Genomic DNA, 144,179 nt, shown 5'->3' with positions numbered 1-144,179 from the left:
AACTAGATAAAAGTAAAACATCATCAGATAGTACAGTTGTTTTTAAACATAGCTGATTATTATAATCACATCTGGAGCTTTGGAGTGAAAAGCAATACCTGGACATTTGATATTTTTCAAAAAATTCCAAGATAACTCCAAAATGCTTCTGGATTTTAAAAAGTGCTTATAGGTTTTTCTATTAAATGGTAGTTACAGCAATATAGAATTCTATTATTTTCTGTTGATGGATCATTATACAAGGTTTTAGAATGAATAACAGTTACATAATCACAATAGTAAAAGATAGTTATCAGTTTTCACAATCAATAGCTAGACAAAAAACAATTGCAAGCCATATGGAAATATGATTAACCTAACAATATAAAATAGTTACATATAATTTGGGAATTTAAGTCAAGTGATGTGGTAAGTGGAAGTGTATACATGTACATGTTTCATCTACCTAGTCAGTCTATGTCTTTTGGTTGATGCATTTAATCTATCTACATTTAAGGTAATTATTGAGATGTACGATCCTATCGGGCTTCCCACGTGGCACTGCTGCTGCTGCTAAGTCGCTTTAGTCATGTGCGACTCTGTGCAACCCCATAGATGCAGCCCACCAGGCTCCCCCGTCCCTGGGATTCTCCAGGCAAGAACACTGGAGTGGGTTGCCATTTCCTTCTCCAGTGCATGAAAGTGAAGTTGCTTGGTCGTGTCCGACTCTTTGCAACCCCATGGACTGCAGCGTGCCAGGCTCCTCCATTCATGGGATTTTCCAGGCAAGAGTACTGGAGTGGGGTGCCATCGCCTTCCCCGCCATGTGTCACTAGTGGTAAAGAATCTGCTGCAATGCAGGAAATCCAAGTTTGATCACTGGTTTGGGAAGATCCCCTGGAGGAGGGCATGGCAACCCACTCCAGTATTCTTGCCTGGAGAATCCCATGGACAGAAGAGCCAGGTGGGCTACAGTCCGTAGGGTTGCAAAGAATTCAGACACAATCAAAGCAATTTAGCATGCACACATGCATGATCCTATGAACATTTTCTTAAATTTTGGGGGCTTATTTGTAGGCCTTTTCCTTCTCTTGTGTTTCCTGCTTAGAGAAGCTCCTTTCGTTTTTGTTGTAAAGCTGATTTGGTGGTGCTGAATTTGCTTAACTGTTGCTTGTCTATAGCTTTTGATTTCTCAGTCAAATCTGAACCAGAGTCTGTTTAGCGTAAGCGAATAATGTAAAGCACCGTACATTCTAAGAACTGACTGTAGTCTCTTTTGTCACTGTTTCCTCATATATTTTCAATTACAACTACTTTTGCTCATTGGAAAAAAAATGATTTTTCAAGTCCATTCTATGAATTTGAAATGTAAAACACAAAATGTGAGTCTTAATATAAACTATGAAAGTGAAAGTGTTAGTCTCTCAGTTGTGTCTGATTTTTTGTGATCCCATGGTCTATAGCCCACCAGGCTCCTCTGCCCATGGAATTCTCCAGGCAAGTATACTGGAGTGGGTAGCCATTCCCTTTTCCAGGGATCTTCCCAACCCAGTGATTGAACCTGATCTCCTGCATTGCAGGTGGATTACCATCTGAGCCCTAATGAAGCCCAGAAAGCTTAGTCATAAATTTTCTTGCAAAAGACTATCCTAATACAAGTACTGTTTCAAAAAAAGTTATAAATTTATATGACAAAAGATCTCCAAACCATAGCACAAATAGTCCATTTTTTTTGAAATAAATATTCAAGATGGTAATATTGCATTGCTTCAAAATCACAGTAATTGTATTTTATCTGGATGTCCCCTTCTTTCTGCAGTCACCGGGGGTGCTGTCCACAACATATCTGGCACCTAATAGGACAACTTACGGGCTTGTTTGAAGTTACATGTGACCATGTGACTTGCTTTGGCCAATGAAATGTGAGTGTACTTGCCTGGCCGTGCCTGGCAGATACTTTAAGGAGCCAGTGCATAATAGTAAAGAGTACCTGGGTCTCTCTCTCTTTGGTGCAGTGACCAGCAACCTACAGCTGGAGCAGATTCATCAGAGTCCTGAAGAGAGCACACTGGAGAGTCGAACCCTCAGATTACCTACAATGAGCATTCATAGCAAATAAGCCCTATAGTTTTAAGCTACTGAGGTTTGGGGTTATATAACAGTTATTGCAATGTAATCAGGTTTGTCCTGACTAGTCCCTCTCCCATGTTTTATTAGAGATGGCTGCATTAATCTCTTGAAGTTTGCAAAGAACATAGTGATATTTTCTGATTACTTGGCTGTTGGGCGTTTATTATAGTAATATGTATAGAAGGAACTAAGGCGTTAGAGAAGACAGTCCTAGTAGCTGCAAATCAAACCTTAAATGTGCAGTGTACTGGCAGCACTTTGTTTCACCTGTTGATCAATATGTAAGTGTTTTCAGATTATAGAGACTCAATTATCCCAGCTCTGTTTTCTTCTACTATGCCTACAACAACTGTCAACTTGTAAGTTTTCTGTGACAATGACAGGGGGTCTACGATTGCCCCAGAATTTAGGGAAATTCCCATTGCCTGGTTTAGTTCCATCATAGTGTGCCCCCATCTGCACACAAGAAGCATAAGTTCCCAGTTTCTGAAGGCCTAAGTGTCCATCTTGAACCTTAATTTGACCTTAAGCCACTGAGGCACCTATACCTTCCATGTCAGCTTGGCTGGACCTCTCCTACTTTCTTTTTTAACATTTACTGATTTATTTGACTGCGCTGGATCTTAGTTGTGGCACACAGGATCTTTCATCTTCTAGTTGTGGCATGTGGGATCTTTTAGTTACAGCATGCAAACTCTTAGTTGTGACATGTGGCATTTAGTTCTCTGATCAGGGGTCGAACTCTGGCCCCTTGCATTGGGAGCATGGAGTCTGAGCCCCTGGACTACCAGTGAACTCCCTTCACTTTACTATTTATTCCTTGTGACCCTCCTTTTCCTTCTCAGTTGAAGAAATCCACTCCCTACTGTTCCTTTCTCCTGCCAGCCACCCTCCTTTTTCCTTTCCTCTCTCCCCTTCTTCAGATTTACTTGTGGTTGTCGTTTGAGTAGGATATAAAATCTCCTACTCAAAGATTTTTGTGCAAGCATTGGAAACTTTGGTCTCAAACTTGGTGAGCAATTTCCTAAATCTTTGTTTCTGGGGTGGAGAGGGTACCTTCAAGATACCAGGAAGCAGGACTAGAAAGTAAACAATGAATACGTTGAGACAGAATGCATCAGATTTGCATTTGAGTTTCCCAAGAATAAGAATTTGGTTAAGCATCCACTGGCCAACAGTAAATATATAGGCACTCCAAATACCACTATTATCCTATGAAGGTTTGACGCCGGGTCAGATGTCGATCCTTGGGCTTATCATTGAAATCAGAGTGTCAGGATCACCTGGAATATACTAGAGCATTCTGTATTTAACAATGAGACTGTAGCCACTATTGTCAAAAAGGCAGCATTTCTCAGAAAAGGACTGTAGATAAGCCTGTCAGCTGGCACAGCTGTCATCTGAAACCTCATTTTAAAAACATAGTTATTTAATCTCCATGTATTATTCAAAATTTCATTTCATTGACTTGAAACTCTATTGTCCTTTGCTTGTCAGGGATTCCCCACCGTATCTGATGTGTGGGGAATTTGTAATGTTTGTTGAAGTGGTCAGAGTGAGCTCTTTTCTATTCTACCAATTGGCAGAAAAGAGGGTGACAAACTAATAGAAGCAAAAAGAAAATTTAAAGTGATAGAATGCAAAAGCCTATATGTATATATGCACGTCTTTTACAGCTTACGAAGAACACTTGTGTAATTTACAAAAAATACTGGTCCTATGATTAGGGATTTTCCCTGTTTAGTCTATTGCTAATGTATCCTTCTACCTATAAATTGGGGGGGGGGGAAGGATCTAAATGTTATCTTTGGTGTGAAGATTAAATAAAATAAAGATGTGAAAATTTTTCATGAACTTCATAAAATTATACTTTATATCAAGTAATACAACTTGGCAAAATTAACCATTTCAATTATTGTTCCACCCAATTATCACTGACTAAGAATTTTTTAGGGCTTCCCAGGTGGTGCAGTGGTAAAGAATTTGCTTGCCAATGCAGGAGACCCAAGAGACTCCAGTTCGATCCCTGGGTCAGGAAGATCACCTGGAGTAGGAAATGGCAACCTGCTCCAGTATTCTTGCCTGGAAAATCTCATGGACAGAGGAACCTAGTGGGCTACAGTCCTTAGGATTGTAAAGAGTTGGGCAATATTGAGCAAGAATTTTTTATGTGCCAGACAATATGCTATGTGCTAGGAATATGAAGATAAATAACACATTACTCTTACCCTCAAAAAAACTTACAGTTTCCTGTCTAAGAGAAACATTCAGGAAATAATCTAAATAAAATATGGGACATCTGTGATAAATGTATGCATAGACTCTCGGGATACAGAGCTAAAGCCACTAGTCCAGTATAGAGGTATAAAATCATCCTGGAGGAAGTGATGTCTTGAAGTGTGAGGGACAATCTGGAAGAATCAAGAGTTGAAAATTTTAGTTTTTAATTTAACATATTATAAAGAAATTGTGTCTGGTGCAGAGAAGGCAATGGCACCCCACTCCAGTACTCTTGCCTGGAAAATCCCATGGACGGAGGAGCCTGGTAGGCTGCAGTCCATGGGGTCGCTAAGAGTTGGACACGACTGAAGTGACTTAGCAGCAGCAGCAGCCCTACTAAGTGTAAACTATTTGTACATTGTTCAGTTCAGTCCAGTCTCTCAGTCGTGTCCAACTCTTTGCGACCCCATGGACTGCAGCACGCCAGGCTTTCCGGTCCATCACCAACTCCCAGGGCTTGCTCAAACTGTACATTAAATCAGTGATGTCATCCAACCATCTCATCCTCTGTCATCCCCTTCTCCTGTCCTCAATCTTTCCCAGCATCAGGGTCTTTTCCAGTGAGTCAGTTCTTTGCATCAGGTGGCTAAAGTATTGGAACTTGCTTCAACATCAGTCCTTTCAATGAATATTCAGGACTGATATCCTTTAGGATGGACTGGTTGGATCTCCTTGTAGTCCAAGTGACTCTCGAGTCTTCTTCAACACCACAGTTCAAAACATCAATTCTTTGGCACTCAGCTTTCTTTATTGTTAAATCCCCTATTGGATTGATAACATCTTTAAGAAGGGACCATGTCTCATTACTTTGCCGACTAAGATCCGTCTAGTCAAGGCTATGGTTTTTCCTGTGGTCATGTATGGATGTGAGAGTTGGACTGTGAAGAAGGCTGAGCGCCAAAGAATTGATGCTTTTGAACTGTGGTGTTGGAGAAGACTCTTGAGAGTCCCTTGGACTGCAAGGAGATCCAACCAGTCCATTCTGAAAGAGATCAGTCCTGGGTGTTCTTTGGAAGGAATGATGCTAAAGCCAAAACTCCAGTACTTTTGCCACCTCATGCGAAGAGTTGACTCATTGGAAAAGACTCTGATACTGGGAGGGATTGAGGGCAGGAGGAGAAGGGGACGACAGAGGATGAGATAGCTGGATGGCATCACTGACTCGATGGAGGTGAGTCTGAGTGAACTCCAGGAGTTGTTGATGGACAGGGAGACCTGGTGTGCTGCGATTCATGGGGTCACAAAGAGTCAGACACGACTGAGCGACTGAACTGAACTGAACTGATGTCTCATTTATCTTTTTGTGTCCTCTCATTTGAGTTGAATATTTTAGGGATTGAATTCAGTATAAATGATGGGACACAACTGTGTATATAATTACAAAGATTTTATTATTACCACAGTGTTTTAGAGTTATGAAATTTTAGAGTTGGAATTAGAATTGATCTTGAAGGCATTTAATCCACCATACAAATACAATGTAGAAAAAGCTGAGTTCCAGAAAGCGCCACATAAGTGATTAATGACTGCATCTCAAGCCTAAAGTCTTAATTTTTAAATTATTATATAGTTTGGCCATAGTTTTGTGTGCTTATCTAGGCAGTTTACATAAAAATTTACATACAAATATGAATTTTTATGCATATGTAAGATGCATATACATAGACACACTTGGATTTAGGGGATGAAGGTACCCCTGTTTTAGGATCCCTTGAATTGTAAATATCTACACATTTTAACTATAGAGTGAGGACAGAAATCCAGACCTTGAGCCTCTCAATCCCCATAGGTAAAACTGTCTTTTGTTCTCAATTCAGAGAAGCTTTCTAGCCTAGAACACCTTATCTTACAAAGAAAGCTAATAAATTACAAGTGCCCAGGCTAATATCAAGGCAAGCACTTCTGAAAGAATACTCTAAATGATCCTTACCTATGTGGGTTTTCTGCAAACTACCTTGTCTCTACTATAAGTGGCATTGAAATGGGATACCATAGATGGTTGTGTTGGGAGAGGTTAATGGCCTAAGTTCCAGATGCCTAAATACTGTCCTCAATCAACCATCCTTCTCTGGTCACGTTGCCAGAGAAAATGTAATTGTAGGAGCTCATGAGACATGGAGCACCATTTCTAACAAGGGATTTAGACCCAAACTCCAAACTAGAATTCAAGTGTGATTGCCTGGAGGATTCCTACATGAGGGAAGGAGACCTGAGAGGCCTCAAACTAAATAAAACCTAAACCTAGGACTTCCCTGGTGGTTGAGTAGTTAAGACTCTGCCACCCCAATGCAGGAGGTGTTGGTTCGATCCCTGGGTGGGGAACTATATCCCACATGCCACAACTAAGACCTGGTACAGTCAAATAAATAATTTTTAAAAAAAAAACTGAGTTTGCTTTCTTCTCCCTCTAGCATTCATCTCAGCTCTTTCAAAGCAGGAAAAGGCTGATCCAGAGGATGCTGGCTGCCAGAAGAGAACAGAACAGAAAGGGAGAGAGAAATCATGTCTGTAGGAGGGCAGGTTTAGCCCACCTACATCACCCATCCCATCGGAGCTGCTTGGATTTTCAGAGGTGAGCCAAGGAGAGAAGCCCAGCCCAAGAGAGGGGCAGCTTCCCAACTTTACAACTTTCTAGACCTTGGAGGAAAGTGGACCATCCCAAAAATGCGGTCCAGATCCTCTTACTCTGGACTCAAAGAAACAAAAAAGGCAGAAGGGCCATGTTCATTTCTTCCTTCATTTCAGCACAATGAAGCTTCTTTCCATTAGCACCAGGAATAATAAAATTATCTCAAGAATACCTGTCATTCTTCCTCCAAAGGAACTAAATGTTTATCCGGTAGTGCATCTAGACTAGGAGCTTTCCTTGACCTACAAGCAACATTTCTTAAGGGGTTCAACACAAAAATTCCAAACAACCAACTCTGAAATATTGAACTTCTCTATACATAAGTACACAGACAAAAGAATCATGTACACATACTTAAAATACTAAAGCAATGAAATGTCAAATGGATCAATCAAGCAATTGATCTTTTCAATATTAAATCATAGCCAGAACATCTGTTCATGCCTGTACCCTTCCTCTGAGTATATTAAACTCAACTTTTCTACCCTTGATATATTAGCTTTTTGTTCTTGATGGCTCTTCATATACTTATTGAAATTTTTTAAAATTTCTTTTTAATTGGAGAGTGATTGCTATAAAATACTGTGTTGGCTTCTGCCATACAAAAATGTAACTCAGCCACAAGTACACGTATGTCCCCATCTCCCTCTACCCTCTACTCCATCCATCCCCTCTAGGTCATCATAGAGCACAAGGTTGAGTTCCCTGTGCCCACACAGCAGCTTCGCAAAGGCTATTTATTTTATGCATGGTAATATATATTTGCCAATGCAACTCTCTCAATTCATCCCACCTGCTCCTTCCTCTGCTGTGTCAAAATCTGTTCTCTATTTCTGCATCTCTATTCCTGCTCTGCATATAGGTTCATCAGTACCATTTTTCTAGATTCTGTATTATTAAGACATAACTTACCCCTCCTTCCCCACCTTCCTATTTTGCTAAGTGTACTACTGAACCATTAAAACACCTTCAGTGGTTGCATTAGTATAACGTATTGTTATGACGACCCAGGGAATCTTTCTAGGTGTGGCATTTGCCAGTTAGGGTAGAAACAACATAGTCAAAGTGTAGTAGCACTTCTTACTCTTCTAATGTGGTCCTTCATTGCCCAGAAGTATGCCTCAGCCTCATCCTCAGGTTCTGGGATTTTCATAATTACATCTTGTCGTCTATGGATAGTTGGTCTTCTTGTGAGAGGCAGTAAGGTAAGGAACAACTTACATCACCATCTTCATGAGACCACTCTTGTATTTTTAGATTTAATATCTAGATCTGTTTATCTACTTGAATTATGTATTTTATTTTTATACATTGTGCATGGGATGAATTGAAGTTAATTTTGTTGCATGTGGATATCTGATTGTTCAAGCATAATTTATTAAAAAGATTATCTTTTCTCCACTTAAATGCCTTTGAAAGTGAAAGTCACTCAGTCGTGTCTGATTCTTTGCAGTCCATGGAATTCTCCAGGCCAGAATACTGGAGTGGGTAGCCATTCCCTTCTCCAGGGGATCTTCCCAACCCAGAGATCGAACCCAAGTCTCACACACTGCAGTCAGATTCTTTACCAGCTGAGCCACAAGGGCCTTTGCATCTTTGTAAAAAATTACTTGTGTGTACATGTGTGAGTCTATTTGTGGGCTTTGTAATATTTTCCATTGATCTGCTTTTCTATCTTGACACTGATTCCACATTTTCTTGATTATTCCAGTTTTGTAAGTCTTAAAATTAGCTACTGTTTATCATCTAACTTTGTTCTTCTGTTTCAGAACTGTTTTTGCAATTCTAGGTCCTTTGCATCTCCATCTGAATTTTAGAACTAGTTTGTCAATTTCCACCTAAAACCCTTCTGGGATTTTGACTGAGCTTGCATTGAAGCTAAAACTCATATTGAGTCCAATTTACATCTTCTGTCAGTGAACATGTATATTTTTCCATTTATTGAGGTCTTCTAAAATTTCTCTCAGCAATGTTTCAGTGTACATATCCTTGACATATTTTATCAGGTTTATCCCTATGATATTGTGATTTATAGTAAGAACTGTATATTTTATATTTGTCCTGGTTCCTAGCACTCCAGGTGCTAAAATTCTTGGAATTTCCCAAGTGGTAAGAGTAATAAAAGTATCTAGATATTCATAACAAACCCCTTTTAACCACACTTGAATTTATGTTAATGAGGTGACTTCTGGAAAGCACTTAAGGATGGAGGCTGGTTACCAAGGAAAACGACTATGTTATCGGAGGATTAGAACTTTCAGTCCCACCACCCCACTGGCCCCTCCACCCACCGACATCCAGGAATGGGAGAAGGATTGGAGGTTGAGTTGGTGGCCAACGGCAAATAATTTAATCAATTATGTTTATGTAATTAAGCTTCCATAAAACCCCAAAATATGGAATTTAGAGAGATTCTGGGTTGGTGAACGTGTGGAGATCTTGGGAGAATGGTGCTCTCAGAGATCATGGAACCTCCCCACCCTTTCCTCAGACCTTGCCAATGCCTCTCTTCCATCTAGCTGTTTCTGAGTTATATCCTTTTGTAATAAACTGGTGATTTAGTAGATAAAATATTTCTCTGAGTTCTGTGAGCTGCTCTAGCAAACTAATCAAACTCAAGAAAAGGGTAAAAGGAACCTCCTGTTGATAGTCAGTCAGTAAGAAGCAGAGGTGGCAACCTGAACTTGCAACTGGTGTCTTCAGTTGGGTAGCATGACCAGCCTTGCAGGACTGAGCCCTGTAAGATCTGATGCTCTTACTAGGCAGAGAGTAGCAGATAAGTTGAACTGTAGAACATAAATGAATGGTATATGAGATTGCTTGGTGGTGTGTGGTAATAGAATCTTTTCAATGCAGGTTTTTAATTTTAGAAACTGTTGTAAATGGTATTTTTTAAACTTCAATTTCTGATTATATTGGTATATAGAAATACATTTCTATCTACTGATAGATAGAAATACAATATACAATATATATTGATCTTGTATCCTGAAACCTTGTTAAACTAATTTGTTAGTTCTAACAGAGTACATCATGAGAAACGCTGGGCTGGAAGAAGCACAAGCTGGAATCAAGACTGCCGGGAGAAATATCAATAACCTCAGATATACAGATGACACCACCCTTATGGCAGAAAGTGAAGAGGAACTAAAAAGCCTCTTGATGAAAGTGAAAGAGGAGAGTGAAAAAGTTGGCTTAAAACTCAACATTCAGAAAACGAAGATCATGGCATCTGGTCCCATCACTTCATGGGAAATAGATGGGGAAACAGTGGAAACTGTGGCTGACTTTATTTTTGGGGGCTCATCACTGCAGATGGTGACTGCAGCCATGAAATTAAAAGATGCTTACTCCTTGGAAGGAAAGTTGTGACCAACCTAGACAGCATATTAAAAAGCAGAGATATTACTTTGCCAACAAAGGTCCGTCTAGTCAAGGCTATGGTTTTTCCAGTGGTCATGTATGGATGTGAAACTTGGACTGTGAAGAAAGCTGAGCACCAAAGAATTGATGCTTTTGAACTGTGGTGCTGGAGAAGACTCTTGAGAGTCCCTTGGACTGCAGGGAGATCCAACCAGTCCATCCTAAAGGAGACCAGTCCTGGGTGTTCATTGGAAGGACTGATGCTGAGACTGAAACTCCAATACTTTGGCCACCTCATGTGAAGAGTTGACTCATTGGAAAAGACTCTGATGCTGGGAGGGATTGGGGGCAGGAGGAGAAGGGGACGACAGAGGATGAGATGGCTGGATGGTATCACCAACTCTATGGACATAAGTCTGAGTGAACTCTGGGAGTTGGTGATGGACAGGGAGGCCTGGCATGCTGCAATTCTTGGGGTCCCAAAGAGTCGGACATGACTGAGCGACTGAACTGAACTGAACAGATTTTTATACATTCAATTGAATTTTCTACATGAAAGAGCATGTCTTTTGTAAATAAAGGCTGTTTTACTTCTTCCTTACCAATATGGATGCCTTTTATTTCTTCTTACCATGTTGAACAAACTAGAACCTGCAGTATAATGTTGAAGAGAAATGCTGTTGTTGTTCAGCTACTCTGCTTCTAGTTGTTTACTTAAGAACAATTAAAATATATATTCATATGGACATTTGTACACAAATGTTTTAGAAGCTTTATTTGTCATAGTTAAAAAGTGAAACAAATATCTATCAACAGATGAATAAAAAATAAGAAACAAATCAAAGTGTATCCATACAATGGAATATTATGCAGCCATATAAAAGAAGGATCTGTTGATTTGCTGCATGGATGAATCTCAGAATTAGAGTGAGCAAAAGAAGCCAGACAAAAGAATATATATGTATGGTTTCAATTATATAAAAGTCTGAGAAATAAGAATTTATGAAAAAGCAAATTAAAGGAAAGCAAAACAGTAGCCCTTTAGACACAAGGTTGAGAGACAATGGAAAGGAACTAAAAGAAGGGATCACAAATGGATATGAAGAAACTGTGGGGGGTGAGGCATATTTTAATTATCTTAATTGTCATTGTTTTCATGGGTATATGAGTATGTCAAATTTTATTATTTTATACATTTTAAATATGTATAATTTACTATATATAAATTATGCCTTAATAAAGCTGCTAAAAAAAAACATTTAAAAAACACTACAGGAAATGAATGAAGTCAGGTCCAGGATTATCTGGCTGGAAGTATATACAAAGTGTTAAGTCTATTGTAGAACCCCATTGTCAGAAACTCCCTAAATGAAGCCAAGACTCAGACATCTGAAGAGCAATTTTAAGGCCTGATTACATTAGGTGATTGAGTGGCAAAGGTGGATATACTATCAATTGAATTGTGAAATAAATATGGTGAAGAGATAATTCTTAGAGAAACGTTCCTAATATTTCTATTGGATTTAAATTGGGAATGGAAAATAGTGTTAAAGTATTAAAAGCATAAGATACCAATCATAGCTATCATGATTATTTTAAGAATAATTTGCCATTGGTATGCAGCATGGTTTGGGGATGGAATAAATAAGAGAAAAACAAACTGGGTACAGTTAGCATATCAGTTCAGTTCAGTTCAGTCACTCAGTCGTGTCTGACTCTTTGCAACCCCATGAATCGCAGCACGCCAGGCCTCCCTGTCCATCACCAACTCCCGGAGTTCACTCAGATTCACGTCCATCGAGTCAGTGATGCCATCCAGCCATCTCATCCTCGGTCGTCCCCTTCTCCTCCTGCCCCCAATCCCTCCCAGCCTGAGAGTCTTTTCCAATGAGTCAACTCTTCGCATGAGGTGGCAAAAGTACTGGAGTTTCAACTTTAGCATCATTCCTTCCAAAGAAATCCCAGGGCTGATCTCCTTCAGAATGGACTGGTTGGATCTCCTTGCAGTCCAAGGGGACTCTCAAGAGTCTTCTCCAACACCACAGTTCAAAAGCGTCAATTCTTCAGCACTCAGCCTTCTTCACAGTCCAACTCTCACATCCATATATGGCTACTGGAAAAACCATAATTAGTACTAAAAAAATATATATTGCTAACTGCTTATATACTGATAATAAGTAGAGGAAGTTTCTGCTGTTTTTCCAAGAAAATGAAGAAACCTTCTGTTCTCGCTCTAAGATGGTGGAGTAGAAGGATGTGCGCTCATCTTCTCCTACAAGAACTCCAAAATTGCAACTAGTTGCTGAACAACCATCAGCAGGAGAATGTTGGATCCGACCAAAAAAAGATACCCCACATCCAAGGGCAAAGAAGAAGCCCCAACAAGACAGTAGGAAGGGCAAAATTGCATTTATAATCAAGCCCCATATGCACCAGAAACACTCAGAGGGCTCAAACAAAACCTTGTGCACACCAGGTCCCAAGGACCCCACAAGAGACTGAGTCAGACCTGCCTTTGAGTGTTTGCGTTTCTCCTATGGAGGCATGGGTCAATAGTGGCCTGCTGCACAGACAGGGGCTCTGGCTATAGCAGACGTGGGAGGCACAGCATGTGACATAACTTCTCTGGGAGGAGGTCGCCATTAGCCCCACCATAGAGCCACCAAGCTCTATGACCCAAAAATTGGAGAACAATTATACCAAAGAAATTCTCACACTGTTGCAAAAGTTCTAGGGCCCACAACAGATTTCCCAACATGGGGATCCAGCAAAGGGACTAAGAACTCCCAGGGAATTTGATTTTGAAGTCCAGTGGGATTTGATTACAGAACTTCCACAGGACTGGGGAAACAGACTCTTGGAGGGCACAAACAAAACCTTGTGTGCACCAGGATCCAGGAGAAAGAAGCTGGGACCCCAAAAGAGACTGATCGAGACTTGCCTGTGAGTGTCCAAGAGTCTCCAGCAAAGGCATAAGTCAACAGTGGCCTGCTGTGGGGTCAGGGGCACTGAATACAATAGTCCTGGGAGCTATGATGTGCTGGCATAAGTCCATTTTAAGAAGGTCTCCATTACAGCCATTACTCATACCATAGTATTGCCTAAGGCCAAACTGCAGGGAGGGAACACAGCTCCACCCATCAACAGTAAATTTGATTAAAGATTTAGAGCATGACCCTGCCCATCAGAGCAATACCCAGATTCCCCCAAGTCAGTCCCTCCCATCAGGAAGCTTCCACAAGCCTCTTATCCTTATCCATCAGAGGGCAAACAAAATGAAAACCACAATCACAGAAAACTAACCAACACATGGACCACAGCCTTGTCTAATGAGCCATGCTGTGTAGGGCCACCCAAGAGGATGGGTCATGGTGGAGAGTTCTGACAGAACGTGGTCCACTGGAGAAGGGAATGGTAAACCACTTCACCATTCTTGCCTTGAGAACCCCATGGAAAGTATGAAAAGGCAAAAACACAGGACACCAAAAGATGAACTCCCAAGGCTGGTAGGTCACCAATATGCTACTGGAGAAGAATGGAAAAATAACTCCAGAAAGAATGAAGAGATGGGCCCAAAGTGAAAACAAAACCCAGTTCCAGATGTGACTGGTGATGGAAGTAAAGTCCGATGCTGTAAAGAACAATATTGCATGGGAACTTGGAATGTTAGGTCCATAAATCAAGGTCAATTTGAGGAGGTCAAACAGGACATGGCAAGAGTGAACATCAACATTTTAGGAATCAGTGAACTAAAATGTACCAGAATGGATGAATTTAACTCAGATGACCATTATTTCTATTACTGTGGGCAAGAATCCCTTAGAGAAATGGGGTTGCCCTCATAGTCAACAAAAAGTCTGAAATCCTTGGATGCAATCTCAAAAATGATCTCTATTTGTTTACAAGGCAAATCATTCAATATCACAGTAATCCAAGTCTATACCCCAGCCACTAATGCTGAAGAAGCTGGAGTTGAATGGTTCTATGAAGAGCTATAAGACCTTCTAGAACTAACACCAAAAAAAGATATCCTTTTCCTCATAGGAGACTGGAATGAAAGTAGGAAGTCAAGAAATACCTGAAGTAACAGGTAAATTTGGCCTTGGAGTAAAAAATGAAGCAGAGAAAAGGTTAACAGTTTTGCCAAGGGAACAAACTGGTCATAGCAAGCACCCTCTCCAACAACACAAAAGATGACTCTACACATGGACACCACCAGATGGTCAATACCAAAGTCAGATTGATTATATTCTTTGCAGTCAAAGATGGAGAAGCTCTACACAGTCAGCAAAAACAAGACTGGGAGCTGACTGTGGCTCAGATTATGAACTCCTCATTGTAAAATTCAGACTTAAATTGAAGAAAGTAGGGAAAACCACAAGACCTTTCAGGTATGACCTAAATCAAATCCCTTACAATTATATAGAGGAAGTGACAAATAGATTCAAGGAATTAGGTCTAATAGAGTGCCTGAAGAACTATGGATGAAAGTTTGTAACATTGTACAGGAGGTGGTGATCACACTATACCCAATAAAAAGAAATGCAAAAAGGCATAGGAACCAGAGATCAAATTGCCAACATCTGTTGGAGCACAGAAAAAGCAAGAGAATTCCAGAAAAAAAAAAATCTATTTCTGCTTCATTGACTATGCTAAAGACTTTGATTATGTGGATCACAACAACAAACTGGAAAATTCTGAAAGAGATGGGAATACCAGATCACCTTACCTGCCTCCTGAGAAATCTGTATGCAGGTCAAGAAGCAACAGTTAGAACTGGACATGGAACAACAGTCTGGTTCCAAATTGGGAAAGGAGTACATCAAGGCTGTATATTGCCACCTTGCTGATTTAACTTATATATAGAGTACATCATGCAAAATGTTGGGCTGAATGAAGCACAAGTTGGAATCAAGATTGCTGAGAGAAATATCAATAACCTCAGATATGCACATAACACCACCCTTACGGCAGAAAGGGAAGAGGAACTAAAAAGCCTCTTGATGAAAGTGAAAGAGGAGAATTAAAAAGCTGGCTTAAAACTCAACATTCAGAAAACAAAGATCTTGGCATCCGGTCCCATCACTTCATGGCAAATAGATGGGGAAACAATGGAAACAGTGACAGACTTTATTTTTTTGGGCTCCAAAATCACTGCAGATGGTGACTGCAGCCATGAAATTAATAGATACTTACTCCTTGGAAGAAAAGCTATGACCAACCTAGATAGCATATTAAAAGCAGAGACATTACTTTGCCAAAAATAGTCCATATAGTCAAAGCTATGGTTTTTTCAGTAATCATGTATGGATGTGAGAGTTGGACTATAAAGAAAGCTGAATGCTGAAGATCTGATGCTTTTAAACTGTGATGTTGGGGAAGACTCTTAAGTCCCTTAGACTGCAAGGATTTCAAACCAGTCAGTTAATCCTGGAATATTCATTGAAAGGATGGATGCTGAAGCTGAAGCTCCAGTATTTTGGCCACTTATGCAAAGAGCTAACTCGGATTTGGAGATGGGAATACCAGACCACCTGACGTGCCTCTTAAGAAATCTGTAGGCAGGTCAGGAAGCAACAGTTAGAACTGGACATGGAACAACAGACTGGTTCCAAATAGGAAAAGGAGTACGTCAAGATTGTATATTGTCACCCTGCTTGTTTAACTTCTATGCAGAGTAAATCATGAGAAACGCTGAGCTAGAAGAAACACAAGCTGGAATCAAGATTGCCAGGAGAAATAGCAATAACCTCAGATATGCAGATGACACTACCCTTATGGCAGAAAGTGAACAGGAACTAAAAAGCCTCTTGATGAAAGTGAAAGAGGAGAGTGAAAAAGTTGGCTTAAAGCTCAACATTCAGAAAACGAAGATCATGGCATCTGGTCCCATTGCTTCATAGGAAATAGATGGGGAAACAGTGGAAACAGTGTCAGACTTTATTTTGGGGGGCTCCAAAATCATTGCAGATGGTGATGCAGCCATGGAATTAAAAGACGCTTGCTCCTTGGAAGGAAAGTTATGACCAATCTAGACAGCATATTAACAAGCAAGACATTACTTTGCCAACAAGGGTCCGTCTAGTCAAGGCTATGGTTTTTCCAGTGGTCATGTATGGATGTGAGAGTTGGACTGTGAAGAAAGTTAAGTGCCAAAGAATTGATGCTTTTGAACTGTGGTGTTGGAGAAGACTCTTGAGAGTCCCTTGGACTGCAAGGAGATCCAACCTGTCCATTTTAAAGGAGATTAGCCCTGGGTGTTCTTTGGAAGGACTGATGCTAAAGCTGAAACTCCAATACTTTGGCCACCTTATGTGAAGAGTTGACTCATTGGAAAAGACTCTGATGCTGGGAGGGATTGGGGGCAGGAGGAGAAGGAGACGACAGAGGATGAGATGGCTGGATGGCATCACCGACTCGATGGACATGAGTTTGAGTGAACTCCGGGAGTTGGTGATGGACAGGGAGGCCTGGTGTGCTGTGATTCATGGGGTTGCAAAGAGTCAGACACTACTGAGCAACTGAACTGAACTGAACTCGTTAGAAAACACCTGATGCTGGGAAAGATTGAAGGCAAGAGGGGAAGGGGACAACAGAGGATGAGATGGCTGGATGGCATCACTGACTGGATGGACATGAGTTTGAACAAGCTCTGGGAGTCAGTGATAGACAGGGAGGCCTGGCATCCTGCAGTCAGTGGGGTCACAAATATTTGAACATGACTGAGTGACTGAACTTCCGTTGGTTACTTCCCACTTTCAGTACAAAGGCATAGTCTCTGACTGTATGGAAACCTTCTTGACCTTAATTGTGGAGATCATTCAGTCCTACTGAGGCTGGGATATTCGCTCAATCTCCCACACTTAGAGCAACAGTCCTATAATACAGTCTACCCAAGGCTCACCCTGCTGTGAATTTTAGGAGGCAATGATTTTATGCAAATATGATTAAACTACCATTGCTCTCTCCATCTATTGCTTCATCCCAGAAGACATAAATTTATTAATTCAGTATCTTAGCCCGATTATTCACCAGTTTTCAGGATTTCTGAAGTTACCACAGGCTTCTAGTTAATGAGATTATATTATTTTCTTTGTCTTGAATGAAAATGTTCTGTGATTCACAACCTGAATGCCCTAAGCTGCTTCCCATAAACCTAATTTCTACCATTTCTATCAAGCTTCTAATATATCTGAATTGCTGTATTTCCCTTGGAAAACTGTATTACAATTAGCCTCAAGAAGCCAAATGTCAGCATTCTATTAAAAAGCAAAATTCTACCACCACCTCGTATGTTACTTGGGAATTTTGTGATGCAATATTTTCATAAAATAGAAGTAAATAGTTAACTAAGACATAAAGTATTTTGTATTTTTGTCTGTGTATCCTTAATTGTTTGAATTCAGTGAGTTTGGGGCTCACCAACTTAGTATTTTATGGCCAAGACACAATGAATGATATGAGAAATCAGTGTCATGTCATTCTACTAGTTAGGACTCTTTCCATTGCTAGTGATAAAACCCCATATCAAACCAATTAGCAAAATAAATTTTTCCTTAGCTTATGTAAGCAAAAAGCCCATAGGTTTCTGCCTTCAAGTACAGTGGGATCCAGTTGCTAATATATTGTTCTCACTCCTCCTATCTTGGAAAGATCTTCTAGGCACAATGAATAGCTGTAGCCCCAAAGCCCACATCCTGCTATCTTAGCAACCCCCACAGAAAGAAAGAAACTTTCTCAATAGCTCTCTGTTTTCCCTTTGTTCAGACTTGGCAATTTCCATTGTCAACGCTTGACAACTCATTGACAACTCTTCCTGGACTAAGCACTATGGTCAGGGAAATGAGGTGCTCAGATTAGGCCTGGCACATGTGTGCTCTTTTACATCTGAAGGATGGAGTCATCTATGCTCAAATTATATGCCATGGGTTCTCCTCAGCAATGGGAGGAGTTTGTCAACAGATATGATGAACAGATTATTTCTTCAGTTTCCAAGAAGATGATAATGTTCTCAAAGACATATCTACATGGTATTGTAAAATACAAAATCAAGTATAATCAAGTGCCACATGTAGAAGTCAAACTGCATTTATGCCAGGTTGTCAGGCATCTCTCTTGGAGAAAGACATCTGGAAAAACATTCAGAGGCAGTAAGGTTACATTAATCTTGCATCCTTCCTTGCCATTCATACTATGTGCGAATGAGTGTTCAGTGGCTTCAGTCATGTCTGACTCTTTGTGACGCTGTGGACTGTACCCCGCCAGGCTGCTCTGCCATGGAGCTTCTCCAGGCAAGAATATTGAGGTGGGTTGCTATGCCCTCCTCCAGGGGATTGTCCTGACCCAGGGACTGAACCCTCATCTCTTACATCTCCTGCATTGGTGGGTGGGTTCTTTACCACTATCGCCACCTACTGCCAGATCAAATTTCCTAAAGCACTGCTAAAGAGCCTTTGGTAGCTCCTCAGTACTTACATACTAAGGCACAAGCAACTTAGTCTGAAGATAAACTATGCAAATTCAGTACGAAGTACACATGGCTTTGGATCTTGAATGAAATATTTAGTCTCTTTAACTCTCACTTTATTCATTTTATACAATGCTTATTTCAATGGATATTGAGGAATTACATGAGCCTATCACAGTATCTGACTCATAGTATATACTCAGTGAGAAGAAGTATGGTCATTAGCTGTATGTTGTTCAGTCACTAAGTCATGTCTGACTCTTTGCAACCACATGGACTGTAGCACAGTAGGCTTCTCTGTCCGCCACTATCTCCCAGAGTTTGCTCAAAGTCATGCTCATTGAGTAGGTGATGATATTAATAACTAACTATCTTATCCTCTGCTGTCCCCTTCTCTTTTTGCCTTCAATCTTTCCCAGCATCAGGATCTTTTCCAGTGAGTCAGCTCTTTGCATCAAGTGGCCAAAGTACTGGAGCTTCAGCTTCAATATCAGTCCTTCCAATGAATATTCAGGGTTGATTTCCTTTAGGATTAACAGGTTTGATTTCCTTGCAGTCAAAGGGACTCTCAAGAGTCTTCTCCAACACTACAGTTTGAACGCTTCCATTCTTCAGCACTCAGCCTTTTTCCTGGTCCAGTTCTCACATTCATACATGACAACTGGAAAAAACATAGCTTTGACTATACAGACATGTTTATTGTTTTTAACAAAATAACATCTCTGCTTTTCAGTACACTGTCTAAGTTTGTCATAGATTTTCTTCCAAGGAGCAAGCATCCTTTAATTTCATCACTGAAGTCACTGTCCACAGTGATTTTGGAGCCCAAGAAAACAAAATGTGTCACTGCTTCCACTTTTCCTCTTCTATTTAACAAGAAATAATAGGACTGGATGCCATGATCTTAGTTTTTTTAATGTTGAGTTACAAGCCAGATTTTTCACTCTCCTCTTTCATCCTAATGAAGAGGCTCTTTCATTCATCTCTTTCGGCCTTGAGAGTGATATCATCTATATATCTGAGGTTGTTGATAATTTTCCTGGAAATCTTGATTCCAGGTTGTGATTCATCTAGTTCAGCATTTTGCATGATATACTCTACATGTAAGTTAAGTAGGGTGACAATATACAGCCTTGTCATGCTCCTTTCCCAATTTTGAACCAGTCTGTTGTTCCATGTCCCTTCTGTTTCTTTTGACCCATATACAGATTTCTCAGGAATCAGGTAAGGTGGTCTGGGACTCCCATCTCTTTAAGAATTTTTCAGTTTGTTGTGATCTGCACAATCAAAAGCTTTAGCATAGTCAATGAAGCAAAAATAGATTTTTTTGGAACCCCTTGCTTTCTCCATGGTCCAATGAATTTTAGTATTTTGAACTCTGGTTCCTCTGCCTTTTTGTAAATCCATCTTGTACATCTGGAATTTCTCAGCTCATATACTGCTGAAGCCTAGCTTGAAGAATTTCACATGCTAACCTTGCTAGCATGTGAGACGAGCACAATTGTATGGTAGTCTGAACATTCTTAAGCATTGCCCTTCTTTGGGATTAGAATGAAAATTGACCTTTTTCAGTTCTGTGGCCACTGCTGAGTTTTCCATATTTACTGACATATTGAGTGCAGCACTTTAACAGCATCATCTTTTAGGATTTAAAATAGCTCAGCTGGAATTCTGTTTAGCTTTGTTCATAGTAATGTTCCTAAGGCCTATGCAATTTCACACTCCAGGATGTCCAACTCTAGGTAAGTGACCACACCATCATGATTATCTCAATAATTAATACCTTTCTTACACATCATTGCTTATATTCCTCTGAAGGAACAGCCTTCTTCTTATCAATCTCTTATCAGATCTTCTCAATGCGAGGAACACTCAGTGTACTCTACTTAAAGAAAGAGGCTCTGGCTATTTAATAAGCTGATGGTTCCTTAGAGCTTAAAACTATACCTGTAACATAATAAGTGCTCAGTACTCATTTGACTGAATGAATGTCCTACTTATCTCCCACCTCAAATAGTGAACTCATTGAGGAGATGATCCCCATTCAATGCATTTTTATATTATCTGCAATTCCTAGTTCCGAGTCTGGAACAAATAAATATTTATTATATGAATGACTGGATAGATGAAAACCAAATAACTGCCTCAGTTCTTCATTTTCCCTTCTCAAATTCTAACATAATGAATATTTTTCACTGCAATCATAATCATCATTCTTGGCATTTTAAGTTCCTTATTTAGAGGGAAAAAATGCTGCAAATAATATGCCTTCATGTTCTAGCAACCAGACATACAAACTAAAATTAAAAGCATAAGGAGTGACATGTATGTTATTCAATGACATTAAAAATGTAAAGATTGCTCAGTGATTTGAAGTGCTTTTTCTTAAATCTGCTTGCTTTTCAATCCTAGACAATTGAATAGTAAATAGCATGCATTTAATAATATATTTCTGAAGTCAGAGCCTATTATTGAATCAGTGAAATGTGCCTTTTAACATATATGCAGGACTGATATAATCAACCTTTAAATGAATTCCTAGACTGCAGCAGAAAGTTTTATAAATTCAAAATAGTGAGATTTTTATGTAAGTTATTAGCACACTTGTTCAACAAAGAACTTATGCCATTTCCTGGGATTTTTAAACTGTTTTAATAAGGCAACAGTTACAAAAAGACTTAAACCTAAACTTTATTGGTGATATAATAGAACAAAGACCCATTTAGCCATTTCTTAAGTCATTTCCCAAGCACTTGCATATTGCATAAGCATGATAAAATAAAGAAGAGATTACTTGTTTTTTCCAAATCCTAATGGGACTGTGCACTTGAACATGATTTGAGCCCATGTTAGTTGAATTTTCTAATGGAAAAATGTGACCTCCCACCTTTGAAAATTAAATGACCCTTTAGAGACTTTGCTAACATTAAATGATCCATACAAAACATCTTGATGTATTAATATATGAATCAAAAACATCTGTATCATGTTTGGTTTAAAATATGCATTGATTTGAAAATAACGTGGAAAGTCTTTGTAAAAATGTGTGCTTTTGTAGAAGACTGTAAAGCATTAAATAAATTTTTGATACTATTCTAAAATTTAATTCACTTGTTTGAAATAATGCTCAAAGAAGTCTATCTTTCTGATATAGGACTACATAGAATCTTCCAGCAAAGGGTTTTGACCTGAGATCACCTGACTCAGGGGCTTCCCAGGTGGCTCAGTGGTAAAGAATATGCCTGCCAATTCAGGAGATGTGGGTTCAATCCCTGGGTCAAGAAGATCCCCTGGAGAAGGGAATGGCAACCCACTCCAGTATTCTTGCCTGGAAAAATCCAATGGATAGACAAGCCTGGTGGCCTATAGTCTATGGGGTCACAAGAGTTCAGACACAACTGAGTGACTAAACAACAAATTGACTCAGAGTTGGTTTATTAAGGAAACCTCTGAAGTTTTGTTCAAAATTCCATGTGTATTTGTAGACATGTCTTTATTTAAATTGTGTTCAAAGTTTTGTGACTCTATGTGGACATGTCTTTATGTATGGTAGAGTTTCTCAGTCTTGGAATTATTGACATTTTGAGCCAGATAATCTATGCTGTGAGAACTATCCTACACACTATTTGACGTTCAGCATTATCCCTGCCTCTAGCCATAAGATGTCACAAGCATAACCTCAATTATGATTATCAAAAATGTCTCCAGACGTTACAATGTCCCTGGGGAACCACTGATCTATATAGTCCACTGCTCTCCTCATGTTTCCAAACTCATCTCAGTGAGGCAGAAGTGAGCCATGGTATGAAGCAAGATGGCAATTCCCTGCCCAGGAATTGAACCTGCATAGCCTGGATGAAAACCAGGTATCCCAGCCGCCAGACCAGCAAAAGCTAGAGGCTAGAAGCTATTTTTCCCTGGATCTTTGTCCCCAGTGAAAAATGCATTTCTCATGGAGGCAAAATTGTAAATGCAGGTACAAAGTTTATTATTAGATATCTAATATCTAATAACACAACAGCAAGTGGGAGAGCACACCAACAAATAGTTTGTCTAGTTAAGATGAAAGAATGGCAGAGCTGTCCACCTGGAGTGAAAGAGTGTAATTTACTTAATTACATATGTAATTAAGTGTACATAATTTACTTACATACCTCACTCATGAATATAGTGAGTGTGAAAAGCAAGATGCAGTAAAAAGTCTGGAGTGAGGAGATGCTTAGATTGAGAATTAAGCAGGGATAATTTCACATAGACCTGTGACTGTCCTATTAAAGAATTTAAGCTTCATTTTAAAAGCAATGGGAATCTTCAGCTTCTTCACTTCTTTATCATTAATGACCTTTCTCTCCATCCTAGCAGCCACCCATCCACATGGTTCCAACCTAGATCTCATAAGTACTAGAAACCTCATTATTTCTAAATTTTTTTAGGACACATATTTATGTTTACTAAAGGGAAAAGAAGGGTGGGGTGGGATAAATTGGGAGTCTGGGATTGATATGGACACACTAACAGATTAGCAACAAGGATCCACTGTGTAGCACAGGGATCTCTGCTCAATATTCTTATAATAAGACAATATTACAACAACACACTTTCCAGTCACCAGATCTCTTGTTTCTGTATTCCTAAGCTAATGACCTATACTGGAAGGTAAGCTATGACAAATCTAGACACACATTAAAAAGCAAAGACATCACTTTGCCAACAAAGGTCCATATAATCAAAATCATGGTTTTTCAGTAGTCATATACAGATGGGAGAGTTGGACCATAAAGAAGGTTGAGGCCAAAAGAATTAATGCTTTCAATTTTTGGTTATGGAGAAGACTTGAGAGTCCCTTGGAATGCAAGGAGATCAAACCAGTCAATCCTAAAGGAAATCAACTGTGAATATTTATTGGAAGGACTGATGCTGAAGCTGAAGCTCCAGTACTTTGGCCACCTGATGTGAAGAACGAACTCATTGAAAAAGACCCTGATGCTGGAAAAGATTGATGGTAAGAGGAGTAGAGGGGTGGCAGAGGATGAGATGGTTAGGTAGCATCACCAACTCAGTGGACGTGAATTTGAACAAACTTGGGAGATAGTGAAGGACAGAGGAGCCTGGCATGCTGCAGTATATGGGGTCGCAAAGAGTTGGACATGACTTAGGGACTGAACATCAACAACAACAAAGACCTCCACTACCTCAATCCCACCACTTTCTAACAGTCAGTCTCTGCCCTCAGCCCGTCCCTCATCTAGCATAGATCACGATCGACCATCATAATCACACTCTTTCCAAAGATCCTGAGCTCTCTTATTCTTTTCTCCCTGCATACTACACTCTTATCAAAACCCTGATTGTTAATCTGCCTTTCTCATACATGCACTGGCATCTGAAAATTGGTAAAGAAAAATCATATATGTAAACTTACTCGTTTCTCTTTAAATTCATATCACGGACTGAAACTCAGCAGGACCCTGTGGAGTCCTCGAGGTGTACACTTTCTGTGGTGTTCCCTGCCCTGTTTCTTGTTTGTAGGAAATAGGTTTCATTCATCCTCCTAGACCTTCCTGAATACCACAGGGCAGAATCAAACAGTAATTGGGGAAGGGAGGGAATGAAGAAACAAAGGAGGAGAAATCAAGAAACAATAGTCAGTATTAAAGCAGGATGCTGGTTCCCCCTAAAGGACCATACAGAACAAAATCTTTGAGTTCTTCTAAAGGATCAACCCCCTCGAGATGGAGGATGGTTAACCTTAGGCTAAACACAAGAGTCCTGGAACACCACCCGGTTGCCTCACCACTAATCACTCAGAAGGAAGTCATAGGCCCTTCAGCCTTACCCCAAATTTTCCTATAAAACATCTTCCCCAAAACTGTCAAGCAGTTTGGAGTTTTTAAGCCACTCATTCTCCCTGCTTGGCCCTACAGTAAGTCTTTCTCTGCTCCAAATTCCGGCTTTTTGGTTTGGCCTCTCTGTGCGATGGGCACACTAACGAACTTGAGTTCGGTAACAAGTACACAAAAAAGACCCAGATGCCTTACTCTGTTTCTCTGATAGATTCCCTCCCCGTCCCCTATTTCAATCTACCTATTTTGTTCCCTTTGTCCCCTAACCTCCCATACCCTCCCTCATCCTTCACCTTCACTTGCCATTAAAGACTTTGTTAGGGAACTGTTGATGGAAAACGCCCACCGTGGCCACGCCAGACAAGAACTGCTTGCATGAATTGTCTCACAATGGGAGGTCCCATTGAGCAACACCTGCTGCCGCTGAAAATTAGCTGGAAGAATTGAGGAGGGGCCACAAGGAGGAAGGAGCTGCCTGCTAATCTCCCAGAAATGCTCATGCTGAATCCATCTTGGCTGAGAGATGGGCACACCACCAGGCAGGACCTCAAGTCAGACCAAATATGGGAACAAGCAAGATGATTGGGCAGAGACGACGTGGAAACTAACCCCATTACCATTAAATCTGAGGCTGTGAGCCACGTGGCAGAGCAGTTCTCCTGCTGTTCTCTGTCTGGGTGCACCTTCCCAACAAATTCTTTTGCTTTGTCAGGATGTGTTTTCCTTGAACAATTCATTTCCGAGTGTTAGACAAGTGCCCACTCTCGGACCTTGAAAGGGTCCCACATACCTACACAGATATGCTTCTGCACTGCTCTTCTCTGCGAGCCCAGTGGAGAAAGTGCTCTCCCCTCTGCAAGGAAGGCCCCTCTTCTACCCATTGCCCTTTATCCAAACCCTCTTGCTGTCGTCAAGACCGTCTCCTTCCTTCCCTTTCCTACATTGTCAACATTGCCTCTCAGCCGTAGCACTCCACTGTGACCCTGATGTTCTCTAGTAGCTCTGACTTAACAGAAAAGGACCTCACTTCATTGTATATGCCCCTCCACACTCCACCTATCTTTTCATCCCCATCACAGCAAAACTGCTTCAAACATTCTCTCTCTTTAAAACTGGATAGGACCCTGTAGGACCCTTGTGCGTACAAAACCCTTTCCATATCCCCTGTTTCTTGTTTGTAGGAAAAAGGCTTCAACCTTCCAGAACTTCACTGAGTTCAGGAGGGAAGATTCAGTTATTAATCAGGAGAGCGAGGGAAGATAGAAACAAAGGAAAGGCAGTCAAGAAACAGAGGATCAGTTGTACAGCCATGGGGAAGTGGCCTGATTCCTCCTCAGGGGACATGCATAGCAATCGGATACTGGTTCTTACACAGGAGTTGGGGCCCCCTCCAGGTGGAGGATTGTAACTTCAGGCTGAGCGCAAGTATGTGGACCCTAGACTGGCTGAAACAAGATGGCTGGTGACTGAGATTCCTACATTACCCTGTCACCTCCTCACCTACCAATCAGAAGAAACTCACAAACCCTGCAGCCCTCACCCCAGATTTTGCTGTTAAAAACCATTCCCTGAAAACTATAGGAGAGTTCAGGTTTTCTTGAGCCACAGGGGGCCTGATTTTCCTTCTATGGCCCTTGCAATAAATCTTTCTCTGTTCCAAACATTAAGGTTTTGTTTGGCCTCACTATGACAACAAACCTGGGTTTGCAACATCTTCTGCGGGCTCCAGTCGCTTTCAGTTACATTTAAAACTACGTTTGTCAAAGTCATTTTCATACTCTGTTGTCAGATTCAAAGAACTTTTCCCTGTCCTTATCTTAACCTCTCAGAAGCATTTGAGGAGGCAGTTAGCCTTTTCTTCCTTGCAATAATCTTCTCTTGGCTTCCTGACACAATGCATTCTTTCATTTCCTCTTACCTCAGTGCCTACTCCTTCTTACAACAGGCTATCTCCTTCACAAACTCTTTGCTGGCATTCTTCAGAGTTACTCCACGGCCCTCCTCTGTTTTTTTCTCTACACTCCTCCCACCCAGTAGTTTCCCACCACCTATATTTTGACCTATAATAGGTATCTCCAGTATAGATGTCACCTCTCAAGCCCAGTTACCTATAACCACCTTCAAACAATGTTTATTGAATGACTCATCAGCTTCATGAGCCCAAAATTGAATTTCCAGTTCAAACTCGTTCCCCATACTTTCACCATCTTAGTAAATGTCTTCATTGTTCATCTCCCTGCTCAACCCACAGACTTCAACATCTTCATGACCTCTTCATTTCCATCATTCATCACATTTAATCCATCGGAAAGTCCCACTGACTCTAGTTTCACTACATATTTCAAATATATCAATTTATTTCCATTTAGAATGCCATCAGAAAAAAAAAAAAAAAAACATTAGGACATCTTATCCACTGATAGTGCAGTGGCTAAGAATCTACCTGCCAATATGGGAGACACAGGTTTGATCCCTGGTCCCAGAAGATTCCACATGCCACAGAGCAACTAAGCCCATGCATAATTATTGAGCCCGCACTCTAAAGCCCATGAACAGTAACTACCAAACCCACTTGCTGCAACTACCGAAGCCTGCATGCAATAGGGCCCCTGCTGCTGCTGCTGCTAAGTCATGTCAGTCGTGTCCGACTCTGTGTGACACCATAGACAGCAGCCCACCAGGCTCCCCCGTCCCTGGGATTCTCCAGGCAAGAACACTGGAGTGGGTTGCCATTTCCTTCTCCAGTGCATGAAAGTGAAAAGTGAAAGTGAAGTCACTCAGTCGTGTCCGATTCTTTGCGACCCCATGGACTGTAGCCTACCAGGCTCCTCCGTCCATGGGATTTTCCAGGCAAGAGTACTGGAGTGGGGTGCCATTGCCTTCTCCTCTAGGACCCATAGTCTGCAACTGTTGAGCCTGTATGCTACAATGACTGAGTCAGTGTGCTGCAACTACTGAAATCCACATGCTCTAGGGCCTGTGAGCTGCAACAAGAGAAGCCTGTGCACTGAAATGAAGAGTAGCCCCCGCTCACCATAACCAGAGAAAGCCTGTGAAAAGCAGGAAGACCCAGCACAGCCAATAATAATAATAAAATAAATAAAACGCCATCAGCTTTGTTCATACCACCATCATCTCTTCATTTCCCATTTAGTCTACTAAAGAGCCTTTTCATTCCTTCCTTTTTCCCCTCCCTCCCTCCCTCTCTTCCTTCCTTCCTTTCCTCCTTCCTTCTTTGATTACAGAGCAAGAGCTCATGTGCCCACAGCACAGAAAGTCAAATTCTGACAGCAGATGTTTGCAGCTAAATAAGAGTTTATTTGCAGGGAGTCAAGCAAGGAGAATGGGCAGCTCATGCTCAGGACACTTGAATACCCCAATGGCTTTCAGACAAAGGTGTTTAAAGACAGAGCTAAGGGAGAGGTTAGTAGCATGTGTGATCATAACGTGTATTCATCATCCCCCACCTGGGTGGGGGGAGAGGGTCCTAGTTCCTACAGAACAACTCAAAAATATGCATCTAGATTGTTACATATATATAACAATATAATATATATATATATATTCAGGAGGAACTAGGAGCCCTGTGACCCTATTGTCCTAATCATTAACTGCTTGAACCTGCTCTTTGGAACTCAGGGAAAGTCTAGGAGACTAAAGCCTTTTTTTTTTTTTTTTTTAATAAAAACAAGAAACAGGGAACACAGAGGGGCTTTTGTATTTGGGAAGGACCCACAGGGTCCTGCTTGATTTCAGTTTCCCTTTTTCACTGATAGTCTACAATCTTAAGGGGAACAGGGGCAAAACAAGAAGGGAATAAAGTAATAGATAGATTAATCACAGACTCAGCAAGGAAACTCAGTTTTAAAGGGACTCTGTTTCACTTCCTCTCTTTCTTTCTCTCTCTCTCCCTTTCTTCCTTCCTTCCTTCCTCCCTTCCTCTTTCTGCCTACTTTTTAATCTCTTGCCTATCCCTTCCCATTCCACTCTCCATACACAAGAAAGTGATTTTAAAAAAATAATTATTCCCTCACTCTTCCATAGCTTCTGTTGCACTTAGAATACTGCTTAACACGTCTTATACAACTCCTCTTGATCTAGTCCCTGCCCAATTCTACATACTCTTCCTCTCTGCAGTGCTTGCCTCCATATATTCTACCCCAGTTCCTCAGACACAGCAGGCTTTTCTGCTTCAAACTACTTGCACATGATCTTTAAGCTGCCAAGAACCTTTCTCCAGCCATTTTTTGCACATCTAACTATTTCTTATCTTTCAAAATGTACCTGGAATGTTACCACCAGGGGTAAAGTCTGTGCCGTCTCTATTTTGTTTCCTTTCTAGAACTTATAATTTACTCTTTTTTATTGACTTAGATCTTTCAGTGAAACTGAATATAAGCTGTGTGGGCAATGACCACATTTAACTTGCTCACCATGATATTCTTATAGTCTAGGACAGAGACTTGCAAACACATAGGTTTTTTGTTTTGTTTTTTTTTTTAAATAAATTAAATAAGCAATCAGTGACATACCTGGAGGGGAGTGACATGATAAAATTTATATTTTAGGGAAGTGGCTCTTTACTGAGGGGAATCTTCCCTCCCCCCAGGGAAATTTGGATATTTTTTATTGTCATGACTTGAGGAGGAGAAGGATTTGCTAGTAGGTAGAGACTGGGGCTGCTGATGGCATCCTATAAGATCCTGCACAGCAATGAATGATCTAGCCCCAAATGCTCATAGTGTCAAGGTAACAGATCTTGTTTTAGAGAGATCTAAGTAAAATGTGAAGAACAGATTATGGCTAGTTAGTCTCTTCCTTCATTGGCAATGGAGAGACAAATTATAAAGTTATTCCAGGTAAGAGGGGATGTCCTATAATGGGACAAAGAATGTGGTATGGAGAGAAGTAAATACATGTTTAGGATGTTTGGATATAGGGTACATGTTTGGAGTTGATTGTACTTTAAGAGAGAGAGCCAGGTAGATGGAAAAAGATATCCAGGGTTACTCTCAGGCTTCTCATTTAGATGTCTAGATAAAAGCAGTGCATCTGTTGAGTCTGAAGCTGCACTCACTTGGAGCAGAAGATGCAACTGGTCTTGAATGAAACATGAAACTAACATATAGTTGTGGAACTCATAATTCAAACTTAATTCCATTGCTGAAATAAAAGTAAAACACACACACACACACACACACACACCCTAAGATGTAAATTCTCAAAAATAAGTCAAGACAAATTTTACAAAGGAGAAAAAATATGGCATAAATAAGTAGCATACAGTCTAGTTACTATGGACATTTCACACAAGGGAATAAGAGAGAATAACATGAAATTAGGCAAAAAGGAATAAAATCTTCAGAAATGTAGTGATTCAAAATACCTAGAGAAAATCATTCAGATCATACAAGAAAACAGGAATTGAACTTAAAATAAGTGAAGATGATAGAGAGGAGAAAACCTTTAAAGGGAACGTATAATCCCTTTTGTGACCAAGCAGGACCTTATGGGACCTGCCCAGGGCAGCCCACTCCCCCATGTCCTCTGCTGTAGCTCCTCTCTGAAGCACCCAGATGATAGTATCTCAGGCATATTTCCTGAGTTCTTCAGACACTGAAAACCACCATCAAATGGAACAAATGAACTACTTGATGATCATAAGCTCCCAGACCTTCTGGTGCCAAAGGGTTGATAATGTTAACTGCCCTATTACCTCAACATTAACAATCAGAGAATTGTGCACAAGCTGATCACATACCCTGGGATGCCCCTCTCCAGTCCTGGCCTTTAAAAAGGCCTTCCTGAAACCCTTCAGGTAGTTGGGGGGTTTGGGGGAGTGGGAAATGACCTCCAGGTCCCACTCCCTGCTCCTGGCATGGTCCTACAATAAATAAACCTTTCTCTGCTCCAAACTCTGATATTTCGGTTTGTTTGGCCTCCCTGTATATAGAGCACATGAATTTTATTACCTAACATTTTCAGCACAAATGAGCAATTAAATGGCCAGGTGTATTACTTACATGAAAGGAATTTAAAAGTTTTATATATATATATATATATATATATATGTTATATATATATATATAGAGAGAGAGAGAGAGAAAGAAAAGACAATCATATCCTATTTAAAATAATGGTCTCAGGGCTTCTGATTTGACATTTATGACTTGAGTTTCTTCATTATAAAGGGGATTTGTATGTTGACAGACCCACAATATAAAACTACAGTTTGACCAAAAGAAACTACTTTAAACATTCATCTTACATGCTAGTAAAGTAATGCTCAAAATTCTCCAAGCCAGGCTTCTGCAATACATGAACCATGAACTTCCAGATGTTCAAGCTGGTTTTAGAAAAGGCAGAGGAACCAGAGATCAAATTGCGAACATCCTCTGGATCGTTGAAAAAGCAAGAGAGTTCCAGAAAAACATCTATTTCTGCTTTGTTGACTATGCCAAAGCCTTTGACTATGTGCATCACAATGAACTGTGGAAAATTCTGAAAGAGATGGGAATACCAGACCACCTGACCTGCCTCTCGAGAAACCTGTATGCAGGTCAGGAAGCAACACTTAGAACTGGGCATGGAACAACAGACTGGTTCCAAATAGGAAAAGGAGTATGTCAAGGCTGTATATTGTCATCCTGCTTATTTAACTTATATGCAGAGTACATATGAGAAACACTGGGCTGGAGGAAGCACAGGCTGGAATCAAGATTGCCAGGAGAAATCAATAACCTCAGATACACAGATGATACCACCCTTATGGCAGAAAGTGAAGAAGAACTAAAGAGCCTCTTGATGAAAGTGAAAGAAGAGTGAAAAAGTTAGCTTAAAGCTCAACAGTCAGAAAACTAAGATCATGGCATCCGGTCCCATCACTTCATGGCAGATAGATGTGGAAACAGTGGCTGACTTTATTTTTCTGGGCTCCAAAATCACTACAGATGGTGATTGCAGCCATGAAATTAAAAGACGCTTACTCCTTAGAAGGAAAGTTATGACCAACCTAGACAGCATATTAAAAAACAGAGACATTACTTTGCCAACAAAGATCCATCTAGTCAAGGCTATGGTTTTTCCAGTAGCCATGTATGAATGTGAAACTTGGACTATAAAGAAAGCTGAGTGCCAAAGAATTGATGCTTTTGAACTGTGGTGTTGGAGAAGACTGTTGAGTCCCTTGGACTGCAAGGAAATCCAACCAGTCCTTCCTAAAGGAGATCAGTCTTGGGTGTTCATTGGAAGGACTGATTTTGAGGCTGAAACTCCAATACTTTGGCCACCTGATGCAGAGAGCTGATTCATTGGAAAAGACCCTGATGCTGGGAAAGATTGAGGGCAGGAGGAGAAGGGGACAACAGAGGATGAGATGGTTGGATGGCATCATCAACTCGATGGACATGGGTTTGGGTGGACTCGGAATTGGTGATGGACAGGGAGGCCTGGCATGCTACAGTCCATGGGGTCGCAAAGAGTCAGACACAACTGAGGAACTGAACTGAACTGAACTGAATTGTAAAAGACTAGGATACTTTAAAATACTGGTTATGGCAGGCTGAGAAATGCTCCCCACAAAGATATCAGATCCTGATTCCTAGCATCTGTAAATTTCACCTTATATAGAAAAGGGGTCTTTGCAGATGTAATTGACTTAGGGATCTTGAGACTGGGAGGTTATCCTAAATTATGGTTACCCTAAATGCAGTCACATGTAATCTTACAAGAAGGAGGCAGAGGAGATCTGACACAGTCAGAAGTTGAGAAAACACAGACAAGACAAGGCCACACGACTGTGGAGGAAGATGAGAGTGGTACAGTCATAAGCTAAGGAAAGCTGGGAGGCAGCAAAAGCTGGAAGGGGGAAGGAACATATTCTCCCCAGACCCTTCAGAAGAATCAAGCCCTGCAAACACTGCTATTTCAGCCTATTAATACTGATTTTGGTCTTCTTGCTTCCAATACTATGAAAGAATACATTTCTGCTGTTTTAAGATACAAAGTTTGCAGTTACATCTTATTACAGCAGGCATAAGTATCTAATTTGAAAGTATTTTATATACTTCTATATGTTAAAATAGTTTTAATATTATCAATATAGAATAGAATGGGAAGTAGGCAATATTGTTAAGAACTGAATTGTGTTCCCCACAAAATTCTTACATTGAAGCCCTAACCCTAAAGGTAACTATATTTGGAGATGAAGTAAACTAAAGTTAAATGAGGCCATTAAGTGGCAGTGGTGGGGGAGGAGGGTTCCTTTACCAAGGGAAGCCCATAATGATACATCCTATTGCATTAAACCTATGGCTTAATTAAACCCATTAAACCCATTCCCTATGGCTCAGTTGGTAAATAATCTGCATGCAATGTGGGAGACTTAGGTTTGATCCCTGGGTTGGGAAGACTCCCTGGAGAGGGGAAAGGCTGCCCACTCCAGTATTCTGGCCTGGAGAATTCCCTGGACTGTATAGTCCATAGGGTTGCAAAGAGCTGGACACAACTGAGTGACTTTCAAAGTCTTTAGAAAAAAATTAAAAGAAAAGGAAGAGTCTCCAGATACTTCTCTCTCTCTCTGCACACACACAAAAGAAAGGCCCTATGAGCACAAAGTGTAAAGTTGACCATGCACAAGCCAGGTAGAGATGCCCCACCAAAAACCAACACTGCAGGTACTTTCATCTTGAACTTCCAACGTTCAGAATTGTGAGAAAATTCATTTTTGCTGTTTAAGCCATCCAGCGTGGTATTCTGTCATGATAGCCTAAGCTGTCTAATACAAATAATCTTTCTAATTCGCCTTTATCAGAAAGCTATTATTATGTTACTAATTGCTTACAAATTCCTCCATAAATTGAGTTTGTGCTCAGTTATACAATTCAAGAAGAAAAAGACTGTACTTCAGAAAACTACAAGCAGAGACCTTCCTGGTGGTCCAGTGGTTAAGAATCTACCTTCCAATGTAGGGATTGTGGGTTCAATCCCTGGTGAAGGAACTCGATCCCATATGTCACAGAGCAACTAAGCCCGCGTGCCCCGACGACTGAGCCTGTGCACTCTACAGCCCACACCACAACTAGTGAGAAGTCCATGCACTGCAACCAGAGAAGTCCTCACACAGCAACGAAAGATCCTGCACCAAGACCCAGTGCAGCCAGATAAATAAGATGTAAGAACATGTAATGAGAAAAGTGGGGAGCATAGCAGTAGAGCAGCCTGGGATCAGCTTGAGTAAAGATGTGGGAGAGTTATGACAGCTGAACACACTGAAGTAAATAAAGAAAATTCAGCATGCTTGGAATTTAGGAAAGAAGAAGTGGAGACAGATGAGTGGAAATCTGATCTCAGAGAACATTGTAACTATGAGAGAAAGGTTAGCCTTCACCTGAGCTTAAGGAATATCCATGGAAAGATTTTAATGGGTAGAAATGGCCTGAATCAGTTCAGTTCAGTCACTTAGCTGTGTCAGACCCTTTGCGACCCCATGGGCTGCAGCACGCCAGGCCTCCCTGTCCATCACCAACTCCCAGTTTACTCAAACTCATGTCCATTGAGTCGGTGATGCCATTCAGCCATCTCATCCTCTGTCGTCTACTTCTCCTTCTCCTTCTGCCCTCAGTCTTTCCCAGCATCAGGGTCTTTTGAAATGAGTCAGTTCTTCGCATGAGGTGGCCAAAGTATTGGAGTTTCAGCTTCAACATCAGTCCTTCCAATGAATATTCAGAGGAGTGATTTCCTTTAGGATGGACTGGTTGGACCTCCTTTCAGTCCCTTGGACTTTGAAGAGTCTTCTCCAACACCACAATTTAAAAAGCATCAATTCTTTGGCGCTCAGCTTTCTTTATAGTCCAACTCTCACATCCATATATGACTACTGGAAAACCATACCTTTGACTAGACGGACCTTTGTTGGCAAAATAATGTCTCCGCTTTTTAATATGCTGTCTAGGTTGGTCATAACTTTCCTTCCAAAGAGTAAACATCTTTTAGTTTCATGGCTGCAATCACCATCTGCAGTGATTTTGGAGCCCAAAACAATAAAGTCTGACACTGTTTCCACTGTTTCCCCATCTATTTTCCATGAATTGATGGGACCAGATGCCGTGATCTTAGTCTTCTGAATGTTGAGTTTGAAGCCAACTTTTTCACTCTCCTCTTTCATGTTCATCAAGAGGCTCTTTAATTCTTCTTCACTTTCTGCCATAAGGGTGGTGTCATCTGCATATCTGAGGTTACTGATATTTTTCCCAGCAATCTTGATTTCAGCTTGTGCTTCATCCAAACCAGCATTTTTCATGATGTTCCTCTGCATATAAGTTAAAGAAGCAGGGTGACAATATACAACTTTGACATACTCCTTTCCCGATTTGGAACCAGTCTGTTGTTCCAGGTCCAATTCTAACTGTTGCTTCTTGACTTGCATACAGGTTTCTCAAGAGGCAGGTTAGGTGGTCTGGTATTCCCATCTCTTTAAGAATTTTCCACAGTTTGTTGTGAACCACACAGTCAAAGGCTTTGGCATAGTCAATAAAGCAGAAGTCGATGTTTTTCTAGAACTCTCTTGCTTTTTCAACGATCCAGAGGATGTTGGCAATTTGACCTCTGGTTCCTCTGCCTTTTCTAAAACCAGCTTGAACATCTGGAAGTTCATGGTTCACATACTGTTGAAGCCTGGCTTGGAGAATTTTGAGCAGTACTTTACTAGCATGTGAGATGAATGCAATTGTGCAGTAGTTTGAACATCCTTTGACATTGACTTTCTTTGGGATTGGAATGAAAATGGACCTTTTCCCATCCTGTGGCCAATGCTGAGTTTTCCAAATTTGCTGGCATATTGAATGTAGCACTTTAACAGCATCATCTTTTAAGATTTGAAATAGCTCCACTGGAATTCCATCCCCTCCCCTAGCTTTGTTTGTAGTGATGCTTCATAAGTGTCACTTGACTTCACATTCCAGGATGTCTGGCTCTAGGTGAGTGATCACACCATCATGATTATCTGGGTTGTGAAAATCTTTTTTGTATAGCTCTTCTGTGTATTCTTGCCTCCTTTTCTTAATATCTTCTGCTTCTCTCAGGTCCATAGCATTTCTGTCCTTTATTAAACCCATCTTTGCATGAAATGTTCCCTTGGCATCTCTAATTTTCTTGAAGTGATCTCTAGTCTTTCCCATTCTATTGTTTTCCTCTATTTCTTTGCATTGATCACTGAAGAAGGTTTCTTATCTCTCCTTGCTATTCTTTGGAACTCTGCATTCAAATGGGTATATCTATCATTTTCTCCTTTGCTTTTCGCATTTCTTCTTTTCACAGCTATTTGTAAGGACAACCGTTTGGCCTTTTTGTATTTCTTTTCCTTGGGGATGCTCTTGATCCCTGCCTCCTATACAATGGCATGAACCTCCATCCATAGTTCTTCAGGCAGTCTATCTATTAAATCTAATCCCTTGAATCTATTTGTCACTCTCACTGTATAATCATAAGGAATTTGATTTAGGTCATACCTAAATTGTCTAGTGGTTTTCCCTACTTTCTTCAATTTAAGTCTGAATTTGGCAATAAGGAGTTCATGGTCTGAGCTAGAGTCAGCTCCTGGTCTTGTTTTTTTGCTGACTGTATAGAACTTCTCCATCTTTGGCTGCAGAGAATATAATCAGTCTGATTATACTTTTAAAAAGGATCCTTCTGACTACAGCCTGAGGAAGAATTTGGAAGGGAGCTAGAAGAAAAGCAAAGAGACATCTGGGAAACAAGTGCAAACAAGAGGGACTGGTGATTTGGAATGCATTTGCAACTATGGAGATGGCTAGAATGGGGACAAACTGAAGAGATGTTTAGGAGAATGCATACACAGAACTGGGTAATTAATTACATATGAGGGGAGCAGAGAGGAAAGAGTCAAGCTGACTCCCAAGCTGCTGAATTCAGCAACTGTTTGTCCTATTTTACTATCACCAGAAGAAGGAAATACCAGTAAAGATTTGAGGTGATAGAAGAGCTTGTTGAAATTTGAGATGTCTACGAGACATTCAAGTCAACATGTGTTTTCTAATTTTAAAAGTAATATCATTTGGGGGATTTCCATGTCAGTCCAGGGTTAAGACTCCACACTTTCACTACAAAGGGAATAGGTTCAATCCCTCATTGGGAACTAAGACCCACATGCCATGTGCTGCTGCCAAAAATAAATTTAAAGATTTTTTAAAATAATGAATAAGTTTTTTTAAGTAATATATTTGTAGTAGATTATTTATAAAATGGAGGCGAAAAAAAAGAAAGCAAATGTCATCTTTAATCCCACTACTCAGAGACAGTTACAGTTAAAACATGGGTGTATAGGCTTTTCTTTAAACACACAAACACAAGCAAATTGGTATTAAAGTATTGTTTTGTAATATGTTTTTCCCTTTAACAATGAATCATGGCCATTTTTATTAATCATTGTTCTTCAACAATATTTTCAATGGCTGCTTAAGATTTCATTACATAAATTTGTTACAACTGATTTTAACCATCCCCTGTTGCTATCAAATTGCTTTTGCTATCAAAACATATTATAAGAGGACTTTAAGGACAGTGAAACTATTGTGTATAATGCTAAAATTGTAGTTACATGTCACACATATTTCAAAACCTATAGAATGTACACCACCAAGAATGAGCTCTAATGTAAACTATGGACTTTAGGTGATAATGGTGTATCAATGTAGATTCTTTCATTGTAACAAATATACTATTTTTGTGTGAGATGTTGATAGTAAGAGAGATTGTGCATATGTGGGGAAGAAGACATATGGGAAATCTCTGTACCTTCTGCTCACTTTTGCTGTGAACCTGAAACGGCTCTAAAACATAAAGTCCAGTATTATGATGAGCATCCTTGTATGCAAATCTACACATTTCTGACTGTTTCCATAAGATAAATTTCAGTAGGTGGAATTGTCTGGTCAAAAGGTATGCTCATTTAACAACTTTGTGTTACCAAATGGGCCACCAACTAAGAAAGTACACTTGAGTTGATTTTTTCATTGCTGACTCAATGCTGCCCATACTGTATTTCACTCCACACCTCCATATACCATCCTCAAAATAATGCTGTAAAAACAACATTGGGTTTTCTGTCAAAAACATTCCTATTTTCTTAACCACAATATAGTACCAAGTTCACTCTGCATTTTGATTACAAGCTAGCTGCATATCTGAGAAAATGTGTGTGATGCTAATTTATCTTGACTTAAAATTTCAAAGAAATTTCCACATGGATCCCAGATGTTGACCATTTAATGCAAGAAGGTGTTTCCTCATTACACAAATATGGTACGTGTCCAAAATATTGGCATTGTTTAGTTTATGAATCACTTAAAATAACTACATCACAAAAAACAATGGTTCACGTGTGAGTCATAAATTAAACAATGCCAATTTTTTGATGTGCACCACATCCATATAATAAGGAAACACCTTCTTGGATTAAATGGTCAACATCTGGAATCCATGTGAGGGCTCTAAAAAAATTAGTGCTGTATTTTCTTATATTTTCCCAGTATAGAAAGAAATTCAAAATGCAGGCAATTTTTACAAAAATTTCCTTGCCACAAATATCCTTGCTTTGTTTGATACAAAAGCCTACGTCAAAGTAACATAGTCAAATTCCATTATAGGTGATGCCACAGGAGTCTAAAGTGAAAGTGAAAGTCGATCAGTTGTGTCTGACTCTTTGCAAACCCCATGGACTATACAGTCTATGGAATTCTCCAGGCCAGAATACTGGAGTGGGTAGCCTTCCCTTCTCCAGGGGATCTTCCCAACCCAGGAATCAAACCAGGGTCTCCTGCATTACAGGCAGATTCTTTACTGACTGAGCTATCAGGGAAGCCAGAAGTCTAAGTCTCCTGTTTTTATTTATTCTAGATCTTATGCTGGGATATTGTGGAATATAGATGTAGTAGGTTGAATGTGCTCAGCTGTTCAGTCATGTCCGACTCTTTGCAACTCCATGGACTGCAGCTTGCCAGGCTCCTCTGCTATGGGATTTTCCAGGCAAGAATACTGCAGTGGGTTGCCATTTCCTCCTCCCAGGATCTTCCAGACCCAGGGACAGAACCCACGTCTCCTCTGTCTGCTGCATTGACAGGAGCATTCTTTACCACTGAGCCATCTGGGAGGACCAGTGAGTTGAATAGTAGCTCCCCCAAAAAATATGCCCATGTCATAACTCCTGAAACCTGTGAATGTGACCTTATTTGAAAAAAGGCGGGGGGCGGGGGAGGGGGTTGCTTTGCAGATGCAATTAAGTTAAGGATCTTGAGATATGACATTCCTGAACCTCAGCTCTAAATCCAATGACAAGTGTCCTCATAAAAGAAAGACTAAGGGAAGTTTGTGATACAAACACATAGGACAGAAAACCACAAGAAGTCAGAGGTAGAGATTAAAGTCACACAGCCCCAACCAAGAATTCCTAGAGGTACCAGAAGCTGAAGAGGTGGTTTCCTAAAACCTCTGAGGAACCAAGGCCCTGCTGACATCTTGACTTTGGATTTTAGCCTCCACAACTCCAAGAGAATAAACTTCTCTTGTTTTAAGCTATGGTTTGTGGTAGTTTGTTACAACATCCCTAGGAAACCACAATGGGAATCGATTGTAATGGGATTGTTGTTGTTTCTTAGTTACTAAGTCATGTCCAACTCTCTTGTGACCCCATGGACTGTAGCCCACCAGGCTTCTCTGTCCATGGGTGTTTCAGGCAAGAATATTGCAGTGGGTTGCTATTTCCTGCTCCAGGGGATCTTCCTGGAGGGATCAAAGGGATCAGACCCATGTCTCCTGAATTGGCAAGCAGATTCTTTACCACTGCACCACCAGGGAAGCTCCTATAATAGGATTAGATGTATATTATGAATTAACTGTATCACTGCACTTTATTCAGATTTAACATGCTTAATTTTTTGACTTTTGATTAGCATCAAGCACTTGATGGTTCTGCTTTGGGTTTAAATAACATTCAAGGCTCTCTTTTAACCTTGGACTGTTCTGATCTCAAATGATTCTCTCCATAATTTCTGTTATTCAAGCATGTTTGAGAGAATATCCACAGAGCTGTGAGAGCTAGGAGATTCTAGACTAGACAGGCAAATGCCTTATCATCTAAGCCTTCAAAGTGGTAACACATGTCAGATATCCATCAGCTGACTTGGCTTCTGCCCATGTTGTGAGCAAAAGTATGTACTTTAAAAAATTAAATAATGTATCAGTGTGACTATAAAACATGATTAAAGAGAGGTAAACTATTACCTTATATTAGTTATATTTGTAGCCGTCTACTTGCTGAAACCCATGTGCAAACAATCCCTTGGATTTTGCATGGATGGGAGGACATTTTGATAAACATCATGGTGGCTTTTCAGAAGGGGCTCTCCACTTGGTATATCTGATACTCCTTGATGTTAAAGACCATGGAAAGCATAAGCCCTAACTCCTCGATTTTCATTCTATGTCTTATGTTTGCTGGGCTTTTATTAATAGTTAAAAGAAATAATAAGCATCAGATTGCTTTTCTTAGGTAAATTTCTGGTACAAGAGCCCATGATCATTCTTTCCATTACCTGCCATCTCCTGGCCCCATCCCTGGGTCTACCTCAAGAAGTGAAGGAATTATAAAGGAATAATACCATACAGCTGTCATTAAAAGTTTAAAGAATTTCTAATGGCATGGGAAACTATTCTCTATAAAGTGGAGTAAAAAAGGCAGGATAACCTAGACATACACTATGATCCAAATTTGTTTAGACACACACACATCTACATATAAATACATTCAAAAGTGAAACATTTTCACAAAAGAGCTAAATTGGCTATTTCCAGATGGTAGAATTACACATAAATTTTTCTTTGTCAGCTATATTTTCCAGTGTGCTTTCTATAATGAGCATGTATAGCTTTTATAACCAAAAATAATAATGTAATGGAACCCAACTAACAGCTGGAAGCTAAGAACTATTGTGGTGGGGCTAGCATTTTGTCCTTCCTGTAGGTGCTTATTTCAGAACTGGTTTATAAAGGATGTAAATTAATTCTGCAAGATTTTCCCAATATGTTCAAGAATACTCACCATACTTACCAGGCGAATACTCCTGATCTCGCCTCACTTGTGCTACTTGCTTTTTCTTCACTCTTCCTATTCATCATGGTTGAAAGTTGATCTGAGGCTGAGAAGGTAGAAAGAAGAAAGTAGAAGGTAGGGTGCACTATAAACAAAAAGTTACTATATTATTTCCTTAGATTCTTTCTGTCTTTTCTTGGGACCAATGTGGCCCAAATGGAGGAGAAAGAGCACAGAAAATCGGCAATGCCAAGTAGCTTGTATTTTTCTGAAAACTGGAGCATTCAATAACAACCCCCCAATCCACCACCCTACTTCAGGGACCACAGCCTTGTCATGGCAAAGGGGTTTATGTAATTAAATGAGGCTATGAGTCATGGAGTGCAGGAATACCCAAGATGAACAGGTCACAGTGAAGAGTTCTGACTCTACATATGGACATCACCAGATGGTCAATACCGAAATCAGACTGGTTATGTTCTTTGTAGTCAAAGATGGAGAAGCTCTATACAATCAGCAAAAACAAGATCTAGAGCTGACTGTGGCTCAGATCATGAGCTTCTTATTGCCAAAATTCAGGCTTAAATTGAAGAAAGTAGAGAAAACCACTAGGTCATTCAGGTATGTGCTGTGTTTAGTTGCTCAGTCGTGTACGACTCTTTGCAACTGTAGGGGCTGCAGGCTCCAGGCTCCTCTGTCCATGGGGATTCTCCAGGCAAGAATACTGAAGTGGGTTGCCTCCTCCAGGGGATCTTCCCAATGCAGGGGTTGAACCCAGGTCTCCCACATTGCAGGCAGATTGTTTACCATCTGAGTCACCAGGGAAAATTTCTAATACTTGAGTGGATAGCCTATATCTTCTTCACGGAATCTTCCTGACCCAGAGATTGAACCAGAGTCTCCTGCATTGCAGGCAAATTCTTTACCAGCTAAGCTACCAGGGAAAATTTCTTTCTCAGCTTTGTAAAGCCTTCTCAGTGAACCACTTTGCCTTCCTGTATTTCTTTTCTCGGGAATGGTTTTGGTCACTGCCTCCTGTACAATTTAACGAACCTCCGTCCATAGCTCTTCAGGCACTCTGTCTACCAGATCTTTGATCTATGGATGGAGGTTCGTTAAATTTTACAGAAGGCAGTGACCAAGACCTCCCCAAAGAAAAGAAATACAGGAAGGCAAAGTGGTTCTCTGAGGAGGCTTTACAAATAGCTGGGAAACAAGAGAAGTGAAAGGAAAAGATATACCCAACTGAATGCAGAGTTTCAGAGAACAGCAAGAAGAGATAAGACAGCTTTCTCAAATGAACTATGCCAAGAAATAGAGGGAAACAGTAGACTGGGAAAAACCAGGATCTCTTCAAGAAAACTGGACATATGAAGGGAATAGTTCATGCGAGGATAGGCACAATAAAGAATGGAAACGGTAAGGACCCACCAGAAGCAGAAGAGACTAAGAAGAGGTGGCAAGAATACACAGAAGAACTACACAAGAAAGGTTTTAGTGACCAGGATAACCACGATGGTATGGTCACTCACCTAGAGCCAGACATACTGGAGTGTGAAGTCAAGCGGGTCTTAGAAAACATTACTACAAACAAAGCTAGTGGAGGTGACAGAATTCCAGCTGAGCCATTTAAAATCATAAAAGATGATGCTATTGAAGTGCTGCACTCAATATGTCAGCATATTTATTTGGAAAACTCAGCAGTGGCCTTCCCTGGGAGCTAAGAGTTTAAAGCGTCTGCCTCCAATGTGGGAGACCTGGGTTTGATCCCTGGGTCAGGAAGATCCCCTGGAGACAGAAATGGCAACCCAGTCCAGTATTCTTGCTTGGAGAATCCCATGGACAGAGGAGCCTGGTGGGCTACAGTCCATGGGGTCGCAAAGTCAGACACGACTGAGCGACTTAACTTTCACTTTCACTTTTCAGCAGTGGCCACAGGACTGGAAAAGATCAGTTTTCATTCTAATGCCAAACAAGGGCAATGCCAAAGAATGTCCAGTCTACTGTACAATTGCACTCATTTCACATGATAGCAAGGTTATGCTCAAAATCCTTCAAGCTAGGCTTCAGCAGTACATGAACCAAGAACTTGCACATGTATGAGCTGAATTTAGAAAAGGCAGAGGAACCAGACATCAAATTGCCAACATTTGTTGGATCATAGAGAAAGCAAGGGAATTCCAGAAAAACATCTGCTTCACTGACTATGCTAAAAGCCTTTGGCTGTATGGATCACAACAAACTATGGAAAATTCTTCAAGAGGTGGCAGTACCAGACTACCTTACCTGTCTCCTGAGAAACCTGTATGCAGGTCAAGAAGTAACAGTTAAAACCAGACATGGAGCAGCTGACTGGTTCAAAATTGAGAAAGGAACATGACAAGGCTCTATACTGTCACTTTGCTTATTTAACTTACATACAGAGAACAGCATGTAAAATGCTGCGTTGGATGAATCACAAGTTAGAATCAAGATTTCCAGGAGAAATATCAACAACCTCAGATATGGAAATGATACCACTCTAATGGCAGAAAGTAAAGAGAGACTCAAGAGCCTCTTGATGAGGGTGAAAAAGGAGAGTGAAGAAGGTGGCTTGGAACTCCACATTAAAAAACCCAAGATCATGGCATCTGGTTCCATCATTTAATGGCAAATAGAAAGGGAAAAAGTGGAAGTAACAACAGATTTTATTTTCTTGGGCTGAAAAATCACTGCGAACAGAGACTGTAGCCATGAAATTAAAAAATGTTTGCTTCTTGGATGCAACGCTATGACAAACCTAGACAGCATATTAAAAAGTAGAAATATCACTTTGCTGACCAAAGTCCATATAATCAAAGCTCTGGTTTTTATAGTAGTCATGTATGAATGTGAGAGGTGGACCATAAAGAAGGCTGAGGGCCAAAGAATTGATGCTTTTGAACTGCGGTGTTGGAGAAGACTCTTGAGAGTCCCTTGAACAGCAAGGAGATTAAACCAGTCGATCCTAAAGGAAATCAACCCAGAATATTCATTGGAAGAACTGATGCCAATGCTGAAACTCCAATACTTTGGCCACCTGATGCGAAGAACTGACTCATTGGAAAAGACCCTTATGCTGGGAAAGATTGAAGGCAAGAGGAGAAGGGGGTGGCAGAGGCTGAGATGGTTCCATGGCATCACTGACTCAATGGACATGAGTTTGAGCAAACTCAAGGAGACAGTGAATGACAGGGAATCCTGATGTGCTGCAGTCCACAGAGTAGCAAAGCATTGGACAGAACTAAGCAAGTGAATAACAAAACTGCCACTATTCCTGCAAATAGATAGATAGGGTTTTGGAGGACACTATTTTTTACCCCAAAACTACTGGATCCAGTCACTGGTAACATGGAAGATTTAAAAAATGTTTGGCAAGAAGACTACATCTAAAGTTTCCTTGAGGGCAAGGACCACGAGCTCCTTCACATTTACTTACATAGAGCTGAATGAAGACAGTGCCTCATACATAATACCTAAGAAGTATGAGATCCAGAAAAAAAATATTTTTGTGGATTTCAAAGGAGTGAAATTAGGTCAGCAGAATTTGATAAAATCACTGTTCGTCAAGGAATGGGTCACAGAGCAAGCTGGGGAGTATGTACCTTTGCAAAAGATGCATCAGAATGGGGAATATAGGGGGTCAGAAATGACATGTGTGGTTTACATATTTTTAGGATCTTATATTTGAAAAGTGAACTAAGTATATGTATGATTTTCAGTGGATGGAGTGGGAGGTGTGGGTGCTTTTGAAGAGCATGTACGAAGTATATTCCAATCTGAGCACATAAAGAAAACAGGTTGGGAGGTATGGCATTCACAGGTATGGATTTTTAAGGACTGAACCACTGGCCTGAATAACCAGGTTACCCCTTCAAACCACTTTAGTACTAAGAAAACAGAATTGCCTTTTAAATATAGTGATCATGGCTTTCACTATCTCCAGATCCCATGACCATTCCTAATCTGTATACTTCCAACTCTTTATACTTAGCTTTATATTTTTATTCATAAAAGCTGAAGGATAGTGTTTACAATTTTTTCTTCTTTTCTGCTTAAGGTAATTTGGCATGTTTTTAAAATTTTTTAAATACTTTTGCCTTCAGGCTTCTATTTTCCTAGTATTTTATAGAATAGTGTTTGTCCAAAAGGCAGATAGCAAAAATACTCATATGTGATCATGTGGAGAAAAGTAGTCTGAATTCTGAAAGCAGAGGAAAATATTGGGTTTGACAAAATGTTCATTTGGGTTTTTCTGTAAGAGGTTACAGAAAGACTCAAACTTCTTGGCCAACCCAATACATGTGTAAGAACACTGTAGGTGGAGGGAACATTGGTTAAGCACAAGTTAAAGGAGAAGGGAGACCCTTGTCAATTAGACTAAGAAGCTCAGCACTCCTCTCTAACAATTTGGGTAAATGAAGGCAAAGTCAAGGTACATCAAGCATATGCCTGTGGCCCATGTGTATTGTTTGTGCATGTTTCCTAAATATTCCTAATATATTCATCCAAGGGGCTTCCCTGGTGGCTTAGACTGTAAAGAATCTGCCCACAATGCAGGAGACCCGGGTTGCATCCCGGGGTTCCTGGAGAAGGTAATGACAACCCACTTCAGTATTCTTGCCTGGAGAATTCCATGGACAGAGGAAGCCTTGTGGGCTTAGCCCAGGAGATGGCAGAGTCAGACAGAACTGAGCAACTAATACTTTCACTTTCATATTCATCCAAGATATTCTTTTCCTAAACCTCTAATACATGCAAAAGTGAAGTTGCTCAGTCGTGTCTGACCCTTTGCGACCCCAGGGACTGTAGCCTGCCATCCATGGAATGTGGCAGCGAAGGATACTGGAGTGGGTTGCCATTCCCTTTTCTAGGCAGGGTATCTTCCTGACCCAGGAGTCGAACCCAGGTCTCCAGCACTGCAGCCAGACTCTTTACCATCTGAGCCACCAAAGAAGCCCCTAACACATCCAAGGTAGAAAATAATTAAAAAATGCATCTGTGTATATGATTATCAGGCCAACCACACAGACAGAGCCCCCACTGGGTCTCAGAATTCGAGGTGAAACCATGGGGAAAGATCATTTCAGCCCCAAGAGGCCCACTTCTAAAACTTGGGTAATTGGATGGCCAGGATGCAGGTTTCTTTCATTTGATTTTCAAGTTATTCTTAAGAAACACTTATCCATGGAAACAGCTTATCCATGGATAAGCTCTCTATGATTTCTAGCAAAGAGTGAGAGAAAAATACTCTTTCATTTCACACTTAGGTTCTCCTATGAGACTATTCTCTATGGAGGAGGCTTCATAACTGAAAGCTTTCATGATTCTTTACTTTCCCAACATTTCAAAATTAATAGAGAAGATACTGAAGAGAAAAACATTCCCCAAGTAAGATACTAAAAAGTAAAATGTCCTAGAGGGGTGGGATATAGGGAGGAGGTTTAAGAGGGAGGGGACAGGCTCTTAAACTGATTGGCTGATTCATGTTCATATATAGCAGAAACCCAACACAATATTGTAAAGCAATTATCCTCCAAATAAAAATAAATATTTTTTTAAAAGTATGGTGTGTTTCTGAATTTCTTTAATAAATTTCACTTCAGTCTTCAAAATGTATGTCTTACAATGCATCCCATAACTAGGTGAATACATTCACAGTGGTATACAACCCCAAATGGTTGGTTAAACTTCAAGAGTTGAAACTTGACTGCCAGGGGTCAAATTCCATTTACTAACCTCATGACCTTGGGTAAATTACCCTAACCATACTGCTTCAGGTCCCTTGTCTAGGTAACAAGAATCCTAACAGTAATAGTCCCTATACTTCACTAGGTCATTGTCACGAGGATTAAATGAGTTAATTCACCCTAAAGGCTTAGCACAGTCTCCAGTACATAGAAAGGACCCAAAAAATGTAAATGAGGTTAACATTATATAAATAAAAGAAATCATACTATAACTCATTTTAAGACAGGTTTTAAAATTGAAATTGTTGACAGCAGACCTCTGCCTTCACTTCCCACAAAGAGGGATTGAGTCTTCTGAGATGACTTGCAAGCAAAAGATAAAGGCATAAGCTATCATACACCAAATCAAATTCCATTCACAGAAAATAATTTCCTCATGTTGACAAAATTGTTATCTTTGGAAATATTACCTTTGCTAAAAACTCTAAATCCTCAAAGCCAATAGCTAAGAATGTAAGCAAATTAGAAGTCATTCTCTCTGTGTAGCTTTCTAACAAAATTCCATATCATGAACTTCTAATAATGTTTCTTGTCCACAGATTATAATAACCTACTTCAAAATCACATCATTTCCTTTTTATGCCTCATTTCCTTCAAAGTGAAGCATAATTTTTTCTTGGACCTAGAATAAAAAATTCTAGCTGAACTAAGCAAATCATTACCAGAAATGAAATTTTATAATAATACTATTTCACAGTATTCAAAAAACATAAAACATCTGTGTGGTATTTGCTAATACATAAAAATAACCTAATATTATCGTGTACACCACCTAAGTGGAAAATTTAGTCTATAACCAGAAGTGCAAATAGAAGTCATTACAGATTCCATCAGTGTTGGGTTTTGAAGTCCTGTTGGGAACATTTAAGAACTGTGACACTGAAGTCTTAGCCAGAGGTCACAGACCTCTTGGCACAGATGTTTGTTCAACCAACACAGTATTTCAACAATTATTAAACTCACAGATCTTTAGGTGGGCCATGCCCTCTATTTTCCTGACATGCCCTTAAAGGCATTTTATTTGGCAAACCCTGATTAAGGCCCATCATTACAGAAAAGAGATCATATGATAAATAGCAGTTAAATAGGTACCTCCATCACTGACAGCCTGAAGTCCAGAGCCTGGAAAATTAAAGATACTAACAGTCACATTCAGAAATTCTTCTAGCTTGCCTACTGGACTAATTTTAAATACATACTTTCAATGTATATACCTAACAGTGGCACATTTGATTAGGACTGCTGAGCTGGGTTGTTAAAAATCATTTATAGCTAAATACTGAAAGAAGCCAGAAAGTAGAGAAATTTTAAAAACATGTTCTATTGATACGAAAATTTGCACTAAAGTCCAAATTTCACATAATTTTTTAAAAATTAAAAACATTCAGTCCATCGTTGGTTTTTCTTCATATAAAAGGAAATGAATTTGCTCAACGCACTATATAGAAAGGAACTAGTTTCTACTAATGTATTTTTAATGACTATTTATATATATATACACACATAGAGACACAAGCATATATGTACAAACTCAGAGCAGCGACAGTCAACTATTATTCTTGGTTTTTTTTTAGCTTCATCACAATTTCCAGGAGATTCTGTTCCACTTACAAGTTAAATCTGAGTCTAGGACCCAAATAAGAGAACACTGGAGAGGGTTTCCTAAAACATTAGTCCATGTTTCACTCCTAAGGTATTAGGCATTAGGCACTGATGAGGCACAAGCTAGCAGGCTTTAAAGCCTGAATGTTATTAATCAAGCATTCTTTTAAGTTAACATGGCAGACTGTGTCCATTCACACTGTGCCAGTAAGTACACTCTTGTCTCTTGCATCCTCTTCAGAGCACAAATACAAGGCGCCTTGCAATGACTTTGCATCTGGGGGCAGTGCCTCTGCCCCTGGACTCCCCTGGATTAGTCTCTCTGAAGGTTCAGGCGAATTCTCCCTCCATCCTGGACTCGAGTGCTGCTGGGAGACTTCCCAGAGTGAAGCGCATGGAGAAGGGAACCCTAGAGCCGATCGCGAGAGGGGGTCCTCTTGAAGGACTACTTCTTGGAGACACCTGTTGGAAAGTACTTCCTTTTCTTTGGAATTCCGCCATTTCATTCTTCTGTTCTGAAACCAGATTTTCACCTAGTAATAAAGTAATTGAACAAAATGATCACTTAACTCCACATTACTTCACTTCAGCATTTTACACTGTAATTTTTCCCACTGTTCATTCCACAGAATGCCTTATTATGAGAGCCAGCCTAGCAAAGTCCTTGTAGTTTTTCAGTCCAGAAATATCTGAGAAATTACTTTAATATAACATCTCCACACACACACTTATGAAACAAAACAACTGTGGTTAAGTTGGTGACATCCTATGAGTCAGGCATCTTTCAAGACTGGTTTAACTCTCTTCAATATTTTAAAACCTCATTTAGTCTATGCTAAATTATTTATCCAAAGGAAATGTTATCAGCTAGTAATATCATCTGAGTGGTTTGGGTTTGTTTGTTTGTTTGTTTTTTGGTGCCAGGTGTCAAGCCAGGCACTCAACATAGATTTTAAAATTTGATCTTCACAGTGACTGCAAGAAGTCCTTATTGCTCACATAAGAAAACTGAGGTTCAAAGCAATGAACTAGCTCAAGGTCAAACAGCTTGTAAAATGGAAGTACTTAGACTAGACTCAGTGAAAGTCCCACTCCAGTGCCGAGGCTCCTATAAACATTCAAACTTCATCAGAAACTTTTGGAGACTAAATTAAGAATATATTTCAAAATGCTTAGATAAATTGCAGGGTTAATATAATTTCCAAGTTCGAGTACTCCCACGGCTTATCAACTTCAAAGAATTAGGCTCAATAAATTACAACTGATTGTAATGAACCTTAAAGTGCTTATGATGGTAGTTTCTAATCTGAGCCATATCTGCCCCCATCCCACTTGAATCTTTTCTACTAACTTCCCTCTTTACCTACTAGGTAATCAACTGTACCTGAGCAGAAAACATCACAATTGGTTTCCTGGTGGTTGAAAAGTCAATCACATTTCTTTCCTGTGCATTACATTGCATCCTTCTGAGTAGCTTTCTATTTTTAAAACAAAAACTGGAAAATTTTTACCTAAAGAAATAATTATTAAAGTGTACAAACCAAATATTTCTCCCAATGAAGTAAAACTCTACCTTAACTTAGACGGTCTTTCCAGATTGGTAAAACATTCTTTCAAAGTGAGTGGCAATGTACAAAATGGCTACAAAAAGAAGCTTATTGCAGGCAGCTGAGTCCGAAACACAGCCGTCTCAGTTACAAGGCTTTTCATAAGAAAACAGTACTACTGTGTACATACCAGAGCACTTGGTTCTGTTCATAAATTCATTTATTATTTGCAGTAGGCATTTACTCCCAGAAAATCTGCCAAGTATTTCTAATGGGTTTTTACTAAGACAGTTATATGTTCCCATTAGTGATTCTTGCCTTTTCATCACATCAATTATTTTCTTCTCCTGTTAGCTTTCCTGTCTAGAAAATTTTTGAGTAATATCTCAAATTGAAGAAAATCATATAAGAAGTTTTTTCATAAGCGGTATTGGGACAAGTGTACCATAAGTGATACTGGGACAAATGTACGTGCTTGGGGAAAATCAAAAAAGTTCTGGGCTTCCCCAGTGGCTCAGTGGTAAAGAATCTGCCTGCAATGCAGGAGACCTGGGTTCGATCCCTGGGTCAGAAAGATCCCTGGAGCAGGGCATGGCAACCCATTAAACTAATCTTGCCTGCGGAATCCCATGGACAGAGGAGCCTGGTGAGCTACAGTCCATGGGGTCACAAAGAGTCAGGACATGACCAAAGCAACGTAGCACGCAAACATGCATAAAAGTTCTACCTCTCAATAAAAGTCTCAGATAGATAAAACAGCTAAACCTAAGCACAAAGCTATAAAAGTTCTAGATGAAAATGTAAGAGATGATCATTACAGTCTTAGGGAGATGAATGTTTTCTTAAGCATGACGCAAAACAGTACGGCTACAAAAGGAAAGCTAGATTTGACTCCATAAAAAGGAGAAATTTTTGGACAAATAAAGATGACCATAAACACATGAAAAAGCCACAGGTTACCCAAAAGAATTAACAGTAGGGACTCAAAGAGGTATTTGTACACACAATGTTCACAGCAGCAACATTTATATTAGCCAAAAGGTGGAAGCAACCCAAATGACCGTTGATGGATCAATGGATAAACGAAATGTGGTCTGTATATACGACTGAATATCATCAGCCCCAACAAGGAAGAAAGTTCTAACACATGCTGCAATACAGATGGAACTTGAAGACATTATATCCAGTGAAATATGCCAGTAACAAAAGGACAAATACAGGATGATTCCACTTATATGAAGTACCTAGAGTAGTCAAATTCATAGAGACAGAAAATAGAATGGGGTTGCCAGGTGCTTGGGGTAGGGAGAAACAGGGAATCATTGCTTAATGAGTGCAAAATTTCAGTTTTGAGAGATGAAAAAAGTTCTGGAATGGATGGTGATGATGGCTGCCTAACAATGTGAATGTACTTCATGCCACTGAACTGTACACTTCCAAAAGGTTAAAATGGTAAATTTTATGTTATTTTTATTTTACCACAAAAAAAAAGCCACAAACTTGGAAGGGACTTCTGTGACAGCTGTTAACAGGAAAATGTTACTAACTGTAATATTTCAAATATTTTGATTAACAGACAAAATAACTGCTGCATATCCATCAACAAAAAGACAGTATGATAGAAATGAAATGGTATAGCCATGAGAAGTCTAAATTCAGATGAAAATAACCAGTAAAATGATTAAAAGATTCCCAAGTTCTGATAACTAGGAAAAAAATAACAAATATAAGCTGCCAATGAAGGTGGCAACATTTTCAAAAATTTAAATAATGGGATTATTTAAAAAAGGGGGACTGTTCATTATTGGCAGTGAAATCTGACACAATTCAATATCTTGATACAATATTATATTTGGAAAGGAATTTTTTAACTGATCACAATTTAAAATGTACATAAACTTTAACCTATAAGTCCCACTCCTAGTTTCCTATCTTACTTTTAATATTTTTAAAGTGCATAAAGATATGTAATAGTAAAAAGTAGGAAGTAACTTAAAGCTGAAGATGGCTAAGTGAATTACAGTATATCCATGTAATGGTCAGTTCTAAGACACCAAAGAAAAATGAAGTAAATATGTATGCAGATATGCAAGGATGTATCTCAGGACATTTGAATGGGGGCAGGCGGGAAGCAAAGTGTAAAACAAAAGTCATTGTCAACCGCTTTTTCTTAATAGCCAAAAAATGGGAACAATCTCAATGGCCACCATTAGAATGGATAAACGGTGGTGTACCATGTAATACTATGCAGTGATAAGTGTAGATGAGCTACTGCTACAACACAGCCACATGGATGAATCTCACAATATATGGTCAGTGAAAGAAGCCATACACCAAAGAATATGAACTGAGTGATATTATTTATACAAAGCACAAAAATGGGCAAACTAATCCATGCAGTTCAGTCAGGAAGGAGCAGGTAGTGCCTGGGAGCGGGTGTGCAGGGGGCACCTGCTCCCGTGGTAAAGTTCTACTGCCTGAGCTGTGTGCTGGTTACACAGGTGGTTCGTATTGTCCTTTGGAAAACATCAAAATATGTGCAGTGAGATCCCATTTTTACCTAAAAATACATATATGTGCTTCTAAGTCACAGCTTCTTCCATCTGTAAAACAGAAATAACAGAAGTAGCTATTTTATTATCTGTAAATGACATCAAATGTCAGGGGACGTGGTAATCATTATGCAAGAGTCTATCTTTTTTTTTAATAGGGCTTCCCAAGTGGCACTAGTGGTAAAGAACACACTTGTCAATCCAAGAGATCTAAGAGACTCTGGTTCGATCCATGGGTCGGGAAGATTCCCTGGAGGAAGGAATGGCAACCCACTGCAGTATTCTTGCCTGGAGAACACCATGGACAGAGGAGCCTGGCAGGCTACAGCCCAAAGGGTCACAAAGAGTATGACACAACTAAAGTGACTTAGCATGTGTTTTTTATGTGTTCATGCATATATGACAAATATATAAGCTTATTTGGGAAAGGAGTATGACAAGGCTATATATTGTCACTGTGTCTATTTAACTTATATGCAGAGTACATCATGAGAAATGCTGGGCTGGGTGAATCACAAGCTGGAATCAAGATTGCCAGGAGAAATATCAACAACCTCAGATATGGAAATGATACCACTCTAATGGCAGAAAGCAAAGAAGAACTAAAGAGACTCGATGGGAGTGAAAGAGAAAAGTGAAAGAAAAAAAAAAAAACTGGCTTAAAACTCAACATTCAGAAAACTAAGATCATGGCACCCAGTCCCAACACTTCATGGCACATAGAAGGGGAGAAAGTGGGAGCAGTGACAGATTTTATTTTCTTGGGCTCTGAAATCACTGAGGACAGTGACTGAAGCCATGAAATTAAAAGATGCTTGCTCCTTGGAAGGAAAGCAATGACAAATCTAGACAGTGTATTAAAAAACAGAGATATCACTTTGTCATCAAAGATTTGTATAGTTAAAGCTTTGGTTTTTTCAGTAGTCATGTACAGATGTGAGAGCTGAACCATAAAGAAAGCTGACGGCCAAACAATTGATGTTTTTGAATTGTGGTGCTGGGGAAGACTCTTGAGAGTCTCTTGGACAGCAAGGAGATCACATCAGTCAATCCTAAAGGAAATCAACCCTGAATATTCATTGGAAGGACTGATGCTGAAGCTGAAGCTCCAATACTTTGGCCATCTGATGCAAAGAGCCAACTCACTGGAAAAGACCCTGACGCTGGGAAAGATTGAGGGCAGGAGGAGAAGGGGATGACAGAGGATGAGAAAGTCAGATAGCATCATTGACTCATGGACCTGAATTTGAGCAAACTCCAGGAGATAGTGGAGAACAGAGGAGCCTAACATGCTGGAGTCCGTGGCATCATAAAGAGTCAGACACAATTTAGTGACTAAACAACAACAATGACAACATATGAAATAAAATGTTAACCTACTTTTGAGCTGTTCACCAAATTCAATGAGATAAAAAACATTCTTTCCTGGGGCATTTGAATCTTAAAACCAATACAATCAACTATGTACAGCTATTTGCCTATGGATAAGAACTGAGAGATAACATGAAAATATGGAAACAGTTTGTTTTCTCAGAGTGGAAATATTACAGTCAACTTCTCATAAATATTATTGAATAGGTTTGATGCAATCCTTTTTCAATAGTTCATTTTAAAGAAGATACTATGTACTATTATGGATTTTCACTTTCTCAGGGCACTGTTAGATTAATCCTAGCCATTTTTACTCTTTAACACCTAAGAATCCGCCTGCCAATACATTTGCAAGAGACACGGGTTCGACCCCTGAGTGGGGAAGATCCCCTGGAGAAGGGAATGTAAACCCACTCCAGTATTCTTGCCTGGGAAATCCCATGGACAGAGGAGCCTGGTGGGCTATAATCCATGGGATTGAAAAAGAATTTCACGTGACTTGGCAACTAAAAAATACCTACCTCAAGTTCCAATTCAACCAGAGGCCCCCAAACTTACAAAACTACACACTTATCCAGGCCAATGCAATGCAGGCCAGGCCTACTGAGCCCTCATGTGGCCCTTTCTCAGACCCAACAATTCCTCTGAGCACCAGAAAATTCCCATCACTAGACTCCCCAAGGATATATGGACCAGTCATATGACTGTCCCCTCCAGAGGTGGGAATTAGTATAAGGCTCCAGAGAGATATATAAGTTTTAGAAGAACTACTGATCCAGCTCCTATATGGCAGTATAACTAACCTGCCAGGTGCTGTTTCCTATATTATTGTTTTATAATCATATCTAATTGCTCATAAGCTTCTGTTTGACTTCTCAGTTGGTTGTAAACATTCCTGGGGTCCAAGGAGTGTTACCTGAATCAGTACTTATCAATATTCCCTCTTACCTAGCACAGAGTGTGTTAATTGCTCAGTCGTGTCCGACTCTTTGCAACCCCATGGACTGTAGCCCACCAGGCTCCTCTGTCCATGGGATTCCTAGGCAAAAATAGTGGAGTGGGTAGCCATTTCCTTCTCTAGGGGATCTTCCCGACCCAGGGATTGAACCTGCGTCTCCTGCCTTGCAGGCAGATTCTTTACCATGAAAGCCACCCGGGAAGCTCTGAGTCTTACATAAAAGTGAGAAACTGAGGCACAGAGCAGTCAATTAAGGGTATGGGCTCACCAGTAAAACACGTGAGGAAAACACATACTGGCTGATCTAGGCCAACTGCCCTCAACCACACCTTGTACTGCTTCCTATGACTACAAAAAGTCAGGGGTCAGGGGGACAGATTACTTCCCTGGGGAAAGGAAGCAAGGTTAAGAAAGGTTTCATCCAAAAATAACTAGTTTAATAACATCTGAAGTTAGAAACCAGGTCATTTGTATTGAGGGGAAGTACAGAAGAACACGGTGGTTAACACAGAGCCTCTGCTAGCCCTTTAAAACTTTTATGCTGATTCAAAAAATTCAGGTAGATGGAGCCCTGCACCAGGAAAGCCAGTTAGACAAACAGAGTACCTGCTGCATTTCAGCTGCTGCCATCCCCATGAGCCAAGGGCCCCTGTGCAGTGAACAGCCTGCACAAATGTACATGGTGGTTCCAGGTTAAAGAGAATGCAAATTCCAGAATCAGGTTGCCTGGGGTGGGGAGCTCAGCTCCAAAGCAGTCTCACTCTGTGATATTGGATCTCTGTTTACTTCTCTACATTTCCTCATCTAGAAAATGGGGATATTTCATAACAAGGATTAAATAGGAAAAATGCCAGTGCCTTATACTGTTAATTATTTATAAGTAGGCCAATCTTTAAATGGAGTATGCTGCACTTCCCCAAAGGCCAGAAGTCTCTTTCAAAATTATATGAAACGTCATTGTACAAGAAAGGTTTGTAAAGGTTGCAAACGTGAAACTACTTAACTGTACTTGACATAAACCCACAGTGCAAAATAATGACGTCTATTAAGAGGTACTAATGAGTCATTCATTTATGCCTTGACTGTTGGATTGGAAATGAAGAAAAAGACAGGAAAATTGGTTCCTGCTTTTGTAGGCAATTATGCAGCCAGTTTCTCTGAAAACAGAGCAAACAATGTAATGATGTAAATGCCCCAGCGTTTGCTTTTCTTTTCATTTGGGAAGAATTAATCAGGCAAAAACCTAGACTTCTTAGCAAATGGACCAATTTCCAAACAGGAATTGTTGCACATATTTCCACTCACTAAAAAATTATGAGAATCATTTCAATAATGCTTTGGGGTCCAGTATTATGCTTAGTACAAGGAATAGTTGCCAAATGAATGGATTTCACTGGATTCCTTCAGAAATCAGGAGCTGTGTGCTGATCACACATCTTCCTGCTCATCAGTACCTGTGATTCTTTTAGTCCCAAGTTGATGGCAAGTTTCTTTCGGTCTGTTTTGCTGATATATTTCTGCTTCTGAAACATTTTCTCCAGAGCCTTTCTCTGGTCCTCAGAAAAGACAGCTCTTCTTAAAATGCCCCTCCGAGCTTTGGAAGTAGATTCTTGGGTCAGAAGAGGCAGTACACTCTCTTCTCCTAGAGGGAAAAAATAATATGAAAAGCCCTGTTAGCTTTGGGAGGAGAATTCCACTCATATTCCCCAGAACCGTATCCTCCACCTCTTTGCCATGGCCAAATTATCTCATCTCTGAACTCTGCACACACAGAGTGCTTCTTAACCTCTTTTTGGTCATGGACTCCATTGAGAATCTGATAAAAGTTCTTTGCTCCCCACTGGGGGGAAAAAAACCAACATACAGATAGATGCTTGCCTTCCCAATTTTGCATGCCATGTCAGTCCATGGTCCCAGGTTACAAAGCTCCAATGTAGAACAAGTGATAGATGGTTTAAATACTTAATTTTCTCTAATTCTTCATTTATTCATTCATTCATTTATTGTCTCAAATTGTCGAGCACTTACCATATGCCAGGCACTCTGCTCAATCCCACACAATGAGAAGTAAGACATATGTTTTATCACACTCATTACCTATAAAATCAAGGGGGAAGCATTTATTGAACTAGCATCACAAGTGTGATGAAGTATTTCTAAGGAGGGTGCCTTAGGAACACAAAACAATGGGTCTAACCTTAATCTGGGATATCAGGGAAAGCGTGCAAGAGTCGGAGATGTTTAATATGAGAAGGAAGGTTTGGAAGACCTCCAATCACCTCCTACCCTCTCAGTTCAGTTGATTATCAACTCCTTCAGGGCAGAGACACTACTTTGTCTGCCTTCTTTTGGCTGGCACAACACTGGTTCCCATCCTCTGTGAGTTTCATTCATCATTCACCATTCATTCATTCATTCAGTTTTCTAGTAGTGGTAGACAGAGTTATGTCTTTCCCAAAGATGCCCATGTGCTAATCCTCAGAGCACATGAATATGCTACATTGCATATCAAGGGGAAATTCAGGTTGCAAATGGAATTATGGTTGCTAATCAGCTGACCTTGAAATTGGGAGAGTATCTTGGAGAATCACGGTAGGTCCAATGTAAGTGGAAGAGGGAGAGAAAAAAGGAAGTCACAGTGAGAGTTTTGAAGATGTCACACTTCTTCCTTTGAATATTGGAAGAAGGGGCCATAAGCCAAGAAATGCAGGTAGTCACTGGAAACTGGAAAGGCAAGGAAATGAAGTCTCCCCTAGAGCCTCCAGAAGAAACGCAGTCCAGCCGACACCCGGATTTTAATCCAGGGAGACCCATTTCAGGCTTCTGACCCCTGTGACTGTAAGACAGTAAGTTTGTGTTGTTTTAAGATGTAGGTTTGTGGGAATTGTTACAGCAGCAAGAAGACACTAATACACTGGGTATCAGACTTACTGGGCTAACTGCCGAGGAAAGCAGACAAAAAGTACATGATCCCTGCCACAAGGAGTTCACCTTCTCATGGCAGGACCAACACATGAACATCACTCCAGAATACGAGCACCAGGAGAGTGGGGACTCCAGCTCACAGTTGTAGCTGGTATGCATTTTGGTGCTTAATAATTATTTCTAAATAAAGAAGCAAATGAATGTCTTAAGTACTAGAATAGCATGATCTCAAAAATGGTCTGGCATTACAAAAAAATGAACTGATGGGTTTAGAGAAAATAGGCTGAATCAAGTCTAAAAGAACAATTCAGTTCCAGAGAAAAGGAACTAAGGCCAACCCAGGCAGAATGACCAGCATGCTTCACAGTACTAAGGTACAAAGGAATACAGTGTCGCCAAAGAAAAGCAGTCCCTTGGACTGCAAGGAGACCAAACCAGTCACTCCTAAAGGAAATCAACCCTGAATATTCATTGGAAGGACTGATGCTGAAGCTTCAATACTTTGGCCACCTGATGCAAAGAGCTGACTCACTAGAAAAGACTCTAATGCTGGGAAAGATTGAGGGCAGGAAGAGAAGGGGACAACAGAGAATGATATGGTTGGATGGCATCACTGACTCAATGGACATGAATCTGAGCAAACTCCGGGAGACAGTGAAGAACAGGGAAGTCTGGCATGCTGCAGTCCATGGGGTCACAAAGAGTCAGACATGGCTTAGTGACTGAACAACAACAAGGAAAAGTAAACAGTCAGCAAGGCCAAGGAATGGCATAAAGCAGAGGGTAAAGCTAGAAACCATATCCAGCCTGGAGGTGCGCTTTGTTTGGTCTTAGATTGTTGGTTAAAAAATTCTGATTTAGCTGTTCATAATTAATAATTGGGAGGTTTCATTTGAAGCTCAGGTTTTCAACATCTCTTCAAAGGTAACCTCACTGAGCTTACCTTCCCACAGAGCAAAGAGTTACCAGAATGGCAGATGTCCCCTATAGGAAGCACGTGGTCCCTAGTTTGCCAGAGCCCCGTTAACTTGCTTTTTACCTGTCAGGCTCTTGAAGACATCTGGACCTGTGGTGTAGAGATTGTGGAATGGAGTGGAATCAGACTGAAGAGGACTACAAGGGTCTGGAACATTATCCAATAGGTAGTGAAGATCAACAGAATATGTTTAAGCAGGATGTGACATGATAATAATAAACATACACTGAGCACTTCCTCTGTCCTCATACTTGCCCTGTATTAAGCCACTGATATCCATTATTCCATTTAATTCTCCCAATCTAACTATGCCATGAATGCTACTATTATTCTCTACATTTTAAAGATGAATAAAAGGAAGCTTAGGAAGCTTAAGGAACTTTGTCCAAAGACTTATTCCAAAACAAATGCTCTCAACCCTACACAGTACTGACACAATACTGACTTGTATTTTAGAAGAAAAATGTCAATAAATGGATAAATCTTGTCAATTCTACCTCTGTAATATAATTGCTTTCTTTCCTGTTTGTCTAAAAGATTCGTAAACAACTTCCAGCTAGTCTCTCAGCTCTGGGTTACGTCTCGTTCCCATTCATCTTGACATTCCCAGAAGAAACACCGGCCTCTCTTTCTTTGAGTTCTACAACACTTGTAGAAATCTCCAGAGAAATGTCATAATCCTTGGGATGTAATGAAGCCCAATTCTTTACCAAGTTCTAGTTTTACTGATGCCTTTTTGATTTATCCAATTGTGGGATCTTGGTTAATTCTCCATCTATAGAACCAATTACTTTTGCCTGCCTCACACCAAGGTCATATCTTAAAGTCAGGCTTTGGCAACTGGATTCACTGTTTTTTTCTCAGAGGCTTAAATAGTTTTATGCAATACTGGTCAAGGCTCAGTGGTAAAAGAATCCACCTGCCAATGCAGGAGACACCAGTTCAGTCCCTGAGTCAGGAAGATATCCTGGAGGAGGGTATGGCAACCCAATCCAGTATTCTTGCCTGGAGAATCCCATGGACATGGAGATGAGCTTGGTGGGCTATACAGTTCATTGGGCCACAGAGAGTCAGATATGACTGAGTGTGCATACACACACACACACACGCAATATTGGTCAATAATAGCAATAAAAATAGTATGAACATCTCAATATGTTCACATATTTCTAAATGCTTTTCTTCTCTGAACTATCCTTGGTATAGATACCACAGAATTAGCCTTCTGCATTTTATTTCAGAGTACAGATTCATCTGTTGAGATGGTGTCTCTCTAGGAAGCCTCAGGACAGAAGACTCTGAAGGATGGGAAAACTCAGTTTAGACCTCGGCACATACCTGTGTGATTTGGAGAGTTACTCACTCTTTCAGCTTACTTTACAGAGTTGTTCTAAGGATTTGATAAAATAGCACAAGACAACTTTCAGTGCTGAGCCCACAATAAGGATCATCATATGCTAAAGACAACTGGTCAGATGAAAAAGTGTTCAAAGCAGTTAAGGTTCAAAGTGGCACAAAAGATAGAATTAAATGGTAGCAAGACTTTTTGAATCCAAATTCTTGGCTCCCTCCCCTCTCCCCCAGTGTTTCTTGGTGGGTCAAGATTGTGAAGAAAGAAACATTTATGAACACAGCCAGAGCTCCTGTTTGTGACTATGGGCTTCTGCTCCCTGTCCTTGGTCAGGACCACATAGCATCTCCAATACAGCCTGGCAACAGGGTCCTCGAATTCTACCATGCCCTTCTCACTTCATATTTTGATCTGGAATTCTTAACTTATAAATGTATCCAATCTACCATTATTATAGCCGTACGTATTAAAATTAGAGAAAGAAACTTAAATACCCAAAGGTAATGAAATGCATAAGCACATCATGTTATATCTACTAAGTGAAAATTTAAAGAACCATTAAAGATGACTAGGAAGATCAGGCAGCAGCAAGAAAAATACACTATATGATATATTAGATACATATCATGCTCACGCTAAGTAAAAATGCAGAGGAAAAGAGACTGATAAAGCAAAAAATAAAAACTAAGAGAGGCTATTGTCATACCGTTATAGACAAATAATGCATCTCCACTCTACACTTTACCTCTGATTCAGTTTTATAAGGAGAACAAGCAAACATTGTAGCAACCTTTGAGGGAGAATCTAGCCAAGTAATTGAATCATCACTGAGTGACAACTGAAGATGAACCCACTCCATCCTCCAGATGTTCATATTTAATAAGGAGAAATGTGAAAATGATAGAATCAGACATAGTACAATGAGATAAACACCCACAGACCACCGCATAGAGAACGTTTAAGCACCAGTTGAGAAGCCCTTTAGTTTTGGAGGCCAACAGAGTAAGTCCTGAGAGAGACGTGCTACCAAAAGACTAGCAATTCCTCTTGTGGGAAACCTTGACGATGGGGCAGGGAGAGCAACTGACATCTGCAGAAGCTTGAGTGTGGTGAGGACAAGGGCAAGACATGGTGAATCCAGGAAGCTCACAGAGCTTGCTACTTTTAGAGGATGCAAGTGATGAGCAGGAAGAACACAGGACATTAGCTGGGAGGTAGGGCAGGACCAGGAGTGACTGAAGCAAATTTAGGCTATAACTTGCCACAGTGATGAGTCTTCTGAGGACCTTGCATTTCAGAAGACCAACGCTTTCTGAGTTAATACAACTTCTTATTTATTCTTAACTGGCGTATAGTTGATTTACAGTGTACATCACAATTATTCAGTTACACACACATATGTATGTACACATAACTGAAATGAAAGTCACTAAGTCGTGTCCGACTCTTTGCAACCCCATGGACTATACAGTCCATGGAATTTTCCAGGCCAGATTATTGGAGTGGGTAGCTGTTCCCTTCTCTAGGGGATCTTCCCAACCCAGGGATCAAACCCAGGTCTCCCACACTGCAGGTGGATTCTTTACCAGCTGACCACCAGGGAAGTCCAAGAATACTGGAATGGGTAGCTAACCCTTCTCCAGCAGATCTTCCTGACCCAGGAATCAAACCACGGTCTCCTGCATTGCAGACAGACTCTTTACCAACTGGGCTATAAGGGAAGCCCATATATACATATATATACACACACACATATACACATGTACGCACATATATGTGTGTGTGTACTCTCAGTCTCTCAGTCATATCCAACTCCTGTAACCCATGGGCTGTAGCCTGCCAGGCTCCTCTGTCCAGGGGGTTTTCTAGGCAAGAACACTGGAGTAGGTTGCCACTTCCTGCTTCAGGGCGTCTTCCCGACTCAGGGGTTGAACCCATGCCTCCTGTATCTCCCGCATTGGCAGGCAGATTCTTTACCACTGAGCCGCTTGGGAAGCCCCATATTTTATAATACAACTTCTTAAACCTACATAAAAATATAAATAAATTTATGGCCCAATATAAGCTAATTTAAATTTTTTTCCTACATTTTTTCTAAATCAAGGTTTTGTAAATAGGGGTCATAATTCTACTCATTTAGTACTTTCTTCACTAAAATCTAAATGTTTACATAAAGCAATGTGGGTAACACTTTTAAATGCCCCTAAGACTTTTTAATAGGAACCCACAGATTTTCCTACTATGTTTTCTATTGAGCATTGAGCTATGTTAAGAACAGAAAAAAGAGATCTACAAATACAATATTCTCACCAGTGTGAAGGGTGAGAATACACACAGACCAGAGCTCATCTCTAAAAGAGAAAACTTCGGAGTAGTTGTGAGGATCAGAGGGTTAACTCCTTGGTCTGGTCCTCAGGATTCGGTGCTCTATAGCAAAAATACAACCACTGGACAAACAAAAGCCACAGCAAATATAAAGAATATTCCTTTCTTCCTTTGTCTGCTAGTTGCTTGGTTTTCCAAAGTTCTGCTCTCAATACATGAATCGCCACTGTTTTCATAAACCGACGTGGCTCAGTTTCCTACAAGAAGCATGAGAACAAGATGCTGCTTCTACCACCGCTGCTCCTCTCCACATCTCCCCTGGGAGTCTTTTGTGGGCTCTCTCTGGATCTAACTATAAACCAATGATGAACTTACCCCATTTTCCTACCTTCTAAATCTAGGAATATGAGCTCAAATTTACACCTCCAAAACAAACATAGGGACTTGAGAACTTGCTGGTGATTTAAAAGTCTCTCAGAAGCTATCAAAAAGTTACAAGCAACAAATACCTTTGATTATTCCTAAATTCATGACAAAAATATGATTTTTATGGAAACTTATAGGTGACAATAATAAATAAATACTATAAAGTAACAATGAACAGATACAGAGATTAGAGCATGCCTAGATAAGAGGCTTTAGAAGCCAGGGCCGTCAACTCAAGGTGCTATAGACTCTGCCAATTTGCAGATGTCAGTATATTATTTTATAGTATGACTTCCATATATATTTGGGGCTCACTATGTGCTGCTGTATGTGCCAACAATAAGCAGTGTGTCATGAAATCTTTACCATAATCCCAAGAGGAAGATATGAGCATCTTCATTTCCATAGGAAAAAAACTGAGGCTCTGGAAAGACAACTTCTGCAATTGAGACCGCACATGCAAGCAGAGTGAGGCCAACCAATGCTCTTTAAAACTATACTGAAGATTGTCAAAGTTACAGATGGTCGTGCAAAGAGGTCAGAAGGTGGGGAGAGCCATTAAAATGGCAGAATGACCTAGGATAACAAAGTTTTCAAAGGTATAATTCTCAGCATCTTGCGATGGCCCCCCTGTACCACCTCTCCCCCCGCCCCCAGGAATCCCTGTGTGATGTGAGCCTTATGAAAGGCACTTCAAATGGAGGTGTGCTGTGTGTAAATGATACAGGGCAATGAACAATAGAGAAACATGCAGTAGATAAACTGGTGGAGGTCTCTGTCTAGCCCAGGGTAGGCTACGACTACTACTTACGAACACCTGGGGAGAAAGAAAACTCCATTCCAGAAATGTTACTTGAATACTTTCACTGCCTCTGTGGAATTCTTGAATAGAGCCATCAACTTGGAAAAGCTATTGTCTTTGAGTCTCTGACTCCTTTAAACCTTCTTCCTGGTTGACTGAGTGTCATTTAGAGAGTACTATAGAGTACTCTCCCTTCACTATTGAGAAGTCAAAATCTATGTTCAGCTCATCACACAAAATCGCTTACATGTTCAGCACAATAACTAGACTATTTATCTGTTATCACGAACATGCTGCATCCTTCTGAAAATCTTAGAGTTCTAAAGATAAATCCTTATAAAAGAAGCTCTCAGGCAGCCTTTTGTGGGTTTCCATGGCTTTTGATGGGGCTTCCAAGTGGCACGAGTGGTAAAGAACTTGCCTGCCAATGCAGGAGACATAGAGATGCAAGTTCGATTCCTAGGTTGGGAAGATCCTCTGGAGGAGGGCACGGCAACCCACTCCAATACTCTTGCCTAGAGAATCCCATGGACAGAGGAGCCAGGCAGGCTATAGTATGTAGAGTCGTAAAGAGTCAGACACGACTAAAGCAACTTAGCATGCATGCATAGGTCTTGTTCAGTTCCCTAAACCTACTGACCACTCCAGCTGAGAGCAGAACACAGCCAGGACAGGTGAGTTTAACAAGGTGTGTGCCCAACAGAGCATCGCCACCTTTGAAAGTGACACTCTTAGGACCAACCTACAATAATAACAAGGTCCCTTTCCTGCTGCCATCAACAAAATTCTAAATTCAAATTTCAAGAGTATATTATATTCTTTTAAGTTTTAACAAGGAACGGAAGATAGTAAAATTATCTCTAAATGCAGAATGTAAGTTCACTTACCAAGAAAGCTAAAACAATTTATTCCAGAATAGTATTTCCTCACTTATATCTTCATAATGCTGCTCCAAATTTAAGCTTTGTTTTTTAATGCATAAAATTCTTGAAAGGTTAAATTCAAGTTGGGTACTCAAAGACAAAGAAATAATGATTTGATTAATTCAATGAGATATTCTACATAATTAAGACACCTACACATTTTCATGTAGTCTTTTTATTAAAGTCATTCTCTGCATAATTCCTACAACTTTCCATTTCATTTTAGCTGAGCTGTATGCTATTTTGAAAGGAACCTTATGAATACACTATCAAAGATTTTCCTTACACTGCTTTGGGGAAGAAGAGAATTTACCACTGCCTTTTAATTTTTCCCCACTGTAAGGATTGTGCTTAAATAGCTAATTAAACTATTTATTATATGTGAGAAGGGCACTGGATGAATGATTGTTTCCACATTGCAACAAGTCAATCATAAATCTAACAGGTTAACAAGAAAAACTAACTCAATTTTAAACAAGTAAATCATGTAAAGAATCAAAAAGATATTTCTCTTGCTATGGATGTGTTGATCTGATCCTAAACTTTTAGAAATAGTGAAATCAATATTATGAAATGATGAGGGCCACTGATTTTACTACTTATTAAAATTTTTAGTATAAACCATAATTTTGGCTGTCCAGGCTGAAACTACAAAATCACTTGGACAGTTCATTTTCCTTCTTTTGTGCAAATGGAAAAAAAATTAAATTCCTGGGCATAAAATCATTCTTATTAAAAACAAGAAGAAGAAAAGCCAAAAAAATGCCTTAAATAAAAACATTACTGGGCAGTTGTAAGCCTTATCAACTGTCCCTTGGTATCATGAGTATTTATGTAAAATTCTTACTGACAGCCGAAATTTACCATTTCATTAATATTTGCTCCCAATACAATGAACATTATACATAAGAACATAAGAAATTCACTTCAGATTTATGACTAATGAGATGCCATCCTTTTTATTAAGAACACTGGTGACATCTCTAAGCTGTTTTAAATTGGCAACTTAGAAATGGAGACAAACGTCAGTCTGACCAGTGCTGATTTTCCACTTGTAGGTTTTATTAAATAAAAGAGATAAACACAGGGCTTTATAAGCTTCCAGGAATAAACACCACAATTTACAACAGCCATACCAAAGACACAAAGTTGGAAGGGCCGAGAAACAGATGGAGAATAAAGAGACTTGCTTAGAATGATTTTTTTCTCAATTGAGAAGATGAAGTTGTCTAGGAAATAACTTTTGACTCACTTTTATGGCCTTTATTTATTAAACTGGCCTGGGCACCAGAATACTTTTACAGCCTAGAAACTCTTATTAAAACACTACTATAAAATGAATACACTCACACACACATGAATATCCACCTGTCACATGGAATGTTTTGGCCCATTGCCTCCTACCTAAACTACACTGCCAGAGATTTTCTAAAGTAGAAGACCAGTGTTATACCAAGGTGAAATCACTGAAACTAGGTGCGGGAACTCTTTCAATCTCCACCCCTGGGATACCACACTGAAGATTAATTCCACAGAGATGCCACCACGCCACGGTATCAGATGTTTGGGGTGTTAAGTCTCTGCTCCAGCTGTTCTTTCCCAATACTCTAATATATGGTGATAAATGTTTCCTTAATCTGTACAACATTTTTCAATTACCCTCATAGGAGACCACCTTGAAGGAGCGAGTAAAAGGTTTAGTCATGGTTTCTATTTTTCTATTTGAATCAATACATTCTAGTTAAATGGACAATTAATAGGTCACTTCCAAAATAGTAGTGTATCAGTCCTGGTTAATAAACGATTCCCACAGTGGATAATGGGCCCTATGTATTCAGCAAGCCCTGTATACACTCAGCTCATCCACTAAATCCCCTTTCAGGTGGACAGGGCTATATGGGAAGATGAGCTGGAATGAGTCTATAAAAGTCAGTTTCATTCACTGCTTTATTTTTCAGCCAAGTGCTTTAAATGGTGTCCAGAAATTCACTTGGAATGTGAGACAGGAGAAAAGACTGACACACAGAGCCTCACTTTATGACCATACAAAAGGGCAACTGACCCCTGCCCGAGCCTTTTCCCTGTGCAATGGTTCCGAAAGTTCATCTGCACAGTGAAAAATCGTGGTGAGGTCGCGTGTGGCTGAGTCAAGTGAAAGTGGCGATTGGTCACGGGTCTGTCACCCATTGTGGCCAGGTCTTGGCCATGTAAAGTGCCCTGTGGGAAAGTATCAGCCCCCTAAAGAGATGCTCAGAAGCCTGCAGCTCATTAAACGGCCAGCATTTGCTGCCTCACTTGTCAGGAATCACTCTGTTGAGCAACTGCCCTCCTAAAACATTCATAAAACACATGCAGAGAGGCAACAGAGATCTGAATTCAACCACGATACAGCTCTGGACTTCAGCCTGACTCTACTCCTAGCTCACTTTTACCTGACAGAGCTGTTAACCTGAATCAATGTTTTCTCTTCGGCAGCAGAAATCCGCGTACCCCTCTGCTGGACTTCTTTATCACAAACTTGAGTCCTCCTGCCTACAGATTCTTAGTTGACCAAAAATCTCAAGAGCATTGTGAATGTTATCTCTTTTTATTTTCACTTAGACATTTTTTTCCCTTTGTGCATGTGAACGTATGTGTGCTCTTCAAGTTTCAAAGACTGTCATTCTCCCTCTATCTCAGACACTATTAAAATGACGTAATGTTTGAAGAAAAGTTCTCTTGAAAATACTTCCTACAACCCTGGTTGGTTTTCTTCAAGATCATAAGAGATGGTATTTATCTCCTTTTACAATCTTGGCAATTTTGGATTATTTTCCATGGACACCTAGTGACTTTCTGTGTCACATTTTAAACCGAATGGAAACTTTTACATAATCTCTTAGTTTTCCTTCCTTTCTTTTTTCTTCTTTAAATGAGCATCGTTCCATGTTTCAGCAAGAGCCAAGATCTTTTATATCAAATGGAAAACAAGTCACTTTCCTTGATGCGTCAGCCCTGGGTTTCAATGCTGTTAGAAACCGCTCACAATCGCACAGTGTGCTGAGGTCTGATAAATCTCTGGAAACCTCGTGAATAGGAACGCTGTGATTTTTAGCGAGGAATTAGCTCCTTGTCATTGCATTACCAATTAGTTTTCCAGAGCACATTAAATCCTGCTGCTTTGGTTTACAGAGTAACTGAGGCATTGCTGATGAAGCATAAAAACTTACTTGCAAAAGCAGTGGGGGATGCCGGGCGCCGACAGGACCCACCGCAGCACGCCGAGTAGAATGGCGGGGCGCTCAGAAAAAAAGGCTTGGAAGGCGCTGCAGAAAAAGCATTGATTGCATTGATTAGCCATTTCTTTTAGACAATATTCAAAATCCCAGTTTTCCCAAAGTCACGGGGTAAAGCCCTACATCTTCGGAGTGTTTAGTTAGCTACAATTTTTACTGGAAGTTAAGTCATTTTAAAGTAGTCTTAACAACCTAGAGGGGTGGGATGGGAAGGGAGGTGGGAAGTACATTCAAGTGGGAGGGGAGATGGATAAACCACAGCTGAGATTCATGCTGAGGTTTGGTAGAAACCAATACAAAACTGAAAAGCAATGAACCTTCAAAATAAATAAATGCATAAAGTTTAAAAGTAAATAAATAAAGTAGTCTTCATCTGTCAGAGCTTGCTGAATAACTTAATCGTGGTTTGGAAGTTATGGTATAAACACTCAAATTATCAAGACAAAACTTAATTGTTCATTTTCTGTGTGGTTATAAATAGTAAATATCAAATAGTGCTTTATTTAAAATTGCCTAGGGCAACACTGCCCAGGAGAACTCTCTGTGATAATGGACACATCCTCTCTCTCTGCGTGTCCATTATGTATCTACTTGTCCTATATGCCACTAAGCACTTGAAATGTGGCCAGTATGTCTGCATAATTGAATTCTTCATTTCAGTTTTTTAAAGTTTAAATAGACTTGTTTGTCTAGGGGCTAACACATTGAGCAGCACAGTTCTAGATACAATACTTACCAAGAAACAATTTGTATGTTACACACTTCAGTTTAGTTTTCATAGAGATTATATTACTCCACTTTTTATTTTCAGAAGGTGCTTTGAAATATATAGACAGCTAGATTCCAAAGTTGAAAACAGTTAATTTACTGAGTAACTCAATGACAACAGTGCTTTTTTTGATCACTTTTACATGCTTAAAAGTATTTGAGAATAGTAACAACATTTAATCTCAAGTGATATCTAGTTAACCTGAAAGCATGTGTGTTTATAGTATAGGGAGTTGCCATACAATTCTGCTCTGCTCACTTTATTAAACTGTGCTATTCAGAACATTTTAAATACATATATACAGAATAGTTATCATTACTTGATATATCTTATAAAAGAAATTTTAAACTCTGTTCCTCAGCAGATGGAAAAAGGCTATAAAGGATGTCACAGAATATTAGTAGCTCTCCTGTACTGAGCACTTACTATATACCCTGGTGGCTCAGACGGTAAAGCGTCTGACTGCCTGCAAAGCAGGAGACCCAGGTTCGATCCCAGGGTTGGGAAGATCCCATGAAGAAGGAAATGGCGACCCACTCCAGTACTGCTGCTAAGTCACTTCAGTCGTGTCCGACTCTGTGCGACCCCATAGACGGCAGCCCACCAGGCTCCGCCGTCCCTGGGATTCTCCAGGCAAGAACACTGGAGTGGGTTGCCATTTCCTTCTCCAATGCATGAAAGTGAAAAGTGAAAGTGAAGTCGCTCAGTCGTGTCAGACTCTTAGTGACCCCACGGACTGCAGCCTACCAGGCCCCTCCGTCCATGGGATTTTCCAGGCTACAGTCCATGGAGTCACAAAGAGTCAGACACAACTGAGCAACTTCACTTTCACTCACTATGCCAGGCTTTGGTCAAGTGTAGTACCTTAAATACAATATGTCCTTTTGTACAGTAGGGTTTAATATAATATAAACACAGGTGATATTTCCTTAGGTGGGCAACTTGCCTTTACCATCACATAACCATCAGAGTGTCTAACACATTCTAAATAGTCAATAGATTTTTGATAAATGAATGAATAATCTTAAAACTAAGAAACAGGAAATCAGGAATTAATCTTTTCCCTGTTCCTCTGATACTCTGAAACATAGTATCTTCTGTAACAGATAACTTTTAAATCTAGAGGATGACTTGAAAATAAATATTTTTACTATTCTCCCTTTATTTTCAATGGAAACTTTTTTCACTTCTTAATCATATACAGTGAATATAAATTTTGCTGCAAATATATGCCTTTTTCAAGAACAGAGTAATTTCAGACTCATATTTTAACCAACTGAGAAGCATTCATTTATTTTACCAAGATCTTTGAAGGACATATCAAAATAAATATATAGGTACATAAAATAATTTTATGGTCTCATGGTCCTTAATGCTGTCAAATTGCAAATTAACCATAATGGAGGGTCTTTTCTATAATATGGCTACCCTGGTGGCTCAGATGGTAAAGAATTTGCCTGCAATATGGGAGACACAGGATCAATCCCTGGGTTTGGAAGATCCCTTGGAGAAGGAAATGGCTTACCCACACCAGTATTCTTGCCTAGAGAATTCCATGGACAGAGAGGCCAGGGGGGTTATAGTCCATGGGGTCACAATATGATGAAAAGCTGTCAATGTCAATGGTTTTAGTTTTTTAATACCTGAGTTTTCAAGTAATAAAATGTCAATGCTACTTTGAAAACATGCCAACTAACCAAAGTATGAAAAAGAGATCTATTTTGGTATTCAGTAAGTTCTGATGCTTTTGAACTGTGGTGTTAGCGAAGACTCTTGAGAGTCCCTTGGACTGCAAGGAGATCCAACCAGTCCATTCTGAAGGAGATCAGCCCTGGGGTTTCTTTGGAAGGAATGATGCTAAAGCTGAAACTCTAGTAGTTTGGCCAGCTCATGCCAAGAGTTGACTCATTGGAAAAGACTCTGATGCTGGGAGGGATTGGGGGCAGGAGGAGAAGGGGATGACAGAGGATGAGATGGCTGGATGGCATCACTGACTCGATGGACGTAAGTCTGAGTGAACTCCGGGAGTTGGTGATGGACAGGGAGGCCTGCTGCTGCTAAGTCACTTCAGTCGTGTCCGACTCTATGACCCCATAGATGGCAGCCCACCAGCATACTGCGATTCATGGGGTCGCAAAGAGTCGGACACAACTGAGTGAGTAAACTGAACTGAAGTTCTATAAAACTTTTTAAAAATTGTCATTGTTAACATAAGTTGTTCTAATGCTGATTGAAACACCATCACAGAAATGATACATTACTTTATTTGAACTTAACATCTTATAAGAATAGGGCTTCCCAGGTGGTTCAGTGGTAAAGAATAATCTTCCTGCCAGTGCAGAGGTGGGTTTGAGTCCTGGGTCAGGAAGATTCCCTGGAAAAGGAAATGGCACCCCACTCCAGTATTCTTGCCTGGAAAATTCCATGGACTAAGGAGCCTGGTGGGCTTGAGTCCATGAAGTTGCAAAAGAGTTTGACACAAGTTAGCAACTAAGTAGCAACAATGTTATAATAATATGGCATTGTTTAGGCAGAGTTAAGAGTTACATTTTTTAATGTTTCTATGAATATATGAAGCACTTCGAAAAGTAGATATTAATATATATATAATAAAAGTTGTCTCATGTTTATTTTCAAGTATTTCTGTTAACCTACTTCACCTCAAACTAAGCATTCCATAGGTATTTTAAGTTATAGCTATTGTGCTGCTTGGCATTTTGTAAGTTGAGGTAAAAGAAAAAGGCTCAGCCATGTTGCATTTACATATGTGCATGTAAGCATCTATCATAATATTTGGAAACACACACAAAAATTTTTTTTTGCTCAATATCTATGTAGAAAATAAGTATGATATGGTGATACTATTGATATCAATATAAATTGATATCATATTACAATATGATAATATTGATATCATAACAATGCACAATAGGTATAAATTACAAATTTTACTATTCTAGCCAAAACGTTTCTCAGTTTAATCCCACAGCCCTAAAAATGAAAACAAAGAATTTTTTTTAAAGTATGGTTCATTTGATACATATACACAATGGAATATTACCCAGCTATTAAAAAGAATGCATTTGAATCAGTTCTAATGAGGTGGATGAAACTGGAGCCTGTTATACAGAGTGAAGTAAGCCAGAAAGAAAAACACCAATACAGTATATTAACGCATATATATGGAATTTTAGAAAGATGGTAATGATGACCCTATATGTGAGACAGCAAAAGAGAGATAGATACAAAGAACAGACTTTTGGACTCTGTGGGAGAAGGCGAGGTGGGATGATTTGAGAGAATAGATTGATAGATGTATATTATCACATGTGAAATAGATCGCTAGTCCAGGTTCAATGCATGAAGACAAGGTGCTCAGGGCTGGTGCACTGGGATGACCCTGAGGGGTGGGATGGGAAAGGGGGTGGGAGGGAGGGCCAGGATGGGGAACACATATACACCCATGGCTGATTCATGTGAATGTATGGCAAAAAACACCACAATATTGTAAAGTAATTAGCCTCCAATTAAAAAAAAAAAAAAGTACGGTTCATTTGAGACAAGTGTTCAATTAAATTCAATTGTGATAAATGAGGTTCTGAGATATAGGCTCTTAGTGTTAAATTTAACCAGAAAAAGTTTAATTGAACAGTTTTTTATATAATGCCATACTATTCTATCTTAATATAGTAAATCTGTAATCAAAATGACAGTTGCTACGTCTACTGTAGCAACTCCATAGTGGCTAAAAAACTACATGTGATATAACCAGCCTTAAAGTTCCCTTGTAAAGTATTTTCTCACCATTTAAAATCACCTAATTGACACACATATATTTACACAGAAGATTAGTTGATTCCTAATTTCTGCACATAAATACATCTTGTTTAAGCTGGTTTATGTGGAAATCACTGTGGAATTTCAATTAAGTACTCCATTTTTTTATGTGTTCCTACTTGGACATGAGTCAAATATTAATCTAACGGAGTATGTGATGGCCAGGATATTGAATGGTGTGAAGAAATAGCCATTTAAAACAAAATAAAAATAAAAATATATATTAAAAATTAAAAATATATATTACATTTTAATGTTTGTCAATCACATACTTTTACAAGCAGTGAGCAAAAAATGGAAACTCAAGTATGATAAAAAACAAAGTGACAAGTTAACAGATATGTTAAAACTTTAGCAAACCATTTAAGAACTACTTTGGAGATACTCTGAAATGGGCAGAAAACAAGGCAATTTCAAGACCGTGATATGCATTTCAAAGCCCATCAGTGCAATCTAGATGCAGTTACTTTATCATTTATCATGTTAGGAACAATTTGTTTTAAGCTTACCAAACAATATATATGACAGGAATGCCTAGTATACATAGGCGCTAGACTGGCTATGAAGTTAACACTTGCTATTTCATTTATTAATATTCATCCTCAAATGGGCATGCATCTGGATGTGATGATGACTGTTCTCAGCAGACAAGGGAAACACAGGTATTTTAGCATAATATGTATTAATAGTTCTTAGCCATGAGAGAGGACGTCAGGCACACATACTGGCAGTTACTTAGTAAGAGGCAGACATTTCTGTATCTCCCCAGCTTTCCATAAGAGAAAAACCAATGGCTTTCCCCATGGGGGTGGGGGGAATGCACACTGTTGGGTCCTGCAGCAAGATGCTAGGTTCTCTGAGCACACCACTTCAGGATACTCCAAATTTTGTATTCTGCCAACAAATCTGCCTTCTGGGTTCTGTGGGAATCTGTTTCAAGTTACAAACAAATGATTTAAAATTTCTAGAACAAAACTGTCTGAATCCAAATGACTAAACTAGCTTATTCAGAGAAAACTTTGTGAACTTTTCACTTCTTAATCACATGTTCTGACTTATCTGAAAACACAGAATCAAACTATTAATTATTTTGAATGTTTAATTAAGATGGGAACTTAGAGCCAACTTAATAGTGAACTGGCCTGATTTTTTAAAACCTAACTAGATGGTTCTGTGACAAAAGCACCCCATAGTCAAGGATGGTTACAAGCCTAGTTACAGAGAAATTATTTTCAAAATTCTGTGGTCTAGAAAGCAAGCAAAACATTTTATCGTTTTTTTTTTTTTTCACTTTCTTTACCAATGGAGAACAGAGTGTATCAAATAGGGTGAAACCATATTCTTTTTATTGTCATAGCAAACTGTGGTACTAACTGATGCAGGCTGACATTTCAAAAGAAGAATCTTAAAGACCACTAATAAAACCTTCAAATAAATTTCAGGAACCACTATGATGCTATGCCGACTGGGCAGAACATTTGAAGAAGGATGAGAAAAAGAGAAAAGGTTCCAAGATGTCTTACAAAGGCAACCAAAGGATCAAAACATACCACTGGGAAAGAATAACAGGGAATTAAATAATTTCAAAAGGATGATTTTAATGACCTCCTTCAATTGCTGGGTATATGGGTACTGGGGATAAAGAAATCTAAACTTCTGACTTTTACATATGACACAATTGAACAGACTCTCTTAAGAGGACCCCCCCCAAAAAAAAAATCTCTAAAGAATGACAACTATCTGTCATGAGTGATAAAACCTAAGAAATATCACTTTTTGAATAAGGTATGATTTATTTTATCACACAAGCTGGAAGTAATTCGTTTATGTGATCCACATGCAAACATGCCTTCCATCACAAGACAAAGCAAGTTAAGTCATCCTCTACCTTTCTGCTCATCAAAAAATGACAGAAGTCCATTTTTTTTTTTTTTTGCTTTGAGTATTTCAGAGACAGAAAGCAAAGGTCTTAATATTCTGGTACAGTTCATGAGAAAATAAATCAAGTGCAGTGTCTACTTGTTTGATTCTGTCCTTTTAATCCCATGCAAATAATATTTACTATCTATCAAGTGCCACGTAATGCATGTGTGCTGGGATGACAAAGATTACAATAGGATAGCTTCCCTCCCTGGAAGAATTTCTAATCTTAAATGTTCCATAACTTACAGATTTGATCAAATAAATGAAATACAAATATTTCCATACTCCAAATTCAATTTTGTTCTATAAAATCTGAGGCATTTCCCATGGCCATAAGATCTTAAAAAAAATTAGTACCGTGTGTTCCCCTAACCACTGTTTGCCAACCCTGAATACACATGAGAACGATCTAGAGTGCTTTTCAAAGGTACAGAGCCCGAACCCCACAGCAATTGGGTTAAATCAGGCTGGTAGGAGTGGGTCCCCCAACATACTATTAATATTTTTTCAAAAGTTGCACACATGATTACAATGTATAGTCAGCATGAGGCCACTGAATAGAACACAAAACAATGCCTGACACACAGCAGGCCCTCAATAAATGTTAGCCTTTATTCCTACCATTATTACACAATTTGGGATTGATTCTAAGACAACAAATGAAAAGAAGCAGCATGGTTCAGACCTGCACTAAAACATAATAGCAAGTAAAAAGAAAAGAGTATTGTCAGGAAGCCTCTGTCAAGAAGGCTTTAAGCAGGAAAAGGAAACTTGACTGGGAAAGCATCTGAATGGCATAAGAAGAGAAATAAGGCATTCCAGGAAAGAAAGCTGGCATGAAAAAAAAAAAATAAAAGAAGGCAAGGATGATGGTGACACACAGGGCAGGTTAAGATCAGCCTGACTGCTGGACCAAGGAAAGATGTGAGCATTAAGAATGTGGTTGGACGCCCCAACAATCATGTCAGCACTATTTACTAAATCCAAGGCATGAAAGCAACCTAAATGTCCACCGACAGATGAATGGATAAATAAGATGTGTGTGTGTGTGTGTTGTCCTAAGTTGCTTCAGTTGTGTCTGACTCTGAGCAACCCTATGGACTGTAGCCTGCCAGGCTCCTCTGTCCATGGAATTTTCCAGGCAAGCATACTAGAGTCAGCTGCTACACACACACACACACACACACACACACACACACACACACACACACTGGAATATTACTCAGCCATTAAAAAGAATGAAATAATCCCATCTGCAGCAACATGGATGGACCTAGAGATTATCATACTAAGTGAAGTCAGACAAAGACAAATATTATATAATATCACTTAAAAGTACAATCTAAAAAAAATAATACAAAGTTATTTACAAAACAGAAATAGTCTCACAGACATAGAAAAGAAACTTATGGTTACCAAAGGGGATAGCAATAGGGAAGAATAAATCAGGAGCTTGGAATTAACAGATACATACTACTATCCACAAACAGATAACCCACAAGGACCTTCACTGGGAAATATACTCAATGTTTTATAAAAATCTGTAATGGGAAAGAATACGAGAAACAAGATATATATAAATATATATTTATGTATAACTGAAAAAAGGAATGTGGTTGGAGGAGCTAAAGGCAGCTGATAGAATGAAGATCTTAAAGGACAAACTGAATATTTTTATTTGATCTGATAGTCAAATAGGGATAAACTTGATGATACAATCAGAGCAACTTAAAAAAAAAAATCACCTAACTATGATGGATGAGCTGTGGTGGAATAACAAGGGACTCTATGGAAGGATCCTGCTGTGGTCATATGTTGTGGCAAGAGGTAACGACCAGTTGTTTGGACACTCCCACTGGCACCTTCTCTGCTATCCTCACAACACCAACAAGTGTCTGGAGTCTGGCTTCTCATCAAGCTGGGGTACCCTGAAATCACAGTTCACTGCAAGCATCAAAGGATGCCAGAACAGCTCACACTTGAGCACCCCATAAACAGCCAGCATCCTTGTCTGCTATGTGAGTCCATGGACATCCATCTTGGGCATCCAGCTCAGCTGAGCCCACAGATGACCACAGCTGACTTCTAACTGCAATGAGATTCCAAGTGAGAACCACCAGCTGAACCTAGACAGCCCAACAAACCGTGAGCAAAAATAATCAATTGTTCCTCTAAGTGCTGACATGGTTTCCTATACAGCAATACCCCTTTTACCAGTATGCATTTTGTTTATGGCGGAATGGTGGAACTCTGTCTTTTACATCTTTCCCTGTATGTTACCAACAGGCTTTTGAGATGTGTGGCTGAAAGTCCCATGGTGAGCCTATCACCTGTGCTCCTTTTGAAATGAGACTCAAAGCAGTTACACGAATTGCTTAGGATTATATAATCAGTCATTTAAAGATCCTGACTTGAATCTAGGTTTTAAAATTAAAGAAATGCTGCTAAAACCAGCTCAGAAAACTATATATTATTTTTAAATTGACTCAGTATGCATTTTTGCTTTGGAGAAAATTTTGGCAAACTTTTGCTATAAAAGGCCAGAGAGTAAATACATTAGGCTTTGCAGGTCACGTGGTCTCTGCTGCATCTGTTCAATCTGTAGTGCAAAAGCACCTATAGAAATTTAAAAAAAAAGAAACATGCAAACAGAAATGACTCTTTTCCTGCTTTGAAGGATCAGACTGTCTTTTGGTTTCAGACCCAATATAACTCTAGAGTAGGTTCAATACTGGCTTCCCTGGTAGCTCAGCTGGTAAAGAATCCGCCTGCAATTCGGGAGACCTGGGTTTAATCTCTGGGTCGGGAAGATCCCCTGGAGGAGGGCATGGTAACCCACTCCCATATTCTTGCCTGGAGAATCCCCATTGTCAGAAGAGCCTGGTGGGCTGTCGTCTATGTGGCTGCAGAGAGTCAGACACGACTGAGCAACTAAGCACAGCACAGGTCAACACACCTAAACTCAATCTAGTCCTAGATTAGTCTATTAAAAAATTCACCAGGGCTTTGCTGGTGGTCCAGTGGTTAAGATTCCCCTGCCAATGCAGGGAGCACAGGTGTGATCCCTGGTCCCGGAAGATCCCACATGCCCTGGAGCAAACAAGCCTGTGCGTCACAACTACTGAGCCCACAAGCTCTAGAGTCCACGTGCTCCACCAGAGAAGCCACCGCAATGAGAAGCCTGCGCACAGCACCTAGAGAGTAGCAGCCTCAGCTCACCACAACTACAGAAAGGCCACATGCAGCAGCAAAGACCCAGTGGAGCCACATAAATAACTCTTTTAAAAAAATTCACCAGCCTTCATGGGTTTTATTTCCTTTTTTTTTTTAACTTTATTTTACTTTACAATACTGTATTGGTTTTGCCATACATCAACATGAATCCGCCACGGGTGTACACGTGTTCCCAATCCTGAACCCCCCTCCCACCTCCCTCCCTGTACCATCCACCTCTGGGTCATCCCAGTGCACCAGCCCCAAACATCCTGTATCCTGCATCGAACCTGGACTGGCGATTCGTTTCTTATATGATATTATACATGTTTCAATGCCATTCTCCCAAATCATCCCACCCTCTCCCTCTCCCACAGAGTCCAAAAGACTGTTCTATACATCTGTGTCTCTTTTGCTGTCTCGCATACAGGGTTATCGTTACCATCTTTCTAAATTCCACATATATGCGTTAGTATACTGTATTGGTGTTTTTCTTTCTGGCTTACTTCACTCTGTATAATCGGCTCCAGTTTCATCCACCTCATCAGAACTGATTCAAATGTATTCTTTTTAATGGCTGAGTAATAATGCACATAAATCTTCTCAAAGAATAGCTATTTCCTTCATATAATTTAATTTTAAAAGTATTAGAGATTTAAATTTTTAAGGAACAAGAAATTTTGAGCACTCTCCAGAGGACTGCTATGCTGTGTGTGCTTAGTTGCATCCAACTCTTGCGACTCCATGGACTGTAGCCTGGCAGGCCCCTCTGTCCACAGGATTCTCCAAGCAAGAAGAGGACTGTTAGGCATGTATATATTGTACATGCTATTTCTGATGGCCACAGAATTAATGAAATCAAGGTAGCTATGGCATGCATGGTGTCTGAACATGTGAAAGAAAAGGGAAAAACCGAGTTCATCTTTGGAATATTTAAGAATAAGAAGGCAATTAAATATTTTAGCAATATATAGAAAAAAGACCTGATTTCTTTTCCCTTTCCTTTTCCCAGATGCTTTGATTCTTAAACAAAAGTTTAAAAACTTATAGAGACTTTTTGATCTCTGACTTCAGAGAGAATTTTAGTGCCTTAAGTTTACTGTTCATATAACTCACAAAAAGAGTGTGCCCCTGAAATATTCCCAACTAATAGCTGGCTGACAAAATGAATAATGCTATTAAAAATAAAATCAGTTATGGTAACTTTATATAAAAGTGATGAATCACTCAGCATTGCCAAATCAGGTACTGACTGGAGGCTAAAAGGAATGAAAGGGAGAGATTTCATTAAAAGTGGAAACATTACTGAAAGTAAAATAAAAATATTTTGGAATAAAATATACAAGGGTCTGGTAAGCACATTAGACATTAAGGCAAAAATCCAATTTTTTACTAAGAGTGTAAAATGGAAGCATGATCTAATGAAGTCTTAAAGAAGGAGAAATTCTAACAAGCATTCCTACATAGAAATCATGCTGTTTCTTTTTACAATTTGCCTTTTTGTTTCTGACAGAGTCCAGGTGTATTTGAATGAAAACAAAGTTCTTTAACTGAGTTAAAAATTATGTACCTTCACTGTGGAAAAAATTCACAGTAATAAGGTAAAAAAAAAAAACTTTATTTGGTGCCTCTGTTAGCCCATGATTAAGTGGACAAACACTATTTTTAAGAACCACAAATCAAATCTCCCCAAAAGATAGAATAAGATAGATTCAAAAGTTATGGATGATATCAACAAAGGAAATAGGATGGCGGAAAGTAGGCTGAAGAGTAAATACGGTATTTACCTCCCAATTCTAACATAAGAACACATTTGTTTAAATATCTGAAAGATGATAACATTTTTGCTTCTGTAAAAACTTTCATAGCAAAGAAGCTCAAAGTATTTTACCAGTGCAGCTATTACCTATATTGGTTCCCTTACTTTCGAGTTGCTACAATTTCTATCACTGTCCAATGACAAAACTACCCATGAGATGTTTTTGTACAGCAAAAAGAGACTATTTATGCTGGGCACAAGGAGAGAAAGGAGGTGGCACACTCCAAGAGCAATACACCGGACTCTAATGTACAGTGTTGGGTTCAGTATCTGAGCCACACTGATGGTAAACAAACATAGCTAAAATCACGGTTGACAATTCCTTTAAACTGTCCAGAACATATGGTGTCATACATCTGCAACATATAACAACATTTAGCACCCTTTGGCATCCTGATGACTCTGAACTCTCTAGATCCTCTGATTACTTCTGCTTAAATCCGTACACAATTTTCTGGGCATTCAAACCACTGTGCCTCTTAAAATAATCCCCAAATCCCTAACGTGAGTAAGAGGTAAAGGGAAAATTCTAAAATGTTCCTACTTGCCTCCTGGATTTACTCCTGTTTTATTATTAAACCTCAATAACAAAGCTTCAATACATGTGAACAGATTGAGATTTCTTGCTTTTAAAACAAAGTAGAGAAGCATGTTTTAGTGACTGGGAGAGGGACAGATACTAATGTCAGAGGCAAATAAGATGCACATAAATTGCTACCATTTTGTAATTCCAGCTCAAGACATAGAGGCAGTGTGGTTTTCTCAATCCAAAACGGGAAGTAAAAAGACTGTCTATTAGTTCAACTGGTCCTCTGAACTGCAAAACCTTCCTGAACCTGAAGAAGGTTATGAAGTTTGGGACCATACAGCAATTTATTCAGAGCTGATTCCTTATAAACTATGCAAAAGTTATTAATATGTTAATATAAATCCAAATATGTTAAGCAGCTTATTTAAAAAACACAAGTGTAATAAGAATATTGTTGGGTATTATCTACAGTTCCACCAAAGGATGTTTTAGGGTGATGGTCTGAGCAAGGAACTACTAGCATGGGCCCCATCGTTATCCTCTTCTGGGTCCCCCCTTGCCTTTGTCTTGGTTCTGGGTCAGCATTATCAACAGTCAAGATGCCATGATTTTAATTTGCCAAAACAAAGCTAGAACGTAGCATTAGCTCAAATAAATAACAAACTCTAGCTTCATAACTTAGATCACAAAATGTTCAGCTGGACTGGAATCCTCACCTAGAATACAAGATGCTCCATTTTCTCTTCCCTCCTCAAAGTGCCTAAGGCGTAAGAGAAGCTATTTTATGTCACACTTTCACTATATCTCAGGGAAAACGGAAAAAAACTACCAGTTGGGACACAAAATACAAGTGTGGGTAGTTTAAGACAGAGTCAAGATTAATAAGTAAATAGTAGCTGGGACTGTGAGATGGACAAGAAAATCAGAGTGCACATGAGGTATTAATAGTAATAAGAAACTTAACAGTACCAGAAAAAATAAGATGGATCTGATTCTACGCTTGTCCTACTATATGGTACAACCTACTGGACAAAATTACTTTTAAAAAAAGGACAGTTTAACTCAACTCTTCAGAATAAAAAATTGCTTGCTAATCCTTTTATATGCAGCACAAGAAGTAGATTTAATAATCACTAAATTACATTCAGGAAATTATCTTTATTTCAAACATTATCTAAAATGTTTAAAATAACAAATGTCACTGAAAAGCAAGGCTATTTGTTCCACTTTGAAGAAAATAGGTTGCATAACTAAAAGAAATTTTAAATTGTTCAGATTTTTACATTTTCAAGACCTTCTTTAACATACAAAAGCATGGATATCTGAATCTAGTACAATAGCCATCAAATGATGACATTAACGAACTTCTGGGGAAGGATCTCTGATGATTATTAGGATTTACTTGACAAACCTGATTTCCACCAATACACTATGACATCCAAGCTTCTTTTTCACATACAACGTCTGTAGGTGAATCTACTCACTACCTGTTATCACATTAAACATGCCCCTCCCAAATCTTGGAGAATGTGCTCTGATTTTTAAAGTTTTTAAACTACTCTATATACACAACTTGACAACATATAGCTATGGAGTGTTCCTTTTTTTTTAACTCTAAATACTTAAAGACTTGCCGATTTTTACGAATGAAGCACAGACAGCTAAATTTCATTCATAATCTGTAAATCTGTGTTACTGTTTAACTGTCACATCTTTCAGACACATAACGAGACGAAGGGAAAGACCAATTTCCTATGGGCTCAGATATAGCATCCCAATTTGATTTATTATGAAGATACATGTAATTGGTTATCCCATAAGCCCTCATTAGTTCCTATTCAGTGAAAAACTAGTGTAAGGAATATTTGGGGCAATAGTTTTCTCTTTCACAAGATCACAGAATTTGGGGCAATATTTTTCTTTTTCACAAGATCACAGGTTTTTAAATTGATACTTCAGACAAAAAAAAGTTAGCAGGTGGAATAATCATTGTAGAAAAAATTGGCCTATTATGAGGATTAAAGCAGCTAACAATTATGAAAATGCTTGGTAAACCATAAAGTAGGACAGAACATGGACTGTAAGCTCCACAGGGGCAGAGACGGTCATCTGTTTTGTTCCCTGATTATCCCAATGGCCTGGAACAAAGTCTGGACACATGGGAGACAGTCAGTAAGCATTTGCTGAATGAATGAACTATATGGTATAATTAATAGTGGGTAACAGAAATAATGAAGCAGAAATGCATGCAGTGGCATAAATCCCCTAGTTAAATGGTGCTGTCTTTCACCAATGCACTTAAAAACAACTCTGAGGCTTTCTTACTCAATATTTAGACTAGTGCATTCAACAAATTAAGGTTGAGGGAAAAAACGGGTAATCAATACACTGAAATCATTAAAAGTCACATTCGGTGATCCACTAAGTTAATACACAGAAGATCAGAACCGGTTGTTCACTGATGTTTCAGAAAGAAATACTGTTATCGTTCTAAAAACAGTACCTTTTCTAAATCTCCTGTCTACTCTTTATAGAATGTCAATCACTATTTCATCCTCATCTAATTTTCAGGTGATAGCGAACATTGTCAGCACTCATTATAACTTCATAACTCTACACAGTACAAAAGAATTCCCACAACATTTGGCAGGACAAGAATCTGTCATTTGGAAGGACAAAACCGGAGCAGTGCTCACAAAACTGTTTTCTCTGTCAAATTATTAAAAAATGCACAAAACTGTTTTCTCTGTCAAATTATTAAAAAGTGTTTTTAAGTATATTCGTGGGCACAAATTTACAGGGTTTTAATTTTCTTCTTAAGATATTTTTCGAGTTTCAAAAATTAAATGCACTCTTTACAAGAATGATTTTTTAAAATAAAAAGTTATTTGTTCAAATAAAAATTAACCTCAGAAAGCATCAAATCTTCAATAAGGACTGAATAAAATATTAGGAGATATATGGGCCTAGAGCTATATTAAAATACTTCAAAGTGAAATTTAAATTCTCACATTCTCAATTATTCCAAAAAGCATTTTTGCATTTTGATGTTTCAATAAGGGTACAGAATGAATATGTTCTTGAAACCAAAAAGAATGTAGTTATACCCTTTACTGAATAATTGCAATATTCTGAATGAAAAGAGCAGGTATACAAAATAATTTCTCAGAGTTATTGAAATATCTGTATTTGCTTTGCATTTGGTTTACTTAAATCTAACTTGTAAAATCTACAAAGGTTGAAATTAGCTTTTTGGAGTAGCCAATCATGATCAAGAGCAACTTAAGAATCCTTGAAAAGTGACTTCTATGAACATAATGCCAAGCCATCAGAAACCACAGAAATCACTAAATTTTCTTGAAAATGTTACTTTTATGAGACACTATTTACTAGTGCTTGTTTAAACGGACCTGCTATATACGTTTCTAATTTTCCAAATACTTCAAAAAGGAGAGAGTGGCCCAGATTTCCAAGGCACATAAACTTTGCCTTTAACTGTATTTGTACCTCTCCCAGGGTGCAAAAATGCTGCTTAGAATTTAGGTTTTACACCGTGTGAATGAGACCGGTGCTCATATAATTATATTTGTTCCATTCTGTTAGTAACCATTTCAAACTGAAAGACCAGGACAGGTTCTAAACATGTTCAATTCTATAAAGTCATTAGCAATAAATTTGATCTGGCAGTTTGCTGGGACAATGAAATCTGCTGAAAAAGCGTCGATTAGTCATTCTGGACAAACCCATCAGGATTAAAAGAATGAATTAAGATCGTCTAAGGACGCAGCCAAAAAAAAAAAAAAATTAATCCGACTGGATCTCAGCTTTTGAGTCACTAAGACGCTTTTTCCCTTTCTCAAGGCCAACTTCGGCAGCCCCTCTGTAAGTTTTAGCTAACATAGAATTAAACTGTCCGCATTCTCTTCCCAGTCACAACACTTCGGTTTTATGCGGGAATTAAAACAAGCAAACCAAAACAGCTGGGCTAAATTCTCATTTATTTGATGAACATCCTACTCCAGGCGCCAATTCAACTGTTCTAGCTCAGCCGGAAGAAAAAGCCGGCGTCGATTTTCTTGCGTCTTAGCGATCCAAAATTTAAGAGTGGAGAAAGCCAAAACTTGGCGCAACTCTTTTTCCAAAGATCTTTGCGCGTGTTCTCCAACCGCCCCGACCGACGCTAAGGTTTGAGAGGCAAAAGCCCCCAAAGCGGGAGCGCGAGGCTCTTCAAGCCAAGAACTTTCCAGGGAGCGGGTATCTCTCCGCCTCCGAGACAGAAGCGGGCGGGTAGAGACGCTGAATTTTGGAAACCCAGTGGAATTGGTCCAGCGAGCCCAGAGATCTCGGGAGCGGGGCTGAGCTTTCGGCTAAGGCCTGAGGTGACTTCAGGATTTCTCCTGAAAGGCCTGAAATTCAAGGTAGCCCTACCACTTGTAGAAAGAAGAGGGGAAGAGGAAGCTGGTGGGATGAGATGGGGAGGAACGTCACGATTAGCGGCGGTCCGCTCCTCACTCCCGAGGCCGCATCTCCACTGATGCTCTCGGAAGCTCGAAGCCCGGGCGGATTCCTGAGCACTGGGGCGGGTGGGCCCGCGGCCCGGGAGGCGCAGCGCGCGGCTGGGGAGGGGAGGACGGGCTCACCTGGGGCTGGTGGCTGGAAGGCACAGTCCGGGTCCCCCGGAGCCCGGCCCGGCAGCCGGGCGCCGTCCGCCGAGGGGCTGAGCACTTGAAACGCCCACCGTGTGCCGTAGGGCGCCCCGCCGGGGCTGACTGGTTCTGGCGCCGGGCACAACTTGAGGGGAACCGGGCTGGCCGGCAGGGGCCGGACCTGCGCGCCCGCGCCGAGAGCCGCTGCCGAGCCGTGGTGCTGGGGCGGCGGTAGTCCGAGCGGCGGGGCGCCCCCGGCCCGCAGCAAGTTCTCGATCAGGAAACTCTTGCCCAGGTTGCCAAAGCCCGGCGCAGCCGGGAAGTTCAGGAGCGAGGAGGAAGCCACCACGTCCCAGTAGGCGCCGGCGTGGGCCGCCACGGCGCTGGGGAGCATGATGCGCGCCGGGGCCTCTGCGCGCTCGCCTCCCGCCGCGCTGGAGCACGCTCAGCCGGCAGAGGAGGCGAGGGCACCGGGGACCCTGGCGGGCTGGGGACGATATTATTTATTTGCGCTGAGCGTTGTTTTCTTAAAGGCGGGAGGAGTGAGTGTGGGAGGGGGGCTGTGCTTTTCCCCCGTCTGCGGCGTAGGCTCTGAGGACGCTGGGGGAGTCCCTCCCGCTGTCTCTGCAGATCCGGACTTTTTTTTTTTTTTCCTAGTAGGCTGGAAGGTGTGTCCAACCCATCCATTCGTGTCACCCAGCCCACAAAGTGACAGACGCGGCCAACAATAAGGGCAACCCGAGAGTCCGAGCTTTGGCGAGGGGAGGGGACGCGTAGCGGGAGGAGGAGGGGTGCGGGGGCGACGGCATCCCGGCCATAGTCCGCGAGCCTGCGCAGCCCTAGGGGAGCTTGGAGCCGGGCACAGAGCGCGGGAGGCGCTCACATTTGGAGAGCGCTCGGCAGACCACCTGTTGGACGACCCCTGGCTCTCCGGGGTTGACGTCACTTCGGGGCCACCAGTGACTCGTGACACGTGAATGGGAGTCACTAGTGTCCTGGAGGGGTATAACCATCAGAGAAAGTCACACGTGTTACTGAGACGTGCCCATGAAAAGACACGTTTTAAAGAAGGCGTTGTTTGTGTATGAAATGTGGCCCCTGTTTGTTTTTAAGAGGAAAGGAAATGAGGTTTTTTTTGGAAGACCCTTAACAAAATTTCTCAGTTTCCAGCAATTCATTTCCAGTCACTTTTTTGGTAAGATTTGACTTAGGAGTCACTTTAGAAGAGGTGATCTAATAAATTTTGATTTAGGAAAGGGGATCTTAGTTGGAGTTGATTAAATGGCAAATAACAGGTGCTTGGGTCAAAATTCCAGGAAGAAAGCCGCCACCAAAGCAAAGGTGGCCAGGGACCCTTCAGAGAGACCAGGGTGAGAACTCTGAATTCCTTAGGATTACAGCTACTCTTTTTTTTTTTCCTAGAAATGTGGTTATTTTTCAATTTATTAACAGTCTGCTAAATAGAGACTGGACAGATGAAAAAAGCTTGCGTGTCTTTAAATGTTCTAGTTAACCACAAGGCAGCTTCATTTTGGAAACTATCTTACCTTGTTAATAATAAGTTCAAACTGTGACTTCTGTCAATTCATACTTCCCACTGCCTCTCTCCTGTGCAAATTTAGATGCATTTATTTAAAATGTGGTTTTTAAAGGATGTCTTCAAAGTTTGGGATCACATGTATTGTTTTACTTTTTACCCTGAGAATAATTTTGTCCCTAAAATGTTGGCCAGATTTGTTACATAGATTTCTTCTTGAAAATTCACCCGGTTGATTTGTGTTTCATTTACATTTGGTATGTCCAAAGATTTTTAAAGGCCCACAGCCCCACGTGTTGCCAAATGAGAGAGAGATTACTGGCAAGCCTGGTTGCTGCTGCTAAGTCCCTTCAGTCGTGTCCAACTCTGCGTGACCCCATAGACGGCAGCCCACCAGGCTCCCCCATCCCTGGGATTCTCCTGGCAAGAACACTGGAGTGGGTTGCCATTTCCTTCTCCAGTGCATGAAAATGAAAAGTGAAAGTGAAGTCGCTCAGTCATGTCCAGCTCTTAGTGACTCCATGGACTGCAGCCTACCAGGCTCCTTCGTCCATGGGATTTTCCAGGCAAGAGTATTGGAGTGGATTGCCGTTGCATATTACTAATATTCATTCACTTACTGATTGAGTCAGAGCATTTCATGTATTGAAGAAGGCAATGGCAGTCCACTCCAACACTCTTGCCTGGAAAATCCCATGGATGGAGGAGCCTGATAGGCTGCAGTCCATGGGGTCGCAAAGAGTCGGACACGACTGAGCGACTTCACTTCACTTCACTTCATTTCATGTATATTGAGCCCTAGTGGTGGTCCTGGGAATATATAGAGAAGAGAAAGATCTAGTCCTTGCTTTGTATTAATAATTCACAGCCTAGTGAGTCGGAAAAACAAATGACATCTGAAAAAGGACTTGAAATTTGGAGGGAAAAGTGTGAGAAAACTTCCAGAAGTCTCCTCTACTTTGAGTCTTAAAAGTGAACAGTGGTTGGAAATAGGGTGTGAAGCAGTAACCTTTGAAATTAGCAAGGAATAGAGAGATTACATCATCACCACCATTCCCATATCATAGCCACCGTTTATCCAGTGTTTAATGCATTAAAGCTGGATTGAAACTCAACATTAAAAAAAAGACTAAGATCATGGCATCTGGTCACATGCCTTCATGGCAAACAGAAGGGGGAAAAGTGGAAGCAGTGACAGATTCTCTTGGGCTCTAAAATCACTGCAGACAGTGACTGCAGCCATGAAATTAAAAAATGCTTGCTCCTTGGAAGGAAAGCTATGACAAACCTAGAGTGTGTGCTAGTGTGCTCAGTTGTGTCTGACTCTTTGCAATCCTTTGGACGGTAGCCCACCAGGCTCCTATGTCTGTGGGATTCTCAAGGCAAGAATACTGGAGTGGGTTGCCATTTCCTCCTCCAGGGGATCTTCCTGACTCAAGGATTGAACCAGCATCTCCTGCATTGGTAGGTGGATTCTTTTACTAAGCAAAAAAAAAAAAAAAAATCAATCTTTATTATGTAATACCTTTAAAATTTAAAGATTTGATTTCCACAGCAAATCCTCACCTACCTTAGTTAATATGCAGCTCTGTAAACTTGAACTCTTTGCTTCAAACCAAAAAAATAACTTGATTCTAAGTGACTTGGGCAAGAGGCTTTACATGGAGAGCAAAGAGAGGCAGAAGCCTGTTTGTGGATGATTGAGGGTCCATAGAAAATAGGAAAGTAGAGATTGAAGAAACATGAGGAAAAGCTAAAGAAAGTCATGGGTTAAAAGAAGAGATGACTATGTCTATATGATGATAAAAAAGAGGTGCTAAGGACAAGAGGCTGAAGGTTAAAAAGAGATGGGGCCGTTTGATGGAGCCAAGAGAGGCGATGAGCCCAGCACAGGCTGAGTGGGCTCTTTCTCTCCTGGGAAAGAAGTACTCCAGGTCCCAGGCCCATTGTTATGCAGCCAAGTGGGGGATGAAAGACTGCCTTTCCCAACATTTATCTTTATCTTCAATTAACACCAGACCTTTTTTAGTTAGTACAATGGACATCACAAATTATTTTTCAGGAGATCAATAAGCAAGTGTTTAAGATGTGGAGGGAATCCTTTACACCTTTACATGAAAGCCTGTAACCTCCACAATGGAGTGTAAGGCTTAATTCTGAACCAGTCTTGTCTTCAGCCACTAACTTAGAGAACGTATTGCCCAAACTCAGCTAAGATTAGCAGCATCCCAGGACTAGAACACTGTCACATTTCCTCAAGTAAATCTCTCTTAGAGAATGTGAAATTGAAAGGGTCAAGAGCTGCCATCACTGAGCTTCCAAAACATACTGTGACTGTCTCTGTACCTGCCTGCACATAAATGTTTAAGTGTGTTGTAGAATTCAGTCTGACTCTTGCTTTCACATGTGGTGGTAGTGAGGTTATGGGAATGGCTCTGTATTCCTTAATTTGCTTAAGGAGCTATTGTGCTTATTCGCTTAGTTGTGTCCAACTCTTTGTGACCCCATGGACTGTACCCCTCCAGGTTCCGTCCATACGGATATTCCAGGCAAGAATACCGGAGTGGGTTGCCATGCCCACCTCCAGGGGATCTTCCCAACCCAGGGATCTAACCCAGGTCTCTGGCATCACAGGTGGATTCTTTACCATCTGAGCCACCAGGGAAGCCCAAGTAGCTTTTAAAAGCTACTGATATTTATGGGAAAAAAAAAACCTAATAATTGACAATGCACTGAGTCTCAGCCATTTTGCTACAGAGCTGTCATTCCTTAAAGAACCACCTTGGCCTATGCTGAAATCTGGTCCAAAAAAAGAACTTGAATGCTTTCAAGTTCAGATGGGTAAAACCTATACGATAGCCTTGTATAAAACAGTGAGTGTGAGTTATCTATTAAAGAAGGTTGCAATGAGGGGAGAGAGTTCATAGGGAAAAGTAAGACCTATGTTGTCATTAGACTAGAGATGTAGGCTGGGGCCAGATTGTGTCTTGTATGCAGCACCCGGGATTTTGGACTTTGTCATTAATGAGGTGCAGCAGCAGCAGCAGCAGCATAAGGGGAAAAAAATCGTAACTATGTGTGATGATAGATGTTAACTAAAGTTATCATGGTAATAATTTTGCAGTATATCCCTATATCAAATCGTTATGTCTGTACCCTAAAACAGAACGTTGTATGTCAGTTTTTAAAAAGCAATGAGGAATGGTCTCCAATTTGCATTTAAAAAGACCACTTCTGTGATAAGAAGGCTATGCTAAGAGTTGGAGAAGACTATGATTGGAGATGATTAAAGTAATTCAGTCAGGAGTTTGGGCTGGGTTTGTGGCAATGATGATAAAAAGAAGGAGAATTTGAGGGCTATCTAGAAGGTACCTGTGAATGTAAAGCCTGAAGAAGTCTTGTCTCTTGTAAGGAACCAGTGTGCTTAGTTTTATCAGACCGTGAGAACTATATAGCCATTGTGTTTCCTAATGTGTTTTCAATGCCAAGAAGTTGAGCTAATTTTAGAGTTCAATGGCAGTAACTCTCTTAGCCTGCATTTCCTTCATCTCCATCCCCTCCTTAGCTCACTTTACATCTTTTATGTTTAATTAAATTCCTCTGTGGTATGTATATCCATTTAGTCTGTCTCCTCAAAGCCTTCAAGTAGTAAACAAATACACCAAACAGGTAAATCTCTTCTTTTAAACACATGTTTACAACAGCTCCGTTAAGACCTGGACCTCTGCAATGGCATCTGAAGAAGCTCTTCCCATCCCTCCATAATCAGAAAAATTCTTCCCTTTGAGCAGGAGCATCTCTGTGCTTGATGGAAAGAGAAGCTGTTTCATAGCTGTTTCATAGATGGTGGAAGTCTAGGATGAACTGCTGACCTCTCATTGGTAGACTCTGAGCACCCACTCTCAACAATCAAACATCTTTAAAAAGATGTGGAACTTCCCCGCTGGTCCAGTGGTTAAGGCTGCATGCTTCCAATGCAGGGACACAGACTGGATCTCTAGTAGGGAAATTAAAATCCTACATGTCATGTGGTACAACCAAAAAAAAAAGTCACGGTGAGGAGCTAGATTCTGTTCTCAAAAGGGAAGCTTCAGGAACCCATGGTAGCCCTTTTAGTAACCTGGAAACCTTGCTGGTACAGGGTTACTCAGGGAGAAACAGGTTTTCCCCGGTAACTGCTAGCTGTAGTTCAATACCCACTCCTGACTCAGAGCCTTGGACAGATTACATCCTAATCCTTGAGTCAGAGGGAAAAAATATTTTATAGGAAACTACAGGAATATGTTAAGAGATAGGCATATTCGACCACTTCAATAATCACTACTCAATTGAATTCTAAATATTCTCCCACTCCTTCCACCCCATCTCATCCCTATACACTTCTCTGATCCTTGAAATAAATTCTAAAAGTCTGGCACACATTTATAAATATGTTTTCAGTGTTGATCTGGCAGGACTCGTGCTCCGATTGTCCTGCTTTCCCTGCACATGTCTTTCCTGGCTGGCTGTGTTGGCATTGGTATATTATTTTGCCATTCCTCGGGCATTTTTCATCTCCGTGCCCTGCATTCTATCTCCAAGCTCTATTTTACTGACTTTCTTCTGTAACTGGGAGACTTCCCAGTTTCTTTCCAGGCCATTCAGTTTCTCTGGCATTCCTCGCTCATTGATCATTTCTAACCACATCTCCGCTTGTACTGTTTGGCCCGAAGTGAAATGTGAGAACCACTGAAAGATTTTGAGGAAATTACCCTGAGTGCTGCTGAGCAGCGGCTTTTCAACCGTCTCTCATTAGCTCAGTGTCCTCACAGTCACAGGTGCCTCTCATTCATATTGAAATCCTGCAAAGCTTTCTGGTTGGCCCTGAATTACAGCTTTGGACAAAAGGATGGATGCACCCTGCATGGAGAATTTTGTCATATTCTCCAATGTTTACACCACAGTAGTCCCTTCCAGTAGTCCCTTCCAATGAATATTAAGTTGTTTGCATTTACTACCAAAATTATGAAGTACACACAGAGCATTTAATCCCTTGGTGAAGCTCCACTCTAAGGCTATGAATCAGGCTCTCTGAACCAAATTTAGATATGTTAATTACCTTGCCTTCAGAGTGTCATTTCTCTGGTGAGAATTTGTTTCATGTAAAATATAACAAGTGTTTTAGGTCAGTAAACAAAAATTAATCCCTAGAGTTTGTTTCTAGCCCTCCGCCTGTCCTCTATTGAGTTCCATAGCTTTGATTTATTTGGAAACTAGAGTAATATTACAAAGCTTCTATAGTAAGCATTTCTTGAAAGCCAGCCATATAAATCACACGGTATAATTCTCCAGTGATGTTCCTTATGTCACTTCAGTACCCTCCCTGTTTTTCAAGCTCCTACACTCTCCATCATTCCATCTACTAATTACCCACAGCCCCAATCCAACACCTTTGCTCTGGCTACACGTTCTTTCCTTAGCTACACACTTTGACCAGCGATAAACTTGTGAAATGGCACATCGCTTAACTGAATGACACACGAGGGTCTTTCACTTCTTATTACATTGCAGTATTTCATTATAGATTGCATTGTTTGATTAAACAGGTTCTGCCAAAGTCTCACCTTTTTAATAGAGTGTAACTACTAATTAGCCTTCTAGTTAGGTTAATGTTAGATTGGAAATAATGAGTTTTGATTTCTTTAAAATATTCTGTAGCTCTGACTTCTTACTAATCCAAAAATGGCTTCTCCTAGGCAACACTCTGTCAATGTGCGATCTTACTGTATTTGTTACAAATGTACATAATGTTCAAAGATAGGGGTAGGTTAGATTTTGCTCTGCTAACGCATGACTGTAGAATTGTAATGGCTTAGAGGAGTGAAAGTTTATGCCCATTTCTGGTGGGCCATAGCTGTCCTCCACGTAGAATTTATTCAAGAATTCAAACCGATGGAGCAACCTCCATCTGAAGTATTTCTGGCCTTTTGGTTGAAGGAAAAGAAAAGTAGAGCAAAGCATATACTGACTCTTAAAGCTTCTGCCCAAACGGGGCACATGTCGCCCCTGCTCACTTTTCACTGGCCAAAGCAAGTCGTGGCCATGCTTGCTTTCAATAGTGTGAGCAAATGAAATCCTCCTGTAAGGAGGGACAGTGTGCACATGTGAATAGTTTTAAGGTACACTACAGTATCCTAATCATATAATGTTCTGCATTAATTAGAAATCAAAACATAATATACTACTACTGGGTTATAAAATCAAAAGAAAATATGATAAACTCAGTTGACCATAGAAGGAATTATCTTTCGTTTGTGTGAGTAGTAACAAAACCTCATAGTAATGCAATTATTAGTTAGATACCCATGCAGCTTTTTTCATTTATTTCTATTAATTATCTGGATTTTTATTGCTTTGCCTAATAGTTAAACTGAGATAGCACTGAATAATTTTTAGTGATGTTTTTGTATGGCACAGATCACTGACATCTGATTTTTAGACATTTTAAACAGTAGCACAAATGTTTCTGTATAAATTACAGTCTTTACTTCTTCAGTCATTACAATAACAACTATTCTCCCAAAATATGTTGTTTAGTGAACTACTCTAGTTAAAAATAGAGGAACAATCTTCTCCGCTCATCACTGTTGTTTTTTTTTTAATTGAAGGACAATTGCTTTACAAGATTGGTTTCGTTTCTGCCATACATCACATGAATCAGCCATAGGTGTACATATATACCCTCCCTCTTTCACCTCCTTCCCACCTCCCACCATTTCTCACCCCTCTCAGTTGTTACCGAGCCCTAGTTTGAACTTCCTGAGTCAAACAGCAAATTTCCGTTGACCATCTATTTTATATATGGCAGTGTATATGCTTCCACAGTACTCTCTCCATTCATCTCACCCTCACCTTCCTCTCCACTGCCCGTGTCTGTGGTCAGTTCTCTTTGTGTCTCCAAGGCTGCCCTGCAAATAGGTTCATCAGTACCATCTTTCTAGATTCCATATATATGCACTAATATATGATATTTGGTTTTCTCCTTCTGACTTACTTCACTGTGTGTCATAGGCTCCAGGTTCATCCGCCCCATTAGAACTGACACAAGTGTGCTCCTTTTTATGGCTTAGTAGTGTTCCATTGTATGAAGGTACCACAGCTTCTCTATCCATTCATCTGTCGATGCACATCTAGGTTGCTTCCATGTCCTGAAAGTGAAAGTGAAAGTCACTCAGTTGTGTCCGACTCTGCGATCCCATGGACTGTCCATGGAATTCTCCAGGCCAGAATACTGGAGTGGGTAGCCTTTTCCCTGCTCCAGGGGATCTTCCCAACCCAAGGGTCAAACCCAGGTCTCCCGTATTGCAGGCAGATTCTTTACCAGCTGAGCCACAAGGGAAGCCCAAGAATACTGGAGTGGGTAGTCTATCCCTTCTCCAGGGGATCTTCCCAACCCAGGAATTGAACTGGAGTCTCCTGCATTGCAGGCGGATTCTTTACCAACTGAGCTATGAGGGAAGCCCTACTGGAGTGGGTAGCCTTCTGTTCTCCAGGAGATCTTCCCAACCCAGGGATCAAACCCAGGTCTCCCACATTGCAGGTGGATTCTTTACCATCTGAGCCACAAGGGAAGCCCAAGAATACTGGAGTGGGTAGCCTATCCCTTCTGCAGGGGATCTTCCTGACCCAGGAATTGAACTCCATGTCCTAGCTATTATAAATAATGTTTCAAAGAACATTGTTGTACATGTGTCTTTTTCAATTTTAGTTTCCTCATAGCATTACCCATTTTTTAAGAGTTGAAGCTATTTGCTTGCTTCTGTTAAATGTAGTTATATTTAACCAAAAGATAAGTACAACTTTTTAAAGGTGAATTAATGCCCTTTTGAACTATAGCCACATAGCAAGTATCTCCCGCTTTATTTATTCAAAAATATTTATCAACTGCCCTGGTACTTACAGTGGACAACGCCCTAGAGATATGATAGTGAATAAGACAGAGATGGTCTCTCCTCAGGGAGTTTAAATTCTAGTTAAAGAGATAGAAAATACATTATTAATTAAGTAAAATAAGTATATACTGTTGATAAATGATGGAGAAAGAAATGGCAACCCACTCCAGTACTCTTACCTGGAAAATCCCATGGACGGAGGAGCCTGGGATACTACAGTCCATGGGGTTGCAAAGAGTCGGACATGACCAAGCTACTTCACTTCACTCACTTCACTCACTTCATACTTTATTGCTGGAGAAGGAAATGGCAACCCACTCGTGTTCTTGCCTGGAGAATCCCATGGACAGAGGAGCATGGCAGGCCGTGGTCCATGGGGTTGCAGAGAGTCAGACATGACTGAAGTGACTGAGCACGCACGCACATTGATAAATTATAAGAAAAAATGAAATGGATGCTGTGTTTAAGGAACTAACTGATAGGGACTGAATATATTCCAAAATATATTTTGGAAATAAAATATATAGATCGTATTGCTGGATTGTATGTACAAAATGAGCAACAGAGAGAAATCAAGGGTCATTCAATATCTATCTAGATCAGATTAGTAGATGATAATGTCATCATCTGAGATGGGGAAGAATAGAAGAAAATCAACTTTTGGAGGTAGCTGGCAGCAGAGGGCTCCTATGTTCGACATGTTAAGTTTGAGAAGCTTATTAGATACAGAAGCACAAGCATCAAATAGGAAGACAGTAACATATATAACATCTAATATGTTTAATATACAATGTTATCATGTTATAATATGCATAATATTTCTATATGTGTGTGTGTGTAAAAAGAGAGATGGAGACAGAGTACAACATTTAGAGATAAACCAGAAGAGGTGGAGCCACAAAGAAGATAGAAAAAGAATGGAAAATGTCTTCTGTTAAGGGTCAGATAGTAAATAGTTTATCTTCAAGTCATTGAGCAACTACTTAACTCTGCAGTTGCAGTACAAAAGCAAACCAAAGACAGTAAGACAATGTAGCTATGTTCCAATAAAATTTTATTTATGGGCATATTTGAATTTCACATAACTTTTTCAATTCATGAAATATTATTATCCTTTTTATTTCAATTCAACCATATAAGAATATGAAAACCATCCTTTGCTCACGTGGGTGTATGTGTTAAGTCACTTCAGTCATGTCCAACTCTTTGACACCGTATGGATTGTAGCCTGCCAGGCTTCTCTGTCCATGGGGATTCTCCAGGGAAGAATACTGGAGTGGGTTGTCATGCCCTCCTCCAGGGGATCTTCCTGACCCAGGGATCAAACCCACGCCTCTTAGGTCTCCTGCATTGGCAGACAGGTTCTTTACCACCAGCACCACCTGGGAAGCCCCTTGGCTCACAGATAGGACAAAAGCAAGCAGCGGGCTAGATTGGCCCATTGCTGTAGTTCGCTGAACCCTGAGGGAAACTCCCCTCTATTAGTTATCTATGGCTGTGCAACATGTTACCTTAACATTTAGCAGCTAAAAGGACATATATTTATTTTCTCGCAATGTCTGTGTTTCAGAAATCTAGGCTCAGCTTAACTGAGTCCTTGGCCAGGGGTCTTTCACAGGCTGCCACTGAGGTGTTGGCTGAGGCTGTCACTGCAAGACTTCACTGGGAGGGTCTGCCTCCGGGCTCACCCAGTAGTAGTTGGCAGGATTCTGTTCTTCACTGCCTGCTATCCAGAGACCTCTTTTAGTTTAAATTTTTTTTTTTTTAACCATAGGGGGCTTTACATAGGGAAGTTCACAACATGGCAGCAAGCTTCCATCAAAATAAAAAAGAGCAAGTGAGGGAGAGTAAGCAAGTTGGAAAACAGAGCCTTTTGTAATCTAATCTCAGAAGTATCACTTTTGCTGTGTTCTATTTGTTTCCCAGGTGGCACTAATGGTAAAAAAAAAAAAAAACCTGCCTGTTAATGCAGGAGACATAAGAGATACAGGTTCCATCCCTGGGTTGGGAAGATCCCCCTGAGAAGGAAATGGCAACCCACTCCAGTATTCTGGCCTGGAACATCCCACGGACAGAGGAACCTGGTGGGCTACCATCCATAGCATTGCAAACAGTCGAACACGACTGAAGTGACTTAGCACACACACATTCATTTAGAAGCAAGTTGCTAGGTCTAGCTCATGCTCAGGGTCAGAGGATCACACAAAGGCATGACTACCAGAAGTGGTGATCATTGGAAGTTATTTTAGAAGCTGCCCCCTGCTAGGAGAATGTGGTATTACATACAGAGGCTGAGAAAGGGGAGTGATTTCAGAATGCAGAAGTGGTCAACTATATTCAATAAGGGATTGATACAAAGAATGAACTGCAGGAGAGTTAAGTGAATACTTTACGAAGGCCATTTTCAAGAGTTTTTGCTAGAAAGCAGTAATAGAGGCACAGACATAGAGAAAAAAATGTATGGATGCCGTGGGGGATGGGAGGGGTGGGTTGAATTGGGAGATTGGGATTGACATATATACACTATTGATACTATGTATAAAATATGTAACTGAGAACCTACCTATGGCAAGAGAACTCTACTCAGTACTCTGTAGTGACCTAAATAGGAAGAAATCCAAAAAAGAGGAGATATCTGTATATGTATAGCTGATTCACTTGGCTGTACAGTAGAAACTACTGTAAAGAAACATTGTAAAGCAACTATACTCCAATAAAAAGTAATAAAAAGGGAATTTTTGCTAGGAGGAGTCTAAAATGAAGCAGTTGATAGAGAGATATATGAAGTAGGGAGGGGTTAAGGAAAACAAAAAGGCAGGCCATTCTAGAACATGCTTGTAGGCTGATAGGAATAATCCAGTAGAAAAAGAAATTCTTGATGCAAGGGAGAAGAAAAACCAAAGAACTGTCCTTAAGAACAGAGGTGTTGAAATCCAGATTACTCATGCAAGTATGGTTCTCTGGTGGGAAGAAGGAGGCAACTTCTGTTGTAAATACATAGAAAATCCTGGGAAGAGATATCATTGAAGATATTGCAGACAACTTGTTGATTTGACGGTAGAAAGATAAGGAAGTTCCTGGATGGCTTTCATATATTCAGAAAAGTGTGAGATGTTGTGATCTGATTTGGAGGTATAGACATGAAATAGAACACTATTTTTTGAAAAGTACAAAACTAAACTTACAGGTAATCTTAAGATTGCCTGGCACGATTGAGCTTTGTGTTCATGTTTTTAATGTCAGTCAGTCAGCCTGATGATTTGATTTTCTATAGTAGCTTTTCAGCTGCTCAAGTTAGGGTAAGAGAAAATGGATGGTTTGAGGTTTTGCTGACATGTACTATGAGGAGGAAGAGAAGAAGCCATCCTTGCATTTTGTAAGGAGACCAGAGAATCAAAGGTGAGTCCATCGACTGTCAGGCCAGTCTGACAATGGGAGAGTGGTAAAAAAAAAAGAGATGGGATGCTTATTTATAGAAACATGACATTCAAAGGAAAAGTTGACCATTTAAAAATTCTTCATGTAAGTAAAGTCTCCTTAGTAAGAGGATATTTGACAGGTGAAATCTGTGTTCAACTTTGGATTAGTCTGATTTGGTAATTTTGAATCAGTCAGAAAGAAAGGAGGTTTTCTCCTTTAAGAAATATGATCCTAAAACAAAGGAGTGTTTTGCATAATCATGAAATCAAAATGGAAATTTGTGATCTTTAAAAGGAAAGAGAGGTTTGACAAGGAAGGGGAGGGGAGGGTTCATGTTGAGAACCAACTGTAACAATCGGTGTTTCTCTTCTAGCTTCCTAACCCTGTAATTTCAAAACCTGGATGTGCTAAGCCTGTGTAGAGCTTGCTGAAAATCAGATGTCAGGCACCACTCAACACTTTCTGATTCAGAATTAGCATCAGAATCTTTAACAATCACCCCAGATGTTGCTGGGGGACGGTGGGTCTGAGTGAGCCCTTAGTTGGCTGGAAACTTGTGCTTCCTGCTTCTTGGAAACAATTTATCATAGAAGTGTGCCTTCCAAAGACCTTCATGCTAAGACAACTTCAAGCCATGTGAAGAGGGTCTAGAAAATGGAGTGCCTTTTAGAGAGAGGAGGGCTGACAGAGGGCAGTATCAGAGAGATACAGATAGACACTAAGACACATAGAGACAGTAGACATGTGAATGAAACATCTTGGATGTCCAGTTAATATGTCCCTTTCTTTGGAGTCTTCTCTATCTATATTTAAACATGCTCAGGTTTCTTCCATCTGATAAAACAAAGCTCATCATTAACTTTAGAGATTCTTCTCTAGCATTTCTCTCTCTTTTTGCCCTCAAGTTTACCTTCTAGAAAGGCTTGTCTACTTTCTAACTCTAACTCTCCCCCCTCCATTCACTTCTCAAACAACTGTAACCTGATTTCCTCTCTTATCCTACAGAGACCTGATCATGCCTGAGTCATCAGTGATTTTTATTTTTTCTACACCCAATGGTCAAAGTTAGTCCTTCTTGAAATCCTCTTGATTTCTTTTAAGCTGATGATGCTTATAACCATTTCCTCCTCCTAGAAACAGTTCCTTCTTTAACATTTTGGTTCCAGTCTCTTCTAATTTTCCCTTTTACGTTTTGAACATCTCATTCTATTTACCAGTGTCCCTTCCTCTGATAGGATTCAGTTCAGTTCAGTTCAGTTCAGTCACTCAGTCGTGTCTGACCCTTTGTGACCCCATGGAATGCAGTATGCCAGGCCTCCCTGTCCATCGCCCGCTCCTGGGGTCTACTCAAACTCATGTCCATTGAGTCGGTGATGCCATCCAACCATCCAATGCTCTGTCGTCCCCTTCTCCTCCTGCCTTCAATCTTTCCCAGCAATCAGGTCTTTTCAAATGAGTCAGCTCTTTGCCTCAGGTGGCCAAAGTATTGGAGTTTCAGCTTCAGCATCAGTCCTTCCAATGAATATTCAATGACTGATTTCCTTTAGGATGGACTGGTTGGATCTCCTTGCAGTCCAAGGGACTCTCAAGAGTCTTCTCCAACACCACAGTTCAAAAGCAATTCTTTGGCACTCAGTTTTCTTTATAGTCCAACTCTCAGTCCAACTCTGATAGGATTAGGGTCTCTTAAATTTTAGTGTTCCATAGGAATGTCTTTTCTGATACTTTACACACTCATTGATTGCTCTAAATATGCATCTCTGTGCAACCCCTAGCTCCATGATGAGACTCCTCAAATGTCTCAGCCAAGATTCCTGTCTGAACTAGAATTTTAACCTGGGGTTTGCAGGCTCATTGCTGAACTCAGAATAACTTAGGTGGGAAAAAATTGTATCTTTCTTCTCATCATTCTTTAACTGAAATTTAGCATTTCCTTCAATTATGAATGTAACCAACAAACCACAATGGAACAATCAGTATCTGTGCCAATAGAAGTCACAAATACTTTTATATCTAAATGCATTTGTTGTAGATATCTTGAAATATGACTTACACTTATTGCTACCTCAAACTTTTGACAGTTATTAGACTCACTACTAGGCCCTGTCATTATTTAATATATAATAGGAAAATTATGTATTTCCTATATCACAGATTTCCTTTTCTATATTTTGATAACTGTTTTTCAACATACTTATTTTCCTTTTTTACCCTACAGACTTTACTTTATGAAACATTTTTCTGAGAATAGTTCCATAAGCTTTACTTATGATAAACTGATAAAGAGATCCATGAGACCAAAACTACAATTAATTCCCAAGATAAACTCAACTCTGTTGTATACATGGCTAGACTTAGTTTACAGATATTTTGTTTAGAATTTTTGCACCTATATTCATGAGTCAGATTGGCCAATGATTTTGCATTCCTATGTTGCCCTTTTTAGATTCTCTCTTCTTTTTTCTATTTTGTGGAATTATATGAATTGAAATTATGTTTTAAGAAACCTTGGTGAAGACTTTTCTGTAAACAATAGATCAGGTGCTTTTGTGTGTGTTTGGAGGAGGGAGATTTTAACTACTGGATTACACTGGTTTTCTATATTTTTCTTGAGTCACCTTTAATAAATTGTATTTCCTAGAAATGTATTAACTGCAATTTTATAGGCAAAAAATATAATATACTTTTTTCTGTATATGTTCTGTGAAATTTCTAAGTATTTTTTTATTCATAATATTATTTATTTATTCTTTTTATTTTCTCTTGATTAGTCTTGCTAAGTTGGTTAGTAACTTTTATTTATTTTCACAAAATATTAAATTGGCATTTTGACCCTATTTTATTGTTGTTATTGTGCTTAGTCAGTTCAGTTCAGTTCAGTCGCTCAGTCGTGTCCGACTCTTTGTGACCCCATGAATCGCAGCACGCCAGGCCTCCCTGTCCATCACCAGCTCCCGGAGTTCACTCAGACTCACGTTCATCGAGTCAGTGATGCCATCCAGCCATCTCATCCTCTGTCGTCCCCTTCTCCTCCTGCCCCCAATCCCTCCCAGCATCACAGTCTTTTCCAATGAATCAACTCTTCGCATGGGTGGCCAAAGTACTGGAGTTTCAGCTTTGGCATCATTCCTTCCAAAGAAATCCCAGGGCTGATCTCCTTCAGAATGGACTGGTTGGATCTCCTTGCAGTCCAAGGGACTCTCGAGAGTCTTCTCCAACTTCAGTCGTGTCTAATTCTTTGTTACTGCTTGAACTGCAGCCCACCAGGCTCCTCTGTCCATGGGATTTCCCAGGCAAGAATACTGGAATGGGTTGCCATTTCCTCCATGGGATCTTTCCGATCTAGGGACCAAACACAAGTTTCCTGCATTGCAGGCAGATTCTTTACCTCTGAGCCACCAGGAAGAATCCTGTCAATTTAGGTTAATGTCAGGGCAGGTAGACGGAGTTAGGAGGACACTGACCTCCTTTCCCTCCATGAATTCATCAAAAATACAGCAACATGCAGAGCAGCTCTTGTTGGAACAACCTAGAGACTGACAGAAAGGGTCTTCTCTAACCAAGGCCCTACAGAAAGATTCACATGGAATCTTGTAGGAAGGGAGGAGAAGCAATCTCCTTGGAATCTGCACACCTGATGGAGGACCCAGGAAAGGAGAGGGATACCACAGGTTAAGGGATCGTCTCCAGGGAGCAAGGGGTTCAAGCCACATATAAGACACCCCAGCACTGGGTCCAACACCAGGAAGGCAAATCTTAGCTGGACTGAAAACTAGTGGGGGCTACCAGAAGGTAATAAGAAATGGAGACTCTGCTCTTGAAGAGCATACACCTGCTTCCTTACTCCCAGTCACAGTGCAGAAGCAGCAAATTGAAAACTGCTGGTGCTCTGGCTGGCTTGTCAGGACTGCCCCAGCATGGCTCTAAGCCTGTACCAAGCACACGATCCTGCCCATCTTGCTCCCAGTGCTGCTCTCCATTAGGGCAGAGGCTGCCTTTGCCAATGGCAGTGTGTAAACTTAGAGGGAACAGAGCCAGCTTGGACATGACCCTATCTCTGATCAGAGAGAAGGTAGCCATTGCCAGCACACACATCCCTATCTGTATGTAGGAGGAGTGAACCTAGCTCCAGGACAGAGACTGACATTGCCGGCAGGAGTGAAACCAGCTTAGTAGTGTGACCTCAACCCTGTGGTCCTGACCCAACCTCTAAGCAAAGCACACACAACAGGGAAAAAGTGAAACCAACACAGAAGTGAAGTCCCATGCCCTAAGGCCCACTGCCACTTAACCAGTCAAGGTAGAGACTGCCATCACCAACATAAGAGAAATCCAGTTCCTTTAGGGATTTTGCTCCAGCAGCTTGAGCCCTGCCCTTATACTTGATAAGATAGGGACTACCATTGGGCATCAGAGAAGCCCTGGATCACACCTGGCTATAGCTGTAGCCCCTCCATCTTTGTTGCTGCCTCCCACCTAGGTGGTAGCTGACAACACACCCTGGGGGAAGATGTGACCTGTGCTCACTTCAGAATTAGCTTTCCTCCAAAGCCAGTGGGCACACACAGACTGCATAGAAAGCTCCCATGCAGGGGCACCTCTGTAAGACTAGGATAGGTAGACAGAGAAAGTTAAACTAAATATCAAGACAGAAGAATATTCTTAAATGAAAGAACAAGAAAGAAAACCTGAAAAAAAAAAAACCCTAATGAAAGAGGGATAAAAAATTTATCAGATAAAGAGTTCAAAGCAGTCATAAGAATAGTAACTGAACTTGGAAAAATAATATATGAACACAGTGAGAATTTTAATAAATAACTAGACAATATAAAAAAGAACCAGTCAGACCTGAAGAGTAAAATAGCTGTAATGAGAAATAAACTAAAAGAATTAACATCAGATTAGGTGACACAAAAGAATGCATAAATGATCTAAAAGATGGAATTATGGAACTCACCCAATCAGAATAGCGAAAGGAAAAACAACTTTTACAAAATGAGAAAAGTTTAAGGGACCCCTTGGACAGCAACAAGCATACCAACTTATGCATTATGGGACTCCCAGAAGAGCAAGAGAGAAAAGGGTCAAAAATGCATTCAATGAAATTATGACTGAAAGCATCCTGATCCTGAAGAAGGAAACAGATATCCAGGTACAGGAAACAGAGAATCCCAAATAAGATGAACCCAAGAAGACCCACACCAAGACATAATTAAAAGACCAAAAGTTAAAGAGAGATTTCTAAAGGCAACAAGAGAAAAACAGAGTCACATAGAAGGGAACTCTAATAAGACTATCAGCTGATTTTTCTGTAAGAACTTTGCAGGACAAAAGTGAGAGACTTGGTACAAAATCCAATAACCTAAGCTATTCTATACAGCAAGATTATCATTCATAATTGAAGGAGAGTTAAAGAACTTTTCAGATAAGCAAAAACTAAAACAGTTCCTCAGTACTAAACCAAACCATAAAGAAGTGCTAGAGTCTTCCCCAAGTGGAAAAGAAAAGATTACAATAAGAAAAATTTATAAGCAAGGAAAGATAGATATATAGTAAAGATATATCCCACTAGTAAAGATAAATATATAGTAAAGGGTGTGAATCAACCACTTTGAAAAGCTAGGACAAAGATATAAAAATTGTAAAATCAACCATAGCTATAATAAATAGTAAGGGATAAATATGAAGATGTATAATATAACATCAAAAACACAAAATGCAGGAGAGGGCAGTAAAAAAAAAAAAGATCTTTAAAAATGTGTTTGAAGTTAAAATCAGTTTAGAACAAGTAAATATTGTTATAGGTAAACATATATGAATCCCATAGTAATCACAAGTCAAAAACCTACAATACACACAAAAATAGAAAGAAATGAACACAAGCATACCACTAAAGAAAATCATCAAGCTACAAGAGAAAAAGCTAAAAGAAGAAAAAAACAAAAATTAAAAACAACCAAAAAACAAGCAATAAAATGACACTACATACCTATCGATGATCACTTTAAATATAAATGGAATAAATATCCCAATCAAAAGACATATAGTCATTGATTGGATGAAAAAACAAGACCCATCAGTGTGCTGCTTATAAGAGACTCTAGAGCTAAAGACAAATTTAGACTGAAAAAGAGGATAGAAAAAATATTTCATGCAAGTGGAAACAAATTAAAGTTGGAATAGCAATACTCAGGTCAGACAAAATATACTTTTAAACAAAACCTATAACAAAAGACAAAAGAGAGTGTTATATAATTACAAAGGAATTAGTACAAGAACATACAACATTCACCTAATATAGGAGCATGTAAATATATACAGCAAATATTAGTAGACATAAAGGGAGAAACTGAAAGTAATATTATGATAGTAGGGACTTTAACATCCCACTTACATCAATGGACATATCCTCCAGAGAGAAAATCAGTAAGGAAATGGTGGTCTTAAATGACACATAAGACCAATTGGACTTAATAGATATCTATCACACATTCTATCCAAAAACAGAGGAATACACATTCTTTTCAAATGCATACAGAACTTTCTCCAGGATAATCAAATGATTGGTCACAAAACAAGTCTCAACCAGTTTAAGAGGATAGAAATAATATCAAGCATTTTTACATCCGCATTGATGTGAAGCTAGAAATCAATTACAGAAAGGAAAATAGGAAAAAAATAAACATGAGACTAAACAACATGTTACTAAAAAACTAGTGGGCCAACAAAGAAACCAAAAAGAAAATCAGAAACTACTTTGAGAAAATTAAAATTAAAACACAACTTTCCAAAATCTATATCAGTTCAGTTCAGTTGCTCAGTTGTGTCCGATTCTTTCGATCCCATGAAATGCAGCACACCAGGCCTCCCTGTCTATCACCAACTCCCGGAGTTTTCCCAAACTCATATCCATTGAGTTGGTGATGCCATCCAGCCATCTCATCCTCTGTCATCCCCTTCTCCTCCTGCTGTCAATCCTTCCCAGCATCAGGGTCTTTTCAAAAGAGTCAGTTCTTCGCATCAGGTGTCCAAAGTATTGGTGGCTCAGCTTCAACATCAGTCCTTCAATGAACACCCAGGACTGATCTCCTTTAGGATGAACTGGTTGGCACTCCTTGCAGTCCAAGGATCTTTCAAGAGTCTTCTCCAACACCACAGTTCAAAAGCATCAATTCTTTGGTGCTCAGCCTTCTTCACAGTCCAACTCTCACATCCATACATGACTACTGGAAAAACCATAGTCTTGACTAGATAGACCTTTATTGGCCAAGTAATGTGTCTGCTTTTTAATATACTGTTTAGGTTGATCACAACTTTCCTTCCAAGGAGTAAGCATCTTTTAATTTCATGGCTGCAATCACCATCTGCAGTGATTTTGGAGCCCCCCAAAATAAAGTCAGCCACTGTTTCCACTGTTTCCCCATCTATTTGCCATGAAGTAATGGGACTGGATGCCATGATCTTAGTTTTCTGAATGTTGAGCTTTAAACCAACTTTTTCACTCTCCTCTTTTACTTTCATCAAGAGGCTTTTTAGTTCTTCTTCACTTTCTGCCATAAGGGTGGTGTCATCTGCATATCTGAGGTTATTGATATTTCTCCCAGCAATCTTGATTCCAGCTTGTGCTTCTTCTAGCCCAGCGTTTCTCATGATATACTCTGCATGTAAGTGAAATAAGCATGGTGACAATATACAGCCTTGATGTACTCCTTTTCCTATTTGGAACCAGTCTATTGTTCCATGTGCACTTCTAACTGTTGCTTCCTGACCTGCATATAGGTTTCTCAAGAGGCAGGTCAGGTGGTCTGGTATTCCCATTTTTTTTCAGGATTTTCCACAGTTTATTGTGATGCACACAGTCAAAGGCTTTGGCATAGTCAATAAAGCAGAAATAGATGTTTTTCTGGAACTCTCTTGCTTTTTTGATGATCCAGAGGATGTTGGCTATTTGATCTCTGGTTCCTCTGCCTTTTCTAAATCCAGCTTGAACAGAAGGTCACGGTTCATGTATTGCTGAAGACTGGCTTGGAGAATTTTGAGCATTACTTTACTAGCATGTGAGATGAGTGCAATTGTGCAGTAGTTTGAGCATTCTTTGGCATCGCCTTTCTTTGGGATTAGAATGAAAACTGACCTTTTCCAGTCCTGTGGCCACTGCTGAGTTTTCCAAATTTGCAGGCATATTGAGTGCAGCACTTTCACAGCATCATCTTTCAGGATTTGAAATAGCTCAACTGGGATTCCATCACCTCCACTAGCTTTGTTCATAGTGATGCTTCCTAAGGCCCACTTGACTTCACATTCCAGGATGTCTGGCTCTAGGTTAGTGATCACACCATCATGATTATCTGGGTCGTGAAGATCTTCTTTGTACAGTTCTTCTGTGTATTCTTGCCTCCTCTTCTTAATATCTTCTGCTTCTGTCAGGTCCAGACCATTTCTGTCCTTTATTCAGCCCATCTTTGCATGAAATATTCCCTTGGCATCTCTAATTTTCTTGAAGAGATCTCTAGTCTTTCCCATTCTATTGTTTCCCTCTATTTTTTTGCATTGATCACTGAGGAAGGCTTTCTTATCTCTCCTTGCTATTCTTTGGAACTCTGCATTCAAATGGGTATATCTTTCCTTTTCTCCTTTGCTTTTCTCTTCTCTTCTTTTCACAGCTATTTATAAGGCTTCCTTAGACAGCCATTTTGCTTTTTTGCATTTCTTTGTCTTGGGGATGGTCTTGATCCCTGCCTCCTGTACAATGTCACAAACCTCTGTCCATAGTTGATCAGGCACTCTATCTGATCTAGTCACAAATCTATTTCTCACTTCTACTGTATAATTATAAGAGATTTGATTTAGGTCATACCTGAATGGTCTAGTGGTTTTCCCCACTTTCTTCAATTTAAGTCTGAATTTGACAATAAGGTGTTCATGATCTGAGCCATGAATCGGCTCTGAGTCTGGCTTTTGCTGACTGTATAGAGCTTCTCCATTTTTCACTGCAAAGAATATAATCAATCTGATTTCAGTGTTGGCCACTTGGTGATGTCCATGTGTAGAGTCTTCTCTTGTGTTGTTGGAAGAGGGTGTTTGCTATGACCAGTGCGTTCTCTTGGCAAAACTCTATTAGCCTTTCCCCTGCTTAATTCTGTACTCCAAGACTAAATTTGCCTGTTACTCTGGGTATTCTTGACTTCCTACTTTTGCATTCCAGTCCCCTATAATGAAAAGGAAATCTTTTTTGGGTGTTAGTTCTATATAGGATACAGCAGTTCTAAGAGAAAAGTTTATAGCAGTACAGTCCTGCCTCAAGACATAAGAAAATTGCAAATAAACAATCTAACCTACAATTTTAAAAAATTAGAAAAAAAAAGAAGAAACAAGCCCAAAGTCAGCAGAAGGAAGGAAATAGTAAAGACCAGAAAAAAGTAAAAGAGACAAAAAAAGTTAGAAAAGATCAATGAAACCAATAATTTTAAAAAATAATATTCCTATAGTCAGCCTCATTAAGGGAAAAAAGAAAGGATCCAAATAAACAAAGTAAGAAATGAGATGGAATATCAACCAATATCACAGAAAAAAAGATCAGAATACTATAACAGTTATACACCAACAAATTGGACAATCTAGAAGTACAGAAACATTTAAGACTCTGGACAAAGATATCAAACAACTAAGAGACAAATGTGCATAGGCACTTAGTTGTGTCCGACTCTTTGTGACCCCATGGTCTATAGCTCACCCAGCTCCTCGGTCCACGGGGATTCTCCAGGCAAGAATACTGGAGTGGGTTGCCATGCCCTCCTCCAGGGGATCTTCCCAACCCAGGGATCAAACCCAGGCCTCCCGCATTGCAGGTGGATTCTTTATCAGCTGAGCCAACAGGGAAGGCCAACAGAGACAAATAAATATAAGTAAAAGTATATTTACTGGAAGATTTCTCAAAGCTAAGCCTAAGTAAAGAAACAATACCTTAATAATTCCTAATTAAGGAAACAATTTTCTATGTCTTTCCTAAATAGCCAGACTGCCATTTTAGTGAAGAAATAGATTGTTTTACCAGACTAAAAGGATTACAGGCATACCTCAGAGATATTGTGGATTCAGTTTCATTGTGGTGACAATACAGTGAATAGGCAATAAAATGTTATATAATTTTTTTGGCTTCCCAGTGAATATAAAAGTTACATTTATACCACACTGTAGTCTATTAAGTATACAATAGCATTATGTCTAAAAAATTGCAGTTTGCCAAAATGTGACAGAGACACAAAGGGAGGAAATGCTATTTTTTAAATGGCACCAATAGATTTGCCTGATTCAAGCTTGCCACAAACCCTGAATTTATAGTTGCACACTTCATATACTATTTTGTATAGTGTAAACATAATGTTTATAGGTACTTAGAAACCAAAAAGTTTGTGAACTCCCTTGATTAAAATGTTTGCTTATTGCAGTGGTCTGGAATTGCATCTGCAATATCTCTAATGTATGCTTATAATCCATCTTTTCTTTCTTGCTTGCTTTTAAGGTTTCACTGTAATATACCTAATGGTTACTTTTACCCGTTTTGAAAAATCCTTTTCAGAACTGGCAGTGCTTCCTGAATGTGATGATTCATATAGTGGATCGATTCTAAAATATTCTCAGCTATTACCTCATTAAATGTAGCTTCTCTTCAAACTGTTCTTTAATCTGTCTTTTCTAAAATCCTATTGGACCAATTCCAGACATTTTTTGCTTGATTTTCCATTTCTCTTATCTACATTTTCATCTTTCACTTCCTCAGTCTTCTGGGCAATTTCCTTATATCTATATTCTAGACACTATTTTAACAAATTAAATATTTGCTATTTGATTTAGTGAAATTTTTACTTAAATGATTATATTTTCAACTTTAATTTTTTTAATTCTATTTTTAAATCTTCATGGTCATTTGTAATACTGTAGTGATCTTTTCTTATATTTTCATTCTTTTAAATGTCTTTAAACAATTTAAGAATACTTATTTTATGGGTTCTATTAATAATTCTGTTATCTGAAGATCCTAAAGTTCCATATCTGTTTTTAATGTGTCATGTGAAATTTGCTTTTGCTAGATTGCTTCCTTATGTTTCGCAGCATTTGATCGTGAGGTCATTTTTAATGGAGTTGTATCTTAGAGAAACCCACTATGAACCAGTGAAGTTGCTCAGCAGTGTCCGACTCTTTGCGATCCCATGGACTGTAGCCTACCAGATTCCTCCATCCATTGAATTTTCCAGGCAAGAGTACTGGAGTGGGTTGCCATTTCCTACTCCAGGGGATCTTCCCGACCCAGGGATCAAACCCAAGTCTCCCGCATTGCAGGCAGATGCTTTACCATCTGAGCCCCCAGGGAAGCCCCCACTATGATCTGACTTCAATGTGTATCACTCTAGAGATACTTTGTGGCTGCTTGTCCCAATTTTTCCAGCCTTGCTAAGATGATACTTTGGGAAGATACAAATTGAGCAATTGAAACTGAAACCCAAGCTATATATTTCAAGTGAACAGGTCATATTTTACCCCATGATTTTTAATTGTTTTATAGCAGTAGGGATTTTAAGACACCGTATTACTGAAAATGGAAATGCTTTGTTTTTCAATAGGAACCAGATTAATCTTTTTATAAAGTATAAATCAAGTTATATAACTCACCTGCTTAAAACTCTTCATGGTTTTCATTTCTTTTTTTCAGAATGGTACATGTTCTTCTAAGCCCTGGATGATCTGCCTCCTGGCATCTCAGTTTCCCCTGGGTTACTGCTCTTTCTTTGGTTCCTTTGAAGGTGTTTTTTTTTTTTTCCCCTATCCCTGAGCCTTTTCACATTCTCTTCCTGCTGCCAGAAAGCCTCATTCTCAGCTTCACCTGGAAAATGCCCACTTGCCTTTTTGGTCTGAGCTTAAGTGTCACTTCCTTAGGAAACCTTCCCTAAGCTCCCTAATCTTACAGTCAGCTGAGGTTAAACTCATGTTATCCACTTTCAGAGTACCCCAAAGCTTGTGTTTAAGTGTAACCAGATCATGTGTTTTTCATTTAATGGCTGTCCTCTGCACCTTATTAAGCTCCAGGTGAATGCAGCTGGGTCATCAGTTCCGTTCCTGTGAATATACAGCTCCATGTGCATGATGCCAGGCTGTCAGTTCTGCTCACTCCTACTCGTAGGCACATTGCTTAGGTTGAATAATAAGAAAACAAAGCTTACTATTGTGTTTTATGTTTTGAAACAGACAAACATTTTATTTAATATAAACTTGCTGCAAAAAGCTGTATCAGTAAATCAAACTGCTGTTTCAGATACCAGGAATTGTATGGAAGTTCTTAGAGTGCTGAAGACTGAAGAGCTTAATTCTAGACAGGAAAATATTTCTATAAAGTAATTTATGTTAAATTCCATTGTTTCTGAAGTAACCAACAATAAGTATAATTTATAGACTATTCCTATTGCCTGCAGAAGCCATTGTTATTACCTTTTTACTATTTATATTTCTCAAATCTTGGCATCTATTAAAAAGCTAAGAACAACGGTTTATAAAAGACAAGCTCTGTTATAATGATGATAACATCTAATTAAAAAGTTCCTTTTTCTTTACATTGAATGGCAGGAAATTTAACAAAGAAATATGTCACTTATGATAAAGCACCGAGCATTCAAATTTAATCTTAAAGTGTGTTTAGTTAGCTAGTCAAATTTAGCCTCCTTAATACATACACATTTTACAAGAAAGTATCTGAATAAACAAAGTACTCTTTGATTCAAGTAATTCTTTTCATCACCTCCATTTAATAAAAGCTGATTTGCTTCTTAAAGGGAGACTCAGATTTCTGATTTCATATTTTTTCTTTCTCAAAGAGGAAACTTATATTATTCTCTCCATGTGTGCCACATTATATATGGTAATAAATACATGTTGAATAAAATGTTTAACTACCTGAGTGTCACTTCATCATGACTGACTGAACCTCATTCAACTTTTTAATCCCAGGAGGGCATCACAATGACTCTTGTTGGGTTTTCAAGCTTGTATATTTTTTCCTGCTTTCTTTTGAAAACTATTTCCAATGTGCTGTTTTAGCACCAATTCTTATCCCTGACCTGAATTATTGCAAAAAGCATCCCAGCCACATTCCTTGCTTCTTACCTGTATTTTCTCCAACCACACCTCCATGCCAATGTATCATACATTTCTTCACTCAGAATTAACTAGATGAACATTTACTGAGCTACATTGGTAGACTGGTATTGTTCTGCTGCTGCTGCTGCTGCTGCTGCTAAGTCGCTTCAGTTGTGTCCAACTCTGTGTGACCCCATAGACGGCAGCCCACCAGGCTCCGCTGTCCCTGGGATTCTCCAGGCAAGAACACTGGAATGGGTTGCCATTTCCTTCTCCAATGCATGAAAATGAAAAGTAAAGGGAACTTGCTCAGTCATGTCCAACTCTTAGCAACCGCATGGACTGTGGCCCACCAGGCTCCTCCATCCATGTGATTTTCCAGGCAAGAGTACTGGAGTGGGGTGCCATTGACTTCTCCATTGTATTGTTCTAGGTACTGAGAACTCAGAAGTGAACAAAACAAGTGCTTCCTGTGTCTCATAGAACTTACTTTCTCAAGTGAAAACAGACAACAAACAAAGAATAAATATAAATTGTATTGGCAGGTAAAATCGACTGCTACTAAGAACTAAAAAGCCTCTTGATGAAAGTGAAAGTGGAGAGTGAAAAAGTTGGCTTAAAGCTCAACATTCAGAAAACGAAGATCGTGGCATCCGGTCCCATCACTTCATGGGAAATAGATGGGGAAACAGTGTCAGACTTTATTTTGGGGGGCTCCAAAATCACTGCAGATGGTGACTGCAGCCGTGAAATTGAAAGACGCTTACTCCTTGGAAGAAAAGTTATGACCAACCTAGACAGAATATTCAAAAGCGGAGACATTACTTTGCCAACTAAGGTCCGTCTAGTCAAGGCTATGGTTTTTCCTGTGGTCATGTATGGATGTGAGAGTTGGACTGTGAAGAAGGCTGAGCGCTGAAGAATTGATGCTTTTGAACTATGGTGTTGGAGAAGACTCTTGAGAGTCCCTTGGAATGCAAGGAGACCCAACCAGTCCATTCTGAAGGAGATCAGCCCTGGGATTTCTTTGGAAGGAATGATGCTAAAGGTGAAACTCCAGTACTTTGGCCACCTCATGAGAAGAGTTGACTCATTGGAAAAGACTCTGATGCTGGGAGAGATTGGGGGCAGGAGGAGAAGGGGACAACAGAGGATGAGATGGCTGGATGACATCACTGACTCAATGGACGTGAGTCTGAGTGAACTCCGGGAGTTGGTGATGGACAGGGAGGCCTGGCGTGCTGCAATTCATGGGGTCGCAAGGAGTCAGACACGACTGAGTGACTGAACTGAACTGAACTGGAGAAAATAAAGCAAAGTGAGGGGAGGAGTGTCAAGTTATTTTGGTTGGGACTTTTGTAAAGGCCAATCTAAGCAGGTAATAGTATCTTGACAAATTTCTGAATGGACACAAATCTTGAAAATATCTAGGACAAAGGATTAGCAGCTAAAGAATGTGGGCCTGAGATGAGTGCATACTTGGTTTTGAAGAACAGTAAAGAGAATAGTGGGGCTACCCAGGTGGTTCTGTGGGTAAAATAATCTGCCTGCAGTGCAGGAGATGCAGGGTCAATCCCTGGGCCAGGAAGATCACCTGGAGAAGGGATGGCTACCCACTCCAGTGTTCTTGCCTGGAGAATCCCATGAACAGAGGAGCCTGGTGGCCTGCAGTCTGTAGGGTCACAAAGAATTGGACATGACTGAAGCAGCTGAGCACATACACAGGCAAGGAGACCGGTATGGATGGGACGTGGTTGGCCAGGGAGAGAGAGGAATTGATCTTGGAAAGAGAACCTGAAGCCAGATCATGTATAGCTTAATAAGCATCCAAAGGACTTTTTTATTCTAAGTGTGATAGGCAACCAATGAAAAGTCAGGAGAAGGGCAATTAGGTGATTTGTTTACATTGTCTACTAGTCACTCAATCCTCTAAGTAGGGAAATTGGAAGGGAATCGTATGCATTTAAGTAAGGGTAATGGTGGTGTGGAATAGAGTAGAGGTAGTAGAGGCAATGAGTAGTCATCATGAAACTGAAAATGAAAGTCACTCTGTCATGTCCGACTCCTTGCGACCCCAAGGACTATACAGTCCATGGAATTCTCTAGACCAGAGTGCTGGAGTGGGCAGCCTTTCCCTTCTCCAGGGGATCTTCCAACCCAGGAATCAAACTGGGGTTTCCTGTATTGCAGGCAGATTCTTTACCCACTGAGCTATGAGGAAACCCCTGAAGTGGTCATATTTGAGGACTGTTTTGAATTTAGTTCCCATATTTGCTTCTGTACTGGGGAGTCAAGAATTCCTCCTTTTTTCATTTTCCCTGAATGCCATGAGATTCCATGAGGTGCGATGAGATCAAATTTTGGTAGTTTTAGTTAGGGATGGCCTATTAGACATACAAGTGAAGATATTTCTTAGGAAACTGGATACAGGAACTTGGAGTTCAGGGGAAAGTTGAGGTTAGAAATACAAATTTGAAAATCATCAATATATAAATAGTATTTACTTATTTTTATTTATTTATTTTGGCCATGCCACATGGCATGGGGATCTTAGCTCCCCAACCAAGAATCAAACTCTTGCCCCCTGCAGTGGAAGTGGGCACTCCTAACAACTGGACTGCTAGGGAGTTCCCTATAAATGGTATTTAAAACCAAGCAATTGGGTGTGATCATCCTGAAAGTACTTTCTAATCATTTTCATGCAGTGGCCCACATAAAAATTATACTACTTGTACACTTGGAAAACAAGCTCCCCAGCTGGAGCAGTGGTAAAGTATCCACCTGCCAATGCAGGAGATGCAAGAGATGCAGGTTTGGTCCCTGGGTTGGGAAGATCCCTGGAGGAGGAAATGACAACCCTGTCCCAATATTCTTGCCTGGAAAATTCCATGAACAGAGGAGCCTGGTGGGAGATGCAAAGAACTGGAAACAACTGGGTGATGGAAAACACACACACACACTCACACACATGAAGAAGCAAATAGACAATATTGCCTGAAGCTTCAAGCGATGGTCCAGAGACTTCAGGAATCACATCGTGGAAATATTTATAGTTTGTGTGTTCATGATGGTTAGGACAACTGTGGAAAATAGAATATCATGAGCATTCCAACAATTACAGGTCAAGAAGTAGAAGAGTTCAGAAGAGTCTGACTAAGAGTTGCAGTTAAGGTTAGAGGCAAACTAGGACCATGTGTCATCCTAGAAGCCAAGTAAACAAAGCAATTGAAGAAGAAAGAAGAACCAACCAGTCAGCTTCTGCAGCAGGACTGAGTAAGGCAGGGATCAAGACTTGACTATTATCCATTTTAGAGATAAACTGAGGCTCAGAGAGGTTGCCCAAGGTCTTGGATGGGACATGAGAGTCTGCACTTCTAGTAGGATCCCAAGTGATGTAGAAGTTGCTTGTTCATGAATCATACTTAGTAGCAAGGCTCTTCTCGACCGAACTCTGCTGCCGAGTTCTCCTTACTTTTTAAATTGGAAACACACTTTTTAAAAGGAATGAATACATTGGACAAAACTGAGTTTGTAGGGACCTTAACTATTATTTTAGCCTAGACATGAAGACTAAAGCCTGATTGTAATGGGTCAAAGAATATAGAAGTCTATTTATAGTAGCCAAGACATGAAGGCAACCTAAATGTCCACCAATAAATGAATGTATAAGAAAGATGTGGTATATATATTAGAATATAAATTGGCCATAAAAAAGAATGAAGTAATGCCATTTGCAGCAGCATGGATGGACCAGAGGTTATCATATTTAGTGAAGAAAGAGAAAGACAAATACCATATGATATCACTTATATGTGGAATATTTTAAAAATGATACAAATGAACTTATTTGCAAGACAGAAATAGACTCAGGGATAGAAAACAAACTAATGCTTAACAAAGTGGAAAGGGTGAGGGAGAAATTAGGAATTTGGGATTAACAGATATTCACTGCTGTATGTAAAATAGATAACCAACAAGGACCTACTGCATAGCACAGTGAACTCTATTCAATAACCTGTAATAATGTATAATGGAAAAGAATCTGAAAAAGAATATATATGACTGAATAACTTTGCTGTATACCTGAAACTAACACATCATTGTAAATCAACTATACTTCAATTTAAAAAAAGAATATAGGAGATGAAGGGGTGGCAATGCATTTAAGGAAATCTCTTGAAGAATTTTATTATAAAGGGGAGCAGAGTGATGGTGCAGTATCTGAATGGGAATGTGTAAGGTTTTTTTGTTTTGCTTCATTTTCTAAGGCACTAATAAGAATAAGAAAAGTGTTAAGGAAAAAGTGATAATTCAGAAAAAAGGGCTAATGACAGAAGCTAAGTCTGAGGGTAGGTAAGAAGATCCTCACCTGCATACCTGGGCTACTGTTTCATGTACAACCGGATTACTTGGCCTTACATAGAAGTCTAGACAATTTATCCATTTCAACAGGTCGAAAGGCAAAAGCTGTAAGTGCAGATGTGATTGGTTAGTAGATTTAAAATAAGTTCTTAACCAATTACTTTTCCATATAATGAAATAAATAAAGATACCAACAGTGAATGAGTGGAGCAGAAGTCAATTTTACATTTGAGGACAAAGGAAACAGTGGGTTTTTTTGTAAAGTATTCCCAGAAAATAAGGAAGTGAATTGACAGATGTTGGAGATCCCACTTAAGATTTGTGGTTGTAAAATTAAAACGAGAGCATTCTGTATGATTTTGGGTTTAGCTGCACCAGGAGCAGAGAAGATGGAGAATTGGACTTAAACATGGTTTGTGTTTTTTTCCAGTGAATACAGCAGGGGTACAGAAGGGCAAGAAGCTGAGTTTAGATTGAAGGGACTTATTATAATAATTAACAATGGAACCTAAGCTGGGTAAAAGAGTTGCCAAGTACATAGGTGGGTGATGAACTGAAAAAGTTGGTGAGGTCAATGGGCTAAAAAAAGTTCCCTTGGGCTCAAAGAATTGTGAAAATCTTAGTGTTTGAAGAACTGAACTAAAAGGATATTAAGTGGTGCTCTCTAGAGAGTAGGACGCTTCCTGTTGAGAGCGCTACAGACTGAATGTTTTGTCCCCTCAAAATCCATACTTTGAAATCCCAACTCCCAATGTGATTGTATTAGGAGGTAGAGACTTTGGAAACGAATTAGGTCATGAAGATGGAGCCCTCCTGAATGGGATGGGTATCCTTATAAGAAGAGATTCCAGAGAGATGGTTTTTCTCTCAGCCATGTGAGGATACAAGAGGAAGATGGCTTCGGCAAACCAGTAAGAGTGCCCTCACCAAACACTGGATCTACTTTGATCTAGGACTTGACTTTGAACTTTACAGCCTCCAAACTGTGAGAAATAAATGTTTTTGTCTAAGCCACCCAGTCTATGGCATTCTGTGACAGAAGCCTGAACTGATAAATGAGATGGGTTGGATGGTGGTGGTGGTGGTGGTGGTGGTTGTCATTGTATGATAATGACAAGTTCTATGGAAGTAGGTACCAGGAGCAGTGAAGACAAGATCACAGGCAGGAAGAAGGTTGGGGAGGAACTTAAATTTCAGGATTTGGCTTGAAACAGTCGTGGGGAAATAGAAATGACCAAGTGTGCTAAAATCTTCAGTGAATAAGGAGAAGTCACGAGAAGGATCATGGATGTCTGCAGTGTGGTGGAGTGAAGGGTGATAAACCAATATAATTCATCAAAAGAAGAGGAATTTTTAAGCAAGGAGGTAAGAACGGTTGTTGGGAAATAACAAAAAGGAGTAAAAGGGCAACCATCTCACTTTCAGGTCCAGTGATCTGCAAGATGGAGGTGGGAGCAGCCATTACTTGAGAAGGCTTGGGTGATGCTCTGCTCTTAGAGAAGTACAAGATTTGTGTTAGAGCAAGTATGTGGATGGAGCCTTCGGAGAAAGAAATCGAGGATAGAGGGGACTTTGCTGATGGCAATGAGAAGCTCCAAAGGGCATCATGGAAGGATTTGGAGATCAAGGATGGGTGGGATTTGGGTTAGACTATTGGATGTACAGGGACAGCAAGTGTTCGGGCAATACAGGAAGACCTTAAGGGCTTAGACTTCCTGTGATGATTTTGATTGGGGAAATATGACATATTAATAACAGGGATTTAGTAAGGGGTTTGTTTCCTACCTTTCCAGTCTGATCTCAAGCATACTCCTCTGAAATCCTCTACCCATTCAATTTAAAACCTTCCACACACCAATATACTTGTTGGTTCAAACTGATCCTACTGCACAGTATGGCTTTATCACTACTCTCTCCTGCTGCTTCTAGGAAATTTCCCCATGTTCTTACCAAGTCAGGATTCATTTCTCCACATATCATTATAATTGCCTAATGTAATCTGCCACTTACCTATTCACTTATATATAATTATGTCTCCCACAATAGATTGTGAGCCCCTGAACCACAGATACAGGGTGGTTTCTATTCTCCATAGTACCTAGAACTGTTGTCAAAGGTCAATAGAAATGTACTGACCCGTTTATTGAATTCTCCCCTTTATTCACCCTGGGGCCTCCAGACTTCAGCACTGTACCTATGATGGTAGTAAATAACCTGCAAGGACCCAGGTAGAGGTAGTCCTCCTGTCTTTACCCCATTCTCCCTCATCTCAAGCAAGACTGGCCAATGCCTTTGGGGATAGACAGCATAGAGCTGAATAGTCATTTTTGATTTGTAAATCATAGAATTACCCACAAAGATGTGAACATAAAATACTGCCCAAGTTGTACTGGAAATTGAAAAATATATATATTATTTCTTGCAATATGTGGTCTTGTTTCAATATAAAAATACAACTATAGAGTATGGAAACTAAAAGAAGCTGGCCTCATAGTAATGATTAGGGCCAAGAGTAACTTAATTTCATGAAGTTATTTTGCTTACCAATTTTAAATATACACATACACACATGTTTATAGAAGCTAATTTTTGTTTATATAATTAAAACTACTTGAGAGTATTTTAAATCAATTAGCTGTATCTGCTTTCATTACAACAGGTGATAAATAGATACAATTGTTCTGTTATAATGTAACTTTAATAGTATTCATATAATTTTATGTTCCATAAAGTGAAAATGTGATTTCACAATTTTAAAACTTTTTTTTCCTACATAAGCGTCTTCTACTACTTTAACTTTGCTGAAAAGATTTATTTTAAGATATACGCATTTTATTTTTAAATGTGTGCTTGTATTTTGTGTTTCTTTTTCTGCTTAGTGACACTTAATCTTATTATAAACCTTTTATGTGACTTGTATGCATATTACTGCTTTTCAAAGCTGATGAGCTGTTCTCACATTCTTCCAAACACATAATAGATTGATTTTAAAATTCCCAAATGTTATAAATAATTATTTCTAAAAAAGTTCTCTGTGAAATTAAAACTTTTCTGTGAAAAACAGATGAATTTTAGCTTATTTAAGCTTTTCAATGACTGTCAGTTAATTTCTGTGAATACTGTAATAGAGTACTATAAAGACTTTGAGGGTGGCACTGAGAGTCAGTGTATTCAGATGATTTTATGGGTTCTGGATGGAGAATTAAGTTAAAGTACACTGTTTTCAAACTCATATACTAGGCCAAGAATGTATAGGCTTTCAGAGTGTGTCAGGCTGCTGTGGCTGCGGCTGCTGCTGCTGCTAAGTCGCTTCAGTCGTGTCCGACTCTGTGCGACCCCATAGACGGCAGCCCATCAGGCTCCCCGGTCCCTGGGATTCTCCAGGCAAGAACACTGGAGTGGGTTGCCATTTCCTTCTCCAATGCATTAAAGTGAAAAGTGAAAGTAAAGTTGCTCAGTCGTGTCAGACTCTTTGCGACCCCGTAGACTGTAGCCTACCAGGCTCCTCTGTCCGTGGGATTCTCCAGGCAATAGTACTGGAGTGGATTGCCATTTCCTTCTCCAGGGGAATCTTCCCAACCCAGGGCTCGAACCCAGGTCTCCCGCATTGTAGACAGACACTTTACCGTCTGAGCCACCAGGGAAGTGCTACTTCAGTTCAAATCCCAGCTCTGCCACTTACTAGAAATGTGACCTTGGGTGAGTTACTTAAGCTGTCTATGGCAGACATTATTGTTCACTATACAAAAGACATTCTCTACCTATTCTCCTTTGCCTTTTTCTGGTTGACAGAGCCTTCACATTCCTATAGAGGCCAAAAATACTGATGATTCTTGTGACTTCCCTTGAGGTTAGGTATTGGCCTGTGATCCAATGCTATCCAATGGGCTGTAAAGAAAGCCTGCTAGAGATATCCTAGGACAGCTTTCCCTCACTGTTAAATAGAGAATAGGAGGTAATGAATGCAATGCAGTTTCTCTTTGGCCAAATATTGTTCTGTCTCTGATGCCTGAAGTTGTGGCAGCCATCTTGAAAAATATGAAAGGGTAAGCCAAAGAACCAACCTGAGGGGAACAGAGGAGAAAGAGTCTGGATCCTTTGTGACATTACTAAGCCTCTGGGGAAATCCGGGCACTTTTTAGCAGAGTTCCTGTTATGTTGAAGAAAGCTGAGCATCGAAAAATTGATGCTTTTGAACTGTGGTGTTGGAGAAAACTCTTGAGAGTCCCTTGGACTGCAAGGATATCCAACCAGTCCATTCTAAAGGAAATCAGTCCTGAATATTCATTGGAAGGACTGATGCTGAAGCTGAAACTCCAAAACTTTGGCCACCTGATGAGAAGAACTGACTCATTGGAAAAGACCCTGATGCTGGGAAAGATTGAAGGCGGAAGGAGAAGGGGATGACAGAGGATGAGATGGTTGGATGGCATCACCGACTCAATGGACATGAGTTTGAATAAACTGTGGGAGTTGGTGATGGACAGGGAGGCCTGGTGTGCTGCAGTCCATGGGGTCGCAAAGAGTTGGACATGACTGAGCGACTGAATCAAACTGAACTGTTATGTTAGATTAAAATTTTTTCTCATGATTTAACCCCTATTTTGTAGGGCCTTCTGTTACATACACATAAGAGTTTCCCTAGTATACTCTCCAGTTCAATATTAGACAGATACAATGGTAAGCAGATACCCTTGTCTTGTTTTTCATTTTAAGAGAAAGCTTTCAACATTTAACCATCATCAAATTTGATGATATCTCTAAGGGTTTTTAGAAACCCTCTATCAATAAACCACTCCTAGTTTACTAAAAGAATTTTAAATTATAATGGAAGCTGCATTGTTTTGCATCTATTGCAATGATATTTTTCTCCTTTACTTCATTAATGTGACAAATTATACTAATTCATTAGCAAATTGTATCTAATCTAGAATTTTTTGAAGACCCAACCGGTTTATGATATAATTAATCTATTATATATTTTGGATATTATTGTTGAATTTGATTCATTATGTCCATCCATGTTTATAAATAAGATTGACTTTAATCTTCCTTTCTTATAATGTCCTTGTCAGACTTTTGGATTGAAGTTATACTAACTTGTTGAAATGAGTTCACAAAAGTGTTTTTCTACTTTTCTGGGAGAGTTTTACAAAACTGAAACTATTTCTTCTTTAAATATATTTTAGAATTTGCCACTTATGCTACGTGGGCCTGGAACTTTGTTTGTAGGAAAATTTTGAGTTTAAAATTAATTTTTAAACAATTGTAAGAATATTCAAATTTTCTTTTTGGGTCAATGTTGGACTAAATATATTTTTCAGAAATGTGTTGATACCTATTTCCCCTCATTTGTTATTCTACTGGTATAAAATTATTTTTAACACCCTTTTACTATTTTTTTTATATCTGCATGATATCTGTGCTCTTTTAATTCTTAGCATATTAGTCAAGTCTTTTACATTTTTTCTTAATCTTTTTGCTTTCCGCTTCATTAGTTTCTGCTTCTATTTTATTTCCTACTGTTGAGTTTCTTTGAGTTAATTTTGCTATTCATTTTCTGACTTCTTAAGATAGATACTTAGGCTTCCCTGGTGGCTCAGCGGTTAAAGCGTTTGCCTGCAATGCGGGAGACCTGGGTTTGATCCCTGAGTCGGGAAGATCCCCTGGAAATTTCAGAATTTTTTCCAAGTATTTTGCATTTTAAGACTACATATTTTCTAAGCACTGCTTTTACCGAAAGTTTTAAGTTTAAAAATATTTTCTAATTTCCAATGTATTATAATTTCTCCTTTGACATATTGATTACTTACAAGTATATTTTTAGTTGCCTAATATGTGGGATTTTCAAATTATCTTTTCATCATATTTTGTAGCTTACTCAATTTTGGTGTGAAAACATCCTTTGAAATTTTTTGAAATTTGCTTGTGTATGATCAATCTTTGTAAATATTCTGTACATGATTAAAAATAATGTGCATTCTGCAGTTGTTGGGTAGAATGTTACATCTATTTCCATCATGTCTATATTGTTAATTGTGTTGTTCAATTCTTCTGTATCCTTGCTTCATTTTGTTTTATGTTTTGCTTGCTCTCTTATAACAGTTACTCATTATAATCATGGGTGTTTTTTTTCCAGTAGTTTTGTCAATTTTTTTCTTTGTATATTTTGAAGTCACTTTTTTTTAGCCACACCGCACAACATATGGGATCCTAGTTTCCTGACCAGGGACTGAACCTGCACACTCTGCATTTGAAGCACAGACTCCTAACCATTGGACCACCAGAGAAGTTCCTGAGGCCACTATTAATTTCATACATTTTTATAATTGTTTATCTTTCTGTAAAAATGAGCCTTTTCTGTTCTTTTACCTTTGATTTTTCTAACTGTATAGCATACATGCTTTAGATGAATCTGTTATAAAGATACATAGTTGTATATTTTAATTCAGCCTGACAATATTTTTCTTTTAATTGGGATGTTCAATTCATTACTACTTAAAGTAAGCATTGGTTTACTTAAATAAAAATATGCCATTTTACTCAGTTTTCCTATTCATCTTGTCTCTTCTATGTTTCTTCTCTCCTTTCTTCCTTTATTTTGGATCAGTTATTTTTATTATTTCATAGTTTTCCTCAACTAGCTTGGAAATTAGTTCTACTGTCTTTTGTTATTCTTTAATGATTTTTCAGAGGTTTCAATGTTCATACATAATTTATCAAAATCTAATCTTAGTTGATGCTTTTACTCCCTTCTGAGATAATGAAACAATCTTGGAATACTGAACACCATTAACTCTGTTCCCAATATATATGCTATATATGAAACTGTCATGTTTCAACTCCATATATATTTTTAATCACTTGAGTCATGATAATTATTTTATATAGTTAGTATTTACTTTTATTTACCCAAATTTTTATCATTTCTATTCTCATTTTTCTCTTCCTTACTCTTTGACTCTTTATTTACCATCATTTTCCTTCTTCCTAAAGGAAGTTTCAGGTTTCATATACTATGAATCTGCTGGTAATATGTTCTCTCCATTTTTAAAATTTTATCTTTACTATGGAAGGATATTTTGATTGGGTAAATTATTCTAGATTGGCATATTAGCAGTTTCATACAATTGCCATCTGATTTTCACTGTTACAGTTGATAGATCACATCTCAGACTGTTATTACTTTAGTGGTTATCTTTTTTCCCCTGGCTGTTTTTCTTCTTTTTAATTGTTTGTTTTTTAATTTCTATTATATATCCAGATATGAATATCATTTTATTCATCCTGAATCCGGTTATATCCAGTTTCTTAAACCTGTTGTTCTTTCTTAAAACTTTGTTGTCTTTCAGCAACTTTTGGAAAAAATCAGCCATTCTCTCTTCAAATATTGCTTCTTTCCATTTTCTTATCTCTTTCTGGTACTTCATTTAAATATAGATTAGACCCTTACATTCTTTCCTTTTGTTTTCTTTCTCCTTTTTCTTTTCATCACCTTTTGCCTTATCTCTCCATCTGAAGTTTGGATATTTTCTTCTGAACTCTCTTTTCAGTTCACCAATTCTTTCTTCCTTTGTGTCTAATACACTGTTTAATCAATTCATTAACTTCTTGATTTTAATTGCTGTATTTTTTACTTATAAAATTATTTGGATAAGGATATTTTGTAGGGGTCAAATGTCAATATTTTTTGTAGTTTCTAGCTCTCAACTGAATTTTTTAATTTTATTTTTTATATCCTTGAACTTGGCAAGGAGGTTATTTTAAAAACAGTATCTTATTAATTTAGTATCTTAAGCTTCTGGGGTTCTGGGTTTTTTCTGGGTTTTTGTTGTCGTTGTTGTTTTTGGTCTGTTGTTTCTTCTAATTCTCTCTATGCTAACTAACTCATTTTGTGTCATGCTTTCTTTTATTGTGTACCACACATTGTGTATAAAAATTTGTTTGTGAAATGATTTTGAGACCTGGGATCATGTTACCATTCTCCAGAGAGGATTTTCCATCTGCTTTTGCCAGGCATCTAAGGATTTTAGCAATCAAGAATTACCTCTAATCAATGTCAAGAACTGAAATTCTCTAGGACACACAGAAGGGCTGGATTGCTTATGTTTCACCTTTGTTAGTCGAGTGTAGCCCTTCAGGGTACCAAGCCAAAGTATTCACCTGAGCACTCAACATTAACAGGTCCTTGACTCCAACTTTGTTGCCCTAGTCCTATGAACCTATCAAAAGTGTTCCTCAGCCATCCTTTGCAAACTTTCAAGCTCCAACAGGGGAACTGTTCTCATCTTCTTGTATACCTTTTCCTCAAATACCAAACTCATATTTCTCTATTTCTGTATTCTTCTGGATTGGGGGCTATAATTATTCACTGCCTCATCAGCAATGTTCAGTTCAGTTCAGTTCAGTCGCTCAGCCATGTCCAGTTCTTTCCGATCCCATGGACTGCAGCACGCCAGGCCTCCCTGTCCATCACAAACTCTGAGAGTTTACTCAAACTCATGTCTATTGAGTCAATGATGCCATCCAACCATCTCATCTGTTGTTCCCTTCTCCTCCCGCCTTCAATCTTTCCCAGCATCAGAGTCTTTTCCAATGAGTCAGTTCTTCGCATCAGGTGGCCAAAATATTGGAGTTTCAACTTCAATATCAGTCATATCTTTTCTCCCAAGGAGTAAGCGTCTTTTAATTTCATGGCTTCAGTCAACATCTGCAGTGATTTTGGAACCCCAAAAAATAAAGTCTGTCACTGTTTCCACTGTTTCTCCATCTATATTCCATGAAGTGATGGGACCAGCTGTCATGATCTTTCTGAATGTTGAGTTTTTAAGCCAACTTTTTCACTCTCCTCTTTCACTTTCATCAAAAGGCTCTTTAGTTCTTCTTTACTTTCTTCCATAATGGTAGTGTCATCTGCATATCTGAGTTTTATTGATATTTCTCCCAGCAATCTTGATTCCAGCTTGTGCTTCATCCAGCCCAACATTTCTCATGATGTACTCTGCAGGTAAATGAAACAAGCAGGGTGACAATATACAGCCTTGACGTAGTCCTTTTCCTATTTGGAACCAGTCTGTTGTTCCATGTGCAGTTCTAACTGTTGCTTCCTGACCTGCATACAGATTTCTCAAGAGGCAGGTCAGGTGGTCTCGTATTCCCATCTCTTTAAGAATTTTTCACAGTTTGTGGTGATCTACACAGTCAAAGGCTTTGGCATAGTCAATTAAGCAGAAGTAGATGTTTTTCTAGAACGCTCTTGCTTTTTTGATAATCCAGCAGAAGTTGGCAATTTGATCTCTGGTTCCTCTGCCTTTTCTAAATCCAGCTTGAATATCTGGAAGTTCACGGTTCACATATTGCTGAAGCCTGGCTTGGAGAATTTTGAGCATTACTTTACTAGCATGTGAGATAAGTGCAATTGTGCAGTAGTTTGAGCATTCTTTGGCATTGCTGTTCTTTGGGATTGGAATGAAAACTGACTTTTTCCAGTCCCGTGGCCACTGCTGAGTTTTCCAAATTTGCTGGCATATTGAGTGCAGCACTTTCACAGCATCATCTTTTAGGATTTGAAATCGCTCAACTGGGATTCCATCACCTCCACTAGCTTTGTTCATAGTGATGTTTCCTAAGGCCCACTTGACTTTGCATTCCAGAATGTCTGGCTCTAGGTGAGTGATCATACCATCGTGATTATCTGGGTCATGAAGATCTTTTTTGTATATCCTTCTCCATCAGAGGGCCGACAAGACTGAAAACCACAATCACAGAAAACTAATCAATTTGATCACATGAATCACAGCCTTGTCTAACTCAATGAAACTATGAGCCATGCCATTTAGGGCCAGCCAAGTCAGACGGGTTTGGTAGAGAGTTCTGACAAAATGCGGTCCACTGGAGAAGGGAATGGCAAACCACTTCAGTATTCTTGGCTTGAGAACCCCATGAACAGTATCAGCAATGTTATGTTCAAGCAAACATTTTGGGGGTTCCTCCCAACTTTTCCAGTTGTCTGAGATAAGTCTAAATTGCCTATCTTCCAGTCCCTAAAACTGCTGATTTACTTTCTGGGCTTTGATCTCCTCAGCTGTAAAATGATAAAAAACAATGATATCTCTATCTTATAGATGAAAGAAATAAAATTACACAGGTAAAGTGCTTAGTAAAGTACTTATATGTAGTAAGTGCTCAATAAATGTTGCATTAATAATAATAATAAAATAATCATAGCATCATTCTGATTAATATATTTGCAAAATGTGTTTCTTTTTAGCCCTGAGCAGTCCAAGACAGAACTATTAAGGCAAGCAGAACTTTAAAGAAATGCTTTGTACTTACCAAACGAGATATAAACCCCAAATCTCCAACATGTTCCCCAGATGTCTGGCAGCATTAGATTCAAAGTCTTATGCCAATAATTCTATATAGTTGGCCAATCAATGAATTTACCATAGGCCAGAGGGAGAATTTGTCCAAATCATAAACATTTACAGGTTCAAACAGATACTTAGCTATCAAAAACACATACTCAAAAGGAAAATTCCTGAGCATAAAAATTCCATCTGTGTTAATCTGTCTTTTTTTGTGACCTTTTTAAAAAAATAGTTTACTAAATTTCTTCTAATGATATCAAAATCACCATTAAAAAAAACTTCCCCCTACTTCAGTTAGGTGTATCGTGAAGATTATTTCACTTGTGTGTAACAGAAAAACCTAACATTGCTCATGACTGGAATCATAGTTCCATAAAGTTATCCAAGACTCAGAATCCTTGCAGTTTACCACTCTGCCATCTATAGGACATGATTGTAATCCTCAGGGTCCATATGACTGCTAGAGCTCCGACATCACATGTATATTCTAAGCAGTTGGATTTTGCGGTGAGCATGGAGGTAAAGAAACTCCTTCCTTTTAGGAAGACTTCTTGGAGAGTCTACACAATACTCCTGTTTGTCTTTTATTGGTTGGAACATAGTCACATTGTCACCCCTAGCCACAGAAGACTGGGAAATGCGGTCCTTTACCCATGCATAAGTGCGTTTCTTCACTAAAGAGAAGGGGCTGGATCAGGGTCATGAGTTAAAAGTCTGTGCTTCAAAGTTCTGTGGACAAAGAAATAAAGAGAATTGTGATGAATTTACTGAAAGACAAGTTGAGTTGTGAAAAGATATTTTCCAGGTGACTTTATCCCTACTGCAACCAGCAGCCAGGGGGACATCTTGAGGAAAGGAATCAATGCTTAAGGACCTGGGCTGGAGAGAGGAAAAAAAAAATTATTTGGGAAAAGAAAAAGGACTAAAACTTTATAGTCAAAAAGAAAGAGGTAAAGAGTGAATTTCTGGAGATTTTGCTACAATTTAGAAAACTTGTTAATTAAATGCCACGTTTCTGGTTTTCAGGTGGAATTCTTTTGTACTATACCATTGGATGCACAGGAATTTAAGTCAGAACACCTCTAAAAGTGTGGCTGTCGCTTTCATGATGAATACTTTCAGAAATGGTCCTTAAACACTTTATTCTGCCTCTTAATTAAACACATGACAGTTCGATTTCTCACTCATGAAATATTCTCTCCAGGCCATGTCCAAAACAGCACTTCGGCTGGCTGAGTTTGTGAGGAATTATGCACATCGCCTGCCTCTGCTGAATTCCATGCGACTCCAGTGGATTTTACACAGTGATGTCAAAGGGAAATACAAGATATTTTGTAAAGTAGGTTAGCATCCACATTTCCAAATAATTACTTGGTTTGGGGACCATCTATTCATTTAAAACATTTTCTGGGAATTCCTATTTTTTATCACCTTTCCTCCTAAGTCTCCAAGAAATTGTAATACATATTTATGCTGTTAAATTTCCAGTGACTATTCTAAAATACATCAGTGGATCTCAATTCTAAGTGCTGTTATGTTTTAAGATGCAAATCTACATTGTACAATGCTCCTTGCTTTCTTTTTCCTTTAAGGCTTTCTTACCTCTGGCCTGGGCTTTAAAATATTATAGCTTATTATAACCTGTCTTTGATGCTGGAAACCAAAGTTAAGAAAATCTACTTAATTCAACAACAACAAAAAACTCTTGGAGGAAAATTTGTACTTTTGTCTTTGTTTAGAAGCAAATGAAAGTTTAGCTTTAAAGAGGGAAGAGAGATAGGCCACACTGTTTCTTTTGTCTGCTTGCCAGATGATGCTAACACGTCATGGTTTTTTCTCACTCAGGCATAAATGCCTGAAAACTCCTTTTTCTTCTGCTTACCATTGCCATAACCGGTAATACTCTTCTCAGACAGCAAGATACCTGAATGTCTAAACATTTATCTGTACTAATACAGGCACATTTCATGTGAATGCCTGCCAGGCAGGAACTAGGCTGTCAGCTTCATCCCATCAGAAAGACTTTCAGTCCCCAAGACTGATGGCAGGTTCCAATTGTTAAGTCATTCTTGCTTGAACTGAATTTTAAAGTCAGGCTCCTACTGTTAAAGAATGGCGCTCTAAGAGGGTATTTAGCCAGAAATGTTGCAATTCCAAATATAATACTCTTAGCTATGGATTTTGTTCTTGTGTTCATTATTTTTTAAATTTGGGTACTGAGTGAAACTCCAGGGCAGCAAATAATGTGTAAGGGCAACCAATACTGCATAATAGTTCTTGTTTTGGTACAATCGCTTTGTAGTGATTTATTAAGGGAGACTGAAAAAGCCTGATTAAAATGCATAAACAGTGCTGAACAGTAAACAACCATGTCTAAGGATGAAAAAATGGGACCCACATGCTGTGCATGGAAATTGCCCTTAACAACATGGCCTATTGTTGAACAGATAGGAAGCCAAAGGTTGCTTGTAATCAAATTTGAAGTTTCCCATCACTTATAAAAGCAACACTTCCTTGTGCAAATGTTTCAATTTGTTGTAGTTAGAAACTGCTTCCTGACTTAATCCTTATAGAAACCAGGAGTTCTTTTGACTGTCAGGTAGATTAAAAAAAAAAATTTAGACTGAGAGCCCGCTAGACTCGAAAAGACCAAATGAAACCAAATTTGTGTGTTGAGAGGGGAATAAAAGCTAAAGACTCAATGGGAGAAAATTAAATCAGCAGTAGAATTCAAGAAAAAATTTTCTTGGTATTTCTTTTAAGCAAAGGAAAAAGAATTTAATGAGTTGGCTAGATACTCAAATCTCTTTTCTCATTCAAAAATAAAACACATTTTAAAGAAAAAAAGATTTTTTAAAAAAAACTGGCTCACTGCAGCCTAAACCAAACCTAAGGGAAAAGATTTGAAGAGAATAAATCATTAATAATATAAGACTTATCTGATGGGTTTAATTACATAAATACAAATACTTATATAATAGTTCCTAAATTTTATGCTTTGAAGGATAATGACTGCTAATTGAAGAAACGAAAAATTAACTGCTAAATCTTTAACATATTTATTCTTCCACTGTTTGGATAGAGTATAAAGAAAAATAAGTTATATAGTGTCTTAGTTAACATCAGGAACATTTTTAAATGTTTTGATAACTTCCAAAGAAATTCAAAGAATGAACAAGAAAGTCATAACTTTTTATTCTCCTAACCAAATATCCTTGTAGAGTAAATTGCAAAAAAAAAAAAACAGTTCACAAATCTCTTATTGTTAAGCAATTAGGTCTTTTTCATTTCCCAATACTAGCATTGTAGTGAATATAATTATACCATAATCTTTGATATATATTTAAAATTATTTCTTTGGCATGAATTCCCTCACATGTAATTTAGAAATTCTGGAGCATGAAACTTTCAGTTACTGAAAAATGGCCTTTGATAAAAGTCTTACCGATTTTCATCTTATTAGTAGTACAGAAGACTATATCAAAACCAGCATTTGGTGTAATTTATTCTTAATCTTTACAGAATTAATAAGTTAAAATGGCTTTTTTAATGATATATTAATACAACAAAATGTTGTGTCCAGTGAGTTTTAGTTATAATTATGTGTTTTGATTTGTTTTATCTCTTATTATAGATATAAATGTGGTCAATACAAAAACTCAAATTAAAATTACATTATTATTACTCTGAAGATACATGCTTAATTGTAAAATAAAAGAATCACTTCTATAAAGAACCTGCAATCACAAATTCATGGAAGGAAGATGTTCTTGGATCGTAATCTATCCATGACTCTCCCAGTCCCTGTAACCGTCACAAGAACATCTCTTTACTTGGGAACAGAGTGGTGAGTCCATGGATGTCCAGGAATATGTTATCCCAGGAACAGGCCTGTGCACCACTTAGACATGTAGGGAAGGGTTGCAGCCTGTGATCCACAGAGCTGCCAGCTGTGCTGTGTTGTGCTGTGCCCAGTCGTGTCCAAATCTTTGCAACCCTATGAACTGCAGCCTGCCAAGCTCCTCTGTCCATGGAATTTTTCAGGCAAGAATAATACTGGAGCAGGTTGCCATTTCCTTCTCCAGGGGATCTTTCTGACGCGGAGACTGAACCCACATCTCTTGCATCTCCTGCATTGGCAGGTGGATGCACCACCTGGGAAGCCCTACAGGGAGAGAAGTGTTGATATGGATCGAGTGAGACCTCAGAGGCCAGGACCAACAACAGGGGTGGCAATGAAAGGACTCTGTTGCCACTGCAGAAGCAGAAAGTAGGCTTTTCAGTACATTAAAGAGAGAGTGATTACCTTTTACTAAAATCATAAGATATCATTTGTTAATAATTGCAATCATCTTGCTAAGCTAGCTCTCTGCCTCTAACCTCTTGCTTCACCAAAACATCATTACTTTGCTAGACATGTTTTATCCTGAAACACAGGATGGATTATGCTCTTCTCAGAGTAAGTACTTAGGCTCTTCCTACACCTCCACATCTTTGCCATGAAACTTGTAGCACAACATCTGAGACCCTTCTCCATCCAACCCTAACCTACCTTTCTCAGCATCAACTTCATCTAATTTTTCTGTACATTCTGCACTCTAGACATTGGTTTACTCATGACTTCTCAAATATGTACTATAACTATTTATTCCTCCAAGTTTTTGTTCATGTTTACTGTTCCATGAGCCTAGAATACCCTTCTTTGCTTCTCTGGTCACAAAATCCTACCCAAATTCTTTCCATCAGACTTAATCACTCCCTCCTCTGGAGTCTTAAGACACACTCTATTTGGCATCTTTCCTTCTGCCTTGTAATGATGGTTATTCACACTCATGCTTATAAGCATATGAGAAACGGTGAGTGTGTTTTAACCACATTTGATTTCCCCACAGCTTATCTATACAATAAATACTTTGTAAAAGGAAATGCCTGCTCAGTATTTGTTTTGTGAATTGAATTGAATCTTTAATTACCAGTTTTAGTTGCTTTCTATAAATGTGTGTGTGTGTGCACTCACTCAATCATGTCCAACTCTTTGCGGCCCCATAGACTGTAACCCACCAGGCTCCTCTGTCCATGGAATTCTCCAGGCAAGAATACTGAAGTGGGTTGCCATGCCCTCCTCCAGGGGATCTTCCAGACCCAGAAATAGGAAGTGCAACCCATTATGACAAGTTTATGAGAAAAAGACAGTCCTAATTAGTTCCAAAGTAGAGTTGCCAGGTAAAATAGAGAACATTCAGTTAAATTTGAATTAGAAATTCTAATTTAACTGAAGATCCTATATTTTTATTTGCTAAATCTGGCATCCCCAGTCCAAACACATGACAGTTTCACCACTGTCAGTGTTAACTTCTGGGCAATAGTGAATTAGTGTGGGTGTGAATCTGTTCACATCCAATTCTGCTATAGCAATATGTGTATGGTGGTGGTGGTTTAGTCGCTAAGTCATGTCTGACTCTTGCAACCTCATGTACGGTAGCCCTCCAGGCTCCTCTGTCCATGGGATTTCCCAGGCAAGAATACTGGAGTGAGTGCCATTTCCTTCTCCAGGGGATCTTCCCAACCCAGGAATCGAACCCGGGTCTCCTGCATTGCAGGCAGATTCTTTACCGACTGAGCTATGAGGGAAGTGCCATGGCTATATGTGTTTAGCCACCATGAATCCTCTTGGTGTTAAGGGGAAGGTAATGTTTTGGAAGAAAAAAAGAGCAGAAGAACAAATTTATAGTTTGAGTCTTATAGTCTTACAATTATAGTGGCTATTTGAGGAACCCAGGAGAAAATTTTCATGTATTAATATAAATTCTTCAAATAGCTGGTAGTTCTGATCAACAAGACAGCCAAGGGAAACCTTTGAGGTCTTTGAGACATTCTGCTTTTGTATCCTCACCCAGGACGTTTTTTCACACTGCCCTTGGTTTCTTTTATTGCTTCTCTAGCATCCCAACCACAATGGGGTCATTGTGCGGGCGCTGCTTGTGCCAACCTTTCATGCTTGGCCCTGAGGATGCATGTCTAGCCCAAGCTATTTGATAACATACTCTCACCTTATCCTTCACCCGCACTTTTCACCCCACCTCTTCTCTCTTCTAGTTTCCTAGGCAACAGTTTGTTAGTCTAATAATAAACCAATGCTTGCCATTGTACAATGAGATCAATAGAACCCTCAGGATTCTCCTCTGCTCCCAGATAACATCTGCAGTTTAACACTAACCTTCTGGGGACAAACCCTGGCTCTCCTTAAATTGTCTGATCAAAGAGGGTTGGAATTTCCTGTAGGGGTGGGCGATGTCCTCCTAGAGGAAATTTTTTTTGGAGAGAGAAACTTTGCAGTATTCTTCAAATCAAATTATGTGAGCAGCTGTCTGCTGATGAGTTAAGCAGAGTTTCTTATTTGCAGAAGTGTAACCAGTATGTTCAGACCTCACCATTCTCACTTCAAAGTAATTTCCTATGTATCCAAGTCACACCTAAGTTGATCTCCCAGGTGCCCATAAGGAACTTATTGCTTCTCTGAGGGTGCTCCTCTGAGGGTGCTATCATCATCTATGATCATGACCTCATCAGAGAAGAAACCCTTATGGTATTCAAGCCTCAGTTCAGTTCAATTCAGTCACTCAGTCGTGTCCGACTCTTTGCGACCCCATGAATCGCAGCATGCCAGGCCTCCCTGTCCATCACCAACTCCCGGAGTTCACTCAGACTCACGTCCATAGAGTCAGTGATGCCATCCAACTATCTCATCCTCGGTTGTCCCCTTCTCCTCATGCCCCCAATCCCTCCCAGGCTGAGAGTCTTTTCCAATGAGTCAACTCTTCTCATGAGGTGGCCAAAGTACTGGAGTTTCAGCTTTAGCATCAGTCCTTCCAAGGAAATCCCAGGGCTGATCTCCTTCAGAATGGACTGGTTGGATCTCCTTGCAGTCCAAAGGACTCTCAAGAGTCTTCTCCAACACCACAGTTCAAAAGCATCAATTCTTCAGCACTCAGCCTTCTTCACAGTCCAACTCTCACATCCATACATGACCACTGGAAAAACCATAGCCTTGACTAGACAGACCTTAGTCGGCAAAGTAATGTCTCTGCTTTTGAATATGCTATCTAGGTTGGTCATAACTTTTTTCCAAGGAGTAAGCATCTTTTAATTTCATGGCTGCAGTCACCATCTGCAGTGATTTTGGAGCCCCCCAAAATAAAGTCTGACACTGTTTCCACTATTTTTCCATCTATTTCCCATGAAGTGATGGGACCGGATGCCATGATCTTCGTTTTCTGAATGTTGAGCTTTAAGCCAACTTTTTCGCTCTCCACTTTCACTTTCATCAAGCCTGGCCACTGTCAAATCTCCATTCCTCAACTTCTGCAGAAAAAAAAAAAAAAAGAATCCCAAGAGCCCACAGTTTCACTGGAAAAATACTCCCACAGAACTACAGACACATTCAAAGCAATACAATTGTTTAATAAGGGTCTGGCCATGTGATACACTAAAATGTAACTGTCATCAAGATGAAGTCAGCGACTTCAGCCCTTTAGCAACTACAGTCTTATCAATCACACAAACTATGAACAGGTATGTGAAAGACCCGGTGGGGAAACTGTGACTGCTGAGTTAAGCCAAACAGAGGCCACATTTGGGTTTTCAGCGTGACTTCTGACAGAAGAATGAACAGCTTTCTCCCTGCCAGCACATAGTTCCATGTTCTACAGTTGTGAAGACCAAGATATACATAGTAGGCTCCCTAAGACTCTGCTTGCTGGGATCTGAAGCCAATCATAGCTGGCTTTTAACAAACAAAAATAAAGAGGACTGTATTACAAGGATGTAATGATTCAAGGGAATTCTCAGAATTCAAGGGAAGACAAGGCTACCAGCTACTGTAAAGGGAATCTGGAGAAAATCCATCATCCTGCTCTCCCCACCTCTCCTTCACTCTGTGTTGTATCATTTTCCCCCTCTTTTGTCATTCATTTCATCTGCTCCTTTAATATGCATGGAGGAATATAGCTTTCCACCACGTTGCAGTCAGCACTGTAAAGATAATAAAAGCTTTATTTGAAAGATAAGGTTATAGTTCTCACCATGGCTGCCAGGGACCCAGCCTCAGTGGGATGGGAGGGAAGCGAGGCAGTCAACACGGCTGCTAGGGACCCCATCTCAGCAGGATAGGAGGGAAATGAAGCAATCACTGTGAGCCAGAGCAGACAGACACAGCACCATGTCCCTAGGTTTTGCCTGTGACAAAATCAGAAGAGGGAATGAGAGAAGTATTGGATATCTTGTTGCATGCTGAGGTTTGACTTGTGATAAAAACATGCAGAATGATTTTTTAAAAGTTATAATTCACAAAATGCAATGTACTTAGTAAATATTGGCTTCCCTAGTGGCTCAGACAGTAAAGCTTCTGCCTGCAATCCGGGACACCCAGATTGGAGCCCTGGGTCGGGAAGATCTCCTGGAGAAGGAAATGGCAACCCACTCCAGTATTCTTGCCTGGAAAATTCCATGGACAGAGGAGCTGGTAGGCTACAGTCCACCGGTTGCAAAGAGTCAGACACAACTGATCGACTTCACTTCCACTTTAGTAAATATCAGGGCTTCCCTTGTGGGTCAGTCGGTTAAAAATCCGCCTGCAATGAGGGAGACCTGGGTTCGACCCCTGGGTTGGGAAGATTCCCTGCAGAAGGGAAAGGCTACCCACTGCAGTATCCTGTCCTGGAGAATTCCATGGACTGCATAGATAGTCCATGGGGTCACAAAGAGTCAGACTTTCACTTTCCAGTAAATATCAGAAACCCTTATTCCAGAAGCCTAATTGTTCACTTACTTGTCTGCCTTAATTACTAAGCAGGATATCTCTTAGAAATAAAACTTAGTTGAATTGGTTTAAAATGACATCACTCTGTTTGGGCTTATAAAGGTTTTTTACTGTAAAATTACTAAAGAGTCACCATTGGCAGGGTTCAGACCTTCTGCCTCAGCAAGTTTCCTCAGTGCAATCAGATTTTATTCGGATACTCTCTAAAGAAGTGGAAAATAATCTGACAAAAAGCAACCTTTGGATCCATTCAGCTTTGTGAGGACCAGTAGAAGTGAATGAAGCCCTACTCAGTTCTACATTCGTTCTTACCCTTTTCTTTGATACCTCTTTAATGCAGTGCTTATACTTTCCAATCACCTCTTACAGTCATTTCCAAGGCGTTTTTGTTCATTTTATCTTGCCTGGAAAATCCCATGGATGGAGGAGCCTGGTAGGCTGCAGTCCATGGGGTCGCTAAGAGTCGGACACGACTGAGCGACTTCACTTTCACTTTTCACTTTCATGCGTTGGAGAGGGAACTGGCAACCCACTCCAGCATTCTTGCCTGGAGAGTCCCAGGGACGGGGGAGCCTGGTGGGCTGCCGTCTATGGGGTCGCACAGAGTTGGACACGACTGAAGCGACTTAGCAGCAGCAGCATCTTTAAAAAATTAGTACATTCTTCCAATTTATATTTATTTATTTACTGAAAGATATAAGGTGAATAAATAATAAAACCTTTAAAATGCAATCTACACTAAATGTAACTAGAAGCTATATTTTCTTCCTACACCCCAGTGGTCACCTTGTGCACTGGCCTATTGTTAAAAGACTGTCAGTTTGTCTGAGCTGAGTTGTTCTTAGTGTATCAATTTGAGTGTCCTAAAGGGCACTTCTAAACTTTAGGTATAAGGCATTCTTGGTAACCATATCTTAAAATGAATTCTCCAATTGTGTAAGTGCCATGAAACTTTGTCTGCAGCTCCCCAAAACACTGAATGAGACACAGAATCAAACAAGTAAGGTGAATTTTCTTAAAAATAAAAAATTGAGAAAATTGTTTTTCAGTAAGGAAAGGCTACACACAGTGAAGCAGGTAGAGGCTTCAGCCTATGGTTGAAACAAACAAAAGCCTAGCAGGCACAGGGAAGCCAGCTGGCTAATGTTGCTCTCCAATAATCAAATTATCTTGCTTTTACTCTGCATTTATTCTTTTTGTCTTCTTCCCAAATCCAGAGAACTTAAGGTGATGTTGACCCTGCCACTATATTTCAGGCCACAGGAAATCATAAGATACAGTAACAGATAAACCAGCAGTCTTCTTCTTGAGTAAAGCTTCTCTCACAAAAGGAACAACCAAAATTTAACAATAAACTGAAAACAGTATTTGTTAAAAGAGTGGTAGGTAACGAATTCAACTCTCTGATCTATAATAAGTGCATATAAATTAATATCTGCTCAGCTGCTCAGTTATGTCTGACTCTTTGTGACCTCAGGGGCTGTAGCCTGCCAGGCTCCTCTATCCATGGAATTTTCCAGGCAAGAATACTGGAGTGGGTTGCCATTTCCTGCTCCAAACAGGGTTGCCAAATAAAAAACACAGGACCTCCAATTAAAATTGAACTTTAAGCAAATAATAATTTTTTAGTATAAATATAATATTTTATCTGTCAACTTTAACTCTCAAGGAGTTTAATTTAGTGGAGGATAAATTTTCTACAAAGATCATGAATTAATTTTTCAAACTTATTTTTTGTAGTAAAATAGATATAACATTAACATTTTAACCATTTTAAAGTGTACAATTAAGTGGTAGTAAGTTCATTCACAGTGTTGAGCAACCATTACTACTACCCAGTTTCAGAACTTCCTCATTGCCTCAAAGGGAAAATTCTGTACATATTAAGCATTCGCTCCCTACACCCCACTCTCCATAGTACCTGAAAGTCACTAATCTTATTTCTGTCCCTATAGACTTGCCTGTTCTGGACATTTCATGTAAGTGGAGTCACACAAGATGTGATCTTTTGGTCTGATGTCTTTTAGTTAGCGTGATCTTTTCAAAGTTCATCCATGTTGGAGCATGTATCAAAATGTCATTCTTTTTATGGCTGAATAATGTTCCATTATATGTGCACACCACATTTTATTTGTCCATTTATTTGTTAGTGGAAAAATTGGTTGTATCTACCTATTGACTATTGTGACATATGAGTTACTTTTATACTTTAAAAAGTAAGTTTTATTAAAGTTATTAAAAGCCTTAAGGGATAATGAAAATCTTTCTCAGAGCTTCCTCTATCTCAATGTGATGTGTTTAAATAACTCTGAGTCAAGTAGATGGACAGGCAATGTTCATTCAACACAGAATCATGTAGTAAGCGACATAAAATAAAATGAGGCAGATATAAATAAGCATAAAATAAAGATCTTGTCATCAAGAAACTTATACCAAATTCTGGGAAATGGAAGTCAAAAGTTCAGCATTTAATCAAAGCAAGCCTGCATTGCCTCTCAGTCAGAAACAGCCGCGTTGAGATTACCCATTCAGGGCTTCTCTTAAAACAATAAGTAGAGTGCATCACATCTGCCTGATTAAACAGCTTCAAAAAAAGCTCTCTATGATTCCCAGAAAAAAAACTGAAACCTTTATCCAAAGACAAATCATATTTTCCAACACTGAAAGTTACAAAAGTTCAGAAATATTGGAGTCCCTCCTCTAGTACCTCCTCGCAACACATGTGAGATAACTAACTCCTGCCTTCCCATGTTTAGTCAGTGTTCTTTTGTTTTAGGTCCTCTGAGGTTTGGAAACTGCATCAGTAAATTCGTGTTCCAACAGCTGGAGGAAGCTGGCTTACAAAACCTTGTGCTGGCATCATCTCAGAGCATCAGGAAACATGAGAAATGGAAGCAGACGTGAAGGCACCTCCAGACTTCTCTCTCCTTTGGGAGGACCCCAGACAGCCAAAGCCTGACCCAAAGCCAGAGGAGAAATAGAGAGGTGACCTGAGTAAGATGGGGAGGTTAAGAGCAGTCAGAGACTCAAGATTCCCAGGTGTCTTCTCTTGCTCAGTAGGTTCATTTCCTCTTCCAGAACTTACCAGACTTTTCTTCCTTTGCCCTCACTCAAATTACCTGCCTTGCCTTTACATCTACTGCCCATGGACTAAAATTATATGTGTTTTTCCTTAAGACTCAGTGCAGATCCTACATTCTCCAAAGAAGCTTTTCAGATTATCTTCCTTCCTGTGATAAAATAAAGGGGATGGCTTCCTTCTTTGGACTTTTATCTCATCCTACGCATTACAGTTGTTGAATAGTCTAGTTATTTGTGGTTTTGTGTCTGACTTTTTGCAACCCTATGGACCATAGCCCACCAGGCTCTTCTGTCCCTGGGATTCTCCAGGAAAGAATACTGGAGTGGATTGCCATGCCCTCCTCCAGGGGATCTTCCTGACTCAGTAATCAAACCCTCATCTCCTATGTCTCCTGCATTGGCAGGTGGGTTCTTTGCTATTAGTACCACCTGGGAAGCCCATGTGTTATAATTGCTGAATATTCTAGTTATTCGTGGTTTTGTGTTGGCACTTGCTCCCCATATACTATCACCATTCAGCAGACATAATACAACTCCAAAAAGTTGTCTCTTCATGATAACAGCTACATTCCACTTGTTTCTAAGTGCCTGCATCTTTTTGTTTACCACATGCTCATAACAAGTTGACCAGTATCATACATAGGTTTAATACTTTAGAAAAAGTACAATGTTGAATGGGTGAGTGGTTAATTATTTTTAGGCCCCAATTTTGCAAGCTAAGTCTTTTCAAATTAAAAATACTTGAACAGCAGAATAGTGATATTTACCTGCCTGCTGCAAGCTACAAGTAATTGATTGAATCTGTGTATTATCTAGGTAGATAGAGCATCTTTTTTTTTTTTCTTAAAAGAATTTGTCTTTTAGGGTATAAAGGAGAGAATTTAGCTCACTCTTCCCTGAATATGTCCCAAAGAGTACCCTTCATTCCTTTTTTTCATTAACCACTATTCTTCTACACTTAATTTCTCAATTTAATTCTCTACATCAAATCATACAAACTTTTCCATGTTACTATTTTGATAATTTTATAATTATTCCAAATATTCCAATTGGTTATGCAATAGAATAAATTCCATCTTAATGTGAAAAGTAGAAAAAAAGCAAGCTCTTATGGAGAAATTAACCAAAACATTAATATCTTTAACCAACAACACCTGGGTATGTTGCTAGTGTTGCTATGAATTATGTGCTGACTTTTTATGTTGCTCCAATTGCAGTATAGCTGTCAACACTTCACTTTATTAACTCATTTATTCCTCCCATAAATATTTATTGAGTATGATGTCTGAGACACTGAGATAAGTACAGAGCTGTGTACTGGCTTATTTTTCTCCTAACTCTGACAGCTGTTGTTTACTTTTGCAACCACAAGTTTCCCACCATCCCTGAGAAACTGGGGTCCTTTGGGGAGTTGTTCTTGAATCTCCTCCTTCGATTACTGGGGATGGCTGACAGCTGTCCCAGGTAGTCACTAGCATCTCCAGAACTAATGGTAGATCCTGCTCATAATTCATGGCACTCTTTCCACCATACCTGAAGGTGACCTCAAATTGTTTCTCAATGCAACACCTCCGGAAGCTCTGTCATTTGGATGATATGCAACAGGAAATCTACTTCCTTTTCACCTCTCTCCTGAATGATTTTGTCTCCTCCTACAACTTCAACATTCACACCTATGAAGATGGTTCCCAAACTTTACCTGACATTTTTCCTGAGTTTGAGTTTTGTATTTCCAATAACCTAAAGTCCTTGTTCACTTAGTATTTCAAGCTCAGCTTGTTCAAAATCAAACTTATTATATTCTCCAAAAACCTGCTCTTGGGAATTACTTGGGAATCATCCAGCCTAGAGATTTTAGGCTTATCTCTTTCTCTTATCTCTCATTGCTCATTTCCATCAGAGTTTGATCATTAAGTTACATTAATTCTACTTCTTAAATGTCTCTTAAATATGTAACCTCATCCCTTACCACCTTCCTAGGTAGGACCGTCAGGGACCGCCTATCGGATTCTTACAATAACATCTAGCCAGTAATGAATTACTCACTTCTCCAAATCATTCTCCTCCTTGCCATCAATTACATTCCTGAAGCATTGATCTGACCATATGAGTGGTTTCCCTCCTCTCCATCAATGGAGCCTTGAAATCTTTCAATGTCACCAATAGAAATATGAATTCCTTCCTGTCCTCCTTATCTCCTTACCTCTCCCCTCCCCAGCACAGCCTCCACTATTGGTGCATGTTGCTATGTTGTATGAGTAGTTGAATCTGTTCCACCAGGCTGTCGAAACCTAGAGTAGTATTATTCGATTTTGTACCTATAATATGAATAACTGAGTCCCTAACACATAGCAAAGGATTAGTGAGTGTTCCTGGCGTATGCCAAAGCAAAGCATACCCCATCTTCTACATCAGTTTCCTCTTTAAAGAGTTGGTTGGGTACCTACAACAGTCAAATTTAAAGAGTCAAAGAGTATATTGGTGGATGTCAGGGGCTGGAGGGAGGGGAGGAAGGAGGGGGAATGGGGAGTTAGTGTTTAATGGGGACAGAGTTGCAGTTTAGTAAGGTGAAAGATTCAGGAGATGGATGATGGTGAAAGTTGCACAACAATAGGAACGTACTTCGTGCCACTGAACTATATACTTAAAAATGGTTAAAAGAGTATGTTTTATATTATGTGACTTTTACTATAATAAGAAAACATAAAAAAAAGAGTAGCTGGTTGGTAAAAGAAGATGATTCATTTTGGCTTATATTTGAATCTTATCACATGAACTTGAATTGAAAATTGTTGAGTTGCCAGTGTTTTTTTCAAGTCTTCAGTGAAATTTCCTTGGAAAGTTATGCAGTGAGATGATTCATCCAGACTTTGTGAAACAAAATTGTCCCTTCATTTTCTTGTTTTAGAAACAAACAAAAAAAGCCATCGTGGCTTGATTGACATCAGTGAAAAAAACCCTTTTGTTTCCCATAATCCAGTGTTTTCATTAGGTAATTTGCAATGTAGCGGGGAGGAAAAGAGTATTTGTAGGGGATTCCAGAGGCATTCTGCCTAAGAAAATCTGATTAATTTGAATAGTGGAGATGGAGCCTCCAATCATACCTCATCAAAACCCCCTTTGCACTAATAGGCTGCTTCTACTTCTGGGTAGAAATCCCATTTTGTGCAGCCTGCAAGCCCCTGGAAGACATGAATTTTTCAGACTGAAATACATTTCAAAGAGGGAAACCTGCTTATGGCAGTGGTTGGGCATAATAATATGATGAAATCAAATGTTGGCCTCTGTAATGACATAACTCTTTACTATAAAATTAAAAATATTAGAAGGCACATCAGAGAGTTAAAGCAACTAGACCTTAAAATTAAAGCTAAACTAGTACTGTTTATGACAGGTCTCCCCTAAACTGATCTAATAGTATTTTCCCGGGTTAAACTGTGTTTAATAAGGCAAATGGATTAATGTATTACAATGTAGTTTATGAACAAATGAAGGCCTCCAGTCCAGATATTGCTGTCAGCAGTTCACAGTGGAATTCTTTCATGAACTGTGGGAGTTGATTTTAATTATGCAGTCTAAAATGTATGTGAGAGTCTTAAGAAAGGAACCAAGACAGGGCAATGTACCAAAAAAATCCCACAAAGCTAGGATACCAGTAAGTGAATCTTTCCTTCAAAGAAAAAAATGCCAGATTACAAATGAGTGCTCTCTTTAGTTAGTGGGCTAAATGAGTGTGCAGGCCTGGATAAAGGGAACAATGGACACCTCCTGACACCAGGCTGTGCGTCTGGTGAGCATCCCTCAGTGCAAATGTTAGTACTGTGTGAGTATTTATTGTGTTTCTATAAAGTCCTAATGAGCTCCTTGGGTGAGAGTGAAACCCTTTGCTTTTTCACACTGTGCTCAAGACCCCTAAACGTCATGGGGTCAAATCTAAAGAAAGGGTAATGGACCATGAGGTCCAGCTTAATAGACCTGATATTAACACAGCAGCAAGAATGTCACCAAATGCAAAGTTTAGGGCAAGCAATGAATGAAGTATTTGTTACACTTAAAGAATATACAAAGGTTATAACAGAGTAGCAGCACTACATCAATGTCATCATTGCAGGACTTTGAAAATCTGCCATGTATGAAATAACCCTGTAACACATCTTTAAGTTGGTTACAATACATGAATTTGCTTCCCAACCACAAAGAACATTAGAATAGAGAATTATGCGACCTCAATGACTACCTATAATTTTTAGACATTGACAATCTCTTGCCCATAGAAATAAACAGGATACTCTCAGTATCTAATATTCACTGAATGGAAATAAAATGCACTTACTTTTAGTGTTGCTTATACAGTTCATACACTTAAATATATACTTTCTCTAAATGAAACAGAAAAAATTTTCTCCTCTAGTGGTCTGGTTACTTAAAGATAGGACTAGTGTCCCTTGGTTTGAAATAAGTAAAACATAACCACACTGAGTATGATGTCCTGAAGAGAATCACTTGTGTAAATGTAGGACACTTTAAGCAGACTCGTTGGTCCATGTAGTTGCTGGCTTATCACAATAATCCTGGTTTGTTATTACAATGAACTTCAGTTCAAATGATGCAATGTAAGCCATAGACCTGAGGTCTAAGAGCACCACACTCCATGGTTTTGTTCATAAGTTAACATTTAAAAGCATCATCACTCTCTCACATGGGTGAAAATGGAAGATCTGAGGGTATGAGCCAGTAAAAATATTTATGTGTTTATGCACCTTCCATGTTTTTATTTTCTGCTGGGTAAAATAGTTTTCTTTGAATCTGACTCACACAGACTATAAATTATTTGAAGACAAGGACTCTATCTTTGGGCCTCCAAGGTGGCACTAGTGCTACAGAATCTGCCTGCGAAGGCAGGAGACTCAAGAGATGGTGAGTTCGATCCCTGGGTCAGGAAGATCCCTTGGACTAGGAAATGGCAACCCACTCCAGTGTTCTTGCCTGGGAAATTTCATGGGCAGAGGAGCTTGGCAGGCTATGGTCCATGGGGGTCACAAAGAGTCAGACATGACTGAGCACACACACACACACACACACACACACACACACACAAACACACTCTACTTCTGTTGCTTTATGTTTCTATTCCTAACACCAAAGATAAAGCCATGCTATTGTTGGTAGATACAAACAACTCATTACTTACCAACTCCTCTTTTTTCCATGACTTGATTACTACAAAAGTAGAAAATCGTGTTTATTCAGGAAGTTCAGGCAGCATCAGTTCAGTTCAGTCGCTCAGTAATGTCCGATTCAGGCAGTATATTGTCAAACTATTGATAACTAGATCAGAAGACACATATGCCATCATGTACTTTCAACAGCTTATATATTTTTTTACTTTTTACTTCATATTATTTATTTATTTTGATTTTGGCTGTGCTGGGTCTTGCTTGCAGCATGTGGACTTATATCTAGCAGGGCACAGGGCCTCGAGGCATGTGGGGTCTTAGTTCCCCAACAAAGGATCAAACGCACATCCGCTGCATCGAAAGGTGGGTTCTTAACCACTGGACCACAAAGGAAGTCACTTTCAGCAGATAGTAACTCTGGTCCCCCATTTTACTTTACATTATTGATCTGATTTTCAGTCCTCTTCCCCATCCACTAATTTTCAGAGGTTATTTGAATGTCACTTTCATATTTGTAAAATCAGACCAGGTTCAAATAAACGAAAAACCTCTTAGGCTTCAGATAACTAGTTTCAATGTTCAAGGCCGTAAAGAATGGACATTTATAGACCAGAAATACTCCTGGACTCTTTAAGATACATAGTTAATTGCTGTCACAGCTCTTCGACTGTTTTCTTTAACTAATAGGAAGGGAAAGAATGACACAATCATTTTACTGTGACTTGTTGCTATTTTTAAAGGCAATGCAGAGAAATTTAGAAGTAGAAACCAACTAATATTTATTAATAAAGAGAAAGCTGGAAGCATATATCTGTTTATGGGTTTTACCCTAAAGAAGGGATAGTACAAGCCAGCCGAATGTGTGTGATGCAGGAACATCAAAACTCTGACCCACCTAAAAATATCACTTCCACGAGCCTGCCAAAATACCTAAAATTTCCATCACTGGAGTCATTGCTGTGCATAAAACATTCACAGAAGGCCCATTAAGATGCAGACACAATATATTTACCCAATAATATCCATTCTCTCTCCAGTATATATTAGTCAAAAAAAACAGGACACAGTCCAGAGCAGATTGTCTGAACTGAAAGAGTGCAGACAGGAGTAAAGTAGGATGTGAAAGGAATTGTGGAGATTCAGCTCATGCTAAGGCACTGTACAGAGAGAGAAATAAGGCAGCTCTGAGTGGGGGTTGGGAGTGATGCTCAAGGTTGCCTTTTATGAAACTGGGCACAAAGCCTACTTATGTCTATTAGTGAAGGGTTTTTAAATGTTTCCTTAAATTAGTGGCTCTTAAAGAAATTTGCATTTATACTCTCTGGCTTAAAACATATAAAGTATAATTTTTACACTAAAAGTAAGTGTAATTTGTTCCTTCTGATTTAATTTTAAAGTGAGACCAACACAGATGTTGGAAAAGAGGCCCTTCCACTTCCAGCTAAGATGAAGTAACAGGGGCCAGATTTACCCTCCCATCATAAATATAAATGATTGAAACAGTGATTTTCTAGACACTGAACATTAGGAGGTTAAGGACAGTGATGCTCAAAATGATTTTTTCAAAAATAGACTTTATTCTTAGACTAGTCTTAGGTTCACAGCAAAATTGTGTGGAAAGCACAGAGTCCCTATATATCCTCATCCTCCTCCATTCACACAGCCTCCCACTAGCAACATCCCACCCCAGAGTGGTATGATTGTTACAGCTGATGAGTCTCCATCAGTTGGTTAGCTAGTTGGTTAACATCAGCTAACACTCAAAGTCCATTGCTTACATTTTCACTCTTGGTGTTGTACGTTCTATGGGTTTTAACCCATATGTAATGACATGTATCCATCAAAGTAGTATCATAAAAAAACAGCTTCACTACCTTAAATTCCTCTATGCTCTGCCTATTCCTCTTTCCCTTCCTGTTAACCCCCAAAAACCAATGATTTTTCACTGTCTCCACGGTTTTTCTACAACATCATATATTTCAATTCAGTTGAAATATGTTGCTTTTCAAAAGCAATTATGTT

The 144,179-nt window shown here is 39.5% G+C and overlaps 1 protein-coding gene across 1 annotated transcript; it reads right to left on the bottom strand.

Moving 5' to 3' along the window:
- Positions 1-48,127: 48,127 nt before the first annotated feature.
- Positions 48,128-84,727, bottom strand: LOC120861346 (homeobox protein DBX2). The gene is made up of 4 exons (XM_040236993.1): positions 84,328-84,727; positions 67,532-67,627; positions 56,049-56,236; positions 48,128-48,699 (listed from the first exon to the last, which is right to left on the bottom strand). The coding sequence occupies exons 1-4, from the start codon at positions 84,725-84,727 to the stop codon at positions 48,361-48,363; spliced, it is 1,023 nt and encodes a 340-aa protein (XP_040092927.1). The 3' UTR covers positions 48,128-48,360.
- Between the last annotated feature and the right edge of the window lie 59,452 nt (positions 84,728-144,179).

This window comes from Oryx dammah, unplaced genomic scaffold (genome assembly GCF_014754425.2).
Source record: "Oryx dammah isolate SB20612 unplaced genomic scaffold, SCBI_Odam_1.1 HiC_scaffold_11232, whole genome shotgun sequence".
NCBI lineage: Eukaryota > Metazoa > Chordata > Mammalia > Artiodactyla > Bovidae > Oryx > Oryx dammah.
Note: the sequence above shows the minus strand (reverse complement) of the source record. Positions and strands in the feature narration are given on the sequence as shown.

Bases quoted from the DNA above. Each gene is read 5' to 3' on its own strand.
- LOC120861346 (XM_040236993.1), bottom strand. From the start codon at position 84,727: ATGCTCCCCAGCGCCGTGGCGGCCCACGCCGGCGCCTACTGGGACGTG. The intron at 56,237-67,531 runs GTAAGTTTTTAT...TTTTCCCTCTAG, and splicing joins ATCCCCCACTGCTTTTGCAA to GAGAAGAGAGTGTACTGCCT. The intron at 48,700-56,048 runs GTACTGATGAGC...CTTTATTACTAG, and splicing joins TGGGACTAAAAGAATCACAG to GTGAAAATCTGGTTTCAGAA.